We start from the raw sequence: 144,179 nt of genomic DNA, 5'->3' as shown, positions 1-144,179 counted from the left end.
AACATTTCCTTGATCTCTCCAATTTCCATGACATCATCACCTGTAATGATCAAGTCATCCAGATAGATTACTAATATCATATAATCATCCCTTATCTTCTTTGTAAATAGGCTATGATTAGCCTTTCCCATAGTGAAACCAAGTTTCTGTAAGCATGCACTTATCTTAGCATTCCAAGCTCTAGGTGCTTGCTTCAATCCATACAATGCTTTCTTCAATCTACACACATGTTGTCGGAGGGGTTTTTATCGAAAGGTCATATCCACCGGGGATTAGAGATAGAAGAAAGTAGAGATAGGAGATGGAAGAGAAGAAAAAGAATAGACAAGAGGCAAACACGACAAAGACAAAGCACAATGAATCGAATCAATATATATTGATAGAACCTGGAATCCCTTGTCTGGAACTGCTCAGAAGCAATCTTCAGGCATTAGATCTCCTGGAGCTCCTTCGTAAACCAAAAACGTGTATAAAAAAATAACAGCACCTCCTCTACTGCTCAAACCCCAAATCTGATGGCTCCGTTGGCTTCGAAAGGAGGATAAAACCCAAGGGCACCTGCTCAGCGATTCCCCAGATCGCTTCTTCTTCATCTTCTTCCACTTCAAAGTGCAGTTTTTAGCCTGTCAACTGCGATCACGACGGGCACCATTTCACCCAATCTTTCTTTTTTATGAAAAATCCCATAACTGGCTGAAAAAGCAACTTGTTTTTTGCATGCCATCCTCATCTAAAAGCTTTTCTAAAAATTTTTATTTTTACAATAAATAATATAAAAATAAGCTAAAATTGTCCAAAAATCTAGTATTTTTGGACCATTCATGCCACTCACAGTAGTACTAATAACTTAGATCACATTGACTCTCTAGATCAATAAGAAAGTTGGATGATGATACACTCCACAGTTTTTCATACTGTGTCCTCCTAGTGGCACGACATCCACCCCCTCTGAATCTACACATCCTCTGGTATGTGCTAAAATCCTAATTGTCATCGGATTCTGAGTTCTCCTCATTCTTTGTAACCATATCCTTTGCTTCTTCATCTTCCATATATTCCTGGCTACCCCCTGTATCCTAGCCACTATTTTCTTCCAATTTTGGCAACTCATAGGCATTAGATTCTCGCCTCTTGAATGAATTTATTCTTTTCCTTGCTACCAAAGTTTTATGGTTGTCCCATCTAGCTCATTTAATGCATAAGTAGCATTATTAAACACGCGTCTTACCACATAGGGTCCAAACCATCTTTTGGAAACTTTACGCATGGCACTATGCTGATTGTCTAAACTGCTATCATAAACCAATACCCAATCCCCATCTTGTATGGTTCTTGGCCTCAATCTATGTATTTTGTTAAACCATTTCTTGTTTTGTATCCTTGTTGCCCTTAACTTTGCAACTGTTGCATTTATGTCTTTTGACTTTCTTTCCAAGTGTCTAATGTGTAAGGCCAACAACTCCTCTCGATTCAACTTCTCCTCCCAAGGTAGCACACTCCATGTGACTATCATATCTTCTATCGACATGATAGGTTATTGACCATACATCAATTCTGCAAGCATATATCCTATAATAGCACTATGAGTTGTTCTATCAGCCCACAAGGCATAAGGGAGCAACCATGGCCACTCTTTTACCTTCGCTCCACATGCTTTTGCCAATGCCTTCACAATAGGTGGATGACCTCTTTCACTTTTTCCATTTCCTTTAGGATTATAGGCTAAAGTTAAAGCAATCTTTATCCCCAACCATGCAAAGAAATCATGAGCCTCATTTGCATCTAGCTCACCCCTATCTGCTGTAATTTTTCCCACACAGCCATACCAACAAAAGATCTCTTCTAAGAGAAAAGTACATACTGAATTTTTTATCTTAATACGAAGAGCTCTCCCTTCTACTTGATTAGTCAAGTCTTCACGAGCAAATACAAGATATCTCATTTGCCAAAGACCTATAGGCATCGTGACTAATTCCACCACCCACTTAAAATGAAGAGACAATTGATATGTGGGATGTAATCCATCCCGATGTCTCACAAATGAATACATTTGACATGTCGTACATGTTTTCTCAAAGTGAGCAACATCTTTATACATACCTTGCCACCAATATCTTTCTTTGATCTTTGCAAAAGTATCCCAAACACCTCCATGGCCAGCCCACAAGCCTTCATGAAATTCTTACATAATATTTACTTGTGAAGCTCTATCACCCAAAACTCGCAATGGCATATCCTATTTCTTTTTAGCATGTTTCCATAAGTATCCATCTTTTAAGAAAAACCCATAGGCATTCCTCTTGATCTTCTTAAACTGCTCATCTGACCATTCATCTCTCTTTGTTAATGTATTGAGGTATTGACCAATTCTCAGCCACTCTCCTGCATATTTGTCTTCCAGAAACACTTCTACACAAGATGCAAAACATCTAAAGTGTCTTCTCTTTGTTATCCAAGCTTTTGTTAATGCTATAGCAACACCTTGTATTGCTAAATTCACTCTTGCAACATCATTTTCAGTCACAAAAAAGTCATCTTCTTCCTCCTCATCCATCATCCCCTCTTTATTCTCATAGCGTGCCCGAGATAATATGTATGCCACTAGGTTATCTCTTCCTGCAATATTTTGAAATTCAGGGTTCAAAGATTTTATGTATGCAATCCACCGAAGCATAGCAATGTTCGGGGTAGCACAACTAGTAATCATACCCAATACCGGCAAACAATCAGTCTCAATGACTACACGAGCACCCATGAAATACTCTTTATCACATTTAAGGGTTGTCACAATTCTCCATAATTCTCTTTTTACTTGTGGATACATTCTCTATCGTTCAATCAATACTTTAGAACCAAAGTGTATTGCATATATTTGCCCTTCCTCATCATCTTACCCAATTTCCCACCCAATTCCGATTGGGCTTGTATCAACAGTAATAATGATAGGCTTTCCATGTGAATAGTCAGACTTTCTCAATGTAGGAGCATATTTCAAGAGCTACTTTAATTTCTTCATTGCTTTCTGATGCTTTCTTTTCCAATGAAATCTCAGACCTTTCCTCAGAAGCTGATATAGAGCATCGGCTACATGTGCAAAGTGAGCAATCCATATCAAATAGAACACACATGCTCCCAAGAATCTACGCACCTCTGATACTTTCATGCATACATCTTGCATTCTATCAATCCCATCTATTTTTGCTGGTGATGATCTTCGCCCATAGGTCCCACACATATGCCCAACAATCAAAACCTCTTCAACTCCAAAGACAGACTTTTTTCCAAAAAGAGTTAAATGCACCTCTTTTAGACACGTCAAAATCCTCTCGCACTCTACAATATGGTCTGCAACAAACTGTCTGCACCCATGAACATCCATCTCTTCATTCTTTTCATCCACTACACACCCTTTGATTGGAACATCATCCAAGAAGGGCATTGTCAATTGTGGTATAAAATCCATGAGTACCCTATCCATAGCATTTGTCATGTGTGCCACTGAGTTTGTTGCACCTTGTGGGAGAGTACACATCTGTACTAACCCCAAGAGAGTCTTCATGCTTGTGATATCCTTGCTTTCAATAGCAAGCTGAAACTAAGCATACCCTGAGTAAAGATCACTCAAAGAATAGATCGCTCAACCTGCAAAAGCCTCTGGAAATTCATCAGTCACAGGACTTGCACCCATATTTCTTATGGTCACTTTATTGACCAGTTGCATGTCTTGAATAAATCTCAAAGCCCCATTCTTTTTTGGCATAGTAAACCAACAATTTGAGTACAAAGCTAAAGAGGGCTCCAAGATCTTCATGCGAATCTTTTCATTTAGAAAATCCATTAGCTTTGGTAAGTAAGCTTTAGGCATGACTCGAATAGGCCTCAAGTTTCATGGTACATGTGGCACAATAAATATTACCATAGGAGAGACAACATTTGGATCCACACAACCTATTTCAATTGGTTGAAATGCAAATGCCTTTCCATGCCTAGCCAACATCTGCATAAAATAGTCTCTTTCAACAGGCAAAAGAAACCCTTTTACACCAAATTTCATGAAATGTAATGTTTTAGATGTAAATTGATGGCCTATATCTTTAGGATCCCGTAAGCTTGGCTGCCTTGACACTTTTTCATACAGACCCTCACTTTCTGATGGAAGTGGCAAAGCAATTGGTTTCACCTTTTTGTCAACTATCTTATACTTTATCTCCACAAGTGCTTCAGTCCATTGTAATTCTTCTTGCTAAGAAAACAATGCTATAACATCATATATGTCTAAAGAACATACTAACAACACTTTGTTTTCAGCCTCATTTTTTGCATGTATAGTTGCTGAAATTTCAGCCATAGTGTCGTTAATATTCAACCCATAAAAGATGCATGAAATGCCTTCATTTTCAGCTAACAGCCCCAATGCTCTCAGTTCCTTAGTAGCCCGTTTCATAGATATGTGTTCAGCCTTGCACATAGCTTCCATAGGCTTACACCAACATGAACTGTTTGATGTACACTGAGAATGCTTCATTCCATCAAGAGGTGAGTACATCCTATGAACATCACTACTGTAGCCCCGCATTACAGCAGTGCTTAATGAAAATCTAGGTCTTTGAATTCCCTTGCATTTGGAGCCAAGGAAAACTCTCAAAGCATATCACGATTTCTAGGATGATTAACACAAAGAATAAGAAATTAGATTGCTTTCTTCCCATCCTTGCTTCTGACTCTTGCACAAGCAGAACCATCATCAAGCACGTTTGTTTTCATATGCACTCCTATAATATAGGACTGTCCCAAAATCATTGCATATGAGGAATTATCTTGCACAAAGAAGTGTTGCTCTTCTTGTACATCACCAATCATCACTTTTACATTAGGACATACAGCATAGAGCTCTCTCGAAGAATTACTTGCAGCCCTCATACGCCAACCATGATCAATGTCTACAAGCCATGTACCATTTTCATACAATCCACGCTCAATGACATTTATCTTAGACCCATGGTCAAGTAAAGCAACACAAGGAGTTTCACGTTCTCCTATTTTCACTAATGTTTCAGTGGTAGCCTTGGCCCAATTTTTTCTTATGTAATGACTTTGAGGAATAAATCCTAGAGTCTCTTCCCCATATTGTTACATCTACCTTACTCCACCATGCATATTACTACAAGACAATGCATTTTCAGCCACTTTCTTCTCTTTTCCACATGATCTCCACACTGATTAATAGCATCCAGCATAGATAATCTAGTACTTACTTCATACTCATATTCAGCCCAAATACCCAATAAACCAGTTTCCTCTTTAAATTGCAGCAAATGCACTAGTGATATCACCAAGAAAATGATGCTTCCTCTTAATTATGTCAATGATCTCATCATGAAATTCTCACTTTGGCGATGCCAACCAAGGTGAATTCCACCTGACTGTTTAGGATCCATTCTTCAAGAACCTTCTTAAGATATGTGGTTGTCTCAATGTCAGACTACAACTTATATCCTGGCTGCTTGCCCTTCTTTTTGCCCTCCTGTTTGCTATCCTATTTTTACTCCTGATGGTTGACCTCTTCCATAACATGCTCAAGAGGTGGCTGATTTGTAACTTTAGATTGATCCACACTTCTTCTTGTTACTCTTTTAGATATCCCTACATTATCTTCATGTCTCTTTTTTTTCTTCCACAACTACATCCATATTTTGTACCTTTGCTAAATATGCATACATTGAATATGCATCTACTGGTGATTTCCAAGTTGAGGGAAAAGAGTGTTGTACACAAGAGCTCTTAAGTCTTCACAAACTTGAACAGTGGAATGGCATTGGAAATAGAATATTTTTTATTAATGAATAAGGAGAGGCAATAGAGGCCTTGAAAGGTGACCAAAATTAGATTCCAAAGGCTTAGGATAGTGAAAAAAATAAGCCTTGTAAGGCTCAATAAAGACTTAGTAGGTGACAACTTTTGTAGGCTATTGTATCTAATCTTCACATGTGAAGAAGGAAAATATTATAATATTCGATATCCAGGTGTGAAGAAGGGAGTATTATAATATCCTTTCCCACTTCGTTAATGAAGTGTATAGCGGGGTGAAAGATATTCTAATATCCTAGTCCCCCCTTATTCAAGGGAATATACTTGATTTTGCAAGATATACATGCATTTTTCGAAGAGAAACAAGTCTAATTCTAGGGAATTTTTAAAGGAAGGAAGGATTGCATAGCCAAAAGCAATAGGAAATACAATAGAGACTCAAGTCAATGCATTAGATAATGGTTTTTGGACTTCTTCAACTTTGAGAGTTGTAGGAATTAAGATCTATACTTCTTTCTCATTCTCTTTCAATATGTAATATCACATCTATTTCTTGGGGAGGAAGAAAATATAAACAATAATAAGCCTTTGTAAACCCTTAAAAGGAGGCCTTATGGATCAAATAAACACACTCTCTCCGAATCGATAGCCATTTCCTACCTCTCTCTCTCTCTCTCTCTCTCTCTCTCTCTCTCTCTCTCTCTCTCTCTCTCTCTCTCTCTCTCTCTCTCTCTCTCTCTCTCTCTCTCTCTCTCTCTCTCTCTCTCTCTCTCTCTCTCTCTCTCTCTCTCTCTCTCTCTCTCTCCTTGCTCTTGTAGAAATGCCGTAACCTTGCCTCTATTCATGCTACCTCTAGCTAGAAAATTTCTATACACACTCAAGAAAACATGTCAAAATAGAGTAAGAAATAAGGCATTTCCTTTGCTTGAAAAATGACCAATTATTCATGCAAAGCTAGACATTCTCAAGAACGTGCTAATAAAGACATTGGTTTCCAACACAAAGAAGACATTGTGTGATATATAAATTAGGTATATCACAACCTATTCATTAAAATAATTATGCTTGAAGGTAAAGCGAAATGAAGAAGGAGTGAAAAGGTGGCCATGTTGATGGAAATCCAATAGCTTAAAGAAGAGATCATTGCATTAAAAAGCAGTGCTTGTGAGGAAGGCAAGATCCAAGAGGATACCATCATTGCAATTAAAGAGGAAATCCACAAAGCAATGGACCTCAAGCTTAAAGCCACACAAGAAGGACAAGTTGATATCACGATGAAAAACATCAAGGAAGTTGAGGAGGAGCATCATAAAGAAGAGGTACACATTATTAATACTACCTTTGAAGAAGATAAAATAAGGCAAGCAACAAGACTAAATCCTTGTAAAAGGGGGCTCAACACTCAAAGATGATGGTAAGGAGCTATGCATATGCTTGGGGTACAAAGAGGAGGATCCACTTCCCTTTACCAAAGCATGGAGAATAAGGAAAGAGTCACAAAAATGCACACTCATACTAAAGCTTCAAAACAGACAACAACGAGAGAATTTATGAGGAAGAAACCATGCTACATGGGCTCTCAGTGGATCCCATCTATGTAGATGATGACTTGACCAAAATTCAAGTGGAATATAGATGTGCATGTATATTGAAAATAGTTTGAGCTAGAAAGGAAGGAAAAAAGGCACTATACAGAGTCGGCCATGCCATCATTGATGGTAAGGTCATTGAATAGGGACATGTGGCCTATGGAATATATGTCTTCGAGATATAGATGACAATGTGGAACTATGATGGGCCACTTTGGACTCATCCAAGGGGGATGGAGGAGGCAATGATAGACCATAACACACCGGAGGCCTTAGATAGGGCTACCTAGAGTGCAAGGGTATCTTTGGGAGTCTACATATAGGACCTACATAAGAGATTAGGGTATCACCCAAGGATCAGGGGGAATAGCAATATTGATTACACAAGAGGTATAGGATATGTTCAATATCATGGCTTGAGATCTAGAGGGATGATACATGTTATACTGGTTGAAGAAGCTTGTAGACCTTTGCATGAAGGAGGGTATGCCTATGTATACTCATTTGAATGAGTTTCACAACATTTTCAAATTGTTTCGTAAGACATCAAGTTTGAGGATAATATTAAGTTTTTGTTCTTGCTTGTGACATTGCTTGAGTCATGGGACACTTTTCATACTATGAGTGCTCATGTTGTGAGGGTGGTTTTAAATGTAGCAATGTAGAGAGTGCTCTAGTGATATAAGAAGTAAACATGAAGAACTTTGATATAACTTGCATTTCTCATGCATTGACTGTTAGAGGCAAAAATTGTGAAAATGGTAATAACAACTATGATAGAGACTCATAGCCCAACAAGGGTAAGTCTCAACTTCTTATAGTAATTCTTACAAATGTCCTCTTTGACATGCCATTATTGTGGGTAGTAGGATCATATTAAGCCACAATGCTATAAAATGCACAATGATAGGTAAAATGAGAAAGGCAAGGGAAAAGTACAAGAAAGTGCAAAGTCCATTGATATTGTATCCAAGTCCAATATGAAGATAGATGAGATAAATACATTGGAGTATAATTCTGATGATTATATTCTTGCAGCTTTATTTCTTGATGCTACTCAGTTGACCCATACAACTCTTCTTTCTCTCAATGTTGGCTTCTTATTTTGAGGGCTTCATTCCATGTTACCTCACATCGCCATTGGTTTCATAGCTACTGTATTGTTATGGATTTAGTTAGATAGGGAGATGATACTGTATTGAATATTATTGGCATAGGTGATGTTAGATTGTGGCTTGGTATTAGTGCTCCATTTGTGCTTCGTGATGTATGTCATGTCTTGTCTTTGGATGAAAAGCCTTATTTCAACTAGAAAATTGGATGATGCTAGGTACCATGTATCCTTTAATGATTCTTCATGGAAAATCGCCCATGGTAGCTTGGTTTTATTAGAGGTGCCAAGGTTAGCAGTCTCTACCCTTACCTTGTTTTTGAGTCTATTGACCATGTCTCAGCTATGATTGATATTCCCTATGTATCTTTATGGCACCATCACCTTGGGTACATGTCTTTGAAAGGAATGAAAGTATTGACCTATTTGCAGTATCTCCCACCTTGGATTATTCTTGTTTTGGCTCGTGTGATCATTGTCTTTATGGAAGAGAGACTTGTAAATCCCATAAGCTTTCTGCTTCTATGCTTGTGGGTATTACATTCAAAGATAATTTTTTGCATAAGGTTTAGGCCTATCCCATTAAGTAGAAATAATATATTTTGCCTACATTTTAGTGCTTTCTTGCCATGGTTGAGAACCAGCCTTGGTATAGGCTAAAATGCCTACGGTCTGACAATGGGGGTGAGTATGTTTCTAAGAATTTTGACAAGCTATGTAATGAGAGCGGTACTAAGAATTAGTTGACCTCCCATACACCCCACCCCAATATGGTATTATAGAGTACATGAACATAACTATTCAAGAAAGAGCTTCAGTGAGGACTCCAGGTGTGCAGAGAGCACACGTTAATGCAAAGACTCCATCGAGTGATCCAGTGGTACGGAGGTCTAGCAGGGTGAGATACCCTGTTAAAATATTTGGTTTTGAAGGTTATGCAGCTCACCATTATGCTTATATGGTGAAACTAGTTGAGGATGCTGAGCCCACATGTTTTGAGGAGGCTGTTGGTCATGCTCATTGGGATGCAGCAATGGATGAGGAGATGGCTGCATTAGAGGCCAATAAGACTTGGGATCTAGTATCATTGCCGACGGGAAAGAAAGATATTGGATGTAGTATGCTTAGCTAGGTAGGTTTACCAAGCACTTTTGGATTGAGACAATTACTACTACCATGCATCTCATTAATAGATCCCTATGCATTGCCCTTGGTGGTAGAATTGCAGAGGAGGTATGGTTCGGGAAACCTCCATCGTATGCAAATTTTTCATATTCTCAAAGATAGTTGTAATAAATTGGATCTAAAGTCTATCAAATGCATCTTTCTTGGATATGGGGATGTATATGAGATGGGCTATAATCTTTGGGAACCATAGGCTTGGAGGTTATCTGCAACCATGATGTTATCTTCCTTGAGAATAAGATGCATATGAGACCAAAATAGGTGATTGAGATACATAGTGTAATCTTTTTTGGAGAGCCTCCTATCATAGTATAGCCAACCCTAGTGAGATAGCCTACTATAGTTGTTGATGATGGAGTGACCTAGGATCCACATGGTATGCAAGATCATGATGTTGGATAGAGAGGACATACCATACATGCCCCATAGCCAATTTTGAGGTGCTCTACTAGAGCTTCCCATCCTCTTGATCATTATGCGCTATCTATGGATTATGTAATAGTGACAAAAAATTTTGAGCCACTTACATATGATGAGGCTATGCGTAAAGGTGATTCTCATTCTTGGGAGAGGCCTATGTAGTTTGAGTTTGATTTGCTACTATAGAAGAAATATACATGGGGATTAGTTTCATTGCTTGATGGGAAATGTGCATTGCTATGCAAGTGGGTGTATAATTTGAAGAGTACCCCTAGTCACCCTAAGCTAGAATATAAGGTGAGATTGGTTGAAAAGGTTTTTAAGCAAGCGTATGGTGCTGAATTCGATGAAGTCTTTTCTCATGTAGTCAAGATGAATACCCTACACTAGTCTTGGCCTTGGTGTACAGTTGGATTTAGATCTGTGGGAGCTTTCACTCAACCGCCAAGACCCACGGACCGCTTATTGATTCAAGTGTTCCAAGCAAAGCACTAATGGCTACCTCTCACATAGCCGACGCGCAATGCATATCTTACGGGTGTAGTGAGCTTACCTTGATGCCGTTCGAGTTACCTCCTCTCTCGCGCACTCCGGTAGCTCCACGATCCAAGTGCAAGCTTCAAGCAAGCTCCATCCTCAAGCTCCACACTCCAAGCTCCATGTTCACGGGCAAGACAAGAGAAGAGAAGAGAAGAGAAGAAGAGAGGAGAAGACGGAGAGCTTCTCCTCCTCGGTCCCTCACCCTCACACACTCACTCCCTCACACTCTCACACTCCCTCTCTCAAGCACAAGCTCAAGCAAGCAAGAAGAAGGAGAAGAAGAAGAGGAGAGCCACTTTTGGCCACACACAAGAATGAGCTTCTCATTCACTTTTCAACTTTATATACAAAACCCTAAATCCCTTTTGGGCGGTCATCCCCTTTTTCCCTTTTTTACATGGCCGGCCATAGTCTAGGCCCTTTTTCCCATTGTCCTTCTATCTTCCTAACTTCCTTTCCACCACCTGTCTACATTTACAAATTGCACGGGTGAGAGCCTGGCGCTCTTTTACAAGATTTCAGGGTGTGCCTTTTTATTTTAAAATGCAAATTTTCCCTTTTGCATTTGCCTTGGACTTTTAAGATTGCCCTTGCGCTTTTGGCCTTTTCTCCTATTATTTCTTCAATCGGGCTACCTTTTTTCCGCCTTTGCCCTGCGTCTTTTTTATTTCCTTTTGCTTTGCTTTCTTCATGTTGGGGTTAACATTACCCCCCTCCTAGACGAGTGCCAGTCCCATGGTACTCACCGTCATAGGTAGCATGCAGAGCTTGCACCGAAGACGTAGGTGGAAGAGACTATTGTGGCTTGCCTTGGAGGAGTTCTGATGTTGGTGCAGATGAAGGTCGTTGGTGGCACTTTGCTATTCTGATTGGCTGGTGATATGTTTGTTGTAGGTGGTGATAGGGCTACTCTTTGTTGGGAATGGTTACTCATAGCTGGCACAGGTGTTGTGTTCTTGGGATGCTCATGGTGGATTCTCCTCGTGATGATTTTCCGGTGGTCTTGCATGATGAAGTAAAGGACAAGAGTTTAGAGTTGAGCGTTGATGTAGAGTTGACGGTGCTTTTGTTGGAGTCGTTAATACCTGCAATTGGAAAACCTCTCATGTGGTCTCTCCCTAAGGGGTAGTGCCAGTCTTCTTATCGTGCACAAGACATATTTTGATTAGTTTGGAAGACAGGTCGAACTCTAAGTAAGCCTAGAGTATTGTCCTGTACTTGAGGACCCAAACTGTGGACATACTTTGGTGCAGATATTATGTGAGTGCTCGTGCATACTTAGATATTACATAGTTAGAAGACCGTGGGCTAGTTTCTCATAACAATGCGTGGATGAAGCAAAGTTGTCCATGTGGAGGAGGACAACACGTGAAGGTATAAGAGACATCCTTTGCATTGTGACTGCACGATGTAGCATAATTGAATAGAAGGACACCGCACTTTCAGTAGCTGGAAACTATTGGACTTGCTTGATGAGTACAGTGGACTTTTCATGGCCAATCGTGCGATGCTTATCACCACTGATTGCAATGGTACTAAGGCAGAGTGCAGAAGAAAATTGTGCAAGTGGGTCAGGGTGACAGGTCTAACCCTAGGCGAGACAAGCTCCCCAGGTATGTCGTGCCCTTGATATGCCCTGAACAATTGTGGGTGATTGTAAGGGGCTAGGGACGAAGCCGGTCGACCAAGGTCACCAGACATACCTAATTTGAGGACCCCTAGGTGTTGTGCTGTGATCGTGGGTGCTTCTTATCTTTCCAGTCGTTTCTTTTTCTTTTCTTTTCTTTTCTTTTCTTTTCTTTTTTTTTTTTGATTTTCCTGAGTACAACCATTACAATATGTTGAGACTATCAGCCTTTCAATGGGTTGGAAAATGTCAAGCTTCGAAGGCTTAGAAAATGGATAATGATGATTGTGCCCTAGCTTCGTTGTTAGAGAAGCAGTTGGCGAAAGGGGAAGATACACTTGAGATATTGCAACCCTCCTTGCGGCACATGCGATGTGGGTACAATTGAGGTAACGACTACCGCGAGCCAACTATAGAGCTTGACCCAGAAAGGGGGTGTGGCCCGGGAATGTGTTTTGGGCCATGCAATGTGGGCGGTTGGCAAGGTGATTCGTGATTTCGGAAGGGTGGCTTTGCCGCGACTCCTTGGGGGGTCGATGGTCTTGCGGTGATCGAGCATTGAACACTTTCGCCCAAAGATCTGTCTCATCCTGTATCCACTTGTCGCTTCATGAGAGTACAAGCATGGCATATGCTGCAACTATAATAAGCCAGTGCAATGCAAGGAGACATCACTTATCTGAATTCTATGGTGTTGACTTAGACATTTATCACCTGCGCTTGATTAGCTTTTTCTTTTGCTAAAGGTGTAAAATATATTAAACGCAGATATAAAAAGTTCATACAAGTCGGGAACATGTCAACACTTAACAAGTCGGGAACACTTAACCACTTAAAAACAAAAAGTTATGGCCAGTTATCATTTGATAAGCCCTTTATGCATCAGGGGCTACTCGATTTATACGAGGTGGAGCGAGTCTGGGTGGCCGGGTGATTGGGGCTCTGCTGGTGTGGGGCTCCCGTGGGGGTGAGCAGGGAACATGTCGACCGGGACATGAATGGTGTAATCCCGGCCCGCTACCGTCTCCAGAATGTCTCTAAATAATTCATTAAATTTCTCTCTTTCCCAAGCTGCCATTTTTGCCTTTGAGCATTTAGGGCCCAAGCGAGAGCTGGGAGTTCGTGCCACTAGTGCTGCCACCTGTTGGACGTTTCAAGTCTCGACTTTCTTGACTCGAGGATTCTTCGGCCTTCGCCCTGGGTAGTGTCGCTTAGGGCCTCGCTTCTTGGCATACCTCTTGATGGTGGGCACATAACGCTCCGGTGGAGGGGCGCGTGCCACATGCTCCCGCCTTCTGCGAAGAGCGTCTTTGCATGCTAGATCTCCATGATTCTCCATACGTTCTGCCGCAAAAGGAAACCTGCAAGACGCAATCCAAGGGTTAGACCTTGATACAGGATACAACTGTTTGCATGGAAGGGATTTTAGTGTGGTTTATGAAGCGCATATGACAAGAAAGGGAGGGGTGAGGCATGCGGTGTTTGTTGTAGAGGAATGGCCCCCATGCTGATATTCGCATGGCCTCCAGTCATTAGCGGATATTAGTTTATGCTAAGTCGCATGGACTGGTTGTCGTGGAGTGGGACAGGACACATCCTCGAAAGAGTAGACCAAAAAGGGAAGCAACTGTATTGGAAAGGACTACACCCTGCGTACACCATCAGGGTTGTTGGTCAAGGCTTCCTATGGCGGCAATGTGGGTTGCATGCTCTCACCTGGAGGTAGGGCTGGTCACACACTTTTAAATGCGTGATGAGAGGAGGACTTGAGGAGCTTAGTTTATCTGACCCCACTCTTCTCCCTGCACTTGACTACCATTGCTTGTGTGTGTTGACGTTGTTTATACACGATGACACGAAAAGCAGTGTTTATTTATATACATATTTATGAATCCATGTCACTTCACGAGGATAAGAACCAAGTGTAGAACTCGGGGTTGTACCGCAGCGTGGCACATGCATCTAGTATTCGTGGCAACTTACTTAATACCGATAGATATTTTGCCACATCGAGTAGCATGGAACCTTGTCCGAGTCTACTGGCTATATGTAACTCCTCCTCAGTGAGAACCTTATCAAACAGAGCGTTCTCTTGGCTAGTTTCAGCTAAGTCCATACCCCGAATGGCAGTCAACACTCGAAGGGAAGTTGGTGCCACGTAGGTTGGGTCTCTTTGAGACCGCCATTTGGCAAATCGCTCTTCTAAGACTGTCATGATCTGAGCCCCTAGTTCGGCCATTACAACGCGGCTTTTGCACCAACGCTGCTCAAATTGACTCTGGCCTGCTGACAGTCGCTTTAGTAGCTCTATGTCTACGAGATTCGGTCGGTAGAGCACTTCATTGAACGTGACGGTTAAGCGCAGTTTGTCAGCCTCCTCGTCAGGGATGAGTCGCATATGTTCATGCAAGAGCCTGTCGTAGTGCCCGTTAAGATGTTCTTGTTCTTCCCACGATAGAGGAAAGGTCAAGTAATCTCCAAGCTGCTCTTTGGGGATCGTGCCCATGTCCGCAAGGACGTAGACATGTGCGACCACTTTGAGCTTAGCCTCCAACTCAGTTAAGCATTCTGCGACACTTCTATGTTCAACGAGGGCCTGCTCGGTTGCTATCTCATGCAAAGTTCTAAGAGTTTCCTTAGGCTTTAGCATGGCTGGGGGCTCAGGCCTAGATGAGCAAGATTGGTCAACGCTAGGATTTCTTATGCTCTTTGCTGCTATTTCGTCATGGTTCTTCTCGGATGTGACTGGTATAGAGTTGTCACCCTGTTGTGACAGCATTGTATCCACTCTTAATCGATCAATGTGAGTTCTATTGTCAATGGATAGAGTGTTGCAAGCAACTATTGATGGCAACTGTTGCTTTGGTTTGTCAGAGCACACAGATGTGTCTGAGGTTTCACCACTATTAGGAGAGGCATCAGTGGGTTCATTGGTGGATGGACTCGATGCTTTATTCATCAGCTCTCCAACGCCCTTCGTCTCAATGTTCTTGGGGTTCACAACCACCTGCAACAACTGATGCTGTTTTTTCTGCTTTCTCCTCTTTTTCTTAGTCAATGAAGGTGCCTCTCTCAACGACTCAAGACCCTGGGCTATATCGACCGCTGATGTGCTTGGTCGGGCCTCAGCATTTCCCTTCTCTAGTGTGTCCTTATGGGACATAGTTGTGGTTTGCTGAATAGCCTTGCCCGGTTGTGAGGGCACAACTGCCGCTCTTTTCGGAGAGTCTAGCTTTTCAACCAACTCCCTTGCGTTTAACTCCTCCGTCCTAGGCTTTAGGCACTTGAAAAGTGTTGGAGTTGTCGAGGGATTTGGTTGCGACACCTCCTCCACAGGTAAACTACTAAGGACACGTTCCACAAGGGGCATTGTTACAGCCAAGGGCTGTGACTGCTGTGATCCCTGATTGGAAGTAGTAGCAACTAGTTCAGTGGGCTGGCTACCCTTGGTGGATTGCGGTGTCAAGTCCCTAGGGCAATCAGAAGTGGTTGTGTCTTTTGTTGGCCTTTGAGCACTCATCTGTGTAGATCGAACATGAGTTGATCTAGTCGCATTAGGTGGCTCAGGCATATCCTTGGGTCGAGAGCTACAGATGGCATCATGTCCCACCTCTTTGACGGTTGGAAGCTTAGATGGAGATAGAGATTGGAATTGAGCAATCGCCCTTGACAACTGCTGTAGTGCTTCCTGTGTCTGTTTGGGAGAAGAGGGCGTAGGAGATCTAGGACTCCTAGGTGGATGTGGCACTAGCTGAATGATTTTCTCAAGGCTATTAGATGATTGTGCCATTTGCTTTGTTAAGCGAGTAGCCTTGCCATGAGCAATGTTGTGCCTATGATGTTTGTTCTCCCCTTGGGAAATTAAAGGCTCATTGGGCACTAATGGCTTTTGTGCACGCTCAATGGTTACATATGACATATGCTTATTAAGCATGCTAGATTGAGGCTCTTTCTTTCGAACACTCATGTCCGGTTTCTTACCTCGAGACCTAGAGTTTCTCTTAGATTTCCTCCTGTACTTTGTTGCTTTTGATGCACTCTGGCCTTCAGTCGACCAGGGAGGTTTGGCAAGGGGTTTTGGCACCCAAATCCATCGGTTGCCTGCATAATACCCTTGAGCCCGAAGCAACGCCTTGGATATCCATCGTGGCGTTGTGCTTGCTCTCCATCGATGCCTCCGTCTATAAGGCTTGGGCTTCTTTTGGGGTCTTCTACGATATTTGTAAGTCCAAAGCCCGTCCTTGGCATTGTCTCTTGACCTTTTTATTTCAAGCATGGCCTCACTCACTGGTTCTCGCTGTTCAACCTGTGCTTGCATCAGTTTTTCTAACAAGTCCTTGCTCTCGTTAGTAGGCTTGACTATAAAGTCGGCAGCTTCCTTGCCTTTCCCTTGAGTTTTGATGGGATCACCCTTGCTAAAGGTTGTGACTATCCTCACACCTGGTAGTGTCAGGTGTATCCTCTGTGCTACATAGTCGGCCTCACACTTGGTCGCCCTTTTAAAGGGTCTTCCTAGGAGGGTTTCTTTCCCACAGCTAGCACTATTTGGAGGAACATGAAATAGGAAAGGCAAGCTTTCTGTTTCAATTGTTGCAAGGATTTTGCACTTCCCTATGAGTGCTTGTGGATGTCCCCCATAAGGGCTAAGGGTTGCACTAGTCAGTGTGAGCTCTGGTTGTCCTAGTAGGGTCCATGATTCATAGGTCAAGATATTAAAATCTGCTCCTTCGTCAATTAGAGCATCGATAATATGCTCTCTTTTCGCGGTGAGTTTGACCCTAAGATAAGCAGGTGGTACTATGTCTCCATCTTCCGGGTCTTGGCTTGTAAATTTAAGCCTTCTGACAGATACCCTTGAGTCCCCACTTGCATGACCAGACGTGAATTCTCCACCAATGTCTTGGGTTGTCTGTGCAGTGTTGCTCAGGGTACATCTCTCGTCAAGAGTGTCATGTCTAGTCATCTTGGCATTTGTAGCTTGCTGATGTTGCATTTCACTCTGACTAGTCATGGTATGAAAACAATGTCTTTGTGTTCTAGTGATGTGGCCTTTTTGCCCTTGATGGCTAGATTGGCCCGTTGAGATTCTAAGGTCTCTGTTTATCTCTGTTCTGGTATGGGCTTTTGGCTGCTCTTTTGCACGTGAGAATCCATGCTCGTGTAGAGCCATTACTTCACTAGGATCCAATTTGCAAAACCCGTCATGGCGTGCATTTTCTCTCCAACCTACACGGGGGAGGTGCAGAGGGGGCAGAGCCCCCTCTGCGGGGGTCCGGGGGGGCAGTCCCCCCGGGCCCGCAGGGCCATTACGGTAAAAGCCATGCACAATTTAGAGGACTGTTTATAGCCAAATTTTGAACTAAGTGCTCTAAATTTTAGCCCAGTGATGGATCTATCATGTGCCTTTAGCTCTAGGTAGCCTTTGGGGTCAATCTCGGGGTTTAGATGTGTCAAAATTTGTGTTCTAGATACCTATCTGATTTTGACACTTTTTTGTCCGATTCTCAGATGTCCAATTTTCAGGAGTCCGATTATTAGAATCGGACGTCCGATTTTGGGTTGGTTCGATCGGCCCAGTGGTCTGATTTTGGTCACGTCCGATTCTAGGACTCGGATCGAAAAAGTGGCCCGATTCTGGGAATCGAATCGGACAGGGTGGTCCGATTCTAGTAGTCGGGCGGTCCGATTCTGACTGGTCCGATTCTGGCTAGGTCCGAGTGGTCTGAGCATCCGATTTTCAAAATCGAACGGATTGGTCCGAGTGGTTCGAGTTCCAAAATCGGGCAGGCTGGTCCGAGTGGTCCAATCGGACAAGATGGTCCGAGCGTCCGATTATGGACTGGTCCGAGTGGTCCAAGTCTGAGTGGTCCGAGTCGGACGGGTTAGTCCGATTTTGAGTGGTCCGATTCTAGGAATCGGACCAGACTGGTCCGACTCACTCTCAGTCGGACGGTCCGACTCCAGAACTCGGGTGGTCCAATTCTGGGAATCGGACCACTACGAGTTGGTCCGACTGCGTCGACGACGGGCGCTATTCCCATGCGTCTGACCCCTCCTCACTGTCTGCTACACACAATCACCACAAAATTTCTAGATCTAATTAGAGCACTTGTTGAAAAACACCAGACTCACCTGGAGCAACACGAATCGCCGACGCCTAGAAATCGGGATTGCGCTTCCTCGTCCTGTGAACCAGAAGTTCTCTCTCTCTTTCTCTCACACAAGGCAAACCAAGGAACTGAGGTTTGTCCTGGCCTCCCAGGCCTCTTAAGGTCCTTTCCCAGCACTGCAGAACCTTACAGCTAGTTCCCTGTCTCTATCTCACCCAGAAACTTGAATCTGGTCCCCTGTTTCCCTGTTTTAGCCTGTTATACAGCAACAGAGAACCCTACTATTCGCTTGTTTTTTTCTTTGTTTTTTTTCCTATCCTAAATGCATCCAAATCACAAACTAAATACCTACACTACTCCATTCCACAACATAAATCTCAAGAAAGTAAAAAACCTACTTGCCAAGGAGATCGAATACCCTCTTCTACCCCCTCGCTTCCTACCTATCTACCTCAAGCACCGGTCCGGGGAAAACCCTACTCCAATGCTCGATTCGAAGCGCGCAAGCGCTCAAGGCTTGAATCCATTGGTCCCGACAACGGAACCAAAATGTGGGAGCTTTCGCTCAACCGCCAAGACCCACAGACCGCTTATTGATTCAAGCGTTCCAAGCCGAGCACTAATGGCTACCTCTCACATAGCTGACGCGCAATGCATACCTTACGGGTGTAGTGAGCTTATCTTGATGCCGTTCGAGTTACCTCCTCTCCCGCGCACTCCGGTAGCTCCACGATCCAAGTGCAAGCTTCAAGCAAGCTCCATCCTCAAGCTCCACACTCCAAGCTCCATGTCCGCGGGTAAGACAAGATAAGAGAAGAAAAGAGAATAAGAGAGGAGAAGACGGAGAGCTTCTCCTCCTCGGTCCCTCACCCTCACACACTCATTCTCTCAAGCACAAGCTCAAGCAAGCAAGAAGAAGGAGAAGAAGAAGAAAATGAGAGCCAGTTTTAGCCACACACAAGAATGAGCTTCTCATTCACTTTTCAACTTTATATACAAAACCCTAAATCCCTTTTGGGCAGTCATCCCCTTTTTCTCTTTTTTACATGGCCGGCCACAGCCTAGGCCCTTTTTCCCATTGTCCTTCTATCTTCCTAGCTTCCTTTCCACCGCCCGTCTACATTTACAAATTGCGCGGGTGAGAGCCCGGCGCTCTTTTACAAGATTTCAGGGTGCGCCTTTTTATTTTAAAATGCACCTTTCCCCTTTGGCATTTGCCTTGGACTTTTAAGGTTGCCCTTGCGCTTTTGGCCTTTTCTCCTATTCTTTCTTCAATCGGGCTACCTTTTTTCCACCTTTGCCCTGCGTCTTTTTTATTTCCTTTTGCTTTGCTTTCTTCGTGTTGGGGTTAACAAGATCTTTATCAAATGGATATTAAAACAACTTTCTTGCATAGGGATTTGCATGATGAGATTTATATGCATTGGCCTAAGGGCTTTGAGAAAAAAGGCAAGGAACATCTTGTATGCAAATTGAAAAAGAGATTTTATGGGCTTAAGCAAGCACCTAGGGAGTGGTATCATAAGTTTGATATTTTTATGTATTCGTAGGGGTATCCCTACAATGATATCGATCTATATCTATATATGAAGAAGGCCTATGATGGTAATATCTTAGTACTTTACGTTGATGATGTGCTTGTATTTGGGAGTGCTTATATTGAGTTGGATGCTTTAAAGGCTCAACTAAAGAAGAGCTTTGAGATAAATGACATGGGATATACCTTTGCATTACATGCAATCACCCGAAGGGACTTCTCTACTTGTCCCAAAAGGAGTATATACACGGGGTACTTGAGCAATTTCATATGCAAGATGGTAAGTCTATTGGCTATCCTTTACCTTCTCATATGAAGGTTAGTTAGGTTGAATGTTTGTAGTCAAATAATGATGGGGCCGAGATGACCAAGGTTCCCTATGCATCTGTAATAATGGACAATTTTATGTATACCATGATAGCCATTTGTCATGACATAGCATTTGCAGTGGGAGTTGTGGGACATTATATGGTTGCACTTGAAAAGTGATATTGAGATGTTGTGAAGAGTATCATGAGATACCTTAAAGGCACCATAGATATGTTCATCTATTGCTATAGCAGCTAGGATATAGGAGCCATGGGTTATATTGTCTCAAATTATGCAAAGACATGTAGATAATAGGAAGCCCACCTTTAGGTATGTCTTTACCTATACTAGAGGTCCTATCTCTTAGATATCTAGCTGCAAAAATACATGGCCTTATCTACTATTGAGGAGCCACTGAGGCTTATAAGGAGGCCCTATGATTAGGCCATTTTGTTGTAGATCGTGATATGACTATGACTCCTACACTACATTCAGATTCAATGAGTGCCATTCAATTGCCCCATAATATGGACTTTCATGTGAAGACAAAGTAAATAGAGGTGTGCTATCACTTCATCAGGGAGATGGTAAAGGACAAGTCCATTAAGCTTGTTAAGATACATATGTATATGAATCCTTCACATTTACACTGGTGGAACAATATGCCTTCCTTAGGAGGTTGATGAATGTAGGATGAGATGATGTCTTTTCTCATCCTATTGTATTCTATGTCATGTTGTACTTTTCTCTTTTTCTTTTACTCCTCACTAAGGCACATTCACATTTAAGTGGAAGGCTATTAGGGGTTAAAGGTCACATATGCCCAACCACCTACATTTATTATATACACACCCACACATTTGTACATCATAGGAGGCAAGTGCCCATCACTTTCGCTTTATTCTTTATTCTTATAGTGAAAAATAAAATAAGGAAAGATAGGTCACACATTGCGACTCTTAGAGGTTCCACACACTAGTATTTCTCTTCTTTTTTCTTGAACCTCCATAGCTCTTGCACTCTTATTGCTTCCGCTCATGCTTCCACTTCCCCTCACCTTTCAATTAGTACCACTTGAGATAATCAGAGTAGAGTTTGCTACACTCCATGACAATAGAAGATCCCTTCCAGACCATCAGCTCTATCCATAGAGTGTGGGCCATGGATCCAAACCGAAAACCCAAGAGAGCATTTGGGGCTTCTTCATAGCTACCTTAGACAAGGTGGGAGGCCTCATGATATACATAGGTAGAGTAATGGCTTACAAGTTTTGAAATTAACTTGGACCACTTCCCCCTTCCAATATGACCTTGACTTCCCCTCCATACACCTATCTCACTCATAAAGGAACCTAGTCATGTGATTGGATCTTTGCCACTCTGTACACCTCTTTCACTTAGAGAGGAACCTAGTCATGTGATAGGATCTTTACTAGCTACACATACATTACACATGAATCTCACCTTAATAGCTCATCCCTACAAATATGTCCTACTACCAAGACCATGTTTTGAGGACTATAATAGATGGCTTCATTATGAGAATTAGATATTTAGATATATACATGGCACATGAGATGTGGATTGCCATTGGCTAACTCAAGGTCTAATCCCATTAGCTTGAGATTGAGACATGGAGAGCAACTTATATCTCCCATGTAGAGTGGATCTACAGATTGTGTCGAGTGGAGATAAGGGGCGAGGAGTACTATGTATGTAGATGTAGAGTCTACAATACTGTTCATGGCCTAGACTTTTCAAGGATGAATTTTCTCTCAAATCTACCATGGAGTCACCAAATAATTGCCAATTATGCTAGTACTTGATTGAAATCCAGAGGCTATGTACATCACTATTACAAGATGGCATGACACACACAGGAGATAGTCTATCATAACCTACTAACTTATTCTAGTTGGTGATCATACACACATTATTCACACAGAAGGGAATGACAATCCAAAGACATGAGGAGATCAGAGTAGCATGTTGACCCCACAAAGATTGGGCTTCTAAACTAGAGTCTACATCAGAGGGAGATAAGGAAGATTCACAAATGCCTTGACCAATACTTGGTTAAGATGGGAGATCAAACCATATATTATCTCTTCATCCCTCCCTTTTTGTGTGGGAGTGGGTGTTAACCTTAGCACAAGAAGAAAGTGGAACAAGTGGAAAAGTGCAAGGACCTAAAAGAGGTGGCCCAGAAGGGAATTAGACACATCAGAAGAAGTAGGAAGGGAAAGGTTGAAAGCGCAAGGGTGGCCTCAAAAGCTAAGTCAAAGGAAAAAGCGCATTCTTAAATGCAAGGCGCCCCTAAAACTTTTTGTAAAAGAGCGCCAAGCTTCCTCCTGTGCAAATTGTAAAGGTAGATGGGCTGTAGGAAGGAAGCTAGGAAGATAGGAGGACAATGGAAAAAAGGGTATAGGCCATTGCCAGCCATGTAAAAAAAGGGGATAAGGGGATGATCGCCCAAAAGGGATTTAGGGTTTTGTATATAAAGTTGAAAAGTGAATGAAGAGCTCATTTTTGTGTGTAGCCAAAAGTAGCTCTCCTCTTTTTCTTCTTCTTCTTGTTCTTGCTTGCTTGAGCTTATGCTTGAGAGAAGGAGTGTGAGAGTGTGAGGGAGTGAGTGTGGTGAGGGTGAGGGACCGTGGTGGAGGAGAATCTCTCCATCTTCTCCTCTCTTCTTAACTTCTCTTTTCTTGCTCATGGCAATGGAGCTTGGAGCATGGAGCATAGAACTTGAGGATCAAGCTCGCTTGAAGCTTGCACTTGGATCATGGAGCTACCGGAGTGCTCGAGAGAGGAGGCAACTCAATCGAGCAGGGAGGTAAACTCACTATACCTGTAAAGAGAGATAGCACATCGGCTATGTCACATTAGTGCTCAGCTTGAAACACTTGAATAATAAGTGGTCTGTGGGTCTTGGCGGTTGTCGCCTCTACATTTTGGTTCCATTGTCGAGACCAACGGATTCAAACCTTGATTGCTTGCGTGCTCCAAATCGAGCATTAAAGTAGGGTTTTCCCCAAACCGATGCTTGATGTAGATAAGTAGGAAGTGAGGGAGTTTGAAGAGGTATTCGATCTCCTAAGCAAGTAAGTTTTTAGTTTTTTGAATTTGGAAAAGTAGGTTGGAATAGAGTAGGTGTTTGCTTTATGATTTGGATGCATTCGGGTAGGAAAAAACAGAGAATAAAAAAGGAAAACAAGCATTAGCATTTCTGCTATCATAACAGGGTAAGAGGATTTGATCTCTTTGCCGATTTGTATTTTGGAGTTTATTTGCTATTCCAGGTATATACAACTATTCTCCTCTATCCATAGCTTTGATCTAGAGGTGTGTGCTATATGTTGTGACCTAGATCGTGAGATTTGATCAATTCATCATCGTATCTGCCAAAAATGCATCGTGTTCGACCCGTTCGAGTAACACTCATTCTAGGTCGAATTTCAAAATCGGCCCTCGGCCCTCGGCTCTCTTGTGTTTGTCAACCATTTGGCCCACCAACATTCGGACACTTGAAAATTTGGCCCTTGGCCATGTTGACTCGGCCCAACCCCACTCTGCCGGACCGAATTCACCATTCTGACCAATTTTGCATTCAGCCCACCTGACTTGGCCCTCAACCCTTGCATATTCAGCCATTCGGCCCTTGCGGACAACCACATTCAGTCTGGTTGCATTTGGCCCTTTCTCATTCGGCCCTCATCAATTCGGAAGGACTGAATCGGACATTCGGGCCCTGCAATTTGGACTTGCTAAGCCGAATTTGGATTTTTTCAAAATTTTAACCTGAAGACCTTGACTGACCCAAATCTATATTGTGTGAACCCCGAAAGCCATACAGGTGCTTAAAACATCTTTCTGACGTAAAAAACAGGAAAATCAACAAAACTCAGACTTAGAAGTGACTCTAGCCGACCAGCTAGTAATCCAAGTTGCTCAATAGACTGGGTCATAGATCCCTAAACAGATCTCAATCGAGTTGAACAACGTAGCACAGACTCTACAACCAGTGAGAATGGTAGCCTATCAGGCCAAATCCGTAAATGAGAGTGCGAGAGCCGCATGGTCCCTGTACCTTCACACTCGTATTGTTTTTCCAGCACTTAAAGTACACCTAAGAAAATTCGAAAGCCTGATTGTGCACAGTGCACATAAAGTAAATGCACACACATGCTAAGTGACTATAAGTTGAGGATTGTTTATAATTAACAAGGAACACACTCAGATGTAAACCTAGAACGAACCCACGAGTAGGAGAAGGCCTTGAGACATAGTCGGGTGATCGAAACCCCAAGCATAAGACCAAGTGAAAACCGTAACAGAGAAGCTAGACATAGCAAGGACATGCACCATTGGAGGAGTGGATCTACCCAATCTAATAAATCTCATTGACAACCTAGTGGAGAGAGAGACCGCTGATATAGCAGAGACAAGCACTAACTATGGAGGGGATGAAGAGCTCAACCTAGGCGGTTTCCCGACAAAAAACCAGCCCAGCAGCTAGTCGCCAATTACGATCTACAGACTCAGATAGACCATCATGGTAGGACGACCAAGGATATCATAACAGACTTTGAAAAGGAGAGGAGACTAGCACATGAAGCTTTGTAGGGTATGGTGAACTATAATCAGGAGCAACATGCCAAGAACTTGCACCAGAGCATAGAAATGTGTGGGATTCAACGAGTCCTAGCCTTAGCAAGTAGAAGTAGGACTGGCCCTGATACAAAGAGGGAAAGAGCGCTGGAAGGAGATCTTACACTGAGTGAGCTTCTCATGAAGCAACTGGTAGACAACACTTCTACCAAGCGAAGCACTAATGCAATGGCAACCTCATTGCTTGTAGGATTAGGTGTCAACCAGGGCTCCAAGGGCCAATCTAAAAGCCATGTAGTCATAAAGCAGCTAGATAAATACTAGCCAAACAACAATTCCTACAGCTTCATAGAACAATTCGAGCAGGTCTGTGAAGCCAATGGCCTCACTGATCTCGCTTAGAGATGATAAGCTTTCGGTCTATGATTTAGCGATAAGGAAAGGACTTAGTACACCAGCCTAGATGTTGCAGAGTGCAATGGCTTCAATAACCTCAAGAATTTCTTCACTAAGAGATTTTCAGAGGGCTGGGTACTCAAACAACCTGATCATATGACTCATGAACGTAAAACATAGAGATAAGGAAGACATCAGGGATTATGTGACCCAAATGAGGAGTCTCTTTAAGAGAATCCTGATGTGCAAACGACCCATGGAGAGAGAGATCTCCATAGTCTTCATCAATGGGATATGAAGTGAGGAACTCTACAAGGCCTTGGTAGGCAATTCAAGCTTGCAAAGTGAGATGCGCTAGTTAGGGTCTTTGAAGAGGCCATTAGAGTGGATGAGCAACTCAAGGAGAGAAGCTCCATGAGCTCAAGTCAAGAAGAGACTAACCCTAGAAACTTCGAGAGAGGTTCAACGTCAAGTGAAAGATCTCATGCCCAAGCACTCAGGATAAAGGAAAGGGCACAGATGCAAGTTAGGAGCTAGCGGAGATGAAGATGGAGCTAGCCAAATTACAAGAAATGATCAGATAACCAACATGCCTTTATGTCCATTGCATGTATTATGGTGCAAGCCACCTACTAGCCGAGTGTTAGGACTCGAGGTCCCGACCTTGTGCCAACTATAGTAGGTTTGATCGCGATGTCATGCACTACATACTAACAAGGAGATTCCCATATACTTGCAACCATACAGACAGCCTTACCTAGTGAATATGCCACAAAAATTCTTCTGAATGAGAGCCCCATTGGCTCTCTTGGCACCTAATGATGCCAACCCACTCATTCCTAGGATGGAGATAAACCCCACATGCATACATAGACCATCTGGACCCTGCATAACCCATCCACCGAGTGATGGTCCACCAATCCACTATGTGGAGGAGCCGAACGATGAGAAGAGCCTTATGTGCACCCCTACGTGTCGTATGATGAAGAGGGCAATGCAATCCTTATGGATTACCGACCTATACCGATGATGGCGTTAGGTATAGGCAGAGGTAGAGGCTTTAGAGGGCAGGATCCAAGAACCAATCTCGTGTTGGACTTGTGGATGCCTAGGACATATCTCCTCACGTTGCCCCGAACAAGAGCAGGCTAATTGGGAAAAGGCCGATCTTAGATGCCCAGAGAGTGGAATCACTCACATGTTTTTCGAATGCCCAAGATGAAGACCACCCTCTAGTGCGGCAAATGAGCCGTCTGTACCATTAGGGCTGTTTGGAGTTGAGACATTTAACGGAGAGGATACACCCATCCCATTGCATGTCATGACCCGCTCGTAGACAAAGCAAATCAGCATATCATTGCCTGGACCCAACAACTTAGATGCAGCCTCAATCAAAAAGAAAAGTCAAAGGTGAAGGAGAAAGAAAGCTAATGCAAAGGTCACGCTAAAAACCAAGAGTGCTACCACGCTACCTTCTAGAAAAAAAGTGACAAATGCAAAGGCAAAAACATTAGCTCCAAAGACGGCCGATAAGGGGAGTGCAAAGGTCAGGGAGTAGCCCAACCCGAAGCACCTACTTGAGGCCATTGAAAAGATCAAGGATTGGGTAACAAGCCTAGGAGCACCTAAAGGATGTTGAGCCAATATGGGAAAATGAGCTGGATGATCTCTCAAATGCAAGCACACCAGTATTGGCTCCACGACCAAATTCGAGGAATGCGGTTGTACCACAAGAAGTGCTGCTTAAACAGAGCCTATACGCTATGGGCCAGCAAATCAATCAGGGCTATTGGCCAAGAAATGCAGATTTAGAAGAGAGGCAAGCAGCAAATGACCTCCTCACCATGCTAGTGACCACCTCGATGACTCTGCCTGGGAGATTCACTTAGGTAGCATTTGACACTATGGCAAGAACTGAAGCAATGGGTTAAAGGACCAATGGAGCATGGGGGAGTTGATCTACATGATCATAATGTAGTAACTCAGATACCCAGCCTAACGTTGCACTCAGTGCCCAAGTCCTTGCATGTCAACACTTTTTGGGAAGACACTGAAAGGAATGCAGTCTTACCAGTCCTAGCCCCAGGAGACACCACAAGAAAAGAATTGTAGGAAAGTTAGTGTGCTGAACCACCCAATACTCCAAGACTGGGGCAACCTGCCTGTTGAGAATGCTAGGTTCAATGTCACCCTAGCCCATGGAATGAAAGTGCAGCCATTTGGAGTATTAAGGAACTGGCCATTCAAGATCGCAGGGATCCAATTCTCTATTGACTTTATAGTCATGAAGAGAGTAGACTATGACATCCTGTTAGGTCGGCCCTAGATGCAGCCTTGGATGCAAAATGCATGGGTCATAGAAGACTGGGGAAATGTTTTGATCTTCTTAGGCAATCGAATAGAGGCAGTAAAAGTAGATATGGATACATGGAAGACTACACTAGTCGACCTAGATGCCATCTCCACCATGTTGAAGGGTGATGTAGAAATTAGAAAATCTTACAAGCCACTAACCAAGTATATCCCTTGTCCTGAGGATGAGTGAGATTGGATGCACATGCTAGCCACAATCGATTTTCCATTCTCGAATGATGAGGAGTATGAGCAATCTGCTAAGGAAATTGGTAAGCCTAGTGACACGCCCTCAGTACCACTCTGCATGATGGCCAGAAGCCCTTGTAGCCAATCCAAACCTGTCATATTCCATGTCCCTAGCAATAGGCCAAAACTCCAAGAGGTCTTGGAGTATTTGACAGGCAAGTTAGCTAGCAACCCTACTGCTAACTTGAAACCTCTCAACAATCTCTTGGATGAACCCAAGTGGCGGTGGACTAAGGTGCACAACCTAAACTTAATGTACAATCAGGCCTTAGTCACCGATAAAAAGAAAATGCCACATCAAGACTTTGGAAATGATGAGCAATTGGATGAGGATAGTTGTCACAACAAATACAAGGATTGCCACTCCTTTAGTGATGAGATCGAATATGAGGATCGCTATCGCTTCAGTGCAAAGGACTGCTACCCACTACACGAGCCTCCATTGCTAGAATCCCTCATCAACGTACAAGTGGCCACTATCACAGAAATCGAAGTTGAATATGAGGAAGGCGTATCTCTACCTTACCTACGCATGACTACCACTACCAAGCAAATATACACATTTGATGCGTTAGTTGATGAGGGCGCTAATTTTAATATCTTGACTCATGATCATTGGGTTCAAATTGGCAGACCACAGTTATAGCCCACCAATGCCAAACTCAATCCATTTGGGGGTCAACTACATGCACTTGTGGAAAAGTGCAAGGTTACAGTCTCTATCGAGTGTGAAAGCATACCCCTAGTCTTTTATGTGTTGCTGAATGCGAGGGATGCAAGTATGAAATCACTGTTAAGACATACATTTAAAAAACTGACACTCTGCAATGTCGACTACGACTCACGGCATATTCACCTTGCTATCGACAATGTATGAATAATCACCACTTTCAGCAAGGGCGACGCAGCTCCATCCAAGCTTGCGAGGCCACCGGTAGAAAAAACCACCACCAATGCTAAGGAGAGGGGTTATGACTTGTCACAACCTGCCAATCCTCAAAGCCAGCAAACTATTGGAATCAAAACTAAGGCCCATACACCACAATTCAAATGGAAGCCTAAACATTAAGGGCCACCACCCAAAAGCACCCAATCACAACCTCGCAAGGCAAGGAACTCGTATTCAAAACCTAGGAGGCAGAGAAGGAATTATAGGCATCGATGAATGGTCAAGCAACAATGGGTCCCCAAGATCTTGTTGCAAGCACAAGGTTATTACGAGGGTAACACCTGGATATGGGTACCTAAAGCCAAGATGGCCAAGGGCACTACTCAAATGTTGACTGCAACCTTGAGCACACCAAGCCATGTGACAAAAAACACCCCAATGTTGCAAATGACTCAGACTATGAGGCTTGTAGAGCCTCAAACGCATAAGCCGACAAAGACTCCACTCACACACTTCCTCAACCCTATCCTACTAGTGCCCCTAAGACCTCACTATCATCTAGTAGCATGTCACCCCCGACTCTGACCAAAAGCCCATCACACAATAAGCCCAACCACACTCTCAGGAGCAACCAAAGATGCAACCATTAGTAGCCAAAAAACACCCCAATGCTGCAAACGACTCAGACTGTGAGGCCTGTAAAACCTCAAACACATAAGCTGGCAGAGACTCCACTCACACACTGCCTCAACCCTATCCTACTAGTGCCCCTAAGACCTCACTAGCATGTAGTAGCATGGCACCCCCGACTCTGACCAAAAGCCCATCACACAAGAAGCTCAACCACACTCTTAGAAGAAACCAAAGATGCAACCATTAGTCACCAACTTGCCTAGCCCCGTCTCGACCCTACCCGCTAGCAGGTCTTAAACCATCCTATGAATGACAATCGATCTTCAAATTGGCTAAGGACCTAGCTGAAAACATAGGAGATGACCTAGTCACTTGCATCAAGCGCTTAGATGCCACTTTTACTCTACTTGCTAAGAGCTATGAATGCTTAGACCTAGGTCTACTTGAGTCATCCTTAGCATTGGAAGTCCGTGCCATGCCATGCACTTGGGAGGAATATGCCCACGATCATAGAGAAATCAATTGCCAATGATGCCAAAGATCAAGCCCTCAAACAACGGTGGCTGATTATCTCTCCTACAACAAGAGCAGAGTTGCTACCATAAGACGAACTCCACGAGAGGGGGATCCATTTAACACCATCTTAAATTTCAAAGACATATCCGCCCATGTTAATCTCCCTGGGGGATCCATTCAACACCATCTTCAATTTCAAGGGAAAAATCCACTCAAGGTCAGCGTCAGGGAGGAACCCGCCCCAACTATATCTTCAATTTCAAGGGCTTGTCCATCCAACACCATCCCTCGCAAGGGTTTGTATATAAACTCAACAAAGCCATCTAGCTACACCCATCCCACCTTCTAACTACTACCCATCAGTGCCATGGGACTAGCACTAGGCTAGGAGGGGGGGTAATGTTAACCTTAGCACAATAAGTGAAAAAAGTGAAAAAGTGCAAGTTAGGACCTAAAAGAGGTGGCCCAGAAGGGAATCAAACACAACAGAAGAAGCAAGAAAGGGAAACAATCGAAAGCTCAAGGGTGGTCTCAAAAGCCAAGTCAATGGCAAAAGCACATTCTTAAATGAAGGCGCCCCTAAAACTTTTTGTAAAAGAGTGCCAGGCTCCCTCCTGTGCAAATTGTAAAGGTAGATGGGTGGTAGGAAGGAAGCTAGGAAGATAGGAGGACAATGGAAAAAAGGGCCTAGGCCATGGTCGGGGCCATGTAAAAAAGGGGATAAGGGGATGATAGCCCAAAAGGGATTCGGGGTTTTGTATATAAAGTTGGAAAGCAAACCATCACTTAGCCATGCATTCTATCCAACTGTGGACCAAAAGTAGAAGCATGTATAGCTGCATAAGCATTTCGGACAACCAAGTCTTCCAATAACTTCTGCATACCTCCATTTCCAAAATTCAAAGCAAGAGGCAATCCCATTTCTTGTACATGGATCTTGCCATCTTTCCAAAAGATAACGTGTCATGCCAAGGCCCTTTGATAGGCAGCATAATCCTTTCTCTTATATTGCAAACTATCACACCACATACATCTTTTTCTTGGCTTAGGGGCTACTACCCATCCCCTTTCCTCTTTTCCTTTTTCATCCAATTTTGCAACCTTCAATTGAAGATCCCGCATGCCTTTGACCAATTCATCTAAGACATCTTCCCCAACGGAGGGAACAATAGCAGGTATAGCTATAGGATTAGCCATAAAAGTGGATGGCTTACTAGATACTTCAATTGTTTTGCACGTAACAATGGGCGAGCTAGAGACATGTAATCTTTCTCTTCTTCTATACTTTTTCACAAGTGTAGTAAGAGCTTCCTTGACATGTCTCCACTCTATTTTCAAACCTGTCTCTATAGTCTAATCCTCCAGCAAATCATCAAGCTTCTCTTGAAGCTTAGGATTAGCTGCCTATAGAAACAATTCAATTTTTTGACTTGCAAGAGCTTTCTATTCTACAAGATTTAACTACTCAAATCGACTTTCAAATTCTCTTAATAATTTTGTAGCCACAAGACCCTTATTGGGTTGTAGAATCCACTCCTAAAAAGTCTTGCACGTACTAAAACTGGTATCTTCAATGTAAAATTCACCTTTGAGTGTCTTCTTTCTAGTTAGCATCCTGCATGTATGATTAAGTAATTCACACTTTTAGTTCATGTATAGTAATCCGAATAAAATACTAGCTCCATAAAGTTGAGCCACTCCAAAGAATTCCATCTTTTGAGCATAGGTATGTACATATGTAGATACATTCCTACCACTAAACAACTTCGCACTCAACTGCTTCTTGTAGAGCATTCATCACAACACTTTTTGTTGTTTGAGCAAAAGCCTGCATCACCTATTGTTGTTGTCGTACCTACATAAGCATATTCATATTTTGCACCAACTACTGCAAAACATCATTGGAAATTGTGTCGAAGGTTCTCTCATCTTGTCTTTCCTTTAGACGACCTTTCCCATTGGGTTCATCAATGTCGGAGGGGTTTTTGTCGAAAGGTCGTATCCGCCAGGGATCAAAGATAGAAGGAAGTAGAGATAGGACATGGAAGAGAAGAAAAAGAATAGACAAGAGGTAAACATGACAAAGACAAAGCACAATGAATCGAATCAATATGTATTGATAGACCCTGGAATCCCTTGTCCGGCACTACTCAGAAGCAATCTTTAGGCATTAGATCTCCTGGAGCTCCTTTGTAGACAAAAAACGTGCACTAAAAATAGTAGCTCCTCCTTTGCTGCTTGAAACTCAAATCTGATGGCTCCGTTGACTTCAAAAGGGGGGTAAAACCCTAGGACACCTGGTCAGGGATCTCCCAGATCACTTCTTCTTATTCTTTCAATTCAAAGTGTATTTTTGAGCCTATCAACTACGATCGTGACGTGCACCATTTCACCCATCTTTCTTTTTTACGAAAAATCCCATAACTGGCTGAAAAAGCAACTTGATTTTTGCATGCCATCCTCATCTAGAAACTTTTCTAACTTTTTTGGATTTTTACAATGAAAAATATAAAAAATAAGCTAAAATTATCCAAAAATCTAGTATTTTTGGACCATTCATACCACTCACACTAGTACTAATGACTCATATCACATTGGCTCCCTAGATCAATAAAAAAGTCGGATGATGATGCACTCCACTATTTTTCACACCATATCCGTATAGTGGCATGACAACGTGTAGGAAAATCTAGATGTACATAGCCCCTCGACTGATCCATGTATACTTCCTCAACTAAATCACCATTGAGAAAAGCATTCTTCACATCCTTCTAATACATACTCCATCCTCTAGATGTTGCCAAAGCAATCATTGTCCTCACGGTTGCCATTTTAGCAATGGGGCTGAATGTCTCCTCATAATCAAGACCGTATTGTTGTGCATACCCTTTTACCACAAGTCTTGCCTTGTATCTTTTCAATGTGCCATCTGATTTGCATTTCACTTTGTATGCCCATTTGCAACCAATAGCCATTTTTCCTTCAGGAAAATGAACCAAATTCCAAGTGTCATTTTTAGCCAATGTTGAATATTCCTTATCCATTGCCTCACACCAAGAATCATCCAAAATAGCTTCAGAAAACTTTGTGGGTTCCTTGAACCTAGTGAATTTTTCCATATATTCATAGTGCCTCACTGTATAACCATTGTATGTAAGTCGATCCACAGGCTTCTTGACTCTTTCTAATCTCCTCAACTGAGGTGCAGTATGAGACTCTCCTCTCTCATGAGGTGGTACGTATCTATGTCTCACATCAGGAGTCACAACTGATGGAATATCAAACTCACTATCCAAGCTATCAGTGTACCAGGTGAATCATAACCACAAGTGAGCTGTCCTTTAACATCATCAAGTTTTCCTTTTCCTTTATCCACATTTCCTCTCCTCTCTCATGAGGTGGTACGTATCTATGTCTCACACTAGGAGTCACAGACCGATGGAATACCGAACTCACTATCCAAGTTGCCAGCGCCATGTGAATAATAACCACAAGTGAGTGGCCATGTAACATCATCAATTTTTCCTTTGCACTTTCATTTGTACCTACATGTACATAAGTCTCCTGACAAACATCATCATCATTCATCAAGGTGACCTTCTCATGCCATGATTTCAGCTCATCAAATACTACATCTCTTGAGACCAATGTCTCATGAGTAGAAGGATTGTAGCATTTGTACGCTTTCCTATCTTGTGCATACCAAATAAATATGGCATTTTCTACTTTTGGATTAAGTTTCTTTCTCTTTTCATCTAGAACATGTACATATGCCAATCATCCAAAAACCTTAAGATGGTTGATGTCCAGCTTTATCCCATAAAGCCTCTCATGAAGAGTCACCTCATGTATCCCTATTGTTGGTATACGATTCATGACATACACAGCAATCATTACAACCTCTACCCAATATGCATTTGGTAGACTCTTCTCATTCAACATGGCTCTAGCTAATTCCATGATCACCCTATTTTTCCTTTCTACCACACGATTTTATTGTGGTGTGTACCTGAATGTCAATTGCCTTTTTATCCCATGGACTGCCAAGAAGTGATCAAAGTCTTTAGAAACATATTCTCCACCACTATCAAATCTCAAGCATAAAATGCAGTAAGCCAATTCTTTCTCCACATGTCTCTTGAAGTCTTGAAAAGCATCCATAACATCACTCTTGTGCTTTAGCACACAACCATGTGTACCTACTATAGTCATCTATGAATGACACATAGTAACGTGATCCCCCAAGAGATGCAACTTGTGAGGATCCCCATACATCAGGATGTACAAGCTGTAATGGTCTAGTAGTAATGCTTACATGCCTCGTAAATGGAAGCCTTGATTGCTTCCCAAATTGACACAACTAACATGCATGTCCCAATTCCACATGCTTGAACTTAGAGATTCCAATTACAACTTGCTTATGTTGCATATTCTTTAGCTTTTGAACAATTACATGACCAATCCTTTTATGCCATATCTCAATGTCCCTTATTGCAGCATTGTCATGGGAGTACATAGCAGCATTCAATGCTGAAATTTTATATCCAATGTAAACATCCTGCCATTTCTTTTGCCTTTAGCAATGAGTTTTCATCCTTGATCATACTCTTCAATGTAGCATCCATCTCTATTGAATCTAACTTGTAGATTTTTTTCAATCATTTGTCCCACAGAAAGTAAGTTTTTGGTTATGGAGGGTACATGTAACACATCACAGATACTCTTTTTCCTGTCACCATGCATCATCAAGGGAACAATACTTGTATGCATAATGTCATGCTACGTATCATCCCCTGGGCAAACATATCCATGAGCACCTTCTACCTATGTGTCAAACCACTCTCCATGAGGATTTTTTGTGGTTAGATGCCCTTGAGTCTATATACCATACATTATCTACTTTGCCTTGTGCAAGCAATCCATTATTCACATGTTGCATAGCAAATAACATGTCATCCTCTTGCATACCACTAGAAGAAGCATAATTACCATGTTTCCTCCCTCTTGCTATGTGATCATTTTGCTTCTTGTAGAAATCCTTAGCTACATGCCCGTATTTGCCACAATAATGACAATCCTTATTTGCATTTGATTGTTTTCCATGATTTATTTGAGGCTACTGCCAAGTACCTCTTCCTCTAGTTGAATAACCCCCTCTTCCACAAGCATTTGAGGCATCTCTATTTGCTTGAGGTTGCCTATTTTGACGTCCAGTAGCTTGCTATCCACGGGCTGCATGCATTTCTAGCACCTCTTCCTCTAAAATTTGATCTTCCTCTTCCACCTCTACCCCTTTGATTTGAGTAGAAGACACTGTCTTTCTTGTTTTTAGACCCACTGGAACTTGCATTGAGTCCAAGTTTCACCTCTTCTTGCAATAGAAGTTCCACAAGTTCATCAAAGCTAGGCTGCTCCTAATGCACTGAAATGGAAGTATCAAACTGCTTATACTCCTCTCCAAGTCCATGGAGGATAGTGGCCACTAAATCATCATCCTCAACTTCAGCTCCAATTGAGTCTTGTTGTTCTGCAATGGTTCTTATCTCACTCACATAGTCTTCAATAGACCTTCCATTCTTGGATATGTGGCTGAATTTTTGCTTCAATTGTGTCTTTCTAGCATGAGTGACATGCCCATAATTCTTCATCAATAAGTCCCAAGCAGCTTTTGGGGAAGTACAATTTGCAATTTGCATAGCTTATATGTCTACCACACGTAATGACAGCCAATGCAAGACCTTGCTGGCCTTTTCCAACCATGTCCTATGTGCCTTTAATTGATATTGTGTTGGAGGTCTATCCTTTGGTAGCTTGGGCTCGTCTTCAAGACCTATGACTAGGTCCCATTAGCCTCTTATAATTAAGAAATTAGACATCCTAAATTTCCATAGAACAAAATTGTTGTAGTCCAGCTTCTCACCAACTATGTGAGTGATAGTGTCCTTCTCTCTATGTTTACCATTTCAAAGTCTTCAGCTTACCCCTTCCCCCTTTGCAATGAAAATAATCCTTCCTAAGATGAAAGGGTTAGAGGATGAAGGGCTTAGCGCACAATCTTAGTGTTTTACTTTCAAATGAGCCAAGAGTAGAAACTCAGATTATATTCTAACCAAGCATAGCCATCCATATCAAAAGGATGGATACCCACATGCGTAATGTAAGTGAGGACATCAAGTAATAAGTCACTAGCGGCCACTTGGCTAGCAACGTACAACTCCTCCTTAGTGCGGATGCGATCTAAATAAGGGTGTTCTTTAATATGGTCTTCCATGGGTCGATTACAGAGAGTAGTCAACATCCTATATGAAGTTGGAGAAACATAGGTTGGGGCATGTTTGCTGAGATATCGAGCTCCACTCGTGATATGCCAGGGTGACCGTTGTGCATTTATGTCACCGACTTGTCAGTTGTAGATGCGGTTGGTACACTGCCCATGAATAATAGCTACATGATAGCTATCCTTATCTACTCTAGTTCATGGCTCAGTTAGTATGCCACCTTAGTTAGTTGAGTTTGGTTTGAGACCCATATATAGGGATCTTCTATTTCCTTGTACTAGAGTTCCTTTTGGCTTACACAACTAAGAAGAGGAAAATTGTTTTTAGCCTCCACCCTTGTGTGTATTCCCCCATTGTGCAGGCAAGAAAGCTACAAGTGAGACTCCTTTCTTCTCTCCCACAATCTTGACATGGTATCAAAGCCTTGTTCGTGGTAAGGAGCTCAAGAAAGCAAGCCAAGCTCGCAGTGTTCTGGTAAGAGGAGCAGTGTTGCTTTCATTTTCTGTTTTGGGAGCAGATCTCTACAGGCAATACAACCGAAATTTGCAAGAGTGCATTGTCTTAGGTTGAGACACCCTTTGCGATGAAGCAAGAGGGCAGTATATGTTGCGGGAAAGGGCTTTAGTCCTTGGCGACCCTGTTTTTTTTATTTGAGGCCATTTCGGGGCCTGTTTTGGAGGCGGAAGTTTTCTGCACGCACTCAGGAAATGACCCGGTTGTATGCTGTGCAGCCACTGTTCTACAGGTCAGTGAAAAGTTACTGTAGAAATTGCATCGTATACTTGTGCGCAGAGACATTGGGAGTTACAGAATCATCCTTGTTGCCTATTGATGCAAAATCATCACTAGGAAGTGACTGTGTGGTTAAATACCACTTTCGTCAGTTTTGTAGATTTGCCCTTGTGAGGTTGAAGCTGTGTTCTCTGCAGTGACAGAATTTTTTGCAGTATTCTGTAATGGCGTCTGATTCTCTTTTACAGATTGTAACTGAAAAGCTTGACAAGAACAACTTCCAAGCATGGAAGTTTAGAATGACGAATTTCCTTATGGGAAAAGGATATTGGAAATTTGTTGCAGGAAATGAAGAAGAACCAGTTCTTCCTGATGTTCCCAATCAACAGCAAATGCAGGCATTCAAAGCATGGCATGAGAGAGCCAGGAAAGTTATGTACTGGCTGTCTATCAGTATTTCAGACTCTATGATTGTGCATATTCAGGATGCAAGTACGCCAAAGGAGGCATGGGATACTTTGTCAAAAATGTATAGCACAAATACGCAAGCCAAGAAAATGCAGCTCAAGCAAGAGTTGCATAATGTGCAAAGAGAAAGTATAAGCATCAATGACTACCACATAAAAAGTAGAATGACATCATGAATGGAAAATTGCAACAAGGGAATTATGCATCTTCTAGTAGACAGGGTGATGACAGAAATGAGCATTTGTTTATGGTGCAACACATAAACAATTCTGTGACAAGTGTAGAAGAAAGCAACGATGTGTGGTATGTTGACTCAGGTGCATCAAACCACATGACAGGTCATGCAGAATGGATGGAGGATACAAGGAAAATGGAAAAACCAGGATTTGTGGAGACTGGTGATGATACTGCACATCCTATTGTGCAGATTGGAAAAATTCCTTTGTCTATGCAGAATGGGAAAAAGAAATCCATGTCCGATGTATTTCATGTCCCGAATATCACTAAAAATATGGTTTCTGTTGGTCAAATGGTTGAGTAGGGCTTGCAGGTCAGATTTAATCCTCATGGATGCTTTGTTGAGGATATGAAAAATAAAGGTCGCTTGATAGCAAAAGGAAATAAGAAGGGCAGAATGTTTACGTTGGATGCAGACATGCCTGAATTGAGTGCAGCAATGTTTGCACATGGGACCGATGTAGTTGCAGATATTGATATCTGGAATAAACGCATTGGTCATGTTAATGTACAGCGACTTAAATCAATGCATGCCCAAAATATTGTTGCAGGATTGCCTAAATTCAAGGTTGCAGAAATGCATAAGGTATGTGAAGCCTGTCAATTTGGAAAACAGGCAAGGAAACCATTTCCTAGACATGTTCAAGAGAGTGAGAAGTCATTGGAATTAATCCACTCTGATGTGTGGACTACTAAAGCTGCATCTCTTGGAGGTTGTCATTATTTTATCACTTTTATTGATGACTATAGCAGAAAAGTTTGGGTGTATTTTATGAAAAAGAAAAGTGAAGTTTTTGGGCATTTCAAAACTCTTAAAGCTATGGTTGAAAAAGAAACAGGCCTGCAAATAAAATGCCTAAGGTCAGATGGAGGGGGAGAGTACCTCTCAAATGAGTTTGCAAGGTTCCTGCAGGAGCATGGCATAAAGCAGCAATATTCATGCAATCATACCCCACAACAAAATGGAATTGCAGAAAGGAAAAACGTGCATATTGGAGAGGTATCTCGTGCCATGCTCAACGAAAAAGACTTGCCAGATTTTTACTAGGCTGAAGCAGTTGCTACAGCAGTCTATATAATGAATAGGACTCCCACTGCAGCAATACATGGGATGACTCTAGAGGAGAGGTATACTGATAGGAAACCAGATATTTCTCATTTCAAAATTTTTTGTTACATTACCTATGTACATGTGCCAGATGAGTTGAGATCCAAGTTGGATCCAAAAGCTGAGAAGTGCATCTTTATTGGTTACTCTCTGCAGGCAAAAAGGGTATAGATGTTATAGCCCTTCTACTCGTAAGTTTACAGTGAGCAGAGATGTTTTTGATGAGATGAGTAGCTGATATAAACCACTAAATGTGATTGATGATGTAGATGCACAAAATGGTAATGCTGCACAGAATTCACAGCAGCAGTCACAAAATATTAGTGGACCTGGAGCATCCTCTAACAGGTGTTCACATTCTTTGCCATGGACAGGCAGATTGAGATCAGGAGAATCTTCTCAAAGCAATGCAGATAGTGGTATGCAGGTATCACAAAAAGGAAAAGAGAAGGTTGATCAGCCCATGTTTGATGTGAATGCAGGTCACTCTTATGTGGATGGTGAATCCAGTGGCTCAGAACAGAGCATTGATGATGAGTTGGATATTCCTTCTATTGTTACACCTGGAGTAAGGAAGACCAGGGATGTTTTGAGAGCACCTGGGAGTGAACCTACTTTGCGTAGGTCTACGAGAGCTAGGTATCCTGTGGATAGGCTGAAATATGATGGATTTACAGCCATTCACTATACATATATGGTCAAAGTGATACAGGAACCAGAACCCACTTCTTTTGAGCAAGCCATGGGAAAAGAAAAATGGGAGAAAGCCATGGATGAAGAAATGGATACCTTGGAAGCAAATGCTACATGGGAATTGGTACCTTTGCCTAAAAGTAAGAATGCAATTGGTTGTAAGTGGGTTTATAAGGTGAAGCACAATGCAGATGGTTCTGTGAACAGATACAAGGCAAGATTAGTAGTCAAGGGGTATGCACAAACATATGGCATTGACTATGAAGAAACATTCAGTCCAGTTGCAAGGATGGCAACCGTAAGAGCAGTCATTGCTATGGCTGCATCAAAGGGATGGTCTTTACATCAGATGGATGTAAAGAATGCCTTCTTGCATGGTGATTTGCAAGAAGAGGTCTATATGGACCAGCCACCAGGTTATGTGCATGATGTTCATCCTAAGTTTGTTTGCAGGTTGAAGAAAGCCTTGTATGGCTTGAAGCAAGCACCTAGAGCATGGTCTGATAAGATAGGACAGTATCTTGTCACTATTGGCTTTTAGATTTCCAAGGCAGATTTCTCACTTTATGTGAGAAAAACACAGAAAGGTATTATGCTACTTGTCATTTATGTTGATGATTTGATTATGACAGGTGACAGTGATGAAGATATCCTTCATGTGAAAATGCTATTGAAGCAGAAGTTTGAGATGAAGGATTTGGAAGAGCTGCATTATTTCTTGGGCATTGAAGTGATTAGATCACCAAGTGGGATACAGCTCTTGCAGAGGCAATATGGATTGGACATGCTGTCCAAATATGGGATGACACGCTGTAAGCCTATTTCAGTTCCTTTGGAGCATAATGTGAAGCTGAGCACAGATGCAGGTGAGCTTCTGGAAGACCCTACTATGTACAGACCCATAGTAGGAAGTTTGATTTATATGACTATTACCAGGCCAGATTTGAGCTATGCTGTGGGATTGGTAAGTCAGTTTATGTAGGCTCTAAGGAAACCGCATTTGGATGCGGCTAGACGCATACTCAGGTATGTGAAGTCCACATTGCAGTATGGACTATTTTATGAGACTGGGGTTCAGATACAGCTGCATGGATACACTGATGTTGATTGGGCTGGTAGTATTTTTGATAGACGATCTACTAGTGGATATGTGTTTTCTTTTAGGAGTGCTCCAGTCACTTGGAGCAGCAAGAAACAATCTACAGTTGCCTTGTCGAGCACAGAGGCTGAGTACAGGGGTGCAGCAATGGCTGCATGTGAGGTAGCTTGGTTGTATAAGCTACTTTATGATATGCATCAGTCTACAAATGGGCCAGTTGTCATTTATTGTGACAACATGAGTAGTATACACTTGGCAAATAACCCAGTCTATCATGCTAGAACAAAGCACATTGAGGTGCATTATCACTATGTGCGGGAGAGGGTTTTACTAGGTCTTATTGATCTAGTTTATGTCAGCATAGAGGATCAGGTAGCTGACATATTTACGAAGGCATTGGGTGCAGAGAAGCTGCGCAAGTTCAGAGACCTGCTTGGTGTGCAGGAATTGGGATTGAGCTCGAGGGGGAGTGTTGAGATATCCAGCTCCACTCGTGATATGCCAGGGTGACCGTTGTGCATTTATATCACCGACTTGTCAGTTGTAGATGTGGTTGGTACACCGCCCATGAATAATATCTACATGATAGCTATCCTTATCTACTCTAGTTCGTGGCTCAGTTAGTATGCCACCTTAGTTAGTTGAGTTTGGTTTGAGACTCATATATAGGGATCTTCTATTTCCTTGTACTAGAGTTCCTTTTGGCTTACACAACTAAGAAGAGGAAAACTGTTTTCAGCCTCCACCCTTGTGTGTATTTCCCCATTGTGCAAGCAAGAAAGCTACAAGTGAGACTCCTTTATTCTCTCCCACAATCTTGACAATGTTCAGATGCTTTGATTGTACGTCGTTATTCAGTGTTGGTCATTATTTGGCATCCCTCTAGCTCCCATTGAAATTGTAGAGCGTAGCACTTTTGCAAGTAGGGGGAATTGTTGTCGGCAAGCCGTTGTGTCCATGTCTCCTTCCCTTCCCATCTCTCTTGAAGGGCTATCCTAAGGCTTGGTACGAAGAATTCCAAGGGAAGGATTGCCTCTGTACCATATATCAGTTTGAAGGCGATATGTCGTATGCTTTTGTAAGCCGTGTAGTAGGCCCACAAGGCCGCCATTAACTTGTTATCCAAATCACTGCATGAAGTAGAGATGACTTTGGTCAAGGACGTTTACAAAGATTTTATTTGTGGATTCGGCTTGACCGTTTGCCTGAGGGTAATAAGGCAACGATTTTTTATGGATGATTATAAAGGAGGAGAGGATGTGACCTATCACTTCGTTGATGAAGTGTGTGCCTTGGTTGCTAACAAGTTCGATAGGGCAGCCAAATCATGAGATAACTTGCTCCCATAGAAACTTAGCAGTAGTCCTAGCATCATTCTTTCTAGTGGCTTATACTTCTGCCCATTTTGTGAGATAGTCGATAGCTACAATGATGTATTTGGCTTGTGAATACTATGATGCAGGACTAATGGGCCCGATGAAGTCAATCCCCCATTTCTCGAAGGATTGTCGTGTGATAATTGTGGTTAGCTCCATGTGATCTTTACGAATTGAAACTTTAGTCCATTGACACTCATCATAATGCTTCACAAATTGTATCGCATCTCGAAAGAGAGTAGGCCACCATAGCTGGGATTGCAGCACCTTGTGGGTTGTCATATCTCCACTGAAATGTCCTCCTGCGATTCCACTGTGTGCCTCTGTCAGTACGTCATGCATCTCATACTCACACATGCATCTGTGCAGCAACCCATCTTGCCCTAGCCTGTAAAGTTAGCTTGCTATCAGTTGATATGGTTAGATGTTCAGGATGAGCCATCTAAGTCGAGCTTTTTCTATCGATCATTCCAGTAGTCCGTGTTGAAGAACTAGAATTGTGTCGTCTATCCAATATGGCGTCAAGTCACCTTTAAACAAATCTTCTTCGTTGGATAAGCGGAATAGATGTGCATCTAGTAACTCATCCATAATGCCTTGTCTAGTTGCTTCTCCCATGGGAATGCGAGATAGTTGGTCAACCATGTAATGTTGCTTCCCTTTACGCACCACCACTAAGAAGTCAAACTCCAAAAGCGGAAGAAGCCATCTAGCAATGCATCCTATATCGCACAGTTTGTTAACAAGATACAACAAGGCTTGATGGTCAACAAAGAAAGTAAAAGGTGTAGCCAAAAGATAATGTCAAAATTTCTTTACAGTAAACACCATGGCCAAGCCCTCTCTCTCCGTTGTTGAGTAATTCATTTCGGTCTCAGTGAATTGTCTGCTAGCAAAGCTCATTGGGTAATCCAGGTTGTGCTCACCAAGTTGGCACAACACAGCTTCTATGGTAAATTTTGAAGCGCCGATGTGTACGTGGAATGTGAGTGTCCAATCTGGGGCTCGTAGAATCACTGTTGTGATCATAGCCTTTTTCAGCACCTCATACACGCGTCGAAATTCCTCTATCCATTTGAATATGATCAGTAGCTTGTATAGAGGTCTAATGATTGATGCATAGTTTAACATGAACCATCGATAATACCATGTATGTCCTAAGAAGCATTGAACACCCTTGTAATCAGTTGGGAGTGAAAGATCGACGATGACGTTGATTTTTGAGAAATCTATGGCGATGCCATTCTTTGAAACCATGTGTCCTAGGATACATCCATGCTTTACTCAAATCTAGCAGTTCAAGGGGTTCAATGAGAAACGATATAGTCGATATCACTCGGAGTCTGTCTAAGTGTTCTCGCCAAGTAGAGTGAACACACAAGTTGTCCACAAAGACTTCTAACTCCTTCCTCAGCATGTCTTTGAACATTGTACACATTAGTCATTGGAAAGTGGTTGGTGCGTTAGTCAATCCAAAAGGCATGACTATATAGAATTTTCTATTCTCTGGTGAATGCCATATTATGCCTATCATTAGGATGCACTTGCACCTGATTGTACCCAAATAACCCGTCCAAAAAATTGTAGGTCTCCTTGCCATCTACTCTCTCAAATATGTGCTCAATGTATGGCAGTGGGTAATGTCTCTCTTCGTAGCTGTGTTTACCTTCTTGTAATTGGCACACACTCGAATCTTCCCATTTTTCTTTAGAATAATGACTATGGGCAAGACCCAATCCGTGTGTTCAATTTCGTAGATGAATCCTGCTCTCATCAGCTTGTTGATTTCTTCCTTAATAACATGACCATGCTTTGTATTCATGGGATACGATCGTTGCTTGGCAGGCGTTGTGTCAAGTGTCATGAGTATGTTGTTGTTGAGATGGCAAGCTTAACACATGCGGACATTGATGATGGACCATCTAGCTAGATGAGTCTGCACGTCTACACTTAGCATATTGGTGGTCATTATGATACTCACATGGCCACTAACTCATCATCTATTATATTTAGTTTGTTATATCTACCTACAGCTGGCAAAGATATAACGCCAGTCGATTAGTGTAGTCAGTTATGCACTCTTTGACTTAGAAGGCCACTTTCCTTTATGTTGTATCTTATCTATACTTTGTGTACATTACGTAGTGTATGGAAGAAGAAGAAGAAACTAGCAAGAAAACGTTTTGGCCTCCATCTCTCTTCTTGTGTTCTTGAATGAGCTTCCTCTTGCGTATACAGTGTTTGGTGCAGCAGCTCAAGCACATCCCCCTATCACATGATTCTTGACATGAGATAGGCTGATTTTGAAGGTTGAAGTGAAGGAGAAGAAGCAAGGTTCGAGCAAGCAAGCAACGGGTAAGAAGCTCTCCCGTTCTTCCACTCTCTACCTTTGATAGTTCCTGTGGAGGCACCAGAAGCAAGGTAGAGCAAAAATCTCAGATTGCTGTGAGATTTAGTGTGTGAGTAGAGCATTGTATATTCTGCAAATAATCCCTTTAGGCCTTTCCACAGTTATTTTGGGCATTTGAGGCCGTTTCAGGCCCCGTTTTAGAGCCGCAAGGTTGCAGATTGCAGTTTCATGGTACGTTGTGATTTTGGCTATATTGACCGAAAGTGGATGCATAGGTTACAGATTTCGAATCTATAATTTTTGAGATGTTTGCATGAAGCAAACATAAGGTTTATCTGCAAACAGGTTACAGATTACATGTACTATTGAGCAATTAGTGAAAAAGGTTGCTTAGTGTAGTGTTGTGCACGTGTTGTGAAAGATTACAGAAGACTAGCTTACTGTGTCGTATCCTTGTTTGTGATAATGGCAAAGAACTGTGGAAATTCTATTATTGAGAAGCTCGACAAGAACAACTACCCTTCATGAAAGTTCCGTGTGACGAACTTCCTCATTGGAAAGAACCTTTATGAATTCGTTTCAGGTGAAGAAAATGAGCCAGAGCTGGGTATCCCTCCGCCCGACTGCAGATGAATTAAAAGCATGGAAAGAATGGAATGTGAAAGAAAAAAATGTGATGTATTGGTTATCTACAGTCATTGATAATACGATGTTGGGACATATCAAGAATGTAAAAACTTCACATGCAGCTTGGACAATTTTTGAGAACATGTTTTTAGTAAATACAAAGACACGAAAGATTCAACTCAAGCAAGAGTTGAATGCCTTGAAGAAAGGAAAAATGATTGACAATAAGTATGTGTTCAAGATGAGGAGCATTACAGATTATTTAGCAACAACTGATGCAATGCGTAATGATGATGATTTGGTTTCATCCACTTTGAGTGGCCTTAACAATGAGAAGGCATGCAAATCATTTGTTACTTTAGTATATGTACGGAAGCCATTTCCAGATTTTGATGAGTTGATCTCTCTCAGTATATATACGGAAACTTTAGAGGCAGGGGGAGCTCTAAAGGAAGAGGTGGATGGCAGAATAGAGGTTCTAGAAATTCTGCTATTGTTTGCCATTGTTGTGGCAAAACAGGCCATATTGCAGCCCATTGCTATGCTAAGAAGGATGATATTCGCAGTGGTAAATTATAGCAAGGAAACTATGCATCCTCTTCACAATAGAATGAAGACAAAAATGAGCGTCTGTTTGTTATGCAGCATATGATGAATGTAGTTACAGAAAAGGGGACACATGATGATGTATGATATGTCGATCCAGGTGCATCTAATCATATGACCAGTCATGTTGAATGGTTTGGAGAGATATAGGACCTACAAAATCGAGGTTATGTGCAGACAAGTGATAATTCATGCCACCCAATTTCACACATTGAAAAGGTTCCCTTGTCCTTGTATGATGGCCAGACAAAGAGTCTAACAGATGTATTACATGTGCCATCAATTACAAAGAATCTAGTGTTTGTTGGCCAAATGGTAGAGCAAGGATTGCAGGTCCGATTCAATGCAAATGGTTGTTTTGTAGAAGACTTTAATGATAAGTGAAGGTTGGTCACAAAAGGAAGTAGAGTTGGCAAATGTTCACTTTAGATACTGGAATTCTTGCAATGGATGCTGCTATGTATGATAAAGAAAAAGGAGTAGTTTTTGCAGATATTGAAATATGGCATAAACGCATTGGATGTGCAAATGTGCAAAGGCTGAAATTAATGCAGTCCAGAGGAATGGTTACAGGGTTGCCCTCTTTTAGAGTTGCAGAATTGCATGAAGTCTGTGAAGCATGTCAGTTTGGTAAGCAGGCAAGACAACCCTTCTCTCATGACAGAGAAGTGAGTAGAAAAATACTTGATGTAGTGTATACAGATGTTTGGGGGCCTACACAAAATGTATCTCTTGGTGGCAGCAAATACTTTGTCGCATTTATTGATCACTGTTCAAGGAAGTTATGGGTATACTTCATGAAGGAAAAGAGTGATGTGTTTGAGCACTTGAAATCTTTTAAGGCAGTTGGTTGAAACAGAAACAGGCTTAAAAGTGAAGTGCTTGAGATCACATGGAGGGGGAGAGTACCTCTCTAATGAGTTTACTGGCTTCTTGAGGACTCATGGGATAAAGAGACAATTTACTTGCAGGTATACCCCATAGCAAAATAGGATTACAGAAAGAAAAAATAGGCATATTGCAGAAGTCGCATGGGCATTAATGGCTGAAAAGAATATGCCCAAACATTTTTTGTCTGAGGTTGTCCATACTGTTGTCTACATTATGAACAGAACTCCCACAACTACAGTTCATGGGATGACTCCTGAAGAGTGCTTTACTAGCAAGAATACCGATGTATCGCACTTGAAGGTATTTGGATGTGTTGCATATGTTCATGTGCCAGATGAGCTACGGAAAATGCTTGATCCAAAGACTGAAAAATGTATTTTTATTGGATACTCTTTAGAGCAAAAAGGGTATTACCATTATAACCCTGTCACAGGTGAGTTCAGAGTGAGCAGGGATGTTATCTTTGATGAGATGAGAAGTTGGTATACACCTGCTAGTGATGTTTTGGATTATGATAATGATCAGGACAGCTATGTGCAGAAAGATAAACAAGAATCACGGAGTCTTAGTGGACCAGAAACATCATCTGGTACTACACCTATAGTGAGCCCTTGGTCTGGGAGACTAAGGAGTAGCCCCACATCTTCACATGGATCTATAAGTATTGCGGAGAATGACAAAGAAAAGAAGAAAGTATTGGATGGTAATGATGCATCTACCACTCATTTGGGATTTGATAGAGATTCTAGTGGTTTGGAGAATTTGGATGATGAGCTTGGCATTTCTTCAGCCAGGACACCAGGTGTACAGAGAGCTCATACTAATATAAAGGCTCCATTGAGTGAACCGGTGGTATGCAAATCTAGCAGGGCTAGATACCCTGTTAAAAGATTTGGTTTTGAAGGTTATGCAGCTCATCATTATGCTTATATGGTGAAACTAGTTGAGGATGTTGAGCCCACTTGTTTTGAGGATGTTGTTGCTCATGCTCATTGGGATACAGCAATGGATGGGAAAATGGCTACATTAGAAGCCAATAAGACTTGGGATTTGGTACCCTTATGTAAGGATAAGAAAGCTATTGGCTGTAAGTGGGTTTACAAAGTCAAGCATAATGCAGATGGTTCAGTTAGCAGGTATAAAGCTAGGCTAGTTGCAAAAGGCTATGCTCAAACATATGGCATAGATTATGAAGAGACATTCAGTCCAGTTGCTAGGATTATAACTGTTAGATGTGTGATTGCCTTGGTAGCAGCCAAAGATTGGAGTTTGCAGAAAATGGATGTTAAGAATGCCTTCTTACATGGTGAATTGCAAGAAGAAGTGTATATGGAGAAGCCAGCAGGTTGTAAGGATTTAGAGCATCCCACATATGTATGCAAGTTAAAGAAAGCGCTCTATGGGCTGAAGCAAGCACCTAGAGCATGGTCTCACAAGATTGGAGAGTATCTTGTTAATATTGGATTTTGTATTCCTAATGCTCATCACTCACTTTATGTGAGAAAGGAGATGCAAGTTTGGTCATCATAGTCATCTACGTCGATGACTTGATTATTACAGGTGACAGTGACAATGGGATTGCTGAAGTTAAGGACTTCCTGAAGAAGAAGTTTGAGATGAAAGATTTGGGTGAGCTGAGATACTTTCTTGGTATTACGGTGATCAGAGATGATGGTATATGGCTATCCCAAAGGCAGTATGGCTTGGATATGTTATCCAAGAATGGTATGACAGCATGTAAGCCTCTTTCAGTACCATTAGAGTAAAATGTGAAGTTGAGTGCTGACATTGGGGATGAGATAGAAAACTCTACTATGTTCAGGAGGATAGTAGGGATTTTGATTTACATGACTATCACAAGGCCAGACTTGAGCTATGTTGTTGGCCTTGTCAATTAGTTTATGTGGATGCCTAGAAAGCCTCATTTGGATACAGTTAGACGTATATTAAGGTATGTGAAGTCCACTTTACATTATGGACTTTTTTATGAGGCAAGTAAGGACGTACAGGTCTTTGGATACACAGATGCAGATTGGGTTGGTAGCATGTCAGACAAAAGATCTACAAGTGGATTCATGTCAGACAAAAGATCTACAAGTGGATTCATGTTCTCCCTTGGTAGTGCAGTAGTTACATGGAGCAACAAAAAGCAACCTATAGTTGCTTTATCAAGTACAGAGGTTGAGTATAGAGGTGCTGCTATGGTAGGATGTGAGGTGGTATAGCTACAAAAGTTATTATGTGATTTGGACGTGCAGGGAGATGGTCCAGTTGTCATTCATTGTGACAATATGAGCAACATACAGCTAGCTAGGAACCTAGTGTTCCATGCTAGGACAAAACACATTGAGGTACACTACCACTTTGTGAGAGAAAAGGTACTTGCAGGAGAGATTGACTTGGTATATGTCAGCACACAGGATCAAATAGCTAACATTTTCACAAAGGCATTGGATGCAGAGAAGCTTTGAAAGTTCCGAAGCTTACTTGGAGTTGCAGAGATAGAATTGAGCTTGAGGGAGAGTGTTGAGATGGCAAGCTCAACACATGCGGACATTGATGATGGACCACCTAGCTAGATGAGTCCACACATCTACACTTAGCACATTGGTGGTCATTATGATACTCACATGGCCACTGACTTATCACCTATTATATTTAGTTTGTTACACCTACCTATAACTGGCAAAGATATAACACCAATCAATTAGTGTAGTCAGTTATGCACTGTTTGACTTAGAAGGCCACTTTCCTTTATGTTGTATCTTATCTATACTTTGTATACATTATATAGTGTATGGAAGAAGAAGAAGAAACTAGCAAGAAAACGTTTTTGGCCTTCATCTCTCTTCTTGTATTCTTGAGTGAGCTTCCTCTTATATATACAATGTGTGTTTAGCGCAACAGCTCAAGCACATCCCCTCATCACGCGATTCTTTACAGCTGTGAGTCATTACACTCAGGTCTACCCCTTTAAGTTCTTCTAAGGACCAAGCAAATACATCTATATACTCTCGCAAGAGAGTAATAAGACTTGCTTCATCTTTCTCAGCCAAGTCATCCGCTATGAAGACCGGTCGAGGAGTCTCCCCCTCCCCAGCTAAATTGACCTCCTTGACCTTGGCACGTCCCTCGATTGGTTTGCTTACTTGCCCCTATCATTTGGCTCCTAGCAAGATCACTACCCTATCTCCCTTTTTGAACTTCGTGAATCATTTTGGCAGGTCTTGCAGTTTTCACTATTCTTGGGTCTTGCGGTTTCTTTAGTCAACATTTGTCGTTCATCCTTTAACCGTCAATGTCATAGGTGGATGGGTAGGTCCCCCTTAGTGCATCTAGTCTTGGGAGGTCGAGGTATTTCAGGGTCACTATCTGAGCTCACTTCCGATTTGAAATCAAATTCTCCATCTTCACTAGAAGAGGGGCTCTCTCTCCCAGTGGTCGTAGCTGAGAAGGTGAGTCCGTTCGCAGTAGTGGTACAGGCTAGGCCTGCCTACTCATAGTCGATTGCACCCGTGTGCTCCAACCAAGTTCGATCATAGTCCTTGTATCTAATTCATTTCTCTACCCTAAGGGCATTGTGTTTCTATGGCCTAAATTCTACTCATATTTGTTCGATTATACGTCCCCCAGTGTCGTATTCTATGGTATCAATTTCCTTTTCACTATCATCATTGAAGGAACAACAGTCCTCATATTCGTCGTCAGAGTTGTCTTTGTTCGGTTGCTCATCATTTCCTTGGTTCTGAAAATTCTCTTCTTGTTAGTCAAGGATTAAGGCCCAATTATACTTCAAGTTTAAATCGTGTACCTTGGACCATCGCCATTCAAGCGCGTCTAAGAGGCCTTGGAGTGACTTAAGATTCATTGATGGATTACTAGCCAACTGGTTGCTCAAGTACCCTAGGATCTCAAGAAGCTCTCGTCTATTATTTGGGACTCGAAATGTAGCAGGGTTGGATCTTCCACGTAGGCTCCTAGTCATCATGTAAACTAGTACTGACAATGTGTCCTTGAGCTTACCAGTTGCCTTGATGGCTTGTTCGTACTCCTCACTACCTGAGAGCAGTAGATCGATGGGAGCAAGAATATGCATCCAGTCTTGCTCATCCTCAAGGCACGGGACATACTTCGTAAGGGCCCCATAGGATCCCCTAGTCTATCCATCGCCCCTAAGCATGGTGGAGATGGTATCCAAGTCAACAGGGGTCATCTTCCATGTGTCCATCTCCAATCTTACAGCCTCCATTCGATTGCCCAAGAAGATAAGACCGTTTCCCCAGTCCTCCACGACTCTCGCGTTACGCATCTAGGGTCGGCCTAGCAGGATGTCATAGTCCACTCCCTTCGTGACTATAAAGTCAACAAAGAATTGGAATCCTAGGATCTTCACTTGCCAATTTTTCAGCACTCCAAATGGTTTCACCTTCATTCCGTTACCAATGTGACGTTGAACCTAGCAGTCTCGACTAGTGGGTTACTCGAAATTTGGAGTACTACATGGCTTAGCACACTCACTCCTATCTGTGTCTACAATTCCCTTTCTTGTGGCATCCCCTAGAGCTAGGACTCACATGACTACATGCTTTTTCGTGTCTTCCCAGAAAGCGTTGACATGCAAGTATTTAGGTATGGAATGCAATGTCAGACTCGATATTTGAGTTTCTGTGTCGTGCTCAGGCAAGTCTGTGGTAATTGGCTCGTTTGGTCCTTCAATCCACTACTTCAGCTTTAGCCATAGCGTTGGATGCTTCCTAAGTAGGTCACCTAAGTTCAGAGTTATAGGTGTGGTCACCAGTGCATTGTGGAGGTTGCTAGTCACTTACCTCTCTCCTAAGTCTACAGCTCTTGGCGAATGGTCTTGACTAGTTTGCTCACTCAAAGCATTTAGCCTTTGTTTAGGTGGCCCTACTAGCGGTGCCATTGCCTCCCTTGATTTTGGTAATGGGAGGGATATTGGCACACTTATACTTGAGAGATCATCAATATCATCTTCTACTATAGACTTTGCATCCTTTAGGTGCTCATGGGTATCCTTCACCCATTCTTTCACCTTCTTGATGGCTTCGAGTTGGCACTTTGGGTTGGGGTACTCCCCTACCCTAGCACTCCCCTTTTCAGTCGTCTATGGAGCCGACGTTTCTTCCTCTGCGTTCCTGACTTTCCTTCCAACAGGCAGTGTTGTGACACTTTTGATTTTGAGGGAGAACTTAGCGTCTGGTCTTTTCTTCCTACGTCTCCGACTCTTCTTTCCAACTAAGGTTGCATCAAGGTTGCTAGGCCCTAGCAATGATATGCCGGCCTGCTTCGTTTGAGCATGGGTCAATCATGACATGTGATGGGATAGGTGTGGCCTCCCCATCAAGTGTCTCGACACTGAACAACCCCAATGGAACTAATGGCTTGTTCGCCAAACTAGAGGATGGCCTCCGTCTAGGGCAATCGATAAAGAGATGAGTGATTCCACACTCAGCACATCTCAAGTCATCCTTATCTCTATTCGCTTGCTCCCTCTCGAGCGCGAAGAAATATGTCTTGGGTGACTGCAAGTCCAACACACGATTGGCTCTTGGGTTTGCTCTCCTAGGCCTCTACCTCTCCCTCTACCCAACGCCATCACCAGTACTGGTCGATAGTCCATGAGGATAGCATTGCCTTCCTCATCTGATGAAAGGTACGGGTTTACATAAGGCTCATCATTGCTAGGCTTGTCCACATAGTGGACTAGAGTGTCTCTCAGTGGATGAGTTACATAGGGCCTAGGCGGTCTAGGCATATCTATGGGATTGATTTCCATCCTAGGGATGGTTGGTTTAGCATCATTCAGTGCCAGAAGAGCCAATGGGGCTCCCTTTCCAAAGAAGTTCGGTGGCATGTTCGCAAACTGGGATTGACCGTAGGGCTGCGGGTATGGGAGCCTCCGAGGTAATCAACAATGCATGGTGTCATGGCCGAACCTACCACAATTAGCATAAGGTCACAATTGGCACAAGGTCATGACCTTGTTCTAATTGTGGTAGGGATGGTCGGTTTAGCATCATTTGGTGCCGGAAGAGTCAATGGGACTGCCCTTCCAAAGAAGTTTGGTGGTATGTTCGCAAAGTGGGATTGACCATAAGGCTGTTGCCAGCCTGAGTTTCCGGCCAAGACTTCGTAGAGCTCTTCGCTTTGTATTCCGTTGATGAATACTATGGATAATACCCTTTTAGTTGGTCTCTCACCCATAGGGATTCTCTTGAACAGGCTCCTCACGTGGGTCACATAATCTTGAATATCCTCTCTCTCTTTCTGCTTGACATTCATAAGTTGCACCAACAGGTTATCGGAGTATCCAGGTTTGGAAAATCTCTTAATGAATATATTTTTCAAGCCATTGAAATCGATACGCTCCGCAACGTCTAGACTCGTGTACCAGGTTTTCCATCGACCACCCTTGTCGCCTAAGCACAGTCCCAAGGCTTGGGAGCGTTGAGTAGGATCAATGAGGCCATTGGCCCTACAAACCTGCTCAAACTGCTCCACAAAGCTATATGGGTTGTCGGTTGCTTCGTATTTATCCAGCTACTTTGCTACCACAGAGATTTTCAATTGGCTCCTAGAGTCTTGGTTGACTCCCAACCTTGTGAGTAGCAATGTTGCCAGAGCTGCAACACTTTGTTCTGTAGTCGTGTTATCTAGGAGCTGCTTTGTCAAGAGCTCGCTCAGCGTGAGGTCTCCTTCTAGCGCTCTCTCACTTTCTGACCGGTTTTGGTCTGCTAGGGCTAGCACTCTCTAGATTTCTCACATTTCTTAACTCTGGCATAAGTTCCTAGTTTGCTAATCCTGGTTGTACACAGCTAGGCCTTGCAGAGCTCTGCAGGCCAGTTTTCTTTTCTCCTCTAGGTCTGTTATGATGTCCTTGACTGGTCTACCATGGTGTTCTAGCCGGGTTTGAGTGTCGTATTTGTACACTAACCATTGGACAATCTCAGGAAAGTCTCCTAGGTTAAGCTCCTCGTCGCTTCTACAGCCTAAGTTGCCTTCTTCCATGTCTAGGACTTCCTATTCTACCAAGTTGTCGATCAAGTTGATAAGGCCGAGAAGATCCACTTCCGCAGTATTGTCTGTTCTTGTTGCGTTCAAATTTATGGTTGTGTTCTCCACTTGGTTCTACCTTTGGGGATTCGATCTCCCTTCTTTGTCTTTGGGTCTTCTCTTACTGCATGGTTCCTTCTTCTTAAATCTAAGTGTGTTCCTTGTTACTTACAATCAATCCTCAACTTACCTCCACTCTGTGTATGTGTGTGTGTGTGTGTGTGTGCTCTTTTCTGTGCATTGTGCAAAATCGAGCTTTTAGCTTTTCTTAATTGTACTTCGAGTGATGGAAATCAGAGTGAGTGAAAAAACAAAGTGCATGTACCTCCGGCGCTCTTGTCTAGGGGTTGGCTTGACAAGGTGGTGTGTTCGGTTCCTAACTATTCTAGCCGACTTCTAGGATTTTTTGCTGTGCTCTCTCATTTGGCTTGGTTCAGGTCATGGTCCGAGTCGAGAGTTGGGTCTTGCAATCAGCCCACAACACCAAACACCCTTTCAGATTGTTCGACCATAATCTCTAGGTTTGTAACTTCTTGTGAGGTGTTCGGTGGGTTCTTTTAGCGCATGTCACGCTTCTCATTAGCCAAGATTCATCAAATTCCCAAGTTTTCCTTCTTAGGCTGTGTTCGATTTACCAGTGTTTGATTCTGGTGATCGGACAGGGTTGGGTCGGATTGTCACAATCGGCCATGTGTGTGTCCGATCGAACAGCTCGAGTTGGTCCAATTATGGTGGTCCGATTTCCATGTGTCTGATTTTGGGAGTTTGATCCTAGGAATCAGACGTCCAAGGCGATAGTGTCCAATTTTAGAGTATCCAATCGTGGGATGTCCTATTCTCAAAATCGAATAAGGTGGAGCATCCGATCGGGGTATGTCCGATTCTTAGAATCCGATGGGTCAAGCATCCGATTGGATGAAGTGGTGTCCATTTCTTCTCGTCCGATTCTCAGAATGGGACGGAAGTAATATGTTTGATTCTCAAGGTCAAGCGTCCAATCAGACAGTTCTAATTTGGAATTGGTTCGATTTTCAAAATCGGACAGGGTGTCCGATCGGACCAGGTGTGTTTGTCCAAGTCCGATTTTGGGAATCAAACGGTTTGCTCGATCTGATTCTAGGAATCTAACAAGTCTGAGTCCAATTCTAGAAATCGAACACTGTGGCGGGCGTCCCATTCCGCTAGCCGAAATGCGTGCCGATCACTTATTTGCCAAAAATCTAAACATAGATGTCGCTTCTACCCATAACAAGAGTCAAGAATCAAGAAGAGGTGTGGGCTAATGGCATCCTATACCTAAATCTCGTAGAAATCCCTGATATGCTCCTATTGATCTGACATATAACTAGACCTGAAGCTCTCTCTCTCTCTCTCTCTCTCTCTCTCTCTCTCTCTCTCTCTCTCTCTCTCTCTCTCTCTCTCTCTCTCTCTCTCTCTCTCTCTCTCTCTACATCGACAGCAGACTGAGATCCGACGACACTCGACACATTGGATCTCAGATCTCCAGTTTGCTCTTTCTCCACCGCCGATGTACCACATCCTGCATCCAGGAGGGATCACCTGCTATTAGCGACTTCGACGACTGTTACTACATCCCAGGATAGTATATCTCCCTGCATCTATTACATATACACATCGCACCACTTTATCACAGCCGACAGTTGTTCCCCTATCACAGCCGACATTTATTCCCCTTTTGTAGCCATTATCTAGAGTACCAGAGCTACATACGCACATACACATATACGACACTTATCACACTCACAGCACCGTATTTTCAGTTTCCAGTTTTTAGCTTTTCATTCAGTACTTTTATTTTGGATAGCTGGACCTCATCAGTTGTATCACAGTTTGTCTCATAGGCCAGTTTTGGTCTTTAGAAGACGTTAATATAACTTTCTTTCTTTCTTTCTTTCTCTCTCTCAAAGCTAGAACTGTAAATGAGGTTTTCCCTGGTCACTCAGGACCTTAAACCTTTGTTGGCCAATACCTTAGCCTTCTCAATCACCTCCCTACTACCTCGAGACCTGTGAGCCCTCTCTTTTTTCCATTTTGCCCTGTTATTGCCCTGTGAAGGGTTGTTTTACAACAGTGAGCTGTAAACTTCCCACGTTGATGTCTCCTTCCTATCCTACTCTAAATGCGACAAAGATCAAAAGAAGGCCACTGTATGGATTTCTCCTACTCAACCAATCATCAAAAACCAAAAATACTTACTTGTAACACAGATTAAAACCCAAAACCTTTTATTTGTCTCAAGCTCTAGTTCAGGGATGAAACCCTAACTTCCATACTCGATTTGAAGCGCACAACCGCTCAAGCTTAAATCCGTTAGTCCCGACAATGAAACCAAAATGTAGAGGCGAGCCCAAGCTCAACCAGGAAGACCCACGGACCACTTATTATTCAAGCGTTTCAAGCGAGCACTAATGGCTACCTCTCACATAGTCGACATGGCATCCCTCTTTACGAGTGTAGTGAGCTTACCTTGATGTCCAATCAAGTTGCTGCCTCTCTCTGTTAGCTCCACGATTCTTGATGCAAGCTCAAGCATCCTCAAACCTCCACCTCCAAGCTCCATCCTCCATAGCCGCACGCAAGACGAGGGAAGAGAAGAGAAGAAGAAGAGAGGAGATGGAGGAGGCCTTCACCTCCAAGATCCCTTGCCCTCACATACTCACTCCCTCACTCATTCACTCACAAGCAAGCAAGAGACGAGAAGAAGAAAAGAAGAGAGAGTCCACTTTGCCACACACCAAAGAATGAGCTCTCATTCACCTTTTGAACTTTATATACAAAGCCCTAAATCCCCTTTGGGCGATCATCCCCTTTTTATATGGCCGGCCATAGCCTAGGCCCTTTTTTCCATTGTTCTTCTATCTTTCTAGCTTCCTTCCTACCGCCCATCTACATTTACAATTTGCACCAATCAGGGCCCAGTGCTCTTAAAATAAATCATGGTACACCTTATGCTCTTTTACAAAAGTATTGACTTGCACTTTTTCTTGTGTGTCTCTCCTTGATTTAGGACTTTTTCACACTTCTTGTGTTTCTCGTTTTTTCTTGGTATGCCTTCATTCTCCATTCCGCTTTTGCATTGGCCTTATCTTTTGCTTTAGATTTCTGGATTTTCCACCTTGTTCGTGTGAGGATCAACAAGGATGCAAAGGAATATGTTCATATACCTATTGGGAGCTCACCTTCAAAGAAGGCTTTGTTTTCAAGAAAGTATACATCTCATTCTCTTGACAAATTTTGTGCACCAAATTTGTTTTGTTCTACTCATTCTAGGAAGTACAGGCTAATGTCAAAAGCAGTTGCATTCATTGCATATACTCTTGTTAAATATCCTGTCAAATCTTATGAACAACAATTACAAGTTTTAAAATGTTCCAACTTCTGCCTTTTAGATGAGGTGGCAAATGACAATGATGCAGAGGAATGTTTGGACCCTAAGCAAGGAGCATATATTGCTAGCAAACTAGATATTGCCCAATTCAAAATTGAGACCATTATTTAAAAAACCCATGCAAATGCAGATATCGTATGTGACTCTTCTTTCTATATTGTTCCTTCACTTCCAACATTCCCTATCAAGGACAAGGAACACATAGTGCTATCAAACATCCAAAGGCTCTTCAATCTCAAGGAGGATTATTGTTTAGCGATCATTATAAAGTCTTCTGATGCTGCAAATGACATTGTTGACCTCGAAAATGAATCGATAGAATAGTTACTTAAACTTGATACTGAAATTATAGATGACAAGTTTATTGAAGCAAGGGATGCCCTTTCTCTTTGTTTTAATAAGGCAAAGAATGCTAAGACAGAGTATGGAATTACTAAAGAGGAGTTACACAGCCTTCAAGACCAACTTGAAACTTCCAATTTTGAGATAGAAAAGTCGGAGTATGTTATGGAATTAGTAAAGAGGAGTTACATGGCCTTCAAGACCAACTTGAAATTTTTAATTTTGAAATAGAAGAGTCGGAGTATGTTAAAGAATTGGAAGATATCGATGAGGCACAATCATCAATTAACATATGGAATCCAACTAAGCTAGAGAATGATGAAAATCAATTGGTACTATTATCTCGATTTCTGTAAGATACATTTATATGTTTGATTTCAACATTCATTTGACATTCATCTTTTTTTGCAGTTGGAGATTAAATATTTTGATAACTTCTTGGGATGGGGTAAAGATATGAGAGCTGATATTAGTTCACTAAAAGATGTTGCACTTAGCCATTACTTAGAAAGGATTGATACGTATTTTTTCTTGGTATTTCATAACATCTTCTCTGAGGAAGCAACATGGCTTATACTATGTATCAAGACACTTACAAGGCTACTTTGTTTCTCTAGGTTACAGTACCATGTACACAAGGTGATGTTTTTGGAGAAGACTATAGCAATTAGGATTTTTTATTAAGGTCCTAATTTCTCTGCTTCTAGAGCAGGATACTTTTTGGCCCTCTCATCTTATGCTTTGGCAACAAACCAAACTGATATAAAATCAATAGTTGGTTACAAGAGAAGACAAATTCTATGTTATATAGGAAAGATCCCGAAGCGAGAGGAAGATGCAAAGGCTCTTGAGAGCTGGCTTTGTACTTTTCTTTCTTGAAAAATACTATGAATTCTCAAGTTTCATTATCATCTTTAGTATTTATTCTTTGAAGCTATTGTCGAAAAAACCAATTGAATAGCTCTTCAAGAGCATTGCCTTTTGTAACTCCTCCATGTCTTGTGCTTTGAAAAAAACTTGTACGTGCTTGATAGTGAGATTTTTCCATGACTTGGACTATATAAGTTGCTAGGGGGCCTTGCTCCTCCACAAAGTAAGGCCCATGAATATGAAGAATATGTTGCAAATTCAAAAGAGTAACAATCATTTTATGCCATTGGAAATTTTATTGAAGAAAGATTGGATTAAATTTTCTCTCTTACCAAATAAAATGTGATATCTTTTTCTCTCCATGTCTCCTTTATTACTTGAACAAGATTTGTAATCGAACATTTGAACTCTTCTAGATACGTGTAGGTTTTCTTTTGTTGCTTGAGGAGCTTTAGGAAGACATCGAGGTGTCTCCAAACCTCCATCCTTAAAAATGCAAGTCGTGGTGTGATTGCAACGTTTATCATTATCCCACACAGCTCCCTCCAATGCTCCCAAGTAATGCTCACTTGTTTTCCTGTATGGTTTCCTAAAAAGTGTCTTAACTTTTGAGCCTCCTATTGAGACATCAGCCAAGACATCTCTTGTTTTTTTTGAAAGTGTTTGATCTTTTCTTAAGTGAACTTGACCTCCATGAAAACCCATTTTGGAAAGTAATGCCTCACATTTGTCAATACACTCATCCGATAAAGACAAGGGCTTAATTGAGTATGCATAGTCGAGATGCAACATGAGAAGTTTATCAATACTTCTAATCTCTACATGCTAAGTACATATATGAACATTTGTAAGAGGAATTGAAAGAATGGGATCCCATATATCTTCCTCGTTTTTATTTTTACTTGGATCTATAGAGTCTCTAGTTGGGACTCTTCTTCCAGGACGCAAGTTACTCCAATCTTTAGACCCAACACTTTCCATGTAATAAATACAACGATATTTTACATTTGCCCCATTACGTATTCCAAGCATACATTTTATAGTTTTTAAGTCAGTGCTCGTATGCCATTCCACATTAAAATTACGAACCCCATCAACAACCAACATTTCTCCTTTACTTTGAGACTTAATAATGTTTGGAATACCTATACGAGTGAACAACCATTTTAGTGTTTGATGATCCTCAATTGGTACCTGAGCTGCACCAACCCACCAAATCTCCATCTCACACTGGAACTTATGCATTGGTCCTTGACCCCCACCATTGTTGTAGTTCAATACCCTATTCATGATGCAAATGCTAACTCTTTCCAACTTTTGTCCTTTTTGAATATGTGCTTCATCTAACTTCAAGGCAAACTTCAAAACACACTGACATTCCTCTAACGTAAGTCTATACATGTAAACCATTGCAATGTGCACTTTTCTTAGATCAACCCATATATTGTTAAACGCATTGTATTCAAAACTAGATTTTCTTTTTGTCTTTTCGTATGGCATAGACGCTTCAATATGAAGGTATTCCCCAAAAACATGAATCTTACGATTCACGGCAGTCCTTGCAACTGATACTATAAGGGCTCGAGGCAACTCAAATGTAGTTATTCTATAATATTTAAATTTTTTAAACCATGATCTTGAGATAGCATGATAACCTTTTCGACTAATGCCCACAATATCACACGTCTCTATGTAGAAACAAGCTCCAAGGGTACTGAAGACTGTCTCAAAGCCTTGCTAAGAATAGCATCACGAGTTTGCTTTCCACGAATGCAGGATACACACGGCTACTGGCTCACCACAATATCCGCAAAACCTCAAACAAGGTTTCCCTTAGATGCCTTTTGAAGGTAATCATAGTTGAGGTGGCCAAACGGAGCATGCCAAAGCTCGAACTATGTTTGAGATGTAAGAAGAAGAGAAGTCAAGACAAAAGAAGACCGCAAATTGTAGACTCCATTCTCCTCATAACCTGAAGCAAGGACTTCTCGCGATCCATGATCAAGAATGTGAAAAGAATCCACATCAAACCCAACCAAGAGATTGAGGGCACAAAGCTTGTGCACCAAAAGCAGATGGTATCCCAAGGCCGGCACATAAAGCACCTCGGATGTATGGGCACCACCCTGCCCATCTGGAATAAGATGCATGTTACCCTCTCCTTGAATAGGGATAGAACAACTATCACCAATAAGAATCTATCCATGCAAACATCGCAAATGAGCAACACCTACTATAGAAGGAGTCATGTACCAAGAGGCACCAATGTCAACAATCCACTCCGAAGTGTGTGGGGTCTTCAACGCAGTAATAGAGGCCTTCATTGTCGATGCCTCAACCACTTCCAAGTGGAGGAAAGTAGCTAATGAGGGAGTAACCGCCACTGCAGAATCTTTTGAAGATTTCTCCTTCTCCTTATCAAGGTAGTCTTTCTAATTACCTATTTTGCCACAAATGTGATAAAGTGGACTCATTTTCCTTTTTCTTCTTTGATTTGTCCTCCTCCTCCTTTTGCTCCTCCCCCTTCTTTTGAGATGACTAACCTATCAATGCCTCAAATTTAGAAGCATTGGTCCCTTTCAACTGCTCTTCTTGGTCCAAGACCATAGGAACCAACTCCTTCCAATGAAGAGTCTCTGATCGCCCTAAGACAATCAAGGCAGAATAAAAACCATTGAAATGAGGTGATAACTATGAAAGAAGAGTTATCACCATGTCTTCAGAAGTGATCACCTTCCATGCATTCTACACCTGCATCTGAAGCTACCTCAGCTTGTTAATATGCTCTCGCATAGAAGATGACTTGTTGACACTCATGGTCCTCATCTACACTTCCAAAGAAACTCATTTCATGAAGATTACGCAATTATATCTAATCAAGCTCCAGTCATATCTCCCAAGCCACCGTCAAATGCTTTATATGGGAGATCACAGTTATAGTGCATGAGAGAAACAAAACAAGTGGATGCGAGCATTTAGTTTGTCCCAATGCGCCTTATCATTACCAACTCCAACTTATCACTTGTAAAGATTTTGGACTCGTCTCTCTCAGAGGATGATGGATAGCCTCCATAACAAGCTCCGCCAAATCATAAGACTCTAAAATGGCAAGCATCGTAACCTGCCAAGTGCGGTAGTTCTCACCATCCAGTTTTTTATCTGATGGAAGAGCTAATAACACGAGCATCTTCCAGTCCATGATAGCTTGAAGCTCTGTCGGCCTCAAGAGACATATTCACCTAAAATGCCTGCACAAAATGCAAAAAGAAACCCCCTCCTTTGACTATGTTAATTTAGCTTGCTAGGCCTCTTCTCCACTCATCCCGCTCCATCTGCTGGAGGAGATGAAAATGTAAATCTGCACTTGAAGGCCCAAAACACAATCTTCTTCCTTCTCAAACAAAAAAAATCACAGCAGCTTTAGCAACTCTGCTCCTTTCTCACACGCCCATGATCGCCTCAACTTGTTTTGATGTCCAGGCCTCCTACTCCCCCTTAAATGCTAAAAACACGGCCTTGTGTTGCACTAAAATCTCCTCTTCATGTAGATTCTCCCCTTACTTGGTCCTTTAATGCTCTGATACAATGTCAAAGTAAAGTAGTGCGACGGCGTATGACCAAGACAAAGAGTGAATAGAGAGAGAGAGAGAGAGAGAGAGAAAGAGAGAGACACACACACACACACACACACCCCGGAACACAAAAAATGAAGAATGTTGTATAAGGAAGTAGATGTGTACACAAATGCAGAGTATATGTTTGTGTATGTCTCCACCTCAAAGATCTCACAATCTGTGAACCTCAAAGCAGTCTCCACGATTAGCAATCTGGAAACTTGTAGTCAAAATGACAAAAATTGTGTGGAGGCTATGCAGAATAAATAGCCCAAAAGAAATGCTAAAAATAATGCATGTCGACTGGAACCGACTACACAAAAACTAGTTGACTACACCTTTTGTGCCACGTGGCACCAATGCTATAATTGCTGCCTATTGACATCACCCATTGTACAGCCAGACTGCCACATATCCTACATGTTGTGACTACACAAAAATCTATCACGTGGATAACCTGCTTGCTCCACCACACAAAACTACTCATGAATGCATATGATTGCCTATCTAGGGGATGACAATCTCTAACAAGAAGAGGAGATGGTGGACAGCTATCACACGTAAAAGTTGGGGTTGTACTCCCAACTCATCAAATGCATTGAGGTCAAAGTGCCACATAACCAAGCCGCACAAATAAGTGGTAATATCAGTGAGCACGAAGAGACTAGCAAAGCGACTAGTCACATGCAATTCCTCCTCTATAAAACTCTTGTTAAACAAATGATGGCATTGAAAATTAGATGGTACCCCAAGAACGTGAGCCAAAATAATGGCATGGAGTGAAACAATAGAGTGATATGTAGGATCACCCCAAACTGTGCTAATGGAGCACCATTGCTCAATAGTGATCATGAGACGACTACCAACCTAAGTGATATCAAGGTGATGGCCAGACCATTGGTGTAAAAAATGACTAGAAGTGGTGATGCGTTTAGTGGCAATCTCATCGACAACATTGCACTTGGTCACTGAAGCATAAGATAGATGAAGCGAGAGGACAAGAGACGCTTTTTGGGAAGAGTCCTAACATACTCAACTCTACACTAGGAGACTTTTGCAAAAGAGAGACTCTCCTTCCACGTGGGATTCCATCCTGTAGCAAGTTTGAGTGCCTCATTGTCGGTGAGGCCAAGGTCGATCATAGCAAAGAGCTTGGCAAAAGTGGTAAAAATGGAATCAAACTAGAATAACCAATCGACTTCAGAAGAGTTGTCCTCCATGGCCATGTCGCTGAGAGAACGACAAACCAGCAGAGGTTTTAAGACCAAAAGGGAGGTGGGGGGTAGTGGAACTCATCTAGAGACGAGGGCGCATTGATTCCCAACATACATGATGGATTTCAGTATGTACCACCCTAATCCAACTAGTGGGCGCATTGATTCCCAACATACATGTTGGATTTCAGTATGTGCCACCCTAATCCAACTAGTGGGCTAGTGGAAGAGGATGCCTCAAATGATTTGGAGATGTCAAGGGAGGGCAAGAAAGTAGTAGGTGGGTCCTGGCATGGGAAATAACAAGACATGGAGGACGCGGGTTGAAAGTAGAGGACATAGTAGACATCGGAGAAAGTGGTTGCTCAAGGGGAGAGGGAGAGGCAAGAGGAGTGAACTCTACGTGGGATGGTGCAGCGAGGTAGTGGGGACTGGCAAGGATATTGCTGATAGAAAGCTCAGCATGAGTATTTGTTTAGAGCAACTGTAGAAAAGGTGCAAGGTGCAAATTCCACTAGGTATTGGAATCAAGGAATTTGATAGGAGCAATTGGGATTTGGAGAGAATGAGGAAAACAAATAACCTACTAAAGTTCAGCCACTTCATGTTAATGTTAATTATCAAGATCTACACAATACAAAGGTTTTATTTACCTCTAATATGTTAAAACAAAACAATGCAAAAGAGGTGGGATGCATTCATTGGAAATTTTTCTTGGAGGAAAGTGTAACAAGCAAAGATACCTTTGTTGCTTTAGGCATGGGGCTATTGAAAAAGGATTACATATATGGAGGATTACAAATAATGGATACAAACATTGAAAAGCATGCATTGAGGGCCATGTTGTTTGCAAGGCGATTTCGTACATTTAGTTTGATACATTCAGTACACGAATATGTATGGTATGGAATGTAGACAAATTTTAAGACTAAAATATGTTGTTTCATACTTCATTTAAAATATACATATAAAATTCTACATTAAATCAGCCTACACAAAAATGTGCAACTTAAAGATAGATCATGAAGAGACCTAGTCATTGTGGAGAAGAATGAGAAAGGAGAGGGAGAGGAAGAGGGATTTGAGAGAGAGAGAGAGAGAGAGAGAGAGAGAGCAATAGGTATGAATGAAACTCAAAAGTGAGAGAGAGGGAGAGGGGCAAAGTGAACGAAGGGAGAGGGATACTGATAGGGAGAGGGAGAGAAGAGAAAGAGATACATAGAGGGAGAGGAAGAGGGAGTGGGAGAGGGAGAGAGATAGGGATAGAGGAAGAGAAGGCGAGGGAAAGGGAGACGGAGATGGAGCTAGAGAGAGAGTAGGGTGATTGAAGAAGATGGTGGCTTGAAAGTTGAGCCAAAGAGAGGGAAACTTATGAAGATGGAGACTGATTTGTGTGGTGAGATTAGGGGAGGGGGCTGCCCTTTTATAAGGGCTGAGATGAGGGAGGAGAGAAGAGGGAGCAGTATGGAGTGTGAAAGAAAAGTTTGACCTTGTAGCAGCTCGAAAAAACGGGCAAGATTTCAAAAAAATGTGCCAACCGACATTTAAAGAGTCTTTTTTGTTGGTACAGTTCAAACACAGACCATATGGGACCGTGCGAAACAAACGCATGGTACGGTACCATGGAAAACATACCATACGCACACAGAATGCAACCCTGGTTGTTTGTCAGGTGCAGCAAACTTAAAAAGTTGTCAGGTGCAGCAAACTTAAGAGGTACCTTGAGCACAATTGCCTATGGATTATCTTCTTTTGACGAATAGGAATTTTGCAGCATCATGGAATCTCACCAAGGAAAATTAATTCCAGAGCAATATTCAGTATCAAAAAGTCTGGTTTGTTAGGTGGCAATCTAATGTCTTGGAAGGAGCTCCCTAAAACCGCACCATGGGACCACAGCTGTAAAGTAATTATGAGCAAAGAGAATGTGTTCTGGGCCTGGTCTGTTCTCAAAACATTGGCAAAAGTCTTGCAAAGAAGAGGCAGTTTTGTTGCAAAGAAAGGTTTTAGTAAAGTAAATGTATGGGCAGGCAATGACAGCATTCCCATTTCCTATCAAGAAGCTACTATTTGTTAAAGCATGCCTGCAAGCTATCATCTCATATGGGAGATAGTGAGATCCAGAACTATGGGTATGAAGATTAACGAGGGCCAATATTGTGACAGGTTTAGAGGCATGATAAACAGCAAAATCACTCCATGCAGTGATACAAGCTAGCAAAGGAAATGGCTAGTTTGCAATGAGTCAAAAACTGGGCACTCAAGATGCCACTCAAAGAAAGAATTGTTTGCTGGAGGGCGGAGCTCTGTTTGTTGGGGTTAAGTTGGAAAAAAGGGGACTCACCAATGGAAGATGTGGTGGTGAAGCAAAAACCATGTCACATGCCTTATGGGATGGGTATGTAGCTAGCAGGGTCTGGAGGGAAGTCCTAGCAAACCTTGGCAATGCATGTTGGCAACATAAGTACGAAGTTGGCCTGCATCTTTGGTATAACTCCAAGGTGGAATAATGTCAACAAGGAGTATGTTTTTCAGGCTGAAAGGGCTTTTATCCTTGCTACTCTCTGGGAAGCAAGAGTTAAAACTAACTCCTGATTTTGAGAGGATCTTGGATGGGAGAAAATTTTGTATAAACCAAGTTGGTTTTGGAATCTATCCAGCATAATGGGCAAACTTAGTCAAAAGATGTAGCCAAGAAGGCTGATATTTGGCATAACACATCTGGTTTTGTAATCAGCAAAATTTTCTAATAATGCAATCATATCATTCTGCATTTAACATTGCTCATGCTAAAATCTTTGATGAATCTGAGTACAGAATCACACATTTACAAGCTTCCATGTATGCTTCCTGAGACCTTAAATGTTAGCAGTCTAGTTGAGAATCAGATTGTGCTGCCACTCAATAGGATCGCATTGAACTGCAAGAAGGATTGTGGATATGTGTAAGACAACTCTGATAGCTGATGTTTGATCACAATGATGTTTCAAATCTCAAATTGCCTATGACACTGGAGATTTAGCACTGTTAAAAACAGTACAGAAACTTGAAAGAAAATCATAGCAAGTAACCTCAGTATCTTGGTAAATTATGTGCATCTATACTTTTCAACTTCCAAAACCAACAATTGTTACGGGCGACAAAACAAGTAGCCAATCAAAACAGACCTGGAACTAATCATTCCCATTACATTACCTGATATACAAGACGGGTATGTTCACCAAAACTTTTTGGCCTACAGCATGCCTTGCAACTATATCTGAGATTGTACACAGTCTCGCTAGCCATGATGTCTGTACAATAATGGATCTCAATGTGACCATTAGTACATGATTCATCTTTCAAACCTTGACCTATCTGTTCTCTGTATAATGTCCAAGTATTTGAATCAGACTCAAAAAGCAGTCGAAGCCCCAATTTTAATCAGAACCAGTTTGAGATGTGGTAATCACGAAAGCTCTTGAGATAGTTGTCCATGTCCTCTTTAGTTTTATTCCATCGTGTCTCATACACAAGTTGATCTGGAGTCTTCCTTTTAGACTGTAGGCAATCAGAAAATAGTTTGAAAATTCTCTCTCTCTCTCTCTCTCTCTCTCTCTCTCTCTCTCTCTCAACTCACACACATTCACTGCATCTGCTAGAAGATTCACCATGGCACAAGCAGCCAGAAATGACTCACATGAGGACACATAGCATTGGCCATGATGAAGAGACTGTGGCACCATGCATAGTTTTTTCATACGTCATACGCGGACGGGTATGAAAGTATAATTGGAGTATGATTCACACCTTGGGGCTGAATCGTACATTGCCCTAATTTTAATTTTAAAAATTGGAGTATGATTCACACCTTGGGGCTGAATCATACGTTGCCCTAATTTTAATTTTAAAAACTGTAAAAATGTATCTAAATCTAGTATTTTATACTAAATTGAGTAAGCAAGCTAACAAGCTGAATGAAAACTAGAATCTCAATTGTTCTAACACCACTTGCACTTGCATGAAAATTGCCCCCTTCCATTGCTTCACAGTTGTTACAAATCCCCATTTCACTTTTTTTCTTTCTTCCCATTTGTGTTGGCCTGAAGCAGAAGAATGGGGATGAGCTTCCTCAGATGAAGACATTACAACTAAATTACTTTGCTGAAATGTCAATTTCAGCTGTAAAATCAGGAATTTCAAAAATTTTTAAGGCAACACTAAAGGGGAAAAGAGTGTTTCTCAATAATTTGAGGGAGTTTAATGGCTGTTAATGTCAAAAATTTCTGAAAATTTTAGATTTCTAATCAGATATTTCAGAGATCCTTAAGCTAATATTAAAGGGAAAAGGAGTGTTTCTCAACAATTTGAGAGTTAAACAGCTGTTAATCTGAAATTTCTAAAAAATTTAGAAATTTCAGACTTCAGTCCAAGAAATTTGCAACAGTAATTAGCTACTCAGAGTTGAGAGTCAAGACACAAGAAAGAGAGAGAGAGAGAGAGAGAGAGAGAGATGCAGTCTGAAATTTCAGACAGACAAAAATAGCACATGTAAAAGATGAGAGAGGGATAATACACTAAGAAAAAGCATTCAACTCTGGGGCAGTCAATATCAAGGCTAAAGGCTGAGTCAACCTGTTGCACAGTCCACAAGCAAGTTTTCTATGTTTTGGGGCAAGGAGAAGACAAGTGTCAGCAAGTGGCACCTTCCAAGGTGAAATCGTCAAGCTTTTCTTAACGTTTTTTGCCAGGCAACAGCCTTTTTGGCAAATTTGTGATGTTTATTTCTTTTTCCAACCTGTTTTTTCCCCCAAAAGTATGTCAAGTATGAAACAGGATTTCATACTCTTTGTTTTCATACGTTTTTCAGACACGTCTGATAAAAACTATGGCACCAGGCACACTTCTAGGAGCCTTGCACACGGAGGTGGTTGTTTGACACATTGGTCACACCAGCCATGATGTATGGTGCACTTGTTTGGACCCCGACTTGGCTACAAACCTATGGACATAGATTGAGAGAGCACAAATCATCATGCTCTCACAGATGATCCACAAAAACCATTAGTACCACATGAGATTGTGAGAGCCGATTTGCTGCACCCCCCATGATGATGGAGGCCCTTTTTCAAACAATCAACTTCATATACTAAGCATATGGCATGCATCCAAATGGACTATCTAGGAGAGCCTTCAAGGCCTCTAGGTAGCTAGCTTAGGGAGGACATGAGACTTCATGGTATGCATAGGTCAAGCAATGTCTCACTGGATACACGATTGACATGGATGATCTCCCCCCTCTCAATATGACCTTGACTACCCCTTCATACGCCTCTCCCACACTAAGAGGAACTTGGTCATGCAAACAAGCTGAAAACTGCTGAAAAATGGGATTAGAAGACTACCACTTGGAAAACCTTGCCGATGCAAGTGGGAAAAACGTTTTTAGGGACTAGTGGAAATCTATTCCAGCCATTGTAAGAGAGGAGGCCGTTAGAGAGCAAGGAGAAGTTGCTAATGTGATTTGCAACCACCAAAGATCAGTCCTACAATATGTGACAGTAGTTTGGAACCCTCCAAGACCAAGTGACAATAGCCCAAGGTCCTTCTGGAGCAAAAAAAGAAATATAGGATAGGGTAGCAGTCTTTCTGGTGGTCCTAAGATATAGGTTATAGCTTTCATGGCTATTTGAGCAAGGCAGTACCAATTTTTCAACGTTTCTCACGATGAAACTCTGAAATTTTTGGTAGTCCTAAGATGTAGGTTATAGCTTTCATGGCTATTTGAGCAAGGCAGTACCAGTTTTTCAATGTTTCTCACGATGAAACTCTGAAATTCTTCTCTCTACAGTATTCTCTCTCATCTTCTAGCCATTTCTCAAGTTATCTCAGCATTTTCCAATAGTTTGAGCCATCAAAGAAAGAGATTTCAATCAATCTTTGCAGTGAACTCTAATTTACAACAAAAATTATGGTTTTGATAGCCATCTCGAGATGCATGCTCTAAGTTGAGGGCCTAAGACTTGAATTCTAGTAATTAAAATTAAGGAATTTCAAGGAGATTCAAGATGCCAACCAACCAATATCGAATTTGGGGCTGAATTTGTCTTTCAAAGAGCATGGTGAAGGCCAATCCCCAAGCAAACCAAGGGGACAAATGTTGTGATGACTGCGCAATGAAGTGCTAGACAAAAATGGAGCTAAAGCAGTATTGAGAGTAAGAGTGAGAGAATCCCAAGATGAGTGTACCAGTGAGTGACGATATACAAAGAATAAAATGTATTTGTATGTTAGGGTACAAAAGGGTGTGTTCACACCCGCATAAGTTTATACATACGGAGATTAAGAGACTTTACAGCCAACAACCTTTCACTTAAAGGCCCGAAGTGATACCTCCCACTAATCGAATGCAATGCTCATGCTAAGTCCTTGCAAGACTCTTACTAGAAACATAGACCTTAGTCAATGTGACAAGACCATTATCCAAGACCTATCAAATGAAGTGGTACCAAACATCTATGTGTTTGGTACGTGCATTAAGCATGGCATTCTTAGCCAGACATACAGCACTCTAGCTATCACAACCAAGTACTGGAGTACGTGAAGAAGGACCAAAATCATTGACCAAACAATTGAGTCAAATAGCTTCCTTAGAAGCTTCTGTGACTGAAACATATTCAACCTCTGTAATACCCAGTGCCACGATTTTCTATAACCTTGAACACCAAGAAATAGCTCCACCAACCAAAGTAAAGACATACCCACTCGTAGATTTTCTAGTGTCAAGATCTTCCATGTCCGAATCACAGAATCCCTGCAACTCTAGTGTACCCTTTTCATAGCATATACACTTTTCTTATGTACCTTTTAAATATCTAAAGATACATTTCACGGCTTCCCAATGTGGCTTGCCAAGGTTAGACATGAATCTACTAATAACTCCCACTCCATGAGCAATGTCAAGGCTAGTTACAACCATGGTATACATCAAAGAACTACAACCTGAGACATAAGGTATGCCCTTCATAGTAGTAGTAAATGCATTATCCTTTGGGCAATCAACTTTGCTAAGCTTTGTATGTGGCGGTAAAGGCACGCTAAGAGGCTTAGCACCAGCCATATTAAATATGTCAAGTACTTTGCTGATGTACTTGTCCTGTTAGTGAAACAATAAGTGTTGCTCTCTATCTCTTTTAATACGCATGCCTAAAATGCGTTCAACTATCCCTAAATCTTTCATTGAGAAGGCTAAACTCGGCTACCTTTTAAGAGCATTTAAAGTACTCTTATGCTTTCTTGCAATCAGCATATCATCCACATATAAGATCACTACAATAAGACTTCTATCATTAGCCTTTTTAGTGTATAAGCAATGTTCTGCATGGCTACGTTTAAAAACATAGCTGAGCATAAAGGTTTCAAACTTTTTATGCCACTATCTAGGGGCTTGTTTCAGCCCATATAAGCTACATTTCAGCTTACAAACCAAATGCTCTTTCCTTGGAATAGTAAAACCTTCGCGTTGTTTCATGTACAACTCTTCATCCAAGTCACCATGAAGAAAAGCAGTCTTCACATCCATCTGATCCAACTCTAAATCCAAGGATGCAGTGAGAGCAAACAAAACACGGAGCATAGTCATCTTCACCACTGGTGAAAAAGCCTCCTAGAAGTCTATGCCTTCCTTTTGTGTATAGCCCTTAGCAACCAAACATGCCTTGTACTTCGGCTTCCCATCAATACATTTCACCTTGTAAACCCATTTATTAGGGATAGCTTTCCTACCCTTGGGCAAAGGTACAAGCTCCCATGTGTTATTAACATATAGAGACTTTATCTCTTCTTGCATAGCATACTCCCACTTTCTTTTGTTTTCACATGACTATGCCTCTCTAAATGTAAAAGGCTCACCTTCATCAATCAATATGCAATCCAATGATGGCTAAAACCTTTGTGGCTACCTTCTCATACATGTAGACCTTTTTACCTAATAATTTGTATTGTTAGACAATGGGTCTACATCCTCGAGTATGTGCACACCATCCACAGTATCTCGAAATGTCGTTTCGACGGTGCCGAAACGGACTGGACATTTCGGACAAGAATAGAACCAGCAAACTGCCGTTTCGCAATCCTACGGCCCGTTTTGGAGCTGGTTATCCAGCACTAGATCGCGATTCCAATCGTTCTCCTTCTCGACTCGCGCGCACGGCACACTCCAACAGCTCTCGCCTCCACCTCCTGGGACCTCCAACTCCTGCCTCCTCTTCCTCTTCCTCTTCTTCTTTTGCTTCTCATTCTCCTTCTCCTTCTGCTTTCTTCTTTCTTCTTCTTCTTCTTTTTCTTCTTTCTTCTTCTTCTTCACCTTTAATCCATTACCTAGGTCCTAAAGGCTAATCATATCATGGCCTCGGACCCATATTGGAGACACGTCACTCCAATCAAGGGATACAAGGGCTCTGGCGGATCAAAGAAGTCACAATGCAACTATTGTGGATTGGAGAAATCGGGGAGTCTAACGCGCGTGAAAGACCACTTGGCATGCATTCCCAACAAAGAAAGACATTGGGCCTTGCGCAAATGTGCCGGCAGAAGTAACAGTAAGTCTCCATCTTTGGTGCCGAAAGCGTATGGGTATTGAGCTAGAAGATAATGAATCCTCCCATCCAACACCACATCGGGCTAATGAAGCACAAGTGGGGCAAAAAGAGAGGTTAGTGGGCCTAGTGGCGCTAGCCAAATTGGAGGTGCCAGTGGCCCATCAAAAAAATATACATCCATATCCATATCGGGTCCAAGTACAAAAAGAACCCTGTTGCCATCTTCTAGTAGTGGTGGACAAAAGGGCTCCTTACATGGTGCAAGTGTCCATGCAGGACTTTAGAGACAGGCAATTGTGGAGACAACTAGGAAACTCACACATTTATTCGGTGTGCTATCCCTTTCAATGTGACCACTACACATTAATGGAAGAAAACAATCAGGGCAATAAGCCGCATAGGGTGTGAGTGGAAAGGCCTATCGGCAGATGTATTGCGTACACAGAAGCTTCGAAAGGAGAAAGCATCCAAAGAGGCTCAAATGGAGCCCTTGAAGGAGACATGGGTGAAATATGGATGCACAATATTATGCGATGGATGATCAGATATGTGCCGAAGGAATGTTTACAATGTTTTAGTGTCTTCATGTAAAGACACCATGTTTATTAAGGACATCGATGCCTCTGCCTCAGGTCTTACCATCACATGAGCTTTCATTTGGGAGCACATGCGACAGGTCATCATGGACATAAGAGTCCAAAATGTGGTACAGGTGGTGACAGATAATGGAAGCAATTGTATGTCTATGGAACATATGCTTGAGGAGAAGTTTCCTAGCATAGTATGGACTCCATGTGCATCCCATTGCCTTGACTTGCTTATTGAAGATGTTGGGCAAATATCTTGGGTCGATGACATTTTCAAGACAGTAACAAGTATGGTAAGATTTGTGAAAAAGAGACCATCTGTCACAAGCATGTTTCGAGCCAATAGCACACTTGAGCTATTGAAGCCCTCCACCACTAGGTTTGCTTCGATGTTTATTGTAATGGAGAGGTTCATACGGGTCCGTCCAAATTTGATACAGACCATTGCATGCCAGAAATGGCTCACATGAAATGTGAGAGAGTCTCCAAAGGCTCTTGCTTTTGGGTGCAATATTTTAAATGAGAGTTGGTGGGTTGAGGCAAAGGCATTGGTGAAAAGTCTCACTCCTATTTACATTGTATTGCGCATCACTGATATGGAGAGAAGTACTTTGGGGCTTCTATATAAGTATATGGATAAAATTGGCGAGACCTTGCTTTGCAATAGCTTTTTGCCCTAAGACAAGTAAGTTTTTTTTAACTTTTACACATGTAATTATTTGATATTAACAACTCCTTGATGATTGATCGTTATTCTAACTTCTAAGTTTTTAACTTATTCTAACTTCTAAGTTTTTAACTTATTTTATCTATAGAGCTAATGAGATTCGTACAGTGTGGAATGCACGATGAGATTAGTTCCATAAACCAATCCATGTTGTCGCACATATCTTGTATCCCCTTTGGCGTAGCAAGAAGCTATATACTAGTGAGGAGTTAGAGAAGGGCTTCATGGAGTACATTAGGTGCCTCACGCGAGATAATATAGATATGATGAGAAGAGTAGAGGATGATTTGCTAGCATTCCGCAATCATTCTTTTCATTTTGGCCGACCCACAACTAGGCTTCGAGAGACACAACTTCAGCTTGTCTCTTGGTGAGAGAAATACGGCAATTGTGCTCCTACTTTGGCATATGACTAGTGACTTTTATATTTTGAATCTTGATTATCTATTGCATTATGTAACCTAGGTAACAAGTTCTATAATCTATTGTCCACTCAAATGTTGATTTTGCGGCATGCATATTAGCAATTGCCAATTACTTAACCTCAATATATTAAATTTGAATAGAAACACGTTTCCATTCGGGTCCTCTCGTAAGATTATAGTTCAAGGTCTACTTAGAGGAACTAGAGCACATGGGCCCTCTTTCACACCAAAAAGAGAAACAAGCTCACAATTGCCCAACTGGAACGTTTAGTGTTTTGCCATTGCAATCTCCAGATTCTTAAGAGGACCGCTCTATCCCCAGAGCCTTCACAGGTAAATTGGTAATGATTAGTATTATGTATAATTAACTTTTTAACCTTGAGTCCTTGACACTTGACATTGCTAATTTGCTTGAAAGTTGGATTGTAAATTGTAATATGTATGAACATTGAACATATTGAATCTCCTCTCATATGATATATCTTTGTCTCGTTCACCTTTTTAGGTAAATGTTGACAAGATTAATATAGAGAAGGTGTGTAACATTCCACAAATACCACAAGAGGAGCGAAATATCTACTCCATGCTCTATAAGGAGCTATCGGCACCGATGAATAAGACTCGTGCGCAGAAGAGAGTTAGAGTGAGGACCACACATAGTCGTGCATCACAGAAAGAGTTAGAGCCAGAGTCTAAGAATGAGGCTGAGGCTGCTTCATTAACTTCTCGATCAAGATCCTCGGAGTCGGACGAGGAGATGGTGTACAAATCCTCAGAGTCTGAATGAGTCATGAGTCGTGACTCGTGATATACAGCAATTAGTTTAGCAGTGCAAAGTCCAGACTAGAGTTGCTAATTGTTCATTGATGTTGATACTTATAGCCTCACTGGACTTTGGAGTTTTGACAGATTATTCACATAACATAGTTACATGTATCTTTGTATCTTGATCCCACTTATTATGCATCTTGATTCTTGATTCCATTAGATCATAGATTATTCATGAGTCATATATTCTAATTCATTTTGTTGTCTTAAGTTTTGAAAATTGAGTCTTAATTGTATTAAGTTGTCTTAAGTTTCAACCATTGAGTCCTCAGTCTTGACTCCTCAATCTTCACTCATGAGTCGTAACTCCTGACTCGTGAAATGTGTAATGAATCATGATTTCAATCATATGACATAAAGACTCCAAGTTTTGTATGATATTTGGGTACATGTTGTTGTAGACATTGATATATTTACATACCCACATAATACTATATTTTTTTAGTGTACAATCCAAAACGCCATTTTTCCATTTCCAAAATTTGGCCGAAACTCCGAAACCCCGGTTCCTATTTCTATTTCCCCCCTTTCCAAAACTCCCCCGTACTATGACACCATCACCTGGTGGCTGATTTTCAGCATTTTCTTGCTGCTGCAACCTGTTTTCAGCATGTTCTTGTTATCCTATTCCATCATGTGCATCAATTTGCTGTCCATTATCTTCTAGCTATAGCACAATAGGTTGCTGCTCATTTTCAGCATCAAAAGGGACAGAATCTTCAACTAATGGTTGCTAGATGGCTAACTCTTGATGCTGAAATTTGACCTACTTTTTGTCAATGTCACCATATGTAGCATTTTTTAGCAACTTTGTCTCATTACATACAACGTCTCGGCTGCGTACTATCTTCCTATCTTGAGGAAGCCAAACTCTATAACCCATCTCTCCCCCATCTCCATATCCCATGAAGATGCCCTTAATGGATTTCATGTCTAGTTTAGTCCTCTGATTTACAGGAACATGCACAAAGGCATCACCATCAAAGATACGCAAATGGTCATACGAAGTAAGTTTGTCAAACCAAACCTCTTCAAAAATGTCATTTTCCAATGTACAATTGGGAGAGCAATTGCATACATGAACTGCAATTTTAAGAGCCTCTTCCCAAAACTACTGCGGGAGATTAGCTATGGACAGCATGCATCTGACTCTCTAACAAAGTGTGTGATTATATCTTTCAACGATGCCATTTGATGTAGGATTGTAAGGGGCTGTAAACTGCCTCTTAATGCTATGCATCTCACAAAACTTTTTGAACTCATTTGAAACATACTCGCCCCCATTATCCGTTTTTATAGCTTTTACCTTAAGCCCTTTTTGTGTGGTAACAAAAGCATGAAACCTTTTAAAGACATCCAACACTTCCTTTTTTGCTCTTTAACACATACACCCATGACTTTTTGCTGAAATCATCAATAAAAGTGACAAAGTACCATGCACCCCCATGTGAATTAACAGCCATAGTGCACACATCAAAGTGTACTAAATCAAGAGTATTAGACTTCTTAACAACACCAAAGTAATAAGGAGACTTCACATGTTTTCCGTATATACAATCATTACAAAAGTCGAGACCAGAGCCTTTTACATCAAATCTCCCTAAAGAGGAGAGAACCTCAAGGCCTTTTTGGCTCATATGGCCAAGTCTTTTATGCTAAAGTTCCATCTGTGAATGAACTTTACCACAGCCAACCAAGTAATGCTTTACAATGCAAATAGTACAAGGTCCCCTTTTTTTTGCCTTTAACATTCAGCATAGAGCCCTTGTGGACCTTCCAAGATCCACCACCAAAGGTAGTAAAATATCCTCTTGTATCAAGTTATCCAACTGACAATAGACTTTTCTTTATAGCAGGTACATATCTGACATCCTGTAAAATCAGCTCTTTGCCATTTTCAAGGGCCAAGTGAATGGTACCTACACTCTCTATCTCACATGCATAATTGTTGCCCAAGTAAACCTTCCCTGGGCAACCTGCAATGTATTCAAAAAATAACTCCAAAGAGAGAGTAACATGAAAAGAGACACCGATGTCCACTATCCATGATTGGGACAACCCATCATGAGTTGAAAGTAAGGCATACTCCAAAGAGGGACTAGCATGAAAAGAGGCACCGATGTCCACTATCCATAATTGGGACAAGCCATCATGAATTGAAAGTAAGGCATCCATCACCTTATTTTTGCTAATGTGCATATCATCTGCTACTGCCATAACATCTACATCATTGCATAAGGCTATAATAAGTATCTCTCCAATATCAGAGAGCTCTTTAATGACCACACTAGATGTAACATTTGCCGTTGCAACTTCTTTTGTGTGAGAGTGCGCAACGAAAGAAGAACACGAACACAGAGGGAGAGAGAGAGAAAGCAGAAAATGAAGGAAGAAAATCTGCACTGACTGTAATGAATGCTGAATACACTGAAATGGACTGATCAGTCCCTGCACACAGCCCGAAGCATCAGTGAGGACACCAGATCAGGCTCATGATGACGGCAGTATCGAAGACGGAGGAAGATGACGGAGTCGGAGTGTGCACCTACCAAAGAAGGAGGGAAGATGATATTACAACTGACTGCCAAGTGGAAATGGCTATAAATAGCCAAAAAACCCAAAAATTGGCCGACCTAAAATTTGAGGCCATAACTATGTCCGACCAGCATTTAATGCTAGTAAAAATGGCAAGAATGCTGAGAAAAATCCCGGAAAGGGTGGACAATGTTCAACATGTAAGGCAAGCTAAAGAATGCAAAAACTGCCCCGGGAAATGCACATAAAATCCCGACTGGAGGAGAAAATGCACTGAAATGCAATAAACTGAGTGCTCTAGAATGAGGTACCTCCTCCGTCAAAACAAGTGATAGACAAGTCAGAGCTCCTAAAGTCCTCGTCTGACTCAGACTGAGGCTCACAAGCAAGAGATGACAAGACATGACAAACATGACGGCTAACACCCCCTCTCAGATCCAGGATGTGGCGGAAGGCCAAGGGAGAAATGGATCCTGGGGTGGCAAGAGGAATGCCAAGGTCGATGAAGTCCGTCGATGAAGATTGCCGATGAAGCCCCCTCTAAAACAGTAGGGGCCATGAAATCCACAGCTGCATCACCGAGATCATCCCCCTCTGAAAGGGATGGGGGATACGAGGGAACCACCGGAGAAGAGGGTGAGGGATGGGAAGGAATCTGTGGAAAAGAGGGTGCACAAGTGGAAACGGGTGTAGCAATAGACAACTGCCTCAGAGGTCCCTCCATAAGAGAAGGGGAATGGAGCCTATAAAGCCCGCTCTCCTGCCAACCTGTCGCAATAACATGTCAGAGTGCAGCAGTGCGGAAGCGTAGGACTGAGAGAGAGAGAACGCAGAGAGAGAGAAGAGAGAGAAAGAGACAATGGAAGATGAAGATCTGCTGTATAAAGTGTGATGTATACAAAGATATGCAGATATGTACATGGGCGCAGTGCGCTGGACTGCGTGTCTCCACCTCGATGATGCAACCTGCTGTTCACCTCAAAGTCCACTGCAGTCAGCACTGTCTCCTGTCAGAAATCTGCGAACAGAGACGGAATCTGCGCAAGCCACCAGTCTGTAATCTGCAAGCAGAAAAGTGTATGTAGACTGCAGAAATCTCGGCTATAAATAGCCAGAAAACAGGCGCCAGAAATAGGCCTGTCGGACTGACAGGAACAGGTCGACTGCCACGTGGCAGTCCGACTGTGCAGTCTGACTGCACCTGGACAGAATCTGTCCGACTGCACCTGGACAAGATCTGACTGCTAACACCCCCTCTCAGAGCCTGGGCAGGGCAGAAGCCTGAGGGATCTGGAATGTCTCCGAAGTAGAGCCTGGGGAAGTGCCTTCGTAAACAAATCTGCAAGATTGTGCTCCGTCTTGCAGTACTCCACAGTGATGGTCTCATCCAGAAGCTTCTCTCTAATGAAGTGGTACTAGATCTCTATGTGCTTCATCCGGGCATGAAAAACAGGATTCCGTGCCAAGGCAATGCAACTCTCATTGTCGCATTGCAGCAAAGTAGGACGAGTCTGGGGGCAGCCAAGCTCCTCCAACAATCTCCGAAGCCACACAGCCTCACATGTGGTGGAAGACGCGGCCCGATACTCCGCCTCAGTAGACGAAAGGGCTACCGTGGGCTGCTTCTTGCTACTCCATGAGATAACACCTACACCCAAGGTAAAACAGTAACCTGTAGTAGACCGCCTATGGTCCACATCACCGGCCCAATCCGAGTCACTCCAACCTGCAAGTACAAGATCTGAACCATCTATGCCTACTGGATAATGAATCCCTAAATCAGACGTCCCCCTCAAATACCGAAGTATCCGCTGAGCAGCCTGCCAATGCACCGTCTGAGATTCACTCATGAACCCTGCCAAGAGCCCAACAGCAAAACAAAGATCAACACAAGTGTTGAGGAGCCAAATCAATAATCCAATCAACTGACGATAGCGGAAAGCATCCGCCATGGGAGAAGCTGAATGGGAAGTGGCCTTCCAGTTCGGATCCATAGGAGTAGAAAGGGGCCGACAATCCTCCATCGCAAAAGAAACCAAGAGCTCCTGCACATATCTCTGCTGAGAGATGAAGATCCCCCTCTGAGACTGATAAATCTCATGGCCCAAAAAGAAATGGAGTAGACCCAAGTCCGTCATCTCGAACGTCCGATGTAAAGCTACCTTCGTCTCTTGGACCTTCTGTGCATGATCACCTGTGACAATCAAATCATCAACATACAACACAAAAAGCACACAACCATCCGCAGAAGTGTGAACATAAAGCTGCGGATCGGCCTTAGAACGCCGATATCCCAACTGTGACTGAAGGAACGAATCAATCTTCTCGTTCCATGTACGCAGAGCCTGCTTGAGGCCATACAAGGCCTTCTTCAACCGGTAGACTTTCCCATCTGAAGATCCAAAGCCAGGAGGCTGCTCGACATAGATCTCCTTCTTCAAATCACCATTGAGGAAGGCCGACTTCACATCCAACTGGTAGAAGGCTATCGCCGATGACCAACCAAGGCAAGAACAGCTCGAATAGTCGCCATACGAGTAGTGGGGGCAAAAGTATCATGACAATCAATCCCTGGGCGCTGTGCAAAACCTTTAGCAACAAGGCGAGCCTTGTGCTTGTCCAAAGAACCATCGCTAAGGTACTTGGTCTTGAAGACCCATTTCACGCCAATCACCTTCTTATTCGGGGGGCGTGGCACGAGTGACCAAGTGCCATTCCTCTCAATAGCCTCCAACTCGACTTCCATAGCTTTCTTCCATGGTGCGGACTGTAAAGCCTCCTTCACGGAGGTGGGCTCTCGATCCTGCATAACACGGGTTATCAAACAATAGTTAGAGCAAACAAGCTCCATAGAATGTGCCTGGTGCCTCCGTGACCGCCACGGACCATCCTGCAATCCCCACTCCTCAAGAACCCCCTCGATCCCTGAATCACGGAGTGTGTCACGGGCCCAATGAGGAGGAGACCGGATCTCCCCTCGTCTCTCTCCATCAGCTGAAGACCCTGGTATATCCACCGGTGGTAACTCCTCGGGGGGGACCGGTGGAACAGTAGACTCTGTGTCAGAAACAGAATCTGAATCATAAGGCGCGGGCTCCATAGGAACTGTAGCAGGAGCCCAACTCTCCCCTGGATCTCCAAGAACGGGATGCTCCTCACCCGTTGGTATGGCCGGAACCTCCACAAACCGCACATCTCGACTGGTGTACACATCCTGCTTGACGGGATCATACAAACGATAGCCTTGGGACTGGGAGCTGTAGCCAACAAATACCTGTCTTCGGAAAACTGCTTCAAATTTATCACAATGAGCCTTGGAAACGTGAACATAGGCATCACACCCAAAGACCCTAAAATAAGAAACATCGGGCTTCGTCCCAAAGTAAACCTCAAAAGGTGTCATCCCATCAACGGCCGAAGTGGGGAATCAGTTAAGGATGTGGACTGCAGTAGCCACAGCCTTGGCCCACAAAAACTGAGGTGTCTGTCGGTGCTCCATCATGGTGCGCGCCATCTCGATCACACTGCGGTTCTTCTATTCAAGAATGCCATTTTCTTGAGGAGTGTTGGTATTAGCAAACTCCTGGTGAATACCTTTATCTGCACAAAAACGAGTAAACTCATTAGAGACAAATTCACCACCCTTGTCGGATCGCAAGGTCTTCAATCGCCGGTCCGATCGGTTCTCCTCAAAGAGAAGCCAATCCTTGAAGTGGGAGAAAGCTTCTGACTTTAATGCCAAGAAATAGGCCCATGTCATCCTGCTGTAGTCATCTACGATCAACATGAAGTACGAGCTCCCTCTCAAGGACTCGTTCCTCATAGGGCCACATAGATCCGTAGATACAAGCTCCATCGGTGAAGTAGACCGCCGCGAAGCTTTGTGGGGAATGGCATCCCTATGCTGCTTCCCACGAATGCAGGAGACACATGGCTGCTGGCTCACCACTATATCCGGCAACCCTCGAACAAGCTGTCCACGTGACGCCCTCCGAAGATAATCATAGTTGAGGTGACCAAACCGAGCATGCCATAACTCTGATTGTGTCTGAGAGGTAAGAAGAAGAGTAGAGAGGGCGGTGGAAGACTTCAATTTATAGATGCCGTTCTCCTTATATCCGGATGATAGAACCTTCCTTGACCCACGATCAAGGACTCGCACCGAATCACTGTCAAACTCCACCAAAAGTCCAAGGGAGCAAATCTTATGAACTGACAGTAGATGATACCCTAAACCTTGGACATACAAAACCTCTGAGATATGGGTACCACCACGTCCATTTGGAATAAGCTGCATCTCACCCCGTCCTGCAATAGACACTGAAGAGCTATCTCCAATGAGAATCTGCCCATGCGAGGGTCGCAACTGGGCAACACCATCTGATGAAGGAGTCATGTGCCGGAAGGCACCACTGTCAACGATCCACTCTCGAGCCTGGGGAGCCGTCATCGCAGCATCAGAAGCATTTAGTGTAGCGTCCTTAATGACAGCTAGATGAAGAAATGCAGCTGATGAGGGTGCAGCCACCGCTCTAGAATCCTTCGTGTCCTTCTTGTTGGTGTCCTTCTTGTCTTTATCAGGGCAATCCTTCTTCCAATGACCAGTCTTTCCACAAATATGGCATGTGGATTCTTTGTCTTTGTCCTTGTTCTTCTTTGACTTGTTATCCCCCTTCTTCTTCTTTTGGTCCTTCCCCTTCTTCTAAGAGGCTTCACCTGTCAGTGCCTCCGACTTGGAAGCATTCTGTCCCTTCAGTTGTTCCTCTTGGTCCAAGACCATAGGAACCAACTCTTCCCACCGAAGAGTGGACTCTCGCCCCGAAGCAATAAGGATGGAGTAGAAAGCACCGAATCGTGGCGGCAACTGGGACAAGAGTGTGATCGCTATGTCTTCAGAGGAAATCGGCTTCCCCACATTCTGAACCTGCATCTGAAGCTGTCTAAGCTTGTTGATGTGCTCCCGCAACGAAGAAGACTTGTTCACGGACAAGGTCTGCATCTGAACCTCCAAAGAAACCCACTTCATAAGGGTCATCCGGTTATACATCTAATCAAGCTCCAGCCATATCTCCCGAGCCACCGTCAAGTGCTCGATGTGAGCTATCACGGTTGTAGTACAAGACAGAAAAAGAAAGGAACGAATCCTGGCATTCAGTTTGTCCCAGTGAGACTGTGCCCTCGCCAACTCCGCACGAGCATCGGAAGAGAGTTTGGACTCATCTCTCACCAAGGGCCGGTCGATTTCCTCCTGTACAAGCTCCGCCAAATCATAGGACTCAAGGATGGCCAACATCATGACGCGCCAGATGCGGTAGTTGTCGCCATCAAGCTTCTGATTTGCGGAAAGAGCCGGTAAGACAGGCACCTTCCGGTCCATAATCGTCTGGAACTCCAAGTCAATCTCGGTAGACATCTTCACCTATAATGCCTTCACAAACGCAAAAGCAACCCCCTCTGACTGTGATAACTTAGCCTGCTAGGGTTCTTCCGCGTCCTAAAATTTCTTCACCCGCCGCAGGCGATGAAAAAGCAAAACCTGCACTTGAAAGCTGAAAACTCAAACTTCCTCCTCGTCAAACAGCAGTAAACAGCAGCAAATCCACCACCTGGACTCCTTTCCTGCGCACCCACGCTCGCTTCAGCCTTGTTCCGAGGCGCAACCCTCTTGCTTGCCCTCAAACGCTGAAAACGCAGCCTTGTGTTGCGATAGAAACTCCTCTTCAGGTTGGTTCTGCACTCAGTCAGCCCTTTAACACTGCTCTAATACCATGTCAGAGTGCACTGGTGCGGAAGCGTAGGACTAAAGAGAGAGAACGCAGAGAGAGAGAAGAGAGAGAAAGAGACAGTGGAAGATGAAGATCTGCTGTATAAAGTGTGCTGTATACAAAGATATGCAGATATGTACACGGGCGCAGTGCGCTGGACTGCGTGTCTCCACCTCGACGATGCAACCTCCTGTTCACCTCGAAGTCCGCTGCAGTCTGCGTTGTCTCCTGTCAGAAATCTGCGAACAAAGACGGAATCTGCGCGAGCCACCAGTCTGTAATCTGCGAGCAGAAAAGTGTATGTAGACTGCAGAAATATCAGCTATAAATAGCCAGAAAACATGCGCCAGAAATAGGCCTGTCGGCTGCATGCATTAAATGCAGCCGACTGACAGGAACAGGTCGGACTACCACGTGGCAGTCTGACAGTGCAGTCCGACTGCACCTGGACAGAATCCGTCCAACTGCACCTGGACAGTTTCTGACTGCTAACATAACAAACCTTGTAGAAGAATCCTCAATACAAACGGCCTGCTCGGTGAAGACAACCCGGGTACCAAGCCTAGTAAGGCCATAGACTGAGAGGAGTGGAAAGCCCAAGTCAAGAACATAAAGAGCTTGGGAAACGGAACTCGACGAGCGGTCGAGAAATAAAGGCAAAGTGCCAACACCACAAATAGGCACCGAAACAATGTCACCAACAGTGACTGAACCCTCAAAAGGGCATAGATCCTGCAACAAATCACCTCAGGGAGTCATATGACTAGAAGCTCCACTATCAACCAGCCAAGGCCTCTCAGAAGATGAGGCAACCACTGAAGAAGGCTCCTCCAAGTCAACAATACGAAGGAACACTGACTCATGGGTATCCGTTGGAGTAGAGGTAGAAAGCTGAGATGTTTTAGCTCCATCCTTCGCTCCTGGACGAAGGTGAGGGTACTTCTTCCAACATTTCTCCTTTGGATGTGTCCCCTTCCCACAGTATGGGCATTTAGGCTTCTCCAAGTGGGAGTCAGAACCTGAAGAACTCTCCTGTCTTTTAGCCTATGACTTCCCTTTCTTTTGTGTCCCCCCTCTCGAACCTGCAACAAAAGCTTTGATGGAGGTGGATCCACTGGCTACCTCTTTGGCGCGCTCGTCATGCTCCAAAACAAGTGGGGCAAGCTCCTCCCATAGAAGCTTCTCACGGGTCCTCGATGTAAGAAGGCTGGTGTAGAAGACATCAAAACGGGGAGATGGCAGCTGAGTCAAAAGAATCATGGCCATATCCTCGAAAGAGATCATCCTGTCAAGGGACGCAAGCTCATCCCTCATGTCCTCCAACCTATTGATATGATCCTTCATGGAAGAAGAATCATCAACAACGAGCATCCGTAATTTCTTCTCGAGAGTAATCCGATGGGCAAAAGTCTTCTGATAGTACAAAGAAGCAAGCTTTGTCCATACTTCCGCTGCTATCCGCAACCTGCGCACATGCACTAGGACAGAATCTTGTAAGCTCATAAAGAGGAAAGATCGAGCTCGTGAGTTGAGCCAATCCCATAAGGCCGCACGATCCATCGATGATCCAACGATGGGATCCTCCACTGGACGGGAAATAGGGTGGGTAACAAACTCCCAATGATCGAAGGTATCAAGGATACACTCCACCTTACACGACCAAAGCGAGTAGTTGGAACCATCAAGCCGATCTTCTTTGGGCAAATAAGGGAGTACGGGCACCTGTATAGAGGGTGCCATGGAAGGCATATGAAGGCTAGCAGAATGAGCCTTCTGTGAAACATGGAGAGAATGGGGAATAGAGGGATCTCAGTTAAATGGGCTAGGTGACCTCCGGTTGTCGCATGAACTAGCACGAAAGTCTCTCCGTCTCTCAGAGGAAGGAATAGAGACCTCATCCTCTAAATCAGCAAAGAACTAGTGATAAGACATCTTCGTATATATTTGCAATCACCAAACAATCTGCAACCAACAGATAGTCAAGATGGAGCCGCCTATGTCAAAAAAGACCCAGAAGATGCTGTCGCCTACAAGAGGAGAGAGAATGTTGCCGCCTGGAGAGAAAAAAGCTGCCGCCTATCCTCCAGATAATGACGCTTTCTCCTCTGTTGATGTTGACCACCTCCTGTTGGCTGCGTTTGATGCAAAGGCAAGCTGCAAACACCTAGAAAACTGTCGCCCACTCCTCCTAGTGCTGCAAAACAACAAAACGCAGGTATGGAAGACTGCATTTCAGCCTGGACAGCACCACCAAGGGCTGGAAAGGAGGGAAGAAAGGCTGCACTTGATGGTGTCCTCCTCTGCAATGGAAGCTCTCCTCTGTGCTCTCAGTTAGGCGATGATACCATGTGAGAGTGCGCAACGGAAGAAGAAACATGAACAAAGAGGGAGAGAGAGAGAAAGCAGAAAATGAAGGAAGAAAATCTGCACTGACTGTAATGAATGCTGAATACACTGAAATGGACTGATCAGTCCCTGCACGTAGCCCGAAACGTCAATGAGGGCACCAGATCAGGCTCATGATGACAGCAGCACCGAAGACGGAGGAAGATAACGGAGTCGGAGTGTGCACCTGCCAAAGGAGGAGGGAAGATGATAATACAACTAACTGCCAAGTGGAAAATGGCTATAAATAGCCAAAAAACCCAAAAATTGGCCAACTTGAAATTTGAGGCCATAAATATGTCCGACCAGCATTTAATGCTGGTAAAAATGCCAAGAATGCTGAGAAAAATCCCGGAAAGGGTAGACAATGTCCGACAGGTGAGGCAGGCCGAAGAATGCAAAAATTGCCCCGGGAAATGCACATAAAATCCCGACTAGAGGAGAAAATGCACTGAAATGCAATAAACTGAGTGCTCTAGAATGAGATACCTCCTCCGTCAAAACAAGTGATAGACAAGTCAGAGCTCCTAAAGTCCTCGTCTGACTCAGACTGAGGCTCACAGGCACAAGATGACAAGACATGACAAACATGACGGCTAACATTTTGAGAGAGAGCTGTCATCTTTCTTGCCATCCTTCCTTTTCTTTCCTTATTCTTTCTTTCTTTCTAGCTCTTTCTTGTAGTACTGACAATTAGACTTTTTATGCTCTTTGCGCCCACACTATTGGCCTTGATTTTACTCTTGCTTTTGCGTTCATTTCCTGCATTACCCCTCTTTTCTGACCTGCCTCTAAGATGATAGGCTAAACCACAGATTTCTCCATTGGACTTTCTGCTTATCTCCTCATTGAGAATAGAGCCCCTAACACCATCAAAGGTTAAAGCAGGGTTATTGCTTAGTGAAACAACCAAAGACTCCCAACTATCAAGCAAAGCCATCAACAAGAAAATAGCCTTTAATTTATCATTGAAGGACTGCAAACTAGAGCCCTACAACAACTAACTCAAAATCCCCGTGAGAGCACTTAAATGCTCCGATGTTGGCTTAGACTCATCCATCTCCATGTTCGCAAGCTTACGCATGAGATGCACTTCATTTACTAGAGCTGTATTTTCACAAGTATCCATCAACTTTTTCCATATGGCATAAGCCGTATCAAGACACTTACTATCTGTAAATACATCATCAGATACAACCATTTAATGTATACAATGGCCTTCTTGTTGAGTCTAGCCCAATCCTCATCTGTCATAGCTGCAGGCTTGATTTCCAAGAGAGCATCATCACAATCCTTGAGAAACAAAATGCTTTGCATCTTGTCCTTCAACAAATCAAAGCCAATGCCATCAAACCTCTTGATTTCAACCACGGATTTAGTGTCTGTGCTGCTAGAAGCATTAGTGGCCATTGTTCAGCAATGTGTCAAGTACCAATGCTATATTTTATGACAATAAATATTAGGCTGAATATTCAGCTAATTTCAGTCCAAAATTTCAAGAGATAAGAGCAAGATTTGATCCAAATTTATGTACAGCAATAGAAGGAATGTCTTTCAACAATATAACTGAAATTTCAACATATAATCCATGCATACACCACTGCAAGGTGACTCCCACTTCAACAATATCACCAAAAATATATTTGCAACAATCCTAGATCTCCAAATGATCACTAAGACTAATGCACACCATGAATATTCAGCAATACATCAACTCAATGGGAGCTGCCAAACATGTGTACTGCATACATATGTGCCCAAAAGCACTTCTGATAAACAAAAACACCAAAATTCTCTGCAATTTCTTCAAAATCTCACGAGTGGGAGAGAATAAACTCAAATTTCACTGCTTACAGTGTCATGAGGACATGTACTTTTGAAACCTCGTTTAACATGTCGATAAATTTTTAATCACATGATTAAGTAAATGTTGCACATGTAAGGTGCAACTGGGATTAAAGTAAATTTACGAGCCTCGGACCCGAGAAAATCATGAAATGTCAAAGGCAAAAGTTGCTATAAGTTATGCTGCACAAGTACTTGGTGGTATCTAGTGCCGGTTGTTGGCCTAGGCCATTCATTTGGCCATAAGTGTCAAATTGGTGACACTAGGGAACTGGCGTTTAATGGTACCTAACACCAATCTAATTTCAAAGATAGCACAGAGAGACTCGAGAGTGAAAGGTGCCTAGCCAATTTAATTATTGGCCAGTCACATTATTTTTTAGGGCACCGAAATAAATATTAGATTACTTTTCAGTATTTAAAGACTGAAAATTAATATTTAATTATGAATAATGCTAGAAAAACCATTTGGGAAGGTTGCCACTTGTCAAAAATGCCCATGCAAGACTGAAGAACGTCTTTAGAGGCTAGAGAGAGGCATTTTTAGTGTATTCAACTTGCAAGAGGGAGGGAGAAGATGTTGTTGGTCTGATTTGCAACCACTGGAGGACCTTCTGAGGCAGCCAAGGCCAAGAGAAGACCAATCACCAGCAAGTGACAGCATCTACAGGCTATTGAGACACGGCAACAGCAATAAATGATTGATTTTCTTCAGTTCTTTGCATCTACAAGCTGATGTGGCATGGCAGCAAAAAACTTTGAATTTTCTCTCTCTACATCTTTCTTTCTCATCTCCTAGCCATTTCACGGTCTTGCTCCGAAGATCTCAGCATTTGGACCCTTGGAGGTTGAGAAATTGTAAATTTCTCTACTGTAAACCATAATTTACAGTAGAAACTGGGGTTAAGCAACAACCTCGAGACGCATGCCAAAAATCAGAAGTTCCAAGACTTGGATTTTTCAGGGCTGAAGGTGAATTTCAACTAAATTCAGGTGCAAGACTAGCCAGCCATTGAATTTGGGGAATTTCCATCGTCTATGAAGTGGGTGAAGGCCAATCAAGTGCCTGAATCAAGGGGCAAAATAGATTGAAGACTTGCTGGTCACTTTGGAGAACAAGAGGAGTTTGGATTGTAAAGGGGATCAGGAGAATCCCATTGTAAATCAACTTTTTCTTCAATAAAGCTAAAGAAATACTGAAAGGGGTGCCAATTTTGGGGCTAATCGGATATGCATTGTCCAAGATCAGTAGGTAAATTTATATTTTCATATTTGCATTAATTGTTTGCTGCTGTAATTAAGTTATAATTAGGGATTTACCACCCATCCACGAAAATAAGGCTGGTTTCATATAGCACCAACATTGCTTCAGCAATGTTACCAATGTGCATTTCACACATCAATTTTGCCAAAATTCACAACAACAGCCCCAAAATTTCACTAACCAATCTGCCCCAATTGCATTAATGTGTTCCCGAGAGTATAAAATAGGCAAAATTTTGCAAAAGCCCCAAATTCCTCAGGTCCAAATGTGCACCAATGTCAGGCAATTCGGCTCACCTTAGGAAACCTTCACTGATACATGCAAAGCTCCAAAATTTTTAAGGCCAATATGCACAATTTCTGCAATTTCCAGGTCCGATGTCACTATTATGCATGAACAGTACCAAATCTTGGGAAAGCCCCAAATTTTCAAGCACAAATATGCACAAATATGAGGACTGTGATTACACACGCAAAACAAGGCTTAACAAGATGTGCCACATCATTTAAAACAAATTGTCATGTGTTGTCGCCTAATCGCTATCAATTGTGTGATGCTATCGTCTGCCCATGCCTGCTAGCGCGTGGTCTCCGCCAAGCTTATCACCTCACGTCTTCTATTGACTTGTCACCTCAAGCCTGGCCTGTCAACTCACGCATGTTGACCTATCGCCTCATGCCTATTGACCTATCGCCTCACGCCGGTCATGCTAACTGCCACCTGGTCTCGACAGCTGCCGATGGTCTATCGCCTACTGAAGGCATTGATACCTGATCAAGTCGAACATCTGCTACCCATCGACTAGCTGAAAGATGAAAAACCTAGTTCTTTCTTCACGCGCGCACGCTAAACTAACTCGCACTATCCTTGGAAATTGCACACACACTTGCCATGGCTCTAATACCAGATCGTTGTGATGAGTGTGCAATGAAGTGCTAGATAGAAATGGAGCAGAAACAATGTTGAGAGTGAGAGTGAGAGAATCCCAAGATGAGTATACCAGTGAGTGACGGTACAAAGAATAAAATGTGTTTATATATTAGGGTACAAATAGGGGTGTGTTCACGCCTGTATAAGTTTATATACACGGAGATCAAGGAACTTTACATTCAACAGCAAATTGGTTTGGAGGCTTACTAGTCAGTTTTGACAACAAGAGGCACTTGGATTAGCAGAAGAGATCAGAAAAATCTTAGTTGTAATCCATCCATTTGCAATGTAAGTCAAAGAAATACCGAAAGAGATGCTAGTTTCAAGGCCACTAGGGTGTCCAATGTCCAAGATTAAAGTGGTAATATTTGCATTTTCAGTTTCTGTGAATCTTATGCTTGCTGTAATTAGTGTTAAATCAGGTTATTTACCACTCTATCCGAGAAAAAAGGTTGGTTTCATGGTTCCACTGCCAGGATACCATCAATTCCCTTGACTTGGTGGGCCCAAGGTATCTAATTGAAGGTCATAAGCTTTGCTCTAGTGCTTAAATTGTATTCAGCTAAGCATTACGACAAGAAAGTCTTCAAATAGTGAGACGGGATCAAGCAAGGATAATGCCTCTCAATCTGAAAATGTTGGGAATAAAGGGCCATCGTGCCTTTTATATGTGCACGGGTGTGAACGCACCCTTAGCACATTGTACTTTCATACATATATCTATCTAAAAAACCTAAAGTGGTACACTCGTCATTGTACCTAAAAACGTGTTCACTCTCTACTCTGCTCTCTCGCACTCTCTGCCTCTCTCACTGTGTGTAAGGTCTGTCTGCCTCGATCTCTATGCCTAACCGGTCCGTACAAACTGGTATCAGAGCACTGGTAACGATGTTCATATTTCTCAAGAAATGTGAATCAGGTCTACACAAGAGAAGAAGCTTGCTTCTGCACTGTCAGTCGATAGTTTGGAAACCGAAAATCTGCACAGGCGACACGTCGTTTTTTGACCTGGCAAGCAGGCAACAGTAGGCGACAGGACTGCATGACAACTAGTTGGCTGACGGTGACCAGACCTAGTAACGTGTCCATAGGGACCGACGGCAGCACCTCAGATCGACAAGGCGACAATTGTGACTAGCGCATGACTTCAGCGGGCGACTTCATGGGCGTTGACCAACGTGGCAGCTGACGCACGACGACTAACGGGAATCAAGCTAACGACACACGTCGACAGGCGCCAAACGTCACGGGCACAACAGTTGCGTAGCTGGTGACGGGCGACAGGTGCGTGGCAGGCGAATAGGCGGCGTCAACATTAAGGCACGCGACTGACAGGTCAACGGACACGTCATCAATCTTTTTTTTTCTCTCTTCAAAATCCTTTGAAATTTTCCCCTCTAACCAAGGTGTTTCGTGTGCGCAAGCACAATATCTCAAATCTATGCAAAATTGGCCCGAAATTTTTGGGCTTTTCCCAAATTTGGGGATCTCAACACAGAATTGGACTATCTAACTCAGAAATTGTAAAGTTGGTGCACATTTGCCCGGGAATTTTGGGGTTTTTTCACATTTTAGTGAAATTTCTTCAATTTCACTGAAAGTAGTGCACGCAGGACTTGGAAAATTTAGGGATTTGTCCAATTTGATGTAAACAAGATGCAACAGTGATATCTGTCTCCGACATTGCAGGAATTTGTGACATACTGTCCCCGGCATTTGGGGCTTTTCATGTACATGCACAAATTGGGCTGAAATTAACCCAATTTCTCGACATTGAGGCACATTGGACCCCTTGCAATTTGGGGCTTTTGCGATTTGGGCAAAATTTGTGCAGCATTTCATCATTTTAAGTACATACAGGTTGAATTCCGCGCAATTTGGACATCAACACTTGGTGGAATTTGGGGTTTTGCTGAAATTGTTCTATTTTGGCAAAAATTGAACCGTCCTATACATAAAAGAGGAAATGCAGATGTGTGCTTGATGCTTTTGAGCACAAAATTTTGGGGCTTTTGACCGTTCGTGTCAAATTTTTTGCCCGTGGGTACATGTACAACAGAAATTGCAGCTGAAATTTTGGGATTTCTCATGTAATGTGATGCACATGCCCTTGGAACAGCTGTAATCAGTTGGATAATGCTGTAGCACTTAGTTTGGCGCTCCTGAAAATTTAATTACAGATCTGAAATTTGTACTTCTGCATGGTCATTTATTGCTGATTGGTACTTGTTTGCACCTTGGTCACTTGGGTGATAGTTTGGGTCTGCATTTGCTGGTTTTTTTGTCACATTTGGGCTGAAAATCATGGCTAGCAGCAACGACAACAGTAATCTGATGCACATAAAGCAGCTGGAAGGCGCACATAATTTTGTAGTTTGGCAAAAGCAATGCTACAATATCCTATTACAAAAGAAGCAAGCAAAGCCGATTAAACCTAAAGGGGCAAAGCCTACGGACATGGATCAGGATGATTGGGATGAGTTGAATGAACTTGCACGCTCAACCATAGAGCTATCAATTTCTAATGCCTTGCTCTTCAACATTGAAGGTTTGGATTCTGCATATGCTATATGGACTAGACTGGAGGAACTATATGCACAGAAGAGTGCTCCAAGCAAGGTGTATTGGCTGGAAAAGCTTATGGATTTGCGTATGAAAGAAGGTACAGCAATGTCTACTCACTTGAGTGACTTTAACTCCATTTTCAGCCAGCTGGTTGCCTTAAAGTTCATGATTGATGAGGAATTTAACACTACTTTCTTGCTTTGCACTCTACCAGAGAGTTGGGATACATTCAGGACTGCTATGAGCAATTCTAATGTGATCCTTTTGTATGCTGATGTAGAGAGTGCTCTACTTATGGAAGAGATGAATCGGCAAAACAATGCATCCAGTAAGTCTTCTAGTGCTTTGCATACTAGGGGCAAATCATAGCAAAAGGGTAAGTATGATGACAAGGGACGCAGTAAATCACGTGGCAAAGATGTTGAATGCCATCATTGTGGCAAGAAGGGTCACTTTAAACGTGACTCCTACAAATGGAAGAAAGAGAAAGGAAAAGGCAAGAAGACAGAAGATAGCAAGGAAGAGAAGAAGGACAGTTAGCCTAAGAAGAGCAGTGTAAAAATTGAAGAGGTGAATGTAGTCACTCATGACAGTGACAGTGGGAGTGATGTACTCTTTGTCTCTTCACATTTTGGTGCACATGCTTTACTTGCTGATACAGATGATGACATGCATACCTGGATTCTTGATTCAGGTGCTTCCTTTCATCTCACCCCTCATCGTGAGTGGTTTTCCGCCTATACAGGGGGTCGACATGGTGTTGTCCATCTTGGGGACAACTATGCATGTGGGATTGCACTATGCATGTGAGATTGCAGGTATTGATAGTGTGCAGTTACAGTTTCAGCATGGCTCTGTCTTTACACTTCAGCATGTACGGCATATACCTCAGCTCAAGAAGAGCTTGATTAGCACAGGGCAGCTAGATGATGATGGTTTTCATACCACCTTTGGTGATGGAAAATAGAAGATCTGCAAGGGATCTAGAGTGATTGCCAGAGGTTGCAAGAGTGATACTTTGTATCCACTTCATGTATCTAGTGTGCGTGACCATGTTGTTGCCGTGACCGAGCAGCGAAGTGTTTCTTTGTGGCAGGGCCGGTTGGGACACATGAGTCAAACAAGAATGAAAGTGCTTTCTCGTTTGGGTTACTTGCCTTGTCTTCGTTATGCTGATTTTGAGCACTGTGATCATTGTATTTATGGCAAACATGCACAGACATCTCACAAAAAGTCTCTTTCTTTGAAATCTTCTCCTCTAGAGTTAGTACATTCGGATGTATGTCAAATGCCAGGATTATCTTTAGGGGAAAAGAAATATTTTGTCACCTTTGTCGATGATGCTACATGGAAAGTATCGGTTTCCCCTATTCATAGCAAGGATAAAGAGCTTGACAAGTTTAAAAAATTCTTGGCATTGGCTGAAAATCAGACAGATAAGACACTTAAGTGTCTTTGCTCTGACAATGGTAGGGAATATATGTCCAAGGCCTTTCACGCATTTTGTGACAGCAAAGGGATAAAGAGGGAGCTCACTGCCCTTCATAATTCGCTCCAAAATGGAGTTGCAGAGCGCATGAATCGGACCATACAAGATGATGTCCGTACAATGATGTCTCATATTGTATTACCCCATGGTTTTTGGGCAAAGGTTGTTGTGACAGCCGTTCATTTGATTAATCGGTCACCAAACAGGTCTTTGGGGGGGGAGGAGTTCCCCAAGAAGCATGGTCGGGCAAGCCACCTTCATATACTCATCTGAAAGTGTTTGGCTGCGAGGCTTTTGTGCACATTCACAAAGAAAAACGCAACAAACTTGAGCCAAAGTCTTGTAAATGCATTTTCCTAAGATATGGTGACGAGGGTGAAATGGGGTATAAATTGTGGGATCCCGAGAAAAGGAAAGTAGTACGCAGCAATGACGTTATCTTCCGGGAAGATTGCATGCACAAATAGCCTGAAAAGACTGAGGAGGTCCATAGGGTTGTCTTCCAGGAAAAAATACCTTTTGGACAGCAAAATGTGCCCGCTGTACAGCAGCAAATACCTGCTGTAAATGAACTTGTGAATGCAGAAAATGATGCTTGAAATGATCAGCCAGCTATTGCCCATGAAAATGAGCCATTACATGTGCAGGAACAGCTAGGACAGCAAGCTGTTAATGCTGATTTGCAGGCTGAAATACTAGGACATCATGCTGAAAATGAAATTTTGTAGGAACAGCCAGCAAACAATGATCATCGGGTTAGGAGATCGTCTAGGGCTACTAGACAACCTCACAAGTTTGTTCCTAATGCAATTAATGTAGCCGATTATGTCATGCTGACAGGCTGTGGTGAACCGTCTTGCTTCAAGGAAGCAATGGAGAGACAAGACAACAAGAAATGGTATAAAGCCATGCTGTCAAAGATGGAATCTCTTGAAAAAAATGGCACTTGGGACTTGGTGCAGTTGCCTAAAGGGCAGAAAACCCTTCCGTGCAAATGGGTTTACAAGACGAAAGTCACTTCTGGTTCCTCACCCAAGTACAAAGCAAGATTAGTTGCAAAGGGGTACAAGCAGGAGCATGGAATTGACTTTGATGAGATTTTCTCTCCTGTAGTCAAGATGACTACATTGAGAACCATTTTGGGCTTGGTTGCAATTGAAGATATGGAACTTATACAAATGGATGTAAAGACTGCATTATTACATGGTGATTTGCATGAAGACATATATATACAGCAGCTTGAAGGGTTTGTTGAACAAGGGAAAGAAAAAATGGTATGTAAACTCAAAAGGAGTTTGTATGGGCTGAAACAAGCACCAAGAGAATGGTATCATAAGTTTGATACATTCATGCAGTCCCAAGGCTTTCATAGAAGTCAAGTGGAGCACTGCTTGTACACCAAGAAGGCAGCAGATGGCAGCCTGATTATCTTGGTTTTGTATGTTGATGACATGCTGATTGCTGGCAGGGATACTCATGCCTTGGATTCATTGAAGCAAAGTCTTCATGGCAGCTTTGACATGAAGGATCTGGGTGATGCAAATCAAATTCTTGGCTATCCCTAACATTACTGGGTATCGGTAAAAAAGGAAAATGACTAAGGTGTGGGTAACACAAATATTGCAAAGATGTAAATCAAGTAAGCAAGCTAGGAAGAACTACCTTGGAGACTGCCATGTGCAATGCCATGAATATGGAGGATCCAAAGTCGACCACTCGAAAAGACCGAAAAGCGATGAGCACGCACATATGCATATTTACATGAACAGAATGTCAATGCATGGGATAAATTGTAATGCAAAGGGAGATGCAAGATGTCATACTCACATAAAATGCAATGCAATGGTGCCATTTGAACAGTGGCCCTCACAAGGGAATTGTTCACTTACCAAAGTGCTCTTTACAATCATGTCATCCTGACAATGCACTAGCTGCCCCCTCTCAAATTGGAAGTGTACCCAAGCCAATCTTGGGTAAAAGATATTGAAAAACCGGTTGGTTGACCACTTTGGTCAAAATGTCTGTAAAATTGTATGATGAAGGCACAAACTCTAGGCAAGTAGTGCCTAGCTCAACCTGCTCTTTGAAAAAGTGAAAGTGGGCTCCCACATGTTGCATCGGTGGTGTGATGATCGGATTACCCACAAGGGTAATGTCACGCTGATTGTCGCAGTAGACAATGGTGGAAGAGTCACAAGAGAAGTAAAGCGCCGCCGATTGAAGTGAGTGATGCGCTGCGGAGATGCAATGTCCGGCGATGAAATATCAGGTAAAGAGCAAAACACGTGAGCAACAGCAGCGAGTGAGAGCGAGAGATGCAAGATGTTCTTGGGTACAATTGGAGTGTGTACCACTTTAGGTTTTTAGATAGATATATATGAAAGTACAAGTGTGCTAAGGGTGCGTTCACACCCGTGCACATATAAAAGGCACGATGGCCCTTTATTCCCGTGAGTGATGCGCTGCAGAGATGCAATGTCCGGCGATGAAATGTCAGGTAAAGAGCAAAACACGTGAGCAACAGCAATGAGTGAGAGCGAGAAATGCAAGATGTTCTTGGGTACAATTGGAGTGTGTACCACTTTAGGTTTTTAGATAGATATATATGAAAGTACAAGTGTGCTAAGGGTGCGTTCACACCCGTGCACATATAAAAGGCACGATGGCCCTTTATTCCCAACAACCTTCCACCTAAAGGCAATGTGCCTTAAGAGGAGAAAAGAATCAACTAAGTCTAAGTATGTACAAAGCTGAAATACATATATCTATCCAACTCCCATCATCTGTCGGCAATGAGCAAACCGCTCTACTGGAAGACCCTTCGTGAGAAGATCTGCAGGATTATCATTTGTATGCACTTTGACAAGCTCAATGCTCTTGCTGTCAAGTACATCTCTGATGAAGTGATACTTCACCTGTATGTCCTTCGTCTTTGCATGAAAGACGGGATTCCGTGCTAGCATGATAGCACTCTGACTATCACAATGAAGAACGGGTAACTCTATAATGCCAAGATCTCCCACCAAACGTGAAAGCCATAAAGCCTCCTTGCATGCCTCAGTAGCAGCCACATACTCTGCCTCTGTAGTAGACAATGCAACACACTTCTGTAGCCTGGAGATCCAAGAGACTGCTCCTCCTGTGAAGGTAAACACATACCCAGAAGTGGACTTTCTACAGTCCGCATGACCAGCATAGTCTGCATCCGTAAAGCCAACGACAGATGCTTTCTGCTTTCCAAAGCAGATGCACAAATCACTTGTGCCTTTGAGGTATCTCATAATACCTTTCACTGCTTTCCAATGCTTTTTGCCAGGGTTTGCCATATATCTGCTAACCACTCCCACTGCAAAGGCAATGTCAGGACGTGTAGCAACCATAGCATACATCAAGCTGCCAACAGCTGAAGCATATGGAATCTTGGCCATTTCAGCCTTCTCATCATCAGATGTAGGGCTGTCCTCTGCACTGAGTTTCACATATGGAGGCAATGGAACACCAATTGGTTTCCCCCCCTCCATATTGAAACGTTGCAAAACCTTAGAGACATACTCCTGTTGAGATAGAAAGAGTAATCCTTTGGACCTATCTCTGAGTATTCGCATGCCAAGAATGTGATTTGCATCACCAAGATCCTTCATGTCAAAGCTGCCATGAAGACTTTGCTTCAACAAATCCAAGGCATGAGTATCCCTGCCAGCAATCAGCATGTCATCAACATATAGAACCAAGATAATTAGGCTGCCATCTACGGCCTTCTTGGTGTACAAGCAGTGATCCACTTGACTTCTTTGAAAACCTTGAGACTGCATAAATGTATCAAACTTATGATACCATTCTCTTGGTGCTTGCTTCAGCCCATACAAACTCCGTTTGAGCTTACATACCATCTTCTCTTTGCCTTTAGCCACAAACCCTTCAGGCTACTACATATATATGTCTTCATGCAGATCACCATGTAAAAATGCAGTCTTTACATCCATCTGTATGAGCTCCATATCTTCAGCTACAACCAAGCCCAAAATGGTTCTCAATGTAGTCATTTTGACTACAAGAGAGAAGATCTCATCAAAATCAACTCCATGTTCCTGCTTGTACCCCTTAGCAACCAATCTGGCTTTGTACTTTGGCGAGGAACCAGAAGTGACCTTCATCTTATAAACCCATTTGCATGGAAGCGTTTTCTGCCCTTTAGGCAACTGCACCAAGTCCCAAGTGCCGTTTTTCTCAAGAGATTCCATCTCTGACAGCATGGCTTTATACCATTTCTTGCTGTCCTGTCTGTCCATTGCTTCCTTGAAGCATGACGGCTCACCACAGTCAGTGATCATGACATAATCAGCCACATTATTTGCACCAGGAACGAATCTGTCGGGCTGTCTAGTAGCCCTAGACGATCTCCTAACCCAATGATCATTGTTTGCTGGCTGTTCAGCCTGCATATTATAATTTACAGCTTGCTGTCCTGGCATTTCAGCCTGCAAATCAACATTAACAGCTTGCTGTCCTGGCTGTTCCTGCACATTTAGTGGCTCATCATTATGGGCAATGGCTGGCTGATCATTTCCAGCATCATTTTTTGCATTCGCAGGTTCATTTACAGCAGGTATTTGCTGCTGTACAACGGGCACATTTTGCTGTCCAAAAGGTACTTCTTCCCGGAATACAACCCTACGAACCTCCTCACTCTTTTCGGGCTGTTTATGCATGCGACCTTCCCGGAAGATAACATCATTGCTGCGCACTGTTTTCCTTTTCACGGGATCCCACAATCTATACCCCATTTCACCCTCGTCACCATATCCTAGGAATATGCATTTACAGGACTTTGGCTCAAGTTTGTTGCGGTCTTCCTTACGAATGTGCACAAAAGCCTCGCAGCCAAACACTCGTAAATGAGCATAAGAAGGTGGCTTGCCCGACCACGCTTCCTGAGGGACTCCCCCCCCCAAAGACCTGTTTGGTGACCGATTGATCAAGTGAACGGCTGTCATAACAGCCTCTGCCCAAAAACCATGGGGTAATGCAGTATGAGACAGCATAGTACGGACTTTATCCTGTATAGTCCTGTTCATACGCTCTGCAACTCTATTCTGGGGTGGATTATGAGGGGCAGTGAGCTCCCTTTTTATCCCTTTGCTGTCACAAAATGCCTAAAAGGCCTTGGACACATATTCCCCACCATTGTCAGAGCGAAGACACTTAAGTGTCTTATCAGTCTGATTTTCAACCAATGCCAAGAAGTTTTTAAACTTGTCAAGTACTTCATCCTTGCTACGAATGGGGTAAACCCATACCTTCCGTGTAGCATCATCGACAAAGGTGACAAAGTACTTCTTCCCCCCCAAAGACAATCCTGGCATCTAACATACATCTGAATGTACTAACTCTAGAGGTGAAGATTTCAAAGAAAGAGATTTCTTATGAGATGTCTGTGCATGCTTACCATAGACACAATGATCACAATGCTCAAAATCAGCATAACGGAGACAAGGCAAGTAACCCAAACGTGAAAGAACTTTCATTCCTGTTTGACTCATGTGTCCTAACCGGCCATGCCACAAAGAAACACTTGGCTGCTCGGTTACTGCGACAACATGGTCACGCACACTAGATACATGAAGAGGATACAGAGTATCACTCTTTGAACCCCTGGCAATGACTCTAGATCCTGTACTGATCTTCCATTTTCCATCGCCAAATGTGGTATGATAACCATCATCATCTAGCTGCCCAGTACCGATTAAGCTCTTCTTGAGCTCAGGTACACGACGAACATTCTGAAGAGTAAAGACAGAACCATGCTGAAACTGAAGTTGCACACTGCCAATGCCTGCAATATCATATGCTGAGTTGTCCCCGAGATGGACAACACCATGTCGACCGCCTGTATAATCGGAAAACCAATCTCTGTAAGGGGTGACATGAAAGGAGGCACCCGAATCTAAAATCCAGGTATGCATGTCATCAACCGAATCGGCAACCAATGCATGGGCATCAAAACATGAAGACACGAAGAGTTCATCGTTCCCACTGTCACTGTCCTGAGTGACTACATTCACCTCTTCGATCTTGACGCTGCTCTTCTTGGGCTGGCTCTCTTTCTTCTCTTCCTTGCTGTCCTCTGCCTTCTTGCATTTCCCTTTCTCTTTCTTCCACTTGTAACAGTCACGTTTGAAGTGACCTTTCTTGCCACAGTGGTGGCATTCCACATTCTTGCCGCGAGACATGCTGCGACCCTTGCCATCAGATTTTCCCTTCTGCTGTGATCTGCCCCTGGTATGCAAGGCACTGGACGACTTACTTGATGCATTATTTTGCCTATTCATCTCTTCCATAAGCAAAGAGCTTTCCACGTCAGAATACATAAGCATAGCATTCGAGTTACTCAAGGCAGTCCTGAATGTATCCCAACTCTCTGGTAGAGTGCAAAGCAGAAAGGTAGCTTTAAACTCGTCATCAATGACAAACTTCAAAGCAACCAGCTGGCTGAAAATTGAGTTGAATTCACTCAGATGATTTGTCATAGCAGTTCCTTCTTTCATCCGCAAATCCATAAGCTTTTTTAGCCAATACACCTTACTAGCTGCACTCTTCTGAGCATACAATTCCTCCAGTCTAGTCCAAATGGCATAGGCAGTGTCCAAACCCTCTATGTTAAACAGCAGAGCATCAGAGACAGATAGCTCAATGGTCGAGCGTGCAAGCTCGTTCAACTCATCCCAGTCATCTTGTTCCACATCTGCGGGCTTTACCCCTTTGGCCTTGATCGGCTTAGCCTGCTTCTTCTGCAATAGGATATTGTAGCATTGCTTTTGCCACACTGCAAAATTATGTGCACCCTCAAGTTTCTTGATGTGCATAAGATGGCTGCTATCGCTGCTGCCAGCCATGATTTTCAGTCCAAAATATGACCACAAATTCAGCAAATGCAGGCCCAAACTGTCAAACAAGTGACCAAGGTACAAACAAGTACCAACCAGCAATAAGTACCAGTTAAAAGCAGAAATTTCAGATCTGCAAATCAATTTTCAGAAGCACCAAATGTTGTGCTACAGCACTCCACAACTGATGACAGCTGTTCCAAGGACAAATACATCACATTACATGAGAAGTCCCAAATTTTAGCTGCAGTTTCTGCTGTACATGCACCCACGGGCATAAAATTTGACCCGCACGGTCAAAAGCCCCAAAGTTTTGTGCTCAAAACATCAACCATACATCTGCACTGTCTCTGACATGCATAGAATAGACCAATTTTGCCAAAATGAAGCAATTTCAGCAAAACCCCCAAATTTTTCAAGTGTCGGGCGTCCAAATTGCATGAAATTAAACCCGCATGTACATAAAATGACCAATTTGCGCACAAATTTTGCTCAAACAGCAAAAGCCCCAAATTGCACGGGGTCCAATGTGCATCAATGTCAAGAAATTGGGTCAATTTCAGCCCAATTTTAACATGTACATGAAAAGCCCCAAATTTCGGAGGCAAAATGTCACAAATTCCTGCAATTTCTGAGACAGAATCTCACTGTATGTCTTGCTCATGTCAAATCCGGACAAATCCCCAAATTTGTGGCTCAAATCTGCCCAAAACACAGAACTGTGCTTACACGCGCGAACTCCCGTCAGTGGGCAAAAGGGGGCAGCTTGCAGTAAACCTTTGAAAATTAAAAAATTTTGCAAGAGAAATTTGACAAAAACTGTCCCGTACCGTGACGACTGCTGTGTTTTGACCTGCCGCCAGCGTTTTGACCTGCCGCCAGCTGCACGTGGCCTGGAAAGTCACGAACTGACCTGGCGTGACCTGCGTGACCAGCGCCTGTGCAAAACACGTCACTTCTGACCTGCGCCTGACCTGCACGCTGCCTGGAACTGCACGCCTGAATGCACACTGTCCAAGAACAGTGACGAGCTGACCAGAAAATGACTGACTGACCTGCGCGCAACCTGGGAAATGTCGCCTGGCTGAAAAACGTGACCTGTGGACTGCGAGAAGCACGAACACCTTAACCGAAGCTCTGCATGGACTGCGAGAAGCGCGAACACCTTAGCTGAAGCTCTGATACCAGTTTGAAGTGAGTGATGCGCTGCCGAGATGCAATGTCCGGCGATGAAATGTCAGGTAAAGAGCAAAACACGTGAGCAACAGCAGCGAGTGAGAGCGACAGATGCAAGATGTTCTTGGGTACAATTGGAGTGTGTACCACTTTAGGTTTTTAGATAGATATATATGAAAGTACAAGTGTGCTAAGGGTGCGTTCACACCCGTGCACATATAAAAGGCACGATGGCCCTTTATTCCCAACACCGATAACCTCCTCAAGTAGATGGCCTTGGTAGTGCCATCGAAGAGAGCCCTATACTCAGCCTCGGCCATGGAAGCCGCCACGGTCTCTTGCTTACGGCTAGACTAAGAAATGGAAGCCATGCCCAAGGTGAAAAGGTAGCCACCATGGGTACGCAGTGTGTCAGGATCTCCTGCCCAATCAGAATTAGTATATTCCTGCAAACATAAACCAAAACCATAAGTGAGCCCATAAGAGTTGTAGAAACTCGGAAAACTCGTGGGAGATGAACTCACCACCGCTATCACTCCTCATGCAACCAAGACAACGACCCATCTGGTTATGAACCAAGAGCACCCAAGCAGAGAAATATGTGAAAGCATCGGACTTATGCTTGAGAAAATACACCCACATGTATCTCAAATGATCATCTACTATCCAAAAAAAGTACAGTGTGCCATTCCATTCAAGGCAGCAGTGGATGTGAACCCACAAAGATCAACATAAATCAATCTAAGAGACGCCTCAGCTCTATGTGTAGACTACTGAGAAAATGGGATACGGTACTACTTTCCGAGCTAACAAGCTCTACAGACATCTCGAGCTACCTTCAAATGAGGAAGGCCCTTGACCATCTTAGGGCGAGACAACTCATAAAGAGAGTCATAGCCAAGATGCCCTAAGTGGAAATACCAAAGACACTCATCGTTCGTAGACTCCCGAGATGTGCCTAATGCCCGGAAGCTATGGGACACAAAGCCCTCACTTGTCAACTCCATAAGAAAATGGGTCATGTGGTATAGGACATTAGGTTGTGCCTCACCGTGAGCAATCACTAAACCAATCTGAGAGCCCAAGACCTCGACTGTAGTTGCTATAAAGAAAACTACTCACCCCAACCGGCAAAGCTACTGAGCAGATAACAAGTTCACCCCAAGCTGAGAGACATAGTATACATTGTTCAGCAAAGCCAAATCCAAACCCTTATCAGTGGCAAAAATGACACAATCTTGAGTCTAGATCTTAACTGAGAAGTCGTTTCCTATGCAGATCCGCCAAGCTGCAAGGGCTCGGGTACGAAAGATATCCTCTATAAAAGTCATGTGATGTATAGCTTCACTATCCACAACCCAAACATGTGCTAATGTACTCAGCTATGACAAGTGGGTCTCTACGGTAACCTTGTCAGGAGGCAACTCACAGATATGGACGAAACTCGCATCAGATGTCTCTACCGAGACAATGTGGACCTCTACAAATCAATCAGACAAGCCCTCTGGAGTTGAGAATGTTCTCCACTGAGATCGTTGACTGGTGGCTATGTGGATCTGACGTTTCCACTGCCCTTGCCATCACCTTGTCTCCCTTTAGAGGGGTTGCCTGACTGAGGAGCAAGGGTCAGTGACTTGGGTTTTGGTGTTGTGTCTCTTGCCTTTAATCAACACTTGTCGTCAAAATGGCCAGTCTTTTGAAAATGTTGACAATACCTATTCTTCTTAGGTACATTCTGCCACCCGAGTTGAGTTGAGATTGAAAGTTTCATTGTAATTCCCTTGCTTTTTTAAAAAAAATTTGAAGTTTGATTTGGTTTACCCATCCCTTGCTACCCCTTTTAAGGAGCAACAATAGTCCCCCTCTAAGGAAGTATTTATATGAAACTGATCGAACAGCCGTGCATAACAAAATAGCTAATATTCAAATTCATTAAACCACTTGCTACAAAAAATTGAAGTATTTACGCGCCAGCTTGTTAAGAAACAAGGTGACCTGATTGTCAAAGGACTTAGGAGTTCCTGTAGTAGAAAATTCGACAAGAAGACATCAATACTCGGTCAACTTGATTTTCGAGTCATCCCCCATCAGAGATTTTGAAGTTCTGAAGCTCATGGTCAAGATTTATTCGATGGGTCCTATCTCAAGCCGCATAGCGGTCACTCAAATATACCCATTGCTCTAACACTAAGCCAAAATACTGAAGCTAAGAATGAAATCAGGCAATAAGCCCTATATCAACCAACAATAGCGGAGGCATTCCTAGCCCTCCATAAGCAGACGATCTCATATGGAACAAGTGCGGGATCGGGTTGGGGTTGCAACCCCTACACGAGATCTCATAGGTTCTATAAGTCAAGGCCATGTCTCATCAAGTTTGACCAAATTATAAAGTTCGACCTGTTAAAATGAGTATTCTCATTGAATGCATCCTTGGCGGAAGATGAGGTAATACCATGAGGTATTGAGAATGTGGAGTAAGATAGATGTGGAGAATAAAATGGCGGTGGTGGTCGTGGTGATGGTGGAGATGTCTAATAAGAAGGAGCGAGAAAAGGTGGGTAGGCAGACATAGACTATGAGTATCCAATAAGTGACGATTGATACGAAGGCACTGGAACATGAATGTTTCCATAAGGTGTTAGTAGAGGTGCAGGCACTGGGATACATAAGCCCTGTCCAAGTGACGGCTGGGACACAGCATAATGACCAGAGGGTCCACTAGGTAATGCCATGGAGGCAAATTGTGGCACCAACTGATCCACACTCGGAAGAGACTTCGGAAAATACCCAAGTTGCAATAATCCTGAAAGTCTGTGAGGAAAATGTGAAACACCACCCAGCTGAGGAAGAGATGAGGTTCTAACAGCTGGCCTAAGTTTGAAGAACCCCCCGGTGGGGTAAATAACAACACACGTGATCCTACATAAGAGACAACATGCGGTGCACTTAATGGAGGCTAAAAGGATATGGCAACGGAATGAGAGAGTGGGATGGGAGGGAGATTAAGTGGATTTGTAATAGATGTAGATGTGAAAAATAATCTGGATTTCTTTTGTCCATTAAATGCATTAAATTAAAATAATGATGATGAAGATGCACCTACTTTATTTTGATCTTTAAAAATAAAATTTTTTGAAGGAAAAGAAAAAGAAGGAGTACTCACAGTTTTTTGTTTCAACTGCTTATCTAGTCTTGAGCTCATAAAGAAATATCTATCTTTCTCATTCCTAATAAACCAAAAATTATTTTATATACATTCTCCATCATGAAAATCATCCGTACCAATAGGAGAAGGGAAATCATCATTAACAAAATTTGAAATGGTAGACATACTTGATACCAGAGAGAATAAGTGTGAAGGCAATGGAGTGTACTCTATGCCAGTTTTCACTTGCGGATGGCCAGTCCTAAGTACAAATTCTGCCCTTCCAACATCGTCAGTAGATCAATGCGCCAAGTCTAAAGGGTGAAATTCAAACTTACCTTATATCTACTGTTGGACTCTATGTATCAAAATGATATCGTACTTAACTGCAGTGATGTCGTAAGGTCGTGGAACTCCATCATAGTCCAATGTTTGGACTACCATGTCAGAAGCTTGTGAAGCGAGCTGTGAGGCCTACTCCAACTCGTTCCTCGATGGATTTAGCTCAGATATGAGAAGCGGTGCAGAACTAGTGTTCAAAGTCATCTGCTCTTTTGTTGTTCCTGCTTCTGGTATAGAGATTTCAAATCAAGGCCTAAGTTTCTTTCAGAGAACTCGGCTCTAATACCATGTGAAGAAATACCCTAACACAGAAACATAAATAACATCATACGACAAAGCACATATTGATAGAAGAACACAATTAGGGTTAGGATAACTCAAAGACAATGAACACAAAGAATGAATGAAGTGATATGACTATTGAGTATACAATGCTCATGCAGTAAGATACAACAAGGGGGAGAAGCCGATGTCGAAGACAAAGTGCTAAAGCTTGTAGAATACCAAGGGTAGGAACCCCCTCTCAACTTGGATGTAGATGCCGAAGAAGGAAGAGGAGCTTAATGTCGGTCTTCGTGTGGTGTCGAGAATCATAAGGAATGAAGAGGAGGAGGAAGCATCCCCAGCTGGAAGAGCTAGGTAGAAGTTACCGCCATGATAGCATCAAGAGAGATGTTGCACGATCTACCTCGGGAGGAGAAACCTCCATGCTGGTAGAAGAGTAAAACTCCAAGGATGATGAAACCATGAAGGAATGGCGCGCATCCCAAGTCTCCAGCCGAGAGTATGTTGTACTCTGAATGAATCCCGAATCGCAAGGCTGTCTCCCGATGTCGAACATCATTGTTTTACCAACAGATGCAAAGCGAATGGAAGAGGATGACTTGCCAGACCTTCCTCAATTGTTGCAACTTTACCTAGATGCCTTCCAAGGACAAGTACTGTTCTGGCTATGGCAAACACAAGGTCAAGATGAAGATGAAGATGAAGTTGAAAATGGAGTCATGAGCTGGATGTGAGCTAGACAAAGATGACCAAAGGTGAAAAGAGACTAGAGAAGCAATGTATGGAGTTGTGCCATGCTCAGCTGAGCTATGATACCATGTTGAAATGCATGGATCTAGAGCATGGCTATAGTGGATGGAACATAAAGACAATGTTCATGATGACATTTGTTTCGAGAATGTTGTTGATCATTCTCATTGGGATACAGCAATGGATAAGGAGATGGCTGCATTAGAGGCCAATAAGACTTGGGATTTAGTATCATTATCTAAGGGCCAGAAAGCTATTGGCTATAAGTGGGTCTACAAGATCAAGCATAATGCAAATGGTTTTATTAGTAGATATAAGGCTCGAGATTAAGATTGAATGGATGGCAACATACCTATTTATAGAAAGTTTGGGGCATTCCAAGTGGGTTATGGGATACAGACACTCTAGGAATGCACTTTTAGAGATGGCAACTCAAAATTCATCTCTCTCTCTCTTTACTACCACACTTTTCTAGATAGCAACTCAAGATTCAATTCTCTCTCTCTTTTTTTTTTTGTAAATTCTCTCTCTCTCTCTCTCTCTCTCTCTCTCTCTCTCCATTTCTCTCTTTTTCTCTCTCCCTCTCTCTCTCTCTCAGTGCCTTCTACTCATCTGGCTAGGGGCTGGCTGGGGGCAATCTGCTTGACTGACTTTCATATGGAAAGATAAAAGATAGCCAATAGGCTTAACATCCTATATATGGAATGCTCAATGACCTTTTGTATGTAGTCCTTCTGTGACAAGTAAAGGAGCCCCTAAACAAGGTTTTTTCCTTAATTAAGCATGTTTTGGGGCTATTTAAGTGAAGCTCATGCATTTTTAGGTCAACACGAAATTGATGCATATGCAAGGCCAACTTCAAAGTGCTAATCCAATGCTTTTTGGACAATAGGGCATGCATGCAATGATAGCGCAGCCAAGGAACTTTGGTGGTGGCACTAGTTTCCATGCTATGGTGGGCTTGGGACCGCATACCAGGATGTATGGCACCACTCCTTATGGTATGCAACAACCAATGCGTAGTGTGCAAGGCCCAATGTATTCGGGTATGGTTGGTAATATATGTAGCTCCATGTATAGCACTATAGGCATGATATTGGGGCACAAAGTGGCAAGTTTAGCAATGCATATATGCAGTTTACTATGTTTGGGACTCATGACATGTCAAAGCTCCTAATGTCCCTGTCTAACTCAGACTGAGGCTCACATGCAGGAGATGACACTGCATGACAAACATGATTGCTAACAACAACCACCTATTGCTCCCACCCAGTCTCGTCAATCTGCCACGTGGCAGTTTCTACCTGTGTTTGTACAGCCTGCCACATGTCAACAGTAGCTGCATTTTGCAATCTGCTACCTACATTTGAGTGCCATGTCATCAAATCACATTGTGTTTCGTTGTTCCTGCGCTAGGGGCAATGTGCTAGTGTTACACAAATTTTCTATCTATAGACAACCCGAGTGTTAAATGGCTTAACCGTCAAAATCATGCCTAACCCTAGAGGCACTAGGATCCTAAGCGTCCTAAGTGTCCTAGCTATCCTAAGTGATAGTTTAGGCTAGCAAGGACACCCAAACCATCGATCAAATAGCATAAATGTGTAGCCAATGAGATGGTCGCATGTTTATGGACAACCCTAGTGCTAAATGTCTTAACCATCAGAAACACCCCTAACCCTAGGGGCACTAGGGTCCATCGTGTCCTTGCTATCCTAAGTGATAGGAATGAGATGTCCTACACTCACAATTATGAAACACCCATATTGAAGTCAACTTGCGTACATGACATGGTACAAGATATACGAGCATAACATACAAAACATTAAAAGGATTTCAAGCTAGCTAGGATGCCCAAACCAATGACCAAGAGGCCTCAATGAGATGGCCTACACTAACAATATTGATGGTGAACACCCATATTGAAGCCAAATTGCATACATTACATGGTGCAAGTTATACAAGCATAACATAGAGGACATGCAAGCTCTGCCCAAAGCCAATACACGCTCTCCCCAAAGCCTTGAACCATAAAAGCATGTGGTGGCAAGCTCAGATCACATGCCAACGCACAATATCTAGGTATGTGCATGAGATTAGCTAGGGCCTATAGTTCGAGTATAGTGATTACAACTAATGTAGCTCATTTGTGCCCATGAGTCCCTTTTTAAGACTCATTAGCCACCTTAATATATAGCGTTGTTCAGACTAACTAACCCACTAGCTGATATTGTAGTTGCCCATTCCTGATGGCCAATATGTAACACTTATTGCAGTGTATCTTAAGTCAAACTCCTAGACAGCCCACCTTCTGTTACCGCCTCAAAGATTGGGCTAAGACAACAAAGATTCCACGAGGGATGGTTCTATCCAAAGCTTGACTCATGTATGTTGCTAGTGATGCCAAGCTTAAAACATGGATGACAATGTATAGCTCCTAGACTTGTGTGATGTAAGGTATCCATCTTTAGGTAAGTAAAGCTCTCAAAAGCAATAGATCAATCATCTTAATATAAAGTGCGCCTGTAGCATAGTCATATCCATTTGTACGGACCTTATAAGCTTTGTTCAGAGAAACAGTTTTCAATATTAGTGGCCATTACCAACAGCTTCAATGTTTCAAAGGATTGATGGAGCTGATCAAATGGGAAGATTAACAGGCTTTCCTTGTTGTGAATGCACCTTAGTATAGAAGTCAAGAGTTCAACAATCTTAGCATCATTCTCAATGAATTTCTGAAAGGATTTGGTGAAACCTAATAATGATTTAACTTGACACACGATATGGAGGATAGGCCATTCACATACCTATTCTTGCCTTCACGGATCTATTGCAATCCCATCAGACAAGATGGCACGACTGATTTTGGAAAGCTGGTGAAACCCAGAGTGATTTCACTTGCTGTATGGTGTAGAACTTAGGCCATTTTCCATACTACTCTCACCTTTTCATGGTCTACAGGGAGAGCCATATCCATGAGATCCATCTAGTAGAGCAATCTCACATCCAAGTTCCAAATTATCAAACCTCAAAACTACTATGAACCTTCACAAGCACAAGCAGGACCCTCCACAAATTGAAAAGTTTGAATCCCAACAAGTGAGAAACCCATGACTATCCCTCTTCATAAACTATCTGGCTATGTAGAACACAATCAAAGATATGAGACCTTTTCTGCATTAGCTACAAGCAGCAAAGGTAGCAAAGTTACGTAAGTAAATATAAAGCAAAGAATTTACCGATGGAATAACAGTGAAAGTTGTTCCATCATCATGGACAAGTAAGGTCTCGTTGCTTCTATCTCGATTCACTCCACCAGGTACATTCAGCTGGAACAATCATGAACCTCAGTGATCAAATGTGTTGTTCAATTTTTATTATCAAAAGGCATCTAAAAGAACATACTGTGTTATTAATTTGTCATTTTTTTGTACTTCAAAACATGTTACCAAAAAACCACATTTCTCTTCATATTACTGCTTTCCTCAAAAAGGTGTATCCTCTTTTAATAAAAACCCAGACATGCCCCCAAAATGCAAAACCATGAAACAAAGCTCTTTGGGAATGAAACTTGGCAGCAAATAATTAAAAGGCACACTTGAATCAACAGCACGTGATAATAGCGCTTACCGTAACCTTTGCTCTTGATATAGTCTTGGTAAGCGAATCTATAACATAAATCTGCTCAAAATCCAGAGTGAAATTCCAATCATCTGCTCTTCTATTTTTGTAATGTTTCATCAGAAATACCTGCACCAAAGAAGAGAACCTTTATCTTAAAGGAAGAAATCACCATACTGGTACTTCTGCATAGTATTGGGGTAAACAGGATCCCATAACCATACTTTCTTTGAAAGAAAAAATCACATTGGTACTCTGTTAGGCACAAGTACAGATCTTAGATCCAGTAACTGTACTTTCACCTCAAGCATATCCCCCATTTGAGGCATTCACGATACTTGAAATTTGTTGTATATGAAAACTGTTATAAACTGAGAACAAGCAGAAAACAAGATAAAAATCAGCATGCAAACTAGTGTACAGCCATACAAACCGTATATGTCACTGCCATCCAACCAAGAAAGCACATATACCGTAATTACATACCACCATACCCTAATCAAGACCTAACTCATTATAATGAACGATGTGCAGTGCAAGAGGCCATATGTGATGTATGTGATGAATCCCATGGCCTATAATGCGGCCAATAAACTAAGAAAACAACCAAGAAGACAACTCACTCATGGAAAAAAGATTGATTTGACCCAGCTAGTAATGTTTTTGCCGCTAGTTCTTCTACTACAGAAGAAAGATAGATCACCTACCTATCAATTACAAGGCCCTGGATATATAACAATTATTAACATGTTTCCAAACCCAGAATTGATGATATTTTGGATCACCTACAAGGGGCTCGTCTCTTCATCCTTATTTAGAGAGACCCATAGATTTGAAGAAAGGGCATCAGCAGAGCATGATTGCTTGCAAGGCAAGGTTATATACAAGACAGCTTTCAAAACAGTATTAGATGTATGATCATAATTACTCAGAGAAACTATAAGGAGAAGAGCAAAATTTTTGTACCTCTACTCCAAATCAAAAGAAAATGTCCAAAGAGTCCAAATAACAATTTGGTATAAGACTACTACCTTCATAACTTTATTTTCATTTTTAACCATCGGTGCTCGTAGAGTATTGACTGGAAGTTCTGTAACACAAATATGTACATGATCGTTCTTCATTAACCTTGTTGGCTGCAAAACATAAAATAGGTTTACTATGAGCTTAAAAGTTATTTAACATAAACAACAGCATCCACAAATTTCAGGAGCTTAGTGATATACCACGTCAAATAGCACACCTTTTGTGGTAATCTTCCTTCAACTTTTGGAATTGCATAAACATCCGTATCAGGAGCAGTAACATACATCTGTGAAATAGAATGGTTATATGAGAATTGATTGGTATTCATCAGAGCCCGTGGAAAAAACAAACCTGCCCTCTCATCATCACCTTCTGCTGCCTCTGCAGCTTGTTGCTGCTGCTACCATTATCATCCAAAGCAACATCATTTTATATTGTCATTTATCATCATGATGTTGTCTAGAGGTCCTAGCCTTGTGTGTGTTAAAGATTTATTCATCCCCTAAATAGGCATTCTCAGCTTACTGTTGTACAATTAGCACTCTCAAGCACAGTTACACATTTCCTATTTATCAAGTTGGTCAGTACTTTGCAGTCTACATGCTATTTCTGGCATTCCCGGGCAGTAGCGCAAGCCAAACAGGCCGCATCTGGCGGGGCACAGCTGAGAGAGGAGGAGTTCGAGTAGAAGTGAGCGTATGAGTGTGACGGCTGGAGAGAGTGTGAGCAGAGTGAAAAGCACGAGACGATTAGAGTGTACCAACCATTGTGTTGGTACACAAAGAATAAAATGTATTTATACTTAGGGCATGTAAAGGGTGCGTTCACATGTACAATGTCCGTGTACTATACACGGAGTACTATACACGGAGGTTACCGGGCCTTTATATCCCAACAGCCTCCACTTAAAGGTCCGATATGAACCTCTAGCTAACCAACTCCCACTAGTCGAATGCAATGCTCGTGCTGAGCTTTGCCTAGACTTTTAGTGAGAACATCTGTAGGGTTATCTTGTGTTTTAATCTTGGTCAATGTGATTTGACCATCTTCCAAAATTTGTCTGATGAAGTAATATCACACATCTATATGTTGTGTGTGTGAATGATACATGGCATTCTTAGCCAGATACACATCACTCTAACTATCACATCCCAAAACTGCAATACCCATAGACATGCCGAGATCATCTGCAAGTCTGCTCAACCATATAGCTTCCTTAGAAGCCTCAGTAGTAGCTGTATTCAGCTTCAGTGGTAATCAGTGCAACAATATTCTACAACCTGGAACACCAAGAAACAACCCCACCAGCAACTATAAAGACATACCCGCTGGTGGACCTAACAATGTCCAAGTCACCTGCCATGTCTGCATCACAATAACCCTGCAAACTAAGTGCACCCTGCCCAGAGCAAATACTTTTTCTTTGTATACCCTTAAGGTATCGAAGAATAGACTTGACAGCTTCCCAATATGCTTTGCCAGATTTGACATAAACCTGCTAACAAGTCCCATTGAATGAGCAATGTCTGGACGAGTAGCAACCATAGCATACATAAGAGAGCCACAAGCTGATGCATAAGGAACTCCCCTCATAGCATTTGCCTCCACATCATCTTTCGGGCTGTTGGCTTTGCTAAGCTTGAGATAAGGAGGTAAGGGTACTCCAAAAGTTTTAGCTTTAGCCATGTTAAATCTGTCCAGTACCTTTCCAATGTACTTTTCTTGAGATAAAAACAGCAATTTCTGCATTCTATCTCTACGAATCCTCATGCCCAAAATATGCTCTGCATTCCCTAACTCTTTCATGGAGAAAGCTGATTTGAGCTGAGTTTTGAGAGCATCCAAGCTAGTCTCTCTTTTCCCAACTAACAACATATCATCCACATACAAAACAAGTATGATGGGGCTGCCATCTGTATCCTTTTTCATGTACAAGCAACGATCTGCATGGCTGCGTGTAAACTCATGAGATAGCATAAAAGTGTCAAACCTTTTGTACCACTTCCGTGGTGCTTGTTTCAGCCCATACAGGCTGCGTTTTAGATTACACACCATTTGCTCTTTTCCAGGAACTACAAAGCCCTCGGGCTATATCATGTAGATTTCCTCATCAACGTCACCATGCAACAAAGTTGTTTTTACATCCATTTGATACAGCTCTAAATCCAAAACAACACTAAGAGCAAAAGGCACACGTAAAGTGGTCATCTTCACAACAGGTGAGAAGACCTCTTGGAAGTCAATCCCTTCCTTTTGTGCATACCCTTTCGCAACTAGCCTTGTCTCCTACTTGGGTTTCCCATCAACTGTCTTGACTTTGTACACCCATTTGTTTGGAAGTGGCTTCCTTCCCTTGGGCAGTGACACAAGATCCCAAGTATCATTTGCATATAGAGATTTAACCTCTTCCTGCATAGCTAGCTCCCACTTACTACTGAACTCACATGACTTGGCCTCTTTGTATGTAAGAGGCTCATCCTCATCTCTAAGCATCACATAATGCAATGAGGGGTTAAGCCTATGTGGTTGCCTTCTTACGCGTGTAGACTTGCATACCCAATGATCAACATTTTCAAGAATTGGGTCTACATCTGGAGGTATATTATTTTTAACATTCATTGGCTGCTGTAAACAATTTTCAGCGTGTTGTTCATGTCATACAGCACCTTCATTTTCATTTCCAACACCATTTTCATAATCAGCAAGCCTATCTTGCTGTCCATGACCTCCTTGTGCTTCTATTTGCTGTCCATCATCATCTAGCTCAAAAATAACCGGCTGGTCATCAGTTTCAGCCTGTGGTACAGCACCATGAGATTCATTTTCTGCAGTAATAGGTGGCTGCAAACTCTGAAACTTCACCTTTTTCAGATCTTCATTAGAGGCTAGAGTGCCTTTCAGCAATTTTGCCTCATTAAACACAACATTACGGCTGCAAATAATTTTCTTGGACTGAGGTAATCACACTCTGTGACCAAAATCACCCTCATCACCAAAGCCCATGAAGATGCCTTTGGTAGATTTTGGGTCAAGTTTATTCCTCAGCTCATCCCTAACATGCACAAAAGCATCACAACCAAAGATGTGTAAATGGTCATATGAGGCCGATTTGCAAGACCAAACCTCCTCAGGGATGCCATTATTTAAGGAACTATTTGGAGAGCCGTTGCAAATGTGAACCGTGGTTTTGAGTGCCTCTCCCCAAAATGCACGAGGGAGATTTCCAGTGGACAGCATGCACCGAACTCTTTCACATAAAGTCCTGTTATATCTTTCAACCACCCCATTTGAAGAAGGGCTGTAAGGGGCTGTAAGCTCCCTCTTAATACCATGCAAGTCACAAAAGGACTTGAATTCTGTCGATGTGAACTCACCCCCATTATCAGTTCTCAAGCATTTCAGCTTTCTGCATATTTAAGTGGTCACAAATGCATGAAAAGTTTTAAAAACAGCAAACACTTCACTTTTCTTTTTCAGTAAGTACACCCAAATCTTCTTGGAACAGTCATCAATAAAGGAGATAAAATATGCAGCACCGTCCAACGATTTCATGGGCATACTACATACATCAGAATGCACCAAGTCCAAGACATTGGACTTTCGTGAGGCACCAGAGTAAAATGAATTTTTTATTTACTTTCCAAACTGACACTCATTACAAAAATCAAGTTTAGAGCCTCTTCCATCAACCCTCTTTAGAGAGGTAAGGACATCAAGTCCTTTTTGGCTCATATGGCCTAATCTTTTATGCCATAACTCCAAGTGGCTGCAAATTTCAGAAACTGCAAGAAACTTGCCATTCAAGGCTTCAAAGTGCAAACAATACAAAGTGCCCGTCTTAGTTCCTTTTGCAATCAGCATGGAACCCTTTTTCACTTTCCACAAACCACCACCAAACACTGCCATGCAAGTCAAGCTGACCAACATATAGTAAACTCTTTTTAATGCCAAGCACATATCTGATATCTTTCAACACAAGCTCTTGACCATTGTCTAAAGACAAGTGTACTATGTCAATCCATCAATGCTACAAGCATGGTTATTTCCAAGATACACCTTTCCATAACTGCCTGCATTGAACATAGCAAGACACTCCAAGCAAGGAGTTACATGGAAAAAGGCACCAGAGTCTACAATCCAAGTGTGAGTGACACCATCATCAGCTGACAAGAGTGACACCATCAATCACATCATCCTTGGTAATTTGCATATCCTGCATGTGACATACAAGGGCATCATAATCAACTGCACATAATACATCAGCCTCTGTATCTGAAAGCTCATCTATGGCCACGCTAGAGGCCACATTGACCTTCTCTTTGCCTTTGGTTGTCTCCGATGCATCTGTCTTTTCTTCCTTTTTCTTTTTATCTCCTACATTCTTCTTTCTCTCTTGTTCCTTCTTGTAATACCTGCAATCAGGTTTCTTATGGCCCTTCCAACACAATGTTAGCAAGTAATGTCACTCTTATCCTTTCCTTTTCTCTTGCTCCTATTTCAGTGTCCTGCATTTGCATTTTTCTTTTCAACCCTGCCTCTTCCATTGTAAGCTGAGTTGCTGCCTTCTCCACTAGACATACGTCTAATTTCTTCATTCAAGATAGAACCCCTCACCCCATCATATGAGAGATTGGGGTTATTGCTGAGTGAAACCACCAAGCTCTCCCGAGAGTCAGGCAGTGTCATGATCAAAAAGATCGCCCTCAACTTATCATCAAAGTCCAAGTTTGCATCTTTGAGCTGATTTAGAATCCCCATAACTGCACTCAAGTGCTCAGCTGCAAGCTTTGACTCATCCAGTCGCATATTCAGCAACTTACGTATTAAATGCACCTGATCAATACGTGTGGTGATCTCATAAGTAGTTTTCAGTTTCTCCCATATTGCATAGCCTGTGTCTAAACCCTTAATGTCTGTCAAAATGCATCAGTGACACCCATCTTTATGTAAGCCACATTCTTTTTATTCACTCTGGCCCAATCTGCGTCACACATTAGTGCGGATTTATCTTCTTGCAAAGCATCCTCACAATCCTTTAGGAACAAAATGCCCCACATACGGTCTTTCCAAGGTCAAATCCATGACCATCAAACCATTTAATCTCCATCAAACTCTTGATGTCTCAACTGGAAGAAGTTGCAGCCATTTTATCATGAACACAAGAGTAAATGCACCAATCTGCAAAAGCACAAGTTGTTCCAGCAAGATGCACTACTGTTCTTTCTCAACCAAAAGTAAATTTCTGTTGTTTGTACATGAACCAGCCAATGAACGGGCAAAAGATACAGAAATTTACCAAATTCAGTGCAAATCCCCAAAATTTCAAGTCCAAAATTGCATTAGTGTTAGTCAATCTGACCCAGTGAGTAAAGCTTTGCCAATACATGAAAAACCCTAAATTTTTGGGATCCAATGTCAAGAAATTTTATTCAAAAATGTAAAATTTCAACAAAATTGGCAAAATCTCCGATTTAATTGAGGTCACCGCTCATAATGTCTGCAATTTCTGACTCAAAAATCACTGGCATGCATGAATGATACCAAATCTAGGAAAAGCCCCAAATTTTAGGCTCAATTTTTCACAAAATTGAGACCTATGCCTCCGGTGTGTGAACTGCCTTTAAGAAGGAAATGGTGATTGAATTTTTTTTATTTTTAACCAAAAAAAAAAAGACGGTCGTCATGTGGTCAGGCGGGTCGCGTGGCCGATCGCGTTGACGTGGGTCATCAAGTGGTCCAAGCAAGTCACGTGGCGTCAACTCTTGCCTGGTCCCCGCGTGCGTGTCGCTGCCCGTTGGTGCCTAGTCGCACGCCTAAAGAAAACGTCAACTATTTAGTCCCTGTTGCAACAAGTGCTCCTACCTGTCGCCCGCTTGCAGAAAGTCAAACACTTGCTACCAGCCGACGCCTACTGATCTGGAGAGGCACAACTGAGAGATGGAGATCGAGTAGAAGTGAGCGTATGTGTGACGGCTGGAGAGAGTGTGAGCTGAGTGAAAAGTACGAGACGATTAGAGTGTACCAACCATTGTGTTGGTACACAAAGAATAAAATGTATTTATACTTAGGGCACGTAAAGGGTGCCTTCACATGTACAATGTGCATGTACTATATACGAAGTACTATACATGGAGGTTACCGGGCCTTTATATCCCAACAACATGGCAGTCTAATTTTTCATGCACAACATTATCATTATTTTATTCAGCAATAGTAGTTTTGGTGCAATTGGCCAATTTAAAACTGGTCGACCTGAATATTATATTGTTTTCCTGCACACCTATTTATAGGCATCCTACTTTGGTCGTCTCACTTGTCATTTTCAAGTGGAGAGAGAGATCGGCTTGAGGAGATACTTCAACAGCCTATTTGTACATCTGCCTTCTTCATTTCGCCACTCATTTACTAGAGATTTTTGTGTTCTACTATCTCTTTTCTCTCTCCCTCTTCTCTCGTGTTCATTGTCTTTCAATCTTGTCCATACGCTTCCACATTTGCTACACTCTAACATAGTATCAAAGCAATGTAGAAGGGCTGATTGATCAAGGGCAGACCTAAACAGGGCATTTGTCCACGACAAAAGTTTGTGTTTTGAGCATTCGAAGGCTAAGGCGACCAATTGAAGCACGGAAAAGGAGCAAGTAGTTGTTTTTTGCACATTTTTGCTGTTCGTGAAGGAGAAGCAGCTATGTTTTTGGAGCATATTTTAAGTTTTAATTGCCTCTCGTGATTGAAACACGTTTGGGACGAGTAGAGGGAGCCCTAGCAGACACCGGGTGCGCAGTCAAAGGGGACAGCCCTTATTTTTGTGCTAGTTAATTAGTTGACCATGTCTACTCAGATTGACATAGAGTTTCAAGCTATTATGGACCGTAAGGTCCTTGTGTTACTAGCTCTTCCTTCAAAACAAAAGCTCGATGGGGAGAATTACCACATCTGGTAAGTAATGATGCTTGCCATCCTTGAACCCTATGATTTGGCAAAGCTCGTGATCAAGGCTATAGACCATTTGTTGGGATAAAGGCCCATTTACCTTCCATGTAATACATGTGAATGCACCCTTACGTGCCCTAAGTATAAATACATTTTATTCTTTGTGTACCAACACATTTGTTGGTACACTCATATCGAATCGTACTCTCTCTCTGCTCTCTCTCTCTCTCTCTCTCTCTCTCTCTCTCTCTCTCTCTCTCTCTCTCCATCACAATCACGCTCACTCCTCGAACTTCTGCACAGCACAACTGAGCTCCAGCAAACTGGTATCAAAGTACAGAGTGCACACTTCCTGAGATCAAACCTCAAGGCAAAAGGAAGTCGGTCAAGCAAGAGCCTCAAGCTCTCAGCTCAGAGGAGTGGGCTGCAAACGGACTGTACATGACAGTCAATAGGTGCGAGTCACCCGACCAACAAGTGCTAGCAAGGCTCCAACAAGCGACCAACGGGCACTATGCATAGCTGACGACCAGCGTTAGGTTCTAGCGGGAGCACGTGGGCAGCGGGGGACCAAACGACGACTGCAAGGAGTCGGGGTGACCAGCAAACGTGGACAAGGAGGCAGGTGATGGTCGCCGGCTGGCAACAAGCAGGCAATGAGGAGGCAGGTGATGGTCGCCAGCTGGCGACGGGCGGGCGACAACCAGCAGACGACCCAACAATAGGTGTCGCATAGTCGCGACGCAACTCAACGGTAGGTCAACAGACCCCCTCCCACTCTCTTTTTTTAAATCAGAACTTTGTCTTTTTTTAAAACCCCTTTTATCCCCTTCCTCTGACGGGGTTCATGTGTGGAAGCATAGGTTCCAAATCTGTGCAAATCTGGCCTGGAAATTGTGAGAGTGCACAACGGAAGAAGAAACATGAACACTGAGAGAGAGAGAGAGAGAGAGAGAGAGAGAGAGAGAGAGAGCAAAAAACGAAGGAAGAAAATCTGCACTGACAGTAATGAATGCTGAATACAAAACTGTGGACTGATCAGTCCCTGCACGCAGCCCAAAGCATCAGTGAGGGCACCAGATCAGGCTGGAGACAATAGCACCAATGTCGGAGTGGGAATGGAAGAGTGTGTGCTGGAATCTGTAGAAGAAGTGAATGAGACTGATAGGGGGGCAGCTATAAATAGGCCCCCCATCATCAAAACTGGCCAACCATACTGTCCCACCTGCCCATAATATGGGCCACAACACGAGCACCACAACCAAGAGCTGACCGACTGGCAAAGAAAGAAGACAGGCTAAGACCCCCTCTTAGATCCTAGGAGAGTCCGAAGACCTAACAAACGCATGTGATGAAGCAGAGAAGCTTGAGGCAAATGCTTCATGAAGAGATCAGCCGCATTGTCCACCATGGGACAGTAGGCCACCGCCAGCTCCGAATCCACGATCCGCTCCCGAACGTAGTGGTACTGAAACTCAATCTGCTTCATACGAGCATGAAACACCAGGTTCCTCGAAAGAGCAAGGGCACTCCGGTTATCAACACGCAGCTCCCTAGGTCCGGACTATGGCAAGCCAATCTCTAACAACATCCGATGGAGCCAAACTACCTCCATAGCAGTCAAACATAAGGCCCGATACTCAACCTCTGTAGAGGAAAGTGCCACAGTAGACTGCTTCTTGTTGCTCCAAGAGACAGCACTAGAGCCAAGGGTGAAAGCATAACCTGTAGTGGATTGTCTCGAATCCACATCACTTGCCGAATCAGAATCACTCCATCCTGAAAGAGTGACCCCCTCTCCATACATGATCCCATAGGATCAAGTCCCCTGCAAATACTGAAGGACACGCAAGGCTGCCCGCCAATGATCCTATGTAGGAGTCTTCATAAAAGAAGACAGCAATGCCACCACAAAAGAAATATCCGGCCGAGTGTGAATAAGCCAAATGAGAGAGCCAACAAGACACCTGTAAGGGGTAGCATCTGTAAGGGGAGCTCCATCTGCCACAAGCTTGGACTCAAGGTCCATGGGGCATGAAATAGGCCGACACTCAGCCATACGAAACTCCGAAAGAAGCTCAAAGATGTACTTGTGCTGTGAGACAAAGATGCCCTGTGCAATCTGATAAATCTCCAATCCAAGAAAGAAGTGAAGAATCCCTAGATCCGTCATGTCAAACTCCTGGTGTAGAAGAGAGCGAGTATGATCCAACTCCTGAGTGTTGCTCCCGGTAAGAATAAGATCATCCACATACAAGATCAATAAAACACAAGAGTCACCCGCAACACGAAAGTAGAGGTTGGGGTCATGATCGGAGCGCTGAAAACCACTCTGTAGAAAGAAGCGGTCAATCCTCTCGTACCAAGCACGAGGAGCCTGCTTCAGGCCATAAAGGGCCTTCCGCAACCTGTAGACATGATCCTCCTTCCCCTGCACAAGAAAACCGAGAGGCTAGGAAACATAGATCTCCTCCTCAAGGACGCCATTCAAGAAAGTTGACGTCCATCTGGTAAACAAGCAAATGGTGGTGAGCTGCAAGAGCCAAAAGAACGCGGATGGTAGACATCCGAGTCATAGAAGCAAAGGTCTCAAAGTAATCCAATCCTGCCCGCTGTGCAAAACCCTTGGCAACAAGCCTAGCTTTATGCTTGTCCAAGGAACCATTGGCGAGATACTTGGTCTTAAAGACCCATTTTACACCTATCACCTTCCGCTTCTTGGGACATGGTACAAGCTCCCAAGTTTGATTGCGCTCGATGGAATCGAGCTCTACCTGCATAGCCTGTCTCCAAACATCCTGTGCAAGAGCCTCCTCAACAATAGAAGGCTCGGAATCCTGAAGAATCTGACATAAGAGCATAGTTCACACAGAGTGAACTATCCCGCTGGGCCTATAAATCGAGTGGATCTGCGTGGGCCTATAGAAGTAGGAAAGGAAGTAACACCTAAATCCTGCATAAGCCAGCGATACCATAAAGGAATCCTAAGAGACTCCTCTTGGCTGCGAGGGAGACTAAGGAGCCTCCAAAACCTGCAAAGCACCTGTCTCGGAAAGAGACTCCCCCTCACCAAGGGAAGGTAGATCCTCCCCATCTGAAGAAGACTCCCTATCAGATGGCTGTGTAACCCTAGAAGACTCCCAAGAGGAGCCGGAAGGGGTGAAAGTACTCGAAGAAGAAGGAGGACAAGGAGGGGGAGTAGCCAATGACGAAGAAGGGGTGATAAGAGGTAATCTAGAAGGAAATGAGGGAGAAAAGCTAGGGGAGGGTCGGTCGATGACGAGGAATCACCTAGAAGAGAACCATCAATCGGGTCCGCAGAGGCCGCAGCCTCATCGAAGATCACATCCCTGCTCACCTCAATTTTATGTGTCGTCTGGTCGTAGAGCCAATATCCCTTCGTGGTCATGCTATAGCCCACGAAGATAAGCTATCGCAACTTATAGTCTAGCTTCGTTGACCTCTTCTTCTTGTCCACATGGACAAAAGCAACACATCCAAAGATATGAAAGTGAGACACGGAAGGCTTCTTCCCAAAGAAAGCCTCATAAGGAGTCATTGTTGAGAATAAAGGCCTCGTGCCTTTAAATGTGCTCGGGTGTGAACACACCCTTAGCACTTGTACTTACACATATATATCTATCTAAAAACCTAAAGGTACACACTAGTCATTGTACCTAAAATTGTGCACACTCTGCTCTGCTCGCTCTCACTCTCTATGTCTCTCCTCGCGTAAGGAACACCGATTGTCTCGATCTTCGAGCCTAACCCATCACTACAAATTGATATCGAGCAGGCAAAAGACAGCTCAGGTGTTACAGGAGTCCCAGGTGGACTCGACGAACGTCAGTAGGCAGTCAGGTACGAACGGCAGTTCGCTGGCAGGCAACAGTCACAGGCAGTGAGAACAATCGACAGCTGACATCATGGGTAGTCACAAGTAGTGAGGACAGTCGACAACTGCAGGCATCGTAAACACGTGCCACGTGAGACTCCAGTGAGGAAACAGGTCATGGTGGGCAGCAGGCCACTCGTGACGGGGCAACAGGTGGCGGGACAAGTCCAGCGCGTGGCGTCATGGGACAGCGGTCGAACAAGCGACGTGACACCTCATAGGTCACGGACCTGGACGTGGGTCAACGGACCCCCCATCACATCCTTTTCTTTTTAAAATTTTGAGTTTGCTTTTACCTCCTCTCCTCCGGGTATTCGCGCGCACAAGCACAACGTGCTAATATGTGCAAGTTTAGGGCCAAAAATTTGGGGCTTTTCTCGAATTTGGGGATCTCAACGCAGAATTGGACAATCTGACTCAAAAATTGCAAAATCGGTGCACATTTGCCCAGGAATTTTGGTATCTTCCACATTTTTAGTGAAATTCTTTCAATTTCACTGAAATTAGTGCACGCAAGACTTCGAAAATTTGGGGATTTGTCCAGATTTGGTGCGAGCAAGATGCAACAGTGATATCTATCTCAGAAATTGCATGAAATTGTGACATTTTGTCCCCGACATTTGGGGCTTTTAATGTACATGCACAAATTGGGCTGAAATGTACCCAATTTCTCGACATTGATGCACATTCGACCCCGTGCAATTTGGGGCTTTTGCAGTTTGGGCAAAATCTATGCAGCATTTGGCCATTTTATGTATATGCACGTTGAATTCCACGCAATTTGAACATCAACTCTTGGTAAAATTTGGGGGTTTTGCTGAAATAGCTCTATTTTGGCAAAATTGGCATGTTCTATGCATGACAAAGAAAATGCGGATGTGTGGTTGATGCTTTGAGCACAAAAATTTTGGGGATTTTGACCGTTCGTGGTAAATTTTATGCCCGTGGGTACATGTACAATAGAAATTGTAGCTAAAATTTGGGATTTCTCATGTAATGTGAAGGATATACCCTTGGAACAGCTGTAATCAATTGTAGAATGCTATAGCACATGGTTTGATGCTTCTGAAAATTTAATTACAGATCTGAAATCTCTACCTCTAAGTGGTCATTTATTGTTGTTGATACTTGTTTGTACCTTGGTCACTAGGGTGACAGTTTGGGCCTGCATTTGCTGATTTTTTTGTCACATTTGGGCTGAAAATCATGGCTAGCAGCAGTGACAGCAGTAATCTCATGCACATAAAGAAGCTTAAAGGAGCATATAACTTTGCAGTTTGGCAAAAGCAGTGGTACAATATCCTATTGCAAAAAAAAAAGACAAAGCCAATCAAAACACAAGGGACAAAGCCCGCAGATATGAAACAGGACGATTGGGATGAGTTAAATGAGCTTGCACGCTCAACCATTGAGCTATCGATTTCTGATGCCTTGTTGTTCAACATTGAAGTTTGGATTCTGCATATGCTATATGGCCTCGACTGGAAGAACTGTATGCACAGAACAGTGCTGCAAACAAAGTGTATTGGCTGAAAAAGCCTATGGACTTGTGTATGAAAGAGGGTACAGCCATGTCTACTCACTTGAGTGAGTTTAACTCCATTTTCAGCCAGTTGGTTGCCTTGAAGTTCTTGATTGATGAAGAATTTATGGCTACGTTCTTGCTTTGCACTCTTCCAGAGAGTTGTTGGGATACATTCAGGACTGCTATGAGCAATTCTAATGCAATTCTTTTGTATGCTGATATAGAGAGTGCTCTACTCATGGAAGAAGTGAATCGGCAGAACAATGCATCCAGTAAGTCTTCCAGTGCTTTACATACTAGAGGCACATCACAGCAGAAAGGCAAATCTGATAGCAAGGAACGCAATAAATCACGTGGCAAGGATGTTGAAAGCCATCATTGTGGCAAGAAAGGTCACTTTAAACGTGACTGCTACAAATGGAAGAAAGATAAAGGAAACGGCAAAAAGATAGATGATAGCAAGGAAGAGAAGAAAGACACTCAGCCTAAGAAGAGCAGTGTTAAAATTGAAGAGGTGAATGTAGTCCCCCATAACAGCGACAATGGGAGTGATGTACTCTTTGTCTCTTCACACCTTGGTGCACATGCCTTACTTGCAGATACAGATGATGATGACATGCATACCTGGATTCTCGATTCACGTGCTTCCTTTCATGTCACCCCTCATCGTGAGTGGTTATTTGACTATACAAGGAGTTGACATGGTGTTGTCCATCTTGCGGACAACTATGCATGTGACATTGCAGGTATTGGCACTATGCAGTTGCCATTTCAGCATGGCTTTGTCTTCACACTTCAGCATGTACAGCATGTACCTCAGCTCAAGAAGAGCTTAATTAGCACAGGGCAGCTCGATGATGATGGTTTTCATACCACCTTTGGTGATGGAAAATGGAATATCTGTAAGGGATCTAGAGTGATTGCCAAAGGTTGCAAGAGTGATACTTTGTATCCACTTCATGTATCTAGTGTACGTGACCATGTTGTTGCCGTGACCGAGCAACCAAGTGTTTCTTTGTGGCATGGCCAGTTGGGACACATGAATTAAACAGGAATGAAAGTGCTTTCTCATTTGGGTTACTTGTCTTGTCTTCGTTTTGCTGATTTTGAGCATTGTGATCATCGTATTTATGGTAAACATACACAGACATCTCACAAAAAGTCTCTTTCTTTAAAATCTTCTCCTCTAGAGTTAGTACATTCGGATATATGTCAAATGCCAGGATTATCTTTAGGGGGAAAGAAATATTTTGTCACCTTTATTGATGATGCTACACGAAAGCTATGGGTTTATCCTATTTAGAGCAAGGATGCACTGCTTGACAAGTTTAAAAAATTCTTGGCATTGGTTAAAAATCAAACTAATAAGACACTTAAGTATCTTCGCTCTGACAATGGTGGGGAATATGTATCCAAGGCCTTTCATGCATATTGTGATAGCAAAGGGATAAATAGGGATCTCACTGCCCCTCATAATCCACCCCAAAATGGAGTTGCAGAGCGTATGAATCGGACCATACAAGATAAGGTCCGTACGATGTTGTCTTATGCTGCATTACCCCGTGGTTTCTGGGCAGAGGCTGCTCTGACAGCCGTACACTTGATTAATCAGTCACACCAAACAGGTCTTTGCCGGGGGGGTTCCCCAAGAAGCGTAGTCGGGCAAGCCACCTTCATATGCTCACATGAAAGTGTTTGTCTGCGAGGCTTTTGTGCACATTCGTAAAGAAAAACGCAGCAAACTTAAGCCAAAGTCCTGTAAATGCATTTTTCTAGGATATGATGACGAGGCTGAAATGGGATATAGATTATGGGATCCAGAGAAAAGGAAAGTAGTATGCAGCAATGATGTTATCTTCTGGGAAGATCGCATGCATAAAAATTACGAAAAGACTAAAGAGGTGTCTGTAGGGTTGTATTCTGGGAAGAAATACCTTTTGGACAGCAAAATGTGCCCGCTGTACAGCAGTAAATACGTGCAATAAATGAACCTATAAATGCACAAAATAATGCTCGAAATGATCAACCAGCTATTGCCCATGATAATGAGCCACTACATGTGCAAGAACAGCCAGCGCAGCAAGCTGTTAATGCTGATTTGCAGGCTGAAATGCCAAGATAGCATGCTGAAAATGGAAATTTACAGGAACAACTAGCAAACAATGATCATTGGGTTAGGAGATCGTCTAGGGCTACCAGACAACCTGATAGATTCATTCCTGGTGTAAACAATGTGGCTGATTATGTCATGTTGACAGACTATGGTGAACCGTATTGCTTCAAGGAAGCAATGGACAGACAGGGCAACAAGAAATGGTATAAAGCCATGTTGTCAAAAATGAAATCTCTTGAGAAAAATGACACTTGGGACTTGGTGCAATTGCCTAAAGGGCAGAAAACACTTCCATGCAAATGGGTTTACAAGATGGTCACTTTTGATTCCTCACCAAAGTACAAAGCAACATTGGTTGAGAAGGGGTACAAGTAGAAATATAGAATTGACTTTGATGAGATCTTCTCTCCTGTAGTCAAGATGACTACATTGAGAACCATTTTGGGCTTGGTTGCAACTGAAGATATGGAGCTCATACAGATGGATACAAAGACTACAGTCTTACATGGTGATTTGCATGAAGACATATATATGCAGCAGCCTAAAGGGTTTGTGGAAAAAGGGAAAGAAAAGATGGTATGTAAACTCAAAAGGTGTTTGTATGGGCTGAAACAAGCACCAAGAGAATGGATCATAAGTTTGATACATTTATGCAGTCTCAAGGTTTCCATAGAAGTCAAGCGGATCACTGCTTGTACACCAAGAAGGCAGCAGATGGCAGCCTGATTATCTTGGTCTTGTATATAGATGACATGCTGATTGCTGGCAGGGATACTCATGCCTTGAACTCACTGAAGCAAAGTTTTCATAGCAGCTTTGACATGAAGGATCTTGGTGATGCAAATCACATTCTTGGCAAGCGAATACTCAAAGATAGGTCAAAAGGATTACTCTATCTATCTCAGCAGGAGTATATCTCTAAGGTTTTGCAACGTTTCAATATGGAGGGGGGGAAAACAATTGGGGTTCCATTGCCTCCATATGTGAAACTCAATACAGAGGATAGCCCTACATCTGATGATGAGAAGGCTGAAATAGCCAAGATACCATATACTTCAGATGTTGGCAATTTGATGTATGCTATGGTTGCTACACATCCTAACATTGCCTTTACAGTGGGAGTGGTTAGCAAATACATGGCAAACCCTGGTAAAAAGCATTGGAAAGCAATGAAAGGTATTATGAGATGCCTCAAAGGCACAAAGGAGTTGTGCATCTGCTTTGGAAAGCAGAAGGCATCTGTTATTGGCTTTACAGATGCAGACTATGTTGGTCATGCGGATTGCAGGAAGTCCACTTCTAGATATGTGTTTACCTTCACAGGAGGAGCAATCTCTTAGATCTCTAGGCCACAAAAGTGTGTTGCATTGTCTACTACAAAGGCAGAGTATGTGGCTGCTACCGAGGCATGCAAGGAGGCTTTACGACTTTCACATCTGATGGGAGAACTTGGCATTACAAAGTTACCTGTTCTCCATTGTGATAGTCAGAGTGCTATCATGCTAGCACGGAATCCTGTCTTTCATGCAAAGATGAAGCACATACAGGTGAAGTACCACTTCATTAGAGATGTACTTGACGGCAAGAGCATTGAGCTTGTCAAAGTGCATACAGATGATAATCTTGAAGACCTCACGAAGGGTCTCCCAACAGAGTAGTTTGCTCATTACCGACAAATGATGGGAGTTGGATAGATATATGTATTTCAACTTTGTACATACCTAGACTTAGCTAATTCTTTTCTCCACTTAAGGCACATTGCCTTTAGGTGGGAGGTTGTGGGGAATAAAGACCCTCATGTCTTTTAAATGTGCTCGGGTGTGAACACACCCATAGCACTTGTACTTTCATATATATATATATATCTATCTAAAAACCTAAAGAGGTACACTCGTCATTGTACCCAAAACCATGTTCACTCTCCTCACTACTCTGTATTCTCTCTCTCTCTCTCTCTCTTTTTTTTCGTAAAAGGTAATTGTATTAATTACGAAGAAAGTACAAGATTACATGATTGCACGAGTACAAGAGGCACGAGGGCCATAGGCCAACGTGTGGAAAATCCCCAGACTAGGGTACTAAAAAGTTACACCAATCATGGCAAGGACCCAGAGGCAATTGCCAAATGCCAGGAATACAAATCCTCCCAAGGGAGCAAGTCAGAGTGCCTGATGAGATCTAGCTGCCAATGCAAGAGCCCTTTAAGCCTTGCAATATGTCGCGGTACATTAGAAGCCGAATCAAAGAGAAAAGCATTTCGGGTGGTCCAAATGTGCCAGCATCCCCAGTATCTGAAAAAATGGAATAAGATCTTCATATGTAACGGTGGTGGTGTGGGATACTTCGGGCGCACAAAAACCCAATCGAAGGGAGTCAGTGAAGACCCCACCACCGCGTGCCAGATTCGTGACAAGAGTGACCAGATATTCTTGGTGAGCGGGCAAGAAAGAAAACGATGTCGGGCCGATTCCGCCGAAGTGGTGCAGAAGAAGCATCTCTCTCTCTCTCTCTCTCTCTCTCTCTCTCTCTCTCTCTCTCTCTCTCTCATAGCTACGTGTCTCGATCCTCGCGCCACGAAGCTCAATAGGTAGTTTGTGGAAAGTGAAAAGGGGTTCCATGCTAATTGCAAAAGGAACCAAGAAGGGCACTTTCTATTGCTTGCACTTTAAAGCCTTGAATGGCAAGTTTCTTGCAATTGCTGAAATTTGCAGCCACTTGGAGTTATGGCATAAAAGATTAGGCCACATGAGCCAAAAAGGACTTGATGTCCTTACCTCTCTAAAGAGGGTTGATAGAAAAGGCTCTCAACTTGATTTTTGTAACGAGTGCCGGTTTGGAAAGTTAACCAAAAATTTCCTTTTACTCTGGTGCCTCACGTAAGTCCAATGTCTTAGACTAGTGCATTCTGATGTATGTAATATGCCCATGAAATCGTTCCGTGGTGCTGCATATTTTGTCTCCTTTATTGATGACTGTTCCAAGAAGATTTGGGTGTCCTTGCTGAAAAAGAAAAGTGAAGTGTTTGCTGTTTTTAAAACTTTTCATGCATTTGTGACCACTCAAATATGCAGAAAGCTGAAATGCTTAAGAACTGATAATGGGGGTGAGTTCACATCGACTGAAATCAAGTCCTTTTGTGACTTGCATGGTATTAAGAGGGAGCTTACAGCCCCTTACAGCCCTTCTTCAAATGGGGTGGCTAAAAGATATAACAGGACTTTATGTGAAAGAGTCCGGTGCATGCTGTCCACTGCAAATCTCCCTCATGCATTTTGGGGAGAGGCGCTCAAAACCACGGTTCACATTTGCAACTACTCTCCAAATAGGTCCTTAAATAATGGCATCCTTGAGGAAGTTTGGTCTCGCAAATCAGCCTCATATGACCATTTACGCATATTTGGCTGTGATGCTTTTGTGCATGTTAGGGATGAGCTGAGGAATAAACTTGACCCAAAATCTACCAAAGGCATCTTCATGGGCTTTGGTGATGAGGGTGAATTTGGCTACAGAGCGTGGTTACCTCAGTCCAAGAAAATTATTCGCAGCCGTAATGTTATATTTAATGAGGTAAAATTGCTGAAAGGCACTCTAGCTCTAATGAAGATCTAAAAAAGGTGAAGTTTCAGAGTTTGCAGCCACCTATTACTGCAGAAAATGAACCTCATGGTGCTATACCATAGGCTGAAACTGATGACCAGCCGGTTATTTTTGAGCCATATGATGATGGACAGCAAATAGAAGCACAAGGAGGTCATGGACAGCAAGATAGGCTTGCTGATTATGAAAATGCAGGTGTTGAAAATGAAAATGAAAGTGCTGTATAGCATGAACAGCATGCTGAAAATGGTTTACAGCAGTCAATGAATGCTAAAAATAATATACCTCCAAATATAGACCAAATTCCTGAAAATGTTGATCATTGGGTACGCAAGTCTGCACGCGTAAGAAGGCAACCACATAGGCTTGACCCCTCCTTGCATTATGTGATGCTTACAGATGAGAGTGAGCCTCTTACATACAAAGAGGCCAAGTCATGTGAGTTCAGTAGTAAGTGGGAGCTAGCTGTGCATGAAGAGATTAAATCTCTATATGCAGATGATACTTGGGATCTTGTGTCACTGTCCAAGGGAAGAAAGCCCCTTCCAAACAAATGGGTGTACAAAGTAAAGACAGTTGATGGGAAACCCAAGTACAAGCCAAGGCTAGTTGCCAAAGGATATGCACAAAAGGAAGGGATTGACTTTCAAGAGGTCTTCTCACCTCTTGTGAAGATGACCACTCTACGTGTGCTTTTTGCTCTCACTGCTGTATTGGACTTAGAGCTGTACAAAATGGATGTAAAAACAGCTTTCTTGCATGGTGACATTGATGAGGAAACCTACATGAAACAGCCCGAGGGCTTTGTAGTTCCCGGAAAAGAACAGATGGTATGTAAACTAAAACACAGCCTGTATGGGCTGAAACAAGCACCACGGCAGTGGTACAAAAGGTTTGACACTTTTATGCTTTCTCATGAGTTTACACGCAGCCATGCAGATCATTGCTTGTACATGAAAAAGGATACAGATGGCAGCCCCATCATACTTGTTTTGTATGTGGATGACATGTTAGTCGCTGGGAAAAGGAAGACTAGCTTGGATACTCTCAAAAATCAGCTCAAATCAGCTTTCTCCAAGAAAGATTTGGGAAATGCAAAGCATATTTTGGGCATGAGGATTCGCGGAGATAGAATGCAGAAATTGTTGTTTTGTCTCAAGAAAAGTACATTGAAAAGGTACTAGACACATTTAATATGGCTGAAGCTAAGCCTTTTGGGGTACCCTTACCTCCTTATCTTAAGCTTAGTAAAGCCAACAACCCAAAAGATGAAGTGGAAGCAAATGCTATGAAGGGAGTCCCTTATGCATTAGCTTGTGGCTCTCTTATGTAAGCTATGGTTGCTACTCGTCCAAACATTGCTCATGCAGTGGGAATTGTTAGCAGATTTATATCAAATCCTGGCAAAACACAATAGAGGCTATCAAGTGTATTCTTCGATACCTAAAGGGTACACAAAGAAAGTGTATTTGCTATAAGCAAGATGCACTTAGTTTGCAGGGTTATTGTGATGCAAACATGGCAAGTGACTTGAACACTCAGAGGTCCACCAGTGGGTATATCTTTACAATTGTTGGTGGGGTTGTTTATTGGTGTTCCAGGTTGCATTACATCGTTGCACTAAGTACCACTGAAGCTGAATACATATCAGCTACTGAAGCTTCTAAGGAAGCTATATGGTTGAGCAGACTTGTAGAGGAACTCGGCATGTCTATGGGTACTGCAATTTTGGGATGTGATAGCCATAGTGCTCTGTATCTGGCTAAGAATGCCATGTATCATTCACGCACAAAGCATAAAGATGTGCGATATCACTTCATCTGACACATTCTGGAAGATGGTCAAATCACATTAACCAAGATCAAAACACAAGACAACCGTCCTACAGCCCATGATGCCTCCAAACTTTCTACAAATGATAAAGCTGAGTTGCTCAAGGTACCTACACATTGGAATAAACTAAATGCCAGCATCCTCTCTTTCCTCTCTCTTGCACTCCAACTGTTATTGCTCACAACAAGCACTTGGCCGTGGATCGAGAGGTATGGCTCGAGTTGGATCAAATCTACAATGGGATGACCATTGTGAGCGGGTATCTTTGGAGATTCAAATGCACACTTTGGGTCCCAACAAGTCGTCTTCTTTCCGGAAGCATATCAATAAGCTTTAGCAATTACAAATGCAAGTCCAAAACATAGGGAAGGTGATTACCTCCGAGGACATAGCAATAACTCTTCTTTTGCAGTTACCACCCCAATTTAGTGCATTCTATTCCGCCTTGATTGCTTTAGGACGGAAAAATACCCTTTAGTGAAAGGAGTTGGTTCCGATGGTTATGGACCAAGAGAAACAACTCAAAGGTCAACACACTCCCAAGTTGGAGACATTAACAAGTCAATCTTCACAATAGAAGGAGAAGAACAACAACAAGGACGAGAAGACCAAGCAAGATAGCCAAGAAGTCTACTTGCCACATCTATGGCAAGACAGGTCATTGGAAGAAGGATTGCACCGACAAGGATAAGGACACCAAGAACGAGAAGAGTACAAAGCACTCAACTAGTGACTGCTCCTTCATGGGCCGCCTTCCTCCATTTGGAGGTGATTGAGGATGCTCCTCCAATGGCCACTGATGCAACAATGTTAGCCCCTCCTCTCGTGAGTGGATTGTGGATTGTGGCATTTCCTACCACATGACTCCTTCAAATGGTATTGCACACATGCGTCTGATGCATGGGCGAATTCTCGTAGGTGACAACTATTTGGTCCCTATCAAAGGCAAAAGTGATATGCAGTTGATGTTGGATGGGCAAGGTGGTGCCCATAAATCAAAGGTTCTCTCTGTGTCTAGTTTATGATATCATCTTCTTTCAGTGAACAAAATTTGTATTGTTGGTCTTACAATCGAGTTTGATAAGGATTCCTTCCGAGTATCTTAGATTGATCTACAACATGCTCAATTTGGCCATCTCAACTACAAGTACCTTCAAAAGGCAACTCGTGGTCACCTTATGTGTGGATTGCCAGAGATTGGGGGGAGTCACCTGCCATGTGCGTCTTGCATTCGTGGCAAGCAGCATAGAGATGTTATTCCTAACAAGGCTTCACATTGGACTAAGGAGCCCTTGGATCTTGTTTCAACAAACTTATGTGAACTGATGAGGACGAAGTCCCTTAAGGGGATTTTATTCTTTATACTAATTATTGATGATGTTAGCAAGATGACTTGGGCATATTCCTTGGAGTTGAAGTCAAAAGTATTCTCATGCTTTTAAGGACTGGCTGATTTTCGAGAACAGTTATGGCAGGAAACTCAAGTTCTTGCCTTTTAGCAAGGAGGGAGTTTGTCTTCCATGAGTTGGCTCGGTTTTGTTCAAATCCGCATACACCAAGAGTTTGCCAACAAGAATACACCTCAAGAGAATGGCATATTGGAGCAGAAGAATCACAGTGTTATCGAGGTAACGCAAACTATGATGGAGCATTAGCATACACCTCAGTGTCTCTAGAGTCTAGCCGAAGCAATGGCCGCCATTGTCCACGTCCTAAATCAATCTCCAACATCAGCTATGTTTGGTATGACACCCATTGTCCACGTCCTAAATCAATCTCCAACATCAGCTATGTTTGGTATGACACCTTTTAAGGCTAACTTTGGTCAAAAGCTAGATGTGTCTTCTTTTAGGGTGCCACCCCTTACAACCATTTGCCACCAACCATTGCCATTGAGCTCCACCCGCTCAATTGGCTGCCCTACAAGCCATTGTTGCCATGCCAGCTCAAGCCTTCTTCACGGTTGCACTCCATGCCACCATCTTTTGCCCATTTGCTTCCAATTACCGCAAGTGGCTCCACCCCCATTGTGAGAAGCTTCGACTCCTACCACAACTGTTGCCACCTTTATTTGCGACACACCCTCTCAGCCATGACAACAGCACACGTAGTCTCACTAGCCCCCCATGTCTACCCTCGTCACCCTTGTCATGGCCACCATAGTACTAGCCACCTTGGATGTCCTTTACCTACCATGCACCTACTACCCTAGAATAAGCATGCCGCTTTTCTCTGTTGTGCCACATTAGCTAATGCTCCCTAGAACCAATGCAAGCCCATCCCACCACGTCACAAGAAACACCACATGTTGCTCCCTATCTCGTTGCCTTGACCAACTGTCACTCACTATGCCATGACCTTGAAACAGCCAACTAGACGACCGGCTCGCCATGTTGCAATGATCATCCTCATGACATGTGCTGACTGCTCCATGCCAACCTGCCACATCAACATGAAGAATTCCCAGCCCTATCCTCAATTTGGCAAAATATCAAAATTTATCAAACTCTCTTCAAAACATGTGTTATTTATTCATTATTTCATTTCCTCGTGCACTTATTCTCATATGCCCTTTTTCCAAGTATAATTTGAAGCAATTTGAGGATTTTCATTAACATCTTCTGATTCGCCCCCAATTTGGTAAAGACTTTGGGGCCGCAAATTTGGAGCTTTTGATAGTTTTGATTGAATTCATCCAAATTGACCTCCAATTTGGCATTTGATATGACACTAACCATCATCTAGGTAGAAATTTCACAAAATTCTTCGAATTTCTCTTCAATTTCCCAATAAAATTTGGGGCTTTTTGCCATTCAAGCTCAATTTTGCCCAAATATCTTTGAAAATTTTAGGGCTTCCCTAAAATTAGGCAAATTTCATCAAAACCAAGGCTTATTTCAGCTTCAAGCACAATGTTCCACATCAATTGGGTTTAAAAATTTGCATCAAGTCTCTTCCATGTTTAGGTAAAATTTGAATCTTTTGCCCAATTTCACCTTCAAGGCGCCTGAAATTTGGGGCTTCTGCCTCAAATCACTTTCTCCGCCCTTAATGTGCACAAATATCATATTATTCAGCTTCCTGGTTCTGTTTTTTTCCAATGTTGAAGTAAATTTCTATTATTCAAACACATTTATCGGGTGAAAATTCTCAAATTCTGCTGTTGGTTCGTATTTTCTGATCAACAACAACCATTAATCAATGATTTCAGCATATTGTTGACTGGAATCTTAATCAAGTACTATTATATTTCTTCAAAATTATTATTTTCAGCATAATTTAATCTCTCTCCAGCAGTCAACCACTTATCACAAAGCGCTCTCTCTCTCTCTCTCTCTCTCTCTCTCTCTCTTTTTTTCGTAAATCTCTCTCTCTCTCTCTCTCGGCATAATTCTTTATTGCTGATCATCAAAAATGGCCAGCAATAATAAAGATTTGTTGGGCATGCTTGGCACCAACAAGCTCAATGGCACCAATTATCCAATGTGGGCATATATGATGCCACATGTCCTTGAAATGAAGAATTTGTGGAATATAGTTATTGACACTAAGCGAAGCAGCCTCTCAAACACCAGTTGTTGTGGAAAAAGGCCTCTGGGCCTGCCCGTGTACACTGTGACCGCCCATTCTTTATTCATATATATTATGATAGTGTAATAAGGCTGTCAGTTCAGTTGGACAACACCTACATTGTGTGTGCTCTTCTCTCCCGCATCTTCCTCTTCTCCTCCACTGCCATTGCATCCCCTTCAACTAATATCAGAGCTTTGGATGAGAGCTTAATCGTGGAGCTTGGCCCGGTATTACTTCAGCCCGGATTGAAGACCTAGAGCTTGGAGCTTCAATGCCAGCCATGGCTTCTTTCCCTCGAGGTAAGATTTCATCTCCCCCCTCTCCCCGGCCCTCATAGGCTCTTTGCAGGTGTTCTTTGGCTTCATTGGGCACCTTGTATGCCCCCATTCGCCCCCATATTCTCAGCATAACCAACAGGCCCCACAGTAGCAGCTCACGTTTTTTTTGCACCTACTTCAAAATCTAACTCAAAAATCCTATTTTTTCTCATATCTTGAGCATCCGAAACCCGATTTAGGCAAGATCTGAGTTGATTTACAGGAAGAAAATGTCATGCTCTTAGCTTATGTGATGCTCCCAAGGCATGCTATTTGACATCCAAATGCTTTGGGGATGTTTGCCCAATGTTTTTAGATGCTTTGGGACTTGGTTTGAGCTTCCATAGCTCGATTTATGCAGGGATTTACTGCTCTACATCGTTTAGGCAGCAAGGTTTTATAAGAAACCGCTTATGCATAATGCTCTTTGTTGGCATTCGGATATCCTGTTGGATGTATTGATGCTTGGTTATCATGGGTTATGCCCAAATATGCTATTTGAGAGCTATTGAGCCTTGATTTGGATGCAGACACTTTGTTGTTGGTTGGGATTTATGCTACCTTAGTTGTTATGTTATTTTACCTCCAGTTTGGTTATGCCTACGGTCTACAGGTGCTCCCGACTACTCGGAATGATATGCTAATGTATTTGGATTATGCCACTTTGATGTTTATGCTCCCAGATGCTTCTTGAGCAAAGAGTAGAGCTCAATTCTTGGTTTACTATCATTTTCTTTGCAGCTGGCATTTCACTTGATAAGGTTTATGCCCCGTGCTACCCATTATGGGACTGATGTCTGATGTGGATGCTTTTGGGTTCAGCTGCAATATGGCAGATGTTTGGGCTTGAATCGACTTGCATTTGAGAATTTTGTGGAGCAGTTTGCATTTTGTTCGCTTATCACTTATGTAGCTTGGATGCTATTTGGCCCTTAATGCCCCGATTATGGATCTTGGATTTACTTGGATGCAGATACATGTTTTGAGCAATGCTTGCTCCATTGTCTTGGCAGTTGGTTATTGAGATTTCATTGCTCATTGATGCTTGGTTCTTTGCGGGTTACTCCTTGATCACTAGACCTCTTGACAGTGCTTGGATTTAGCAGTTATGGCTTTGTTGCTTTTGTGTTGCCTAGCTTCTATGCTAGTTGGATTGCTTTTGCCCATACAGGTCAGAGAGCAATTGCTCTTGATGCTTACCCGGCCCCGGCTATGCACTTTGTCTACTGTCATGTACTTTACAGAACCACTTATTTGGATGTGTTGTACAGATACTTGGGCTTCTCCTGGAGCTTGACCATTGCAAGATCTTATGACACTTACTGGTCCTGCATTGACTTGGATGCTACTATATGGTCTGATGTACTACAAAGTCATGTTTGCCATTATGGTTATGGGCTGATTTCATGGTTGAATACCATATGCTCTTATGACAAATGTATTATGCTTTACCGTACTATGGTTGGTTATGTCATGTAGTTGGCTACGACTCTTCTTCATGTGGGAGCTTTTGCATCCTTGGTTAATGCCTTTATGTCCTTCCGTCTGTTGAGGTTTCATAAGCCTTTACAGCATGCTTCTACCACTGATGTACTTGCAGATGATTGTCTTTATGAGCACATTCCCTCCGTTGGGATAGCCCTCGACTGCTTGAGCTCTGTGGATGCTATGGATAGCCCTATTCATGATGACTTGGATTCCTTGTCGTCTTCTACAAGCTCTTCTACTTTAGATGTTGTTTGCTTCCATTGTGGGAAGCTTGGGCATATTCAAAGAAAATGCTTTAGACGGATTAGAGAGCAACAGAGACAGAGACGGACTCGACATGAGCAGAGAGCCAAAGATACAGCAGATGCAGCAGATGTTACCACTCTTACTAATGGTGAGGTACATACGGTTACCCATGATGATGCAGTTGAGCATGTACTCCTGTCATCTTGTTTCCCTACAGCTTACTTGCTCAGTGATCAGGCCTCTATATTTGATTGGCTTTTGGACTCTATGGCATCTTGTCATGTTACCCCTCATAGAGCATGGTTCTCTTCTTGCACGAAGGTTAACGGATATATTGATTTGGGCCTTGAGCAGTCTTATGCTATTGTTGGTACAGGGGATATACACCTAGCTTTGCCTAATGGGACTTCTCTTATACTCAGGGATGTTTTACATGTTCCCATGCTCAGTAAGAGCTTGATTTCTGTCAGTCAGTTGCATAATGTAGGATATACTATTTCTCTTCAGGATAGGTCATGGAAGATCTGTCGTGGTTGCTTGGTTTTTGCCAGAGGTTCTAGAGTTGATTCTCATTACCCAATGCATGTATCTCATGTGGGAGATTCTATGGTTGCAGTTATCCGGATACCACATGCATTGTTATGGCATTATCGCCTAGGCCATATGCACCATAGAGAGATGGAGATCTTGTCTTGTTTAGACTCATTGTTGCCTCCTATGTCACTTACAGATCTTGATGCTTGCCCTGATTGTACTCTTGGTCTTTGCAGAACCCCCTTGGCTTATGGCAATCGTACAAGGCATGCTCCTCTAGATCTTGTCCATTGTGCAATATATGGACCTATGTCTTCCCAGTCACTTCGTGGAGCGTCGTACTTTGTGACCTTTGTTGATCATACTACCCACTGTGTTTGGGCTTTTTCCTTGGTGCAGATTGACGATGCTACAGTTATGCTTGACAGGTTTATGGATTCTGCTACCATGTGTTTGGGCTTTTTCCTTAGTGCAGATTGAGGATGCTGCAATTATGCTTGACAGGTTTATGGATTCTGCTAGTAGCAGGCCTAGGTGCTTGGAGATGGATTATGAGAGTTATGCTCTCTCTCCTAGCTTTAGGACCTCTTGTCAGTAGTATGGCATTGATTTCTTATGCCCACAGTATTATGGGATTGCTCATGGCATGTGCTTGACCTTACAGGCAAAGGTTGCTTCTATGCTTACCACAGCTGGGTTGTCTAATGGCTTTTGGGCTGAGGCCCTTATGACGGCAGTCTATTTGGTTAACAGGACGCCCTGCTTGACCTTGGATGGTATTACACCCCATGAGGCATGGAGTGGTATGCAGCCCTCCTATGATTACTTGAGGATGTTTGGCTGCCAAGCATCTGTACGTACGCCACATGAGCCTATGTCACGTAGATGTATCCTCCTTGGTTATGGAGATGGTGACTTTAAGGCCTACAGATTATGGGATTTGGATGCCCAGCAGGTCGTGCACAGCCGTCATGCTGTCTTCCATGAGACGCAGACACCTCTCAGGCCTCTTGATGAGCGTTCAGTATGCTTTATGGCTGATTTTACAATAGCTATAGTGCCATTACAGCAAGCTGTTTATGCTGAAAATGAGGCACTTATTGGCCCAAATGACATAGCTATGCATAGCAGTCAGGGTCGGGATGTTGGTGGTCAATTGCTAGACCCCTTGCAAGCTCATGAGAGCCGTTTTCTTGTAGTTTTGCAGGCTGGACAGCCAGCCATATGTCAGTCTTCCGCTTCGCTGAGACCACATGTAGTCTTGAGACCCCGTTGGATGAGTGTCTGGGATGTTGGCTCTCTTTCAGTGATTGACTCTGGAGAGTTTGACTGCTCTCCGTTGTCTTATATGCGTTACGGTGATGCTATGCGCGACTCTCATGCTTTATAGCCATGCACTAATGAGTTGTGCTTGCTTCATGAGAAGCATTTTTGGATTGCTCCATTGTATGGAGCTACAGGATCGCTTATCTCCTGGATGTCATGGACTCGGGGATGCTTGACTCTTCTTCTGCAGAGGTTCCCGATACTTCTTGCACAGCTCGCTTTCCGATTGGGCGTTGGGTGAGATGTCATGATTCCTCACCTTGTCTTTTCTTTTCTTTTCTTTGTTTTCACTCCCCAGCCACATTGGCCTTTTAGTGGGAGGTGGTTGGGGTAAAAGGCCTCTGGCCTGCCCGTATACACTGTGACCGCCCATTCTTTATTCATATATAATATGATAGTGCAATAAGATTGTTAGTTCAGTTGGACAGCACCTACATTGTGTGCGCTCTTCTCTCCCACATCTTCCTCTTCTCCTTCTCCACTGCCATTGCATCCCCTTGCATCCAAAGAATAAAAAAGCTCCTCAAATGGTTGGCTCTAATACCATTTGAAAAGTAGAGCTCGAGTGGAAACACACAAGCGAAAGGAAGCGCAAAGCAAGAGCTATACCGGATAGAGCAAGAGAGCAAAAGAGAGAGAAAGAGAGAGAGAGACCATACGTGGGAACTCCAATAGTCACAACGTGTGACCGGCCTTCCCTTATTCAAATGTCACTAAAAGAATACAGAATGAAGTAATGGTGATGGGCACCCACTACTTGCAATATATAACTGTGCAGATACTGTGAAGGAAACTGCTAGGGTTTGCACTGAGGACACACAGAGTGTACGACCACGACAGAAACACAAAGAGACAGAAGCAGACACAGAGGGCAAAACTCAAACCCTAAACGCAAAACTCAAAACTCAAACCCTAAACAGAAGAAGGGAGAGAGAGAACACAACTCTGAAGTGAATCAATGCTGGTAAATGAATGTAAGAGTGTACAGTGTGCTCAAGGGCAGAGCAATGTCGAAGCGTGACGTCCACCGAAGACGGATCCCAAGTCTATGACCACCAATCGGAGTGTAGGAGTGTTGAATAGTGAATGGCAACAGGCTGGTCACCAAAACGCAATAGTTTGGAAGCCGAAAACTAGTAAACGCAGCAATGTACCACCGATCGAAGGTTGGAAACTATGCATAGTCTGCTGTAAACAGCAAGCTGAAGCAAGTTCTGAGAGTGTCAGGGCCTGCAATGCTGAAAACGCAGGCTGGCTGACCCTGGAGATGAAGGAAAGCAGGCTAAACAACAGTCTAGGACAGTCTGGAGCACTTGCTAGCAGTTGAGAGCTGTCGCCTACAGCAATGGACAGGCTGAAGATAATGTGGCTGCAGTCGATGATGACTGGACAACAGATGGAGGCAAGCTGCAGGCTGGAAACTGGGCACCAACACCAGCAGAGGGTGTGTGGGCTGGTGTAACCTACAAACAAGGATGATGGCTGAATGGGGGCAGCCTGTCTATTTATAGATGTGGAAGGGGCGTCCCAAAAATTAGGGTTTCCACAAAACTCTCTCGAACCGCTCCCCATTTTAGGGTTTTACTCTAAAAGAGTATTTTTAATGTGTTTTGGGGCTATTTAAGAGGCTAATCAACAAGTAATGCATATTTTAGCTCAACAAATACTATCAGTGTAATGAATACATGGGCGGTTAGACACAGGCACCTTTAACCCCCAACACATCTTACTAGAATCATCAACAATTAGCATAAAGCATAAACTCCCCTTAAGGGACTTTCTCCTCATCAATCCACATAAGTCCATCAAAACAAGCTTCACGGGCTACTTAGCCCTCCATGAAGCCTTGCTTGGAATTGCATCTCTATGTTGCTTGCCACAAAAGACACACATGGCGAGTGGCTCACCCTAATCTCTAACATCCTTATCAAATTCAATTGTAAGACCACGAACATAAATATTGCTTACTAAAAGAAGATGGCATCCTAAACCCAGCACATTGGGAGCTTTTAATGTGTGGGCACTACCTTGCCTATCTCAAATCAGCTGCGTATCACCTTTGCCTTTGATCAGGACCAAAGAGATATCACCTATGAGAATTTTCCCATGCATCGAACACATACGGATAACCAACACATCCCACTTAATGATATTTGTCCGCCCTAAAGCAATCAAGGCGGCATAGAATGCACTAAATCAAGGCAGGAATTGTGAAAGAAGAGTTATCACCATGTCTCCAAGGTAATCACCTTCCTTGCTATCTGGACCTACATCTACAATTGCCAAAGCTTATGGACATGCTCCCTCATAAAAAGACACTTTATGTATCTCTAGCACATAAGTGTAACATTGTTCATTATGGTCACCTTGAGCATTGTACTCATTCTGGTCACCTTGAGCATTGTATTCTTTTCAGTCATTAATACATCGCCACTCATTTTGTGGTTATTGTTGTGCATCGAGTATTTCTCACACTATCATTCATTTTCTATCAATTGATAATACAATCACTCCACACCTAGGCCAACACCCTATACTCTAGAGCTACTGCGTTTGACAATTTCCCCCGTTATCTAGATGCTACTACTTTTCTTCATCAAAGCTAGCATCAAGTTTTGGTGGTTTACCACATTTAGAAGCCATTCTAGAGGATAACATTCTTCTTCCACCTCCCTCAACCTACTCCCATAAGAGAGAGTGGTTGTCAAACAACCCTCCACTACTACACATCAGCATACCCAATTCGTTCATTGAGTTTCAATTCATCATTCGTTGCTCTCCTTTCCTCTTGCATCTTTCTGAGTTAATTTGTTAGTTGTGTTTATACACAGTGTTTTCTCTCTGAACATATAGACTCATGGCTCACGTGTTGTAGCCTCTTTTTGAAAAGGTTATTGGTTTTTTTAACAATATCTTGGCCTACAATAAGTCTTGAGTGGAACATTGCAATCACTTGCACAAGGTCTTGCAATTACTACGAGGGAATCGGCTTTTCTTGAATCGGAAGAAGTGTGAATTCTTCATGGTGTGGGTCTCTTATTTGGGACACGTTTCCACAAGAGTGATTTCAAGTGGAGACACTACTTGGTTGAACAGGATTTTGGTATCAAGTCTGAACAACAAGCTTTACGCTATGTTCTCACTCAATGACAACAGGATATGACTCCTTGACAGTTGCCTTGGTGGCAATTCTTGTCTCAATTTAATTTCAGGATTAAGTATATACCTCAAAAGGAGAATGGAGTAGCAAATCCATTGAGCTGGCAATCATGTGCAATGATGGTGGTTACTTTAGTGGTGACAGATTTCTTCACTCTTATGAAGAAGCTCTATGAGGCTAATCCAAATTTTGGTCCGCAGTTCAAAACTGCAAGTAGAATCTTTGTTCAGATTATGTGTTAAAGAATGGGTGGGTGTTTTATAAACCTAGTGTGGAGAATCACACCACATCGAAGGTCCCACTGCTTCATTTATTTTAACCACGGACAAACCAAGACATTCATTGGTACATGAGGGGATGCCAAGCATGCCAAAATGCAAAACTGGACAATCACAAGGCAGCAAGGAAACTACAACGATTGCCTATTCCAGATTTGCCTTGGGAGGAGAATTCAATGAATTTTGTTAGTGGCCTTTTGAAGTTCACCTCGTTCCAGAACTCGTTCCAGAATGGTCATCTTTACAATTGCAGACAAGTTCAGCAAGCAAGTGTAGTTGATTTCATGCAGCGTATGCTATTACAATGATCTCGTGACAATGTGATTCTTCTTTGAAAAGACACCCCTAATTAACTTGAGTTAAGTGGCCTACTTTTGAAATCAAGTGCTAATAACAAAAGGGCAATGCTCCTACATACGCTCTTCATGGGCGATGTTATGCATTAACTGTGTCAAATGTAACGTGGGGAGAGAAGTGGCTGTCATCACACCTCCCGGAGGTCGTACACATCATCGTCAGGATCCGGCACTTTCCTAATGAAGAAATCACAATGCTGGAGAGACAGCTTATGAAACTCGTCTTCATTGATCTTGTAATCAACCACAGAATCGGCGGGCTCGCCTCCAGTGGAGATGAAGGTATCGCTTTCCTGGTAATCGTGCTCGCTCAGCTTCCCGAGGTCGTAGTCCGTCTCATAGTCCTGCAATTCCTGGTCCTCCTCTTCTTCGTCATTGTCGTCATCCTCGAACTCCATGGCCTCCTCCATTTCGAAGTCTTCGTCCTGAGCGCGTACGAGCGGGGTGGACATGAGAGAGGGCCTCCTGCTTCGTCTTGTGCTGCTTCTCCTGCCCAGGGGCGTCGAGCGCGGGGACGCCTTCCATGAAACGGTAGTCATATGGGAGGGGCTGCAGGCAGACGGTACGCGCGCGGCGAGACGCTGGAAGCATGGCACGCTGCACAGCCTGGTAGCCACCACATCAAGCCTCGCCGTGAGGTCCATGGCTATGCCCGCACTCCACACTGCGGGGTTTTGGGTGGCTCTCGGGTTTAGTGTCCACACCAGGAGATGAAAATTGGAGCATAATTTCCTTTTGTGAAAATCAGCAATCTATGCTTATCCTTTACTTTGTAATATCTGAATTTAATTATAGTTAATGTAGGGATCACAAATGCTCGATAAACAAGAGTGCACATTTGGATTTCATTGAGAATAAGGTGGCTTGCTCATACACAAGACGCTTGTCTTGCACCAAAGCACTCCCTTGTGTTAGTTTTTGTTAACTTTGATGTGCCCTTGCTTTCAAGAGAATACAATATCACACTAGTGATTCCTACTTATCGTAGACTAGCCGAAGGATCATTATTAAGGTTATTTTGTGCATGATAGTAGCCTACATTTGCAGTCCTAATGATTATAGGCATAAGCATATTTAGTTGTTTCCATTTTCATTCTTGATTCGGAATTGAGACAACATGGTGAGATGTATACATTTATTTGTAGGTCATTTTGGCTTTTTGGAAATGTAAATCTCTCTCTCTCTCTCTCTCTCTCTCTCTCTCTCTCTCTCTCTCTCTCTCTCTCTCTCAATGTTGGGATGCGAAGTCAATGAAATGAGAGTGCAACAAAGTGAGAAACAGACAAAGCAAACAAGAAGTTTTTAGTGGATACTCAATTATCCTTATTATTTATTATTTTCACTTATGTATGATTGTACAATGTGTACTAATATAAGGGGTATCCACTTGGCTTTTGGTATTTGCCTTTACCCCAACGATCTCCCACTTAAAGGCCAATGTGCTTTTAAAGAAAAATAGAGCAATCAAGGTGTTATCCAATTCCCATCAGTAGTCTACAATATACGAAGCACTCAAAAGACAAGCTCTTCACAAGAAGATTTGCACAATTATTATCTATAGTATGAATCTTGACAAGGTCGATCTACTTGTCCTCAACCACCTCCATAAGAAAGTTATAATTCACCTCAATGTGCTTTGCTTTTGCATTAAATATAGGATTTCATGCCAACTAGATGGCATTCTTCCCATCACAATGCAAAAATGGCACCTCTCCAACAATGGCTAGATCTTCCACTAGACGACTAAGCCATATGGCTTCCTTACATTCCTCAATGGTAGATAAGACTCTACATGGCTATAATCTAGAGACCAAAATCAACATTTACATACTTAAGGATAGATACATCCTTTCTTCCAAAGCAAATGCACATAGCTCTATTGCCATTCAAGTATCGCACAATACTTTCACTACTTGCCAATGCTCCTTATTGGGTTTTCATAAGTTTGCTAATCACTCTTATGACATAAGCAATGTTTGGACATGTGACAACCATATCATACATCAAGTTATCAATAGCCAATGCATAAGGTACATTGGCCATTTCAACCTTCTACTTATCCAACTTAGGGGCTAAGTTTCAAACATGAAGCCAACATAACACTGATAGCTTTCCCCTTCTCCATATTAAAATGATTAAGTATATTCCCAGTGTACTCCTTTTGAGACAAATAGAGAATCTTCTGATCTCTATCCCACATAATCTACATGCAAAGAATAGGACCATCATTCCCCAAGTCTTTCATATCAACGGTTTCATACAACCTTTTCTTTAATACATCCACATCTATGAGTGGCTTTCCAACAACAAGGATGTCATCCATATAAAGTATTAAGATCATAAGACTACTATCTATAGTATTCCATGTGTATAAGTAGTAATCGATGTCACTTTCAGTGTAATGAGCGGGGTACATAGGAAATAGGGGTTAGACATCTAGTCACACTAACCAGGGTATATAAGGTGTAAGAGTCCCAATTTAGGGTAATCATTTATTATCAAGAACATACTTTTCATCTTGATCTGCAGCTTCCATGGCTTCCTCCTTCTTTCTCTCCTCTTTTTTGTATTTCTCTCTTCTCTTTTAGTCTTCCTTTCTCTTCTTCTTTCTCTCTTTCTCTCTCTTTAGCTCATTCTCCTCTCTCCTCTCAACCTCATTCATTACAAGTGGTATCAAAGCATCAGGCTTTGGTCTTTTTCATGTTTCCTTTCTCCCTTTTCAAATTCCAAACCCTAGTTACTCAAGTTATAAGTACATGTACAACAAGAAGGACCACAATTAGTCTCAGCTTTTTGGAGCAAGCAGGAGCTATGGCTAGAGACTCAAACATATCTGGAGGTAAAATGGCTAACTTAATAGGTCATCACTCCTTTTCGTGCGAATTTTAGGGGTTCCAGGCCAAGTTTAAAGACTCGGGAGTTAGAAGAGGGCAAAAATCTCAGTTACTTTTTGCCTTAGCCTTCCTTCTCTCTCTTCTCTTGC

The 144,179-nt window shown here is 42.7% G+C and overlaps 1 protein-coding gene and 1 pseudogene across 1 annotated transcript; both read right to left on the bottom strand.

The window, feature by feature from the left end:
• Nucleotides 1-56,699: 56,699 nt before the first annotated feature.
• Nucleotides 56,700-59,538, bottom strand: LOC148034328 (uncharacterized; annotated as a pseudogene).
• Nucleotides 59,539-66,035: 6,497 nt separating this feature from the next.
• Nucleotides 66,036-141,925, bottom strand: PTAC6 (plastid transcriptionally active 6). Its single transcript, XM_087679283.1, has 6 exons — nucleotides 141,331-141,925; nucleotides 110,240-110,308; nucleotides 110,028-110,132; nucleotides 109,006-109,125; nucleotides 108,615-108,704; nucleotides 66,036-66,406 (listed from the first exon to the last, which is right to left on the bottom strand). The coding sequence occupies exons 1-6, from the start codon at nucleotides 141,838-141,840 to the stop codon at nucleotides 66,290-66,292; spliced, it is 1,011 nt and encodes a 336-aa protein (XP_087535409.1). The 5' UTR covers nucleotides 141,841-141,925; the 3' UTR covers nucleotides 66,036-66,289.
• Between the last annotated feature and the right edge of the window lie 2,254 nt (nucleotides 141,926-144,179).

The sequence above is a fragment of the Lygodium microphyllum genome, chromosome 6 (assembly GCF_053477565.2).
Source record: "Lygodium microphyllum isolate KBCC chromosome 6, Lygodium_microphyllum_v1.1.10, whole genome shotgun sequence".
In the NCBI taxonomy this organism is placed as follows: Eukaryota; Viridiplantae; Streptophyta; class Polypodiopsida; order Schizaeales; family Lygodiaceae; genus Lygodium; species Lygodium microphyllum.
The sequence above is the reverse complement of the archived record's forward strand: the minus strand, read 5'-3'. Positions and strand labels throughout refer to the sequence as shown.

Coding starts and splice junctions, on each gene's coding strand:
- PTAC6 (XM_087679283.1), bottom strand. CDS start 141,840: ATGGACCTCACGGCGAGGCTTGATGTGGTGGCTACCAGGCTGTGCAGC. Junction 110,309..141,330: donor ATGTGTACGACCTCCGGGAG/GTGTGATGACAG, acceptor TCTATTTCACAG/ATGTATGTTACTGCTCCTGA. Junction 110,133..110,239: donor AAGGAAGATTACCACAAAAG/GTGTGCTATTTG, acceptor TATGTTTTGCAG/CCAACAAGGTTAATGAAGAA.